The sequence below is a fragment of the Arctopsyche grandis genome, chromosome 1, assembly GCF_051622035.1.
Source record: "Arctopsyche grandis isolate Sample6627 chromosome 1, ASM5162203v2, whole genome shotgun sequence".
NCBI lineage: Eukaryota > Metazoa > Arthropoda > Insecta > Trichoptera > Hydropsychidae > Arctopsyche > Arctopsyche grandis.
The window spans coordinates 12,053,309-12,197,487 of record NC_135355.1 but is presented as its reverse complement, the minus strand read 5'-3'; the positions used below and the strand labels follow the sequence as shown (position 1 = coordinate 12,197,487).

General features: G+C 32.7%; 3 protein-coding genes across 3 annotated transcripts; 1 reads left to right on the top strand and 2 right to left on the bottom strand.

The window, feature by feature from the left end:
- Positions 1 to 27,039: 27,039 nt before the first annotated feature.
- LOC143916769 (RYamide receptor-like) lies at positions 27,040 to 49,900 on the bottom strand. The gene is made up of 9 exons (XM_077438019.1): positions 49,673 to 49,900; positions 48,802 to 48,950; positions 44,512 to 44,636; positions 40,099 to 40,193; positions 39,726 to 39,851; positions 39,551 to 39,651; positions 39,260 to 39,350; positions 38,975 to 39,052; positions 27,040 to 27,369 (listed from the first exon to the last, which is right to left on the bottom strand). The coding sequence occupies exons 1-9, from the start codon at positions 49,898 to 49,900 to the stop codon at positions 27,040 to 27,042; spliced, it is 1,323 nt and encodes a 440-aa protein (XP_077294145.1).
- Positions 49,901 to 54,147: 4,247 nt separating this feature from the next.
- On the top strand, positions 54,148 to 99,642 carry LOC143916761 (putative cytochrome P450 6a14). The gene is made up of 4 exons (XM_077438008.1): positions 54,148 to 54,340; positions 70,291 to 70,593; positions 97,142 to 98,317; positions 99,473 to 99,642. The coding sequence occupies exons 1-4, from the start codon at positions 54,148 to 54,150 to the stop codon at positions 99,640 to 99,642; spliced, it is 1,842 nt and encodes a 613-aa protein (XP_077294134.1).
- A 24,444-nt stretch (positions 99,643 to 124,086) lies between these two features.
- LOC143916752 (endocuticle structural glycoprotein SgAbd-2-like) lies at positions 124,087 to 124,503 on the bottom strand. Its single transcript, XM_077437994.1, has 2 exons — positions 124,495 to 124,503; positions 124,087 to 124,410 (listed from the first exon to the last, which is right to left on the bottom strand). Exons 1-2 carry the CDS (start codon positions 124,501 to 124,503, stop codon positions 124,087 to 124,089), a joined length of 333 nt encoding a protein of 110 aa, XP_077294120.1.
- Between the last annotated feature and the right edge of the window lie 19,676 nt (positions 124,504 to 144,179).

The following is a 144,179-nucleotide window of genomic DNA, read 5'->3' as shown; positions in this document are numbered from 1 at the left end:
ATCAAAGCATTCGAATTTGTGTGTTATACACAAAACTCACTAACCTCACGAAACCTAACCCAACCTTACCTTATCATCACGGAAAACAAAGAATCCGATAAGAAATCGCTTACCTCACCAAACCTAACCCAACCTATCCTTAACATCACCGAAATCAAAGAATTCGAGATTGTAAGTTAAACACAAAACTCGCTTACCTCACGTAAGTTATACACACTAACCTCATGAAACCTAACCCAACCTTACCTTATCATCACGGAAGACAAAGAATTCGAGTTTGTAAGTTATACACAAAACTCGCTAACCTCAGGAAACCTAACAATCACCGATATCAAAGAATTTGAGATTGTAAGATTTTCAAAAATTCGCTAATCTCACCATAATTAACCCAATCTAACCTAACCATCACCGATATCAAAGAATTCGAAATTGTAAGATTTACACAAAACTCGCTAACCTCTCCAAACCTAACCCATCCTAACCTAACCAACACCGGAATTATAGAATTCCAGATTGTAAGATATACAAAAAAATCGCTAACTTCACGAAACCAAACCCAACCTAATCTAACGATCACCAAACTCAAAGAATTCGAGATTTTAAGTTATACACAAAACTCGCCAACCTCACGAAAACTAACCCAACCTAACCTAACAATCACCGAAATCAAAGAATTCGAGATTGTAAGATTTACAAAAATTCGCTAAACTCACCAAACCTAACCCAACGTATCCTAAACATCACCGAATCAAAGAATTCGAGATTGTAAGTTTTACACAAAACTCGCTAACCTCACCAAACCTAACCCAACCTTACCTTGCCCACACAGAAATCAAATAATTCGAGATTGTAAGATTTACACAAAACTCGATTACCTCACGAAACCTAACCCAACCTAACCTAACCATCACCGACATCAAAGAATTCGAGATTGTAAGATTTAAACAAAACTCGAAAACCCCACGAATCCTAACCCAACCTAACCTAACCATTACCGAAATCAAAGAATTCGAGATTGTAAGATTTACAAAAATCGCTTACCTCACCAAACCTAACCCAACCTATCCTTAACATCACCGAAATCAAAGAATTCGAGATTGTAAGTTAAACACAAAACTCGCTTACCTCACGAAACCTAACCCAACCTTACCTAACCATTACCCAAATTAAAGAATTCGAGATTGTAAGATTTTCAAAAACTCGCTAACCTCACCAAACCAAACGCAAACTATCCTAAACATCACCGAAATCAAAGCATTCAAATTTGTAAGTTATACACAAAACTCGCTTACCTCACGAAACCTACCCCAACCTAACCTAACAATCACCGATATCAAAGAAATCGAGATTTTACGATTTACACAAAACTCGCAAGCCTCACCTAACCTAACCCAACCTAACCTTATCATCACGGAAAACAAAGAATTCGAGATTGTAAGTTATACACAAAACTCGCTAACCCCACGAAACCTAACAATCAGCGATATCAAAGAATTCAAGATTGTAAGATTTTCAAAAATTCGCTAATCTGACCAAAATTAACCCAACCTAACCTAACCATCACCGATATCAAATAATTCGAAATTGTAAGATTTACACAAAACTCGCTAACCTCACCAAACCTAACCCAACCAAACTTTACCATTACCGAAATTTAAGAATTCGAGATTGTTAGTTATACAAAAAACTCGCTTACCTCACCGAACCATACCCAACCTAACCTTGCCCACACAGAAATCAAATAATTCGAATTTGTAAGATTTTCACAAAACTCGCTTACCTCACCCAACCTTACCCAACCTAACCTAACCATCACTAAACTCAAATAATTTAAGATTGTAAGTTATTCACAAAACTCGACAACCTCATGAAACCTAACCCAACCTTACCTTACCATCACCGAAATCAAAGAATTCAAGATTGTAAGATTTACAAAAATTCGCTTATCTCACCAAACCTAACCCAACCTGTCCAAAACATCACCGAATCAAAGAATTCGAGATTGAAAGTTATACACAAAACTCGCTAACCTCACCAAACCTAACCCATCCTTACCTAACCAACACCGGAATCATAGAGTTCCACATTGTAAGATATACAAAAAACTCGCTAACTTCACGCAACCTAACCCAACCTAACCTAACGATCACCAAACTCAAAGAATTTGAGATTGTAAGTTATTCACAAAACTCGCTTACCTCACGAAACCTAACCCAACCTTACCTTATCATCACGGAAAACAAAGAATTCGAGATGTAAGTTATACACAAAACTCGCTTACCTCAAGAAACCTAACCCAACCTAACCTAACAATCACCGAAATCAAAGAATTCGAGATTGTAAGATTTTCAAAAATTCGCTAGCCTCACCAAACCTAGCCCAACCTATCTTAAACATCACCGAAATCAAAGAATTCGAGATTGTAAGATTTACACAAAACTCGCTTAAATCACCAAACCTAACCCAACCTAACCTTGCCCACACAAAAATCAAATAATTCGAGATTGTAAGATTTACACAAAACTCGCTAACCTCACCCACACAAACCCAACCTAACCTAACCATCACCAAACTCAAACAATTTGAGATTGTAAGTTATTCACAAAACTCGCTTTACTCACGAAACCTAACCCAACCTAACCTAACCATTACCGAAATCAAAGAATTCGATATTGTAAGATTTACAAAAATTCGCTTACCTCACCAAACCTAACCCAACCTATCCTAAACATCACCGAATCAAAGAAATTTTGAAAAATTATTTTGCCGAAAAGAAAATAATATGTGTATATGAGGGGGGGGCGCCGTAAAATATTTTGCGGGGGGGCGCCTGGAATTCACGTTACGCCACTGCCGAAATATTGAACACTCCATTTTTCTTTAAATGTTCTGCATTCACTGTCCAACCAAGAATCGCCGTTCCTATACCCCTCCAATGACGTTGGTTTTAAGACACAAACTAAGAATCAACTCTTAGCCCGCCAACTTTTAAAAAAATTTCAATGTGGCCCGGGGATCAAAAATTTTTGGGTAACCCTGGTATAGGAGGGTTACACGACAATTGGTGCAAGTCCATAAGGTTCAACGACAAAATGTACCCTTAATTTAGTGCACTGACAAAATGTACCCGCGACAAAATGTTCACGCGACAAAATGTACCCACAACAAAATGTACCCGCGACAAAATGTACCCGCGACAAAATGTAAACGGAAATAATGTTCAAGCGACAAAATGTTCAAAAATCCTAAATTATCCTATTTTAATTGCAAAAGTAACTTTTTATTGTATTATATTTATCGATGTATATGGTACTTTTTATCGTATAGATCGCGGATGTTATTAAATTATTATAAATTAAAGGTGTTCTCAACCGTTCCCACATATTCTTATTTAAATTGAACAATTACATTTTAAGCGAATGTCATTGTGACTCATTGAATATCATTTTAAGATGTCATTGATTTAGTATAAATGACAGGGATTCTCAACCGTATCCAATATTTACGTATTTAAATTGAAAAAAAAAACTTTCTGACCATATGAGCTGCAGATTACATTGCATTAGTTTTTATGGCAGGGCTTCTCAACCGTCTCCAAAATTTTCTTTATTTCAAATGAATAATCTACTTTTTATCGTACACATCGCGGGCGTTATTAAATTAGTATAAATGACAGGGGTTCTCAACCGTATCCAATATTTACGTATTTAAATTGAAAAAAAAAACTTTCTAAGCTTATGAACTGCAGATTACATTGAATTAGTTTATATGGCAGGGCTTCTCAACTGTCTCCAAAATTTACAAATTTCAAATGAATAATTTACTTTTTATAGTACACATCGCGGGCGTTATTAAATTAGTATAAATGACAGGGGTTCTCAACCGTATCCAATATTTACGTATTAAAATTGAAAAAAAGAACTTTCTGAGCGTATGAATTGCAGATTACATTGCATTAGTTTATATGGCATGGCTCTTCAACCGTCTCCAAAATTTTCTTTATTTCAAATGAATAATCTACTTTTTATCATACACATCGCGGGCGTTATTAAATTAGTATAAATGACAGAGGTTCTCAACCATATCCAATATTTACTTATTTAAATTTAAAAAAAAAAACTTTTTAATCGTATTGCAGATGTCATTGAATTATATGTATATATATATATATATATATATATATATATATATATATATATATATTTATATATATATATACACCAGCAGTCCCATAAAACGGAACGCTTGTGAATTTTGCGACATACGTGTTTGTTCTAATCATCACTTCGTTATTTGTAACTTTATCTTAGTTATTTCCTCCGTATATTGGTTAAAAAAACGTAATTCTTTGTAAAATACAGTTATCTTGTATATATGCAAATTAAAACAGACTTAGGTACAAAAAACCCGTAATATACCTGCTAAGGGTACGCCTTTGTTCATTGTGCGTCAAATGCTTTCAAACATTGAAAAGATCATGCTCAGCTGAGACCTTTTGCTGTATGATTGTTCTAAGGGTAATTATGGGTTTAATAATTTTTATTTTATAAAATTGATGGATTTTATATTTAATTTTGAATTTTTAAATTAACAATATCGATTCTTCAGAAATTGGTCGCTGCAGGGATATTTCCGCCGAAAAAAAACTCTGATTGCTGCGTATTTGAAAGCGAAGAAGGTGTCCATGCGAAAAATTGCCAGAAAAGAGTGTTTCGGTAAACACAGTTTCGAGAATTTCGATAAAAATAGAAAAGAATCTCCAAAAGAACTAACCGTTGGAAGAATTGTGGTAGAAGTAAGGAAACTACCCCAAGGATCGACCCCTAAATTATTTCTCAAGCAATGGAATACTGCATGAATCTGATCAAGCTTTAAAATTGTATTTTATATATATATATATATATATATATATATATATATATATATATATATATATATATATATATATTTATATAAATATATATATATATATATATATATATATATATATATATATATATATATATATATATATATATATATATATAAATATATATATATATATATATATATATATATATATATATATATATATACATATATCCTCATCATCATCATCATTTATAGCCATTCGCCATCCACTGCTGGATGAAGGCCTCTCCAACACGCTTCCACTCGTCTCTGTTTTGTCGCAACACTCATCCATCTCATTCCGCACATTTTCCTAATTTCGATCACCCATCTTCCTTGCGGTCTTTCTTTTACTCTTTTGCCTTCTCTCGGGTACCATTCAAGCACTTCTTTTGTCCACCTTTCGTCCATCCTCCTAGCTACGTGACCCGTCCATTGCCATTTCAATCTCTTCACTCTATCCACTATGTCCACTACCCTTGTCATATTTCTCACCCACGTGTTCCGCTTCCTGTCTTTCCTCGTTATGCCAAGCATACAGCGTTCCATACTTCTTTGAGTGCATTGGATTTTATTTTGCATCTTGGCGTTCAGTGTCCAAGTTTCACATCCATACGTCATCACTGGCAAAACGCATTGATCAAAGATCCTTTTCTTCAGGCAGAGTGGCATTTTTGATTTAAAAACAGCATTCATCCGTCCAAATGCACTCCATCCTAATTTCATACGTCTCTTTATCTCTTCATTTTTACTACCAGACATGTCAATTATTTGACCTAAATATAAATAATTATTTACTACTTCTACTGGTTTATCATCTAAGGGGATGCTATCAGGCATGCAATAACTATTGAACATCAGTTTAGTCTTATCAACGTTAATTTTTAATCCTACTTTTCTACTTTCCCTGTCCAGCTGTGATAGTCTGATAAGTAGGTCAGCTGAATCACGAGCTACTAAAACTATATCGTCTGCGAACCGAAGGTGACTCAAAAAGCGACCATTGATGCTTACTCCGGCTGTATCCCAATCCAATTTCCTGAAAACTCCCTCAAGCACCGCATTGAATAACTTGGGCGAGATTGTATCTCCTTGTCTTACTCCTTTTCCTATGCTAAATCTATCTGTACCTGAAAAAATTTTAACCGAAGCTGTGGCATTCTTATATATCGCAGCTAACAGTCCCACATAGGGTTCCGGCACTCCCTGTGTTTTTAGAGCGTTAAGTACTGCATTATGACTAACTGTATCGAAGGCTTTCTCATAATCGACGAAACCTAGGCACAATGGCCGTTGATATTCGTTGGCGCGCTCGATTAGTTCGCCAACTACTTGGAGGTGGTCCATTGTGCTGAAATTTGCCCTAAGCCCTGCCTGCTCAATAGGTTGGTTCTCGTCGAGGATATTCTTCAGCCTTCCTGTAATAACCTTCGTGAAGAGCTTGTGACCGCTGAAAGTAGACTAATGGGTCGGTAGTTCTTGATATCGCTTTTGTCGCCTTTTTTGTGTATTAAAATGATAGTTGCGTTATTCCATCCTTCTAGTATAGCTTGGTTCTGGATGCATTTGCTGAAAAGCCTAGCTAAGATATTAATTAGGGGGGGGCCGCCACATTTTAGTATCTTCCCCTGGGGTTTTACCGTTCTTTGCAGTTTTTAGCGCGGCCTCTACTTCGCTAGGCAATACTGCAGGAACCCTTTGGCCGTGTGTCGATTCCGGAACGGGAAAATGACCGTTGTTGTTCTCGTAAAGTTTTGCATAGAACGTATAAACTCTGTCTATGATCTCGTCTCTATTCCTAATTATTACTCCGCTCTCTGATCTGATTGCGATCATTTGGTTTTTGTCTAAGAAAAGATCTTGTTTGCACTTTTTCAGGCTACGGTTATTCTTAATGGTATTTTCTATTAGCTTGCTGTTAAAATCCCTGACATCCCTGACTATTCTCTTCTTAATTTCCTTATTTACTAGATTGTATTCTTGCTTATTATTATCCCTATCTAACTTCCTTTTATGCTTAATTAGATTTTTGGTTTCCTCTGAAATTTTGCTTAGATTAATCTGTTTCCTGAGTCCAACTTATTTCTTACCTGTTGAGGTTAGAACCGAACTAATTACAGTGTTCAATTCCTCGATGTCTGCTTCTGGGTTTAATTTCCCGTATCGATTTCCAAGTTCGAGTTCGAATTCCTTTTTCCTAGACCTTAATTGAGCGAAATCTGGAGAGTTACTGCATCCTTTTATTAATTTCCTACGTTCGCAATTTATATTAATGGCCATCTTGGCACGGACTAATCTGTGATCGCTACCTATATCTACTTTACTTAAAACACTAACGTCTTTAACGGAGTGCAGGGCATTTGTTAGGAATATATATATATATATATATATATATATATATATATATATATATATATATATATATATATATATATATATATATATATTTATATAAATATATATATATATATATATATATATATATATATATATATATATATATATAATATATATATATATATATATATATATATATATATATATATATATATATATATATATATTATATTAATTTTTTCTTCATATGAAATAAGTTGTATTCAGTTGAAAACAAAACAAAAATCATTTAAACATAATATGAGCATACAAAATAGATAAAGAAAAAAAGATCATCATTTGACATGTATTTTTAAAATCATTTTTAAATTTATTACTTAATTTTGTAATAATATGTATTTTAATTAATAAACAATATTCAATTAATATAATACATCATTACAGTCAAGTTTCGAATTACGACTATTCGGATTTATGATGGAGAGATTTTACTTAGTGTTTAGCAAAAAACAAATGAATGAATCGGACATTGTATTGGAGAAAAAAGGAGGTATGTAAAAAAGGCAGACATTAGAAATTTACAATAGTCAACCTTTTTGTTTTTTGGGCAAGTCCCCAGCTAAAATTATTTTTATATACCTCCTTTATGTTTCACATTAATATTGCATCATTTACAAATTTAGTTATAATATAATTGCTTATCAACAGCTACCGCTGCATAAAAAATATTGATGTCATTTAAAATATTGATGTCATTTAAGTATATTATGTCTTAATTTATACATTCTTAAATAATAAGAAATAAATAAGCAAAAAGTTGTGCATTTGATGGAATATCGATAATAAGAGGAAGCTTTAATAAAAAAAAGATACAAAAAATGTACTAAAAGGAAATAAAAATATTTTGTATAATATTAAAAAATCCATAATTAGTAATATTAAAAATAGTATGACAGTATTTAAATAATGTAGATACATACATATGAACATTAAAAGGAATTTAATATTTTTCATATTAAATAAGTTTAGTTTAGTTTTAAAATACAAGGATTTTAAATTAATAACTAAATATAATATACATAAGTATGTGACTAGTAGATATATAAACTAGAATCCTGTTCACCCTTGACTTGACTGCCGCGAGAAAAATATCCTGTGTACGCACCTGAAAATGAATGTTATATATAGAGGTAGGATAGTCACAGTGCTATCCATTGTTCAAACCTTAAACAATGCATTTACAACCTTTTAACAATACACGGCCCCCTCAGGCTCCGGTGACTAGTTATATATTATTTTATATAAAAAATTTTAACGAAATAATATTTTAGAATAAAAACTAACGTGTTTAAAAATTATACGGTATTCCTCTTAGGTATGTCTCTAAGCTTTGTCGATTAGCCCAATTGGCTGTGACGTTTTGTATCCTCTCTGCCAATCGTATGTATGTATTTCGGCCGCTGTTGTCTTCCCATAACTCCGGAGTTTAGTTCTTGTACTAACTTCTCGGTCTCGGCTTGGAGACCTTGAAGGGCTTTCAAGAACTTCCACAGGTTTGGAAATTGGGCTCCAATTGTATAGCCAACTTTCATATGGAAGCGTTCCACTTCGTTGTCCGTTTTTCCATAATTATGTAATATTCGGTCTCGAACATTCCATATGTCTATGGAAGCTACACGAGGTTCACGTCTGATATATGGCCAAATGCGCAAGTAACGGGTTGCTTTTTCCATCTGTCCCAAAGTACCTACAGAAAAATCCAGGAATTGGGATTATCTGAATTTTACGATAATCAGGAAAATGCAATTAAATTTAAAATGGTATTGGCATTAGCATTTGTTCCTTCAGAAAATGTAGTCGAAAGCTGGGAGGAACTCCTCCAAATTCTCAACCCATGGCTATTGGCACAAGAACGAGAAATCCAACAGAAGGTCGATGATTTCCTCATGTATTTTGAGGTTAATTACATTGGGAAAATCATTTAACCAACCCTAACTACATAAAAAATGTTCAGATTCCTAAAAAAAAGATTTGGTCGAAGCATATGCGCTTCAATACTTCGAAGACAATAGATTCTTTTGAACTGAAAAATAAAATTCGATTTACAATCATTTTATTTTAACCATGCATTTTTTTTCTCAACATGTGAATTTGATTAGCAAAAAGTTGAATTTGATTTACAAAGGAGTGAATACGTAATAAATAATAAATGTAATTATTTAAAAATTCATCATTATCAGTATATAATAAAAAGAAGACAGTAGACATTTCCATGTTTTAATATTCATATAAATTATTGATATATTAATTATCTATTAACATATGTACAGTCCATCCTAAAATGCCGATGTAACACAAAACCGGACTACGGAATGACTTTAAAAACAAAATTAATTATGGTTGAAAATTATAATACATTGCTTTAAAGATAGTCTTCTTGATAAATATTGTGGTTCTAGCTTATTTGCCATAATTTTAAAGCCTATAAAATAATTTTTCGTAAACTGGTCAAGTACGGTTTGCATATTGCAAGATAAGGTTTTTTCTATATTCATTGAAGCTCAGGGTGTTGTTAGTGCTAAATTAAAAAGAACCAGGTCGGTGTTTAATTTTCACGACCCCCCCCCTCGCTTTTTTCCTTACTAAAAATAAGTTGTATCCTAATATTGGTAGTTCAAATATTTATAAAAAAAAATCAAATAATAATAAATATTCTCACTTGAACTAATCTCTTCAACATCTTTGATTTTGCCTAATCCTCTTCAACATCTTTGATTTTGCAAAACCCGTGTTTGTGTGTCAACAGCGACATTTCCTTTTAGCAATTCTAAATCCATGTATGTCAAAAAACTATCAAATTTTAACATGTGAATTTAGAGATCACTATTCTTTTAAGCTGAGTTCCCTCATTTTATGTATCCTCAAGTGTGTATGGTCAATAGTTCAAAGAATGTTTTCTTTGGAAGTTTTGGGTGGTTTTAGATAAAAAAGCCAATAAATTTCACTAAACGTCTTTTAAGTTTTGAATGTGCTCAGATTACTATTCGAGTGTTAGAACGAGATTCTGCTCACAATATTTGGAATACAAAATTTTATGTGAAATTTTAATCAAAATATTTTTTAATTGTACTCGAAAAACAATGTTTATATCGATCAAAGTGCCAGGGTGGCGATTTGATTTAAAAGTTATATTATTAAACTTTCTAGCCATAACAATAAAACAATAACAACAAAATATTTCTTACCAATAACAATAAAACTTGACTCTTATATATAGTTCAATGCACGCAATTATAATACATACACTTTTTTATAACACGCTTTTCACTGTGTCAATAGAATGCGAATTGCGCTCATCTCTCCACTGAGCTTTATGTAATCAATGAGAACACACGTTCAACATAGGCATTTTGCGGTGGGATGGTGAACAAGTATTGTTAACTTGATAACCTTATTAGAACTTTATAATACCAGAGTAATTATAAATTTATTACATACATATATGTATATTTTTCTATATTAAATGTGATCGAGCTTATCAACTGTGAATAGCTAAAAATTATTATTCCATTGCTACAAACCGACGTTGAAGAGGACATTAAAGAGATTTCGAACCCACCATTTGCCTATTGTCCTAGGGTTTTACGCAAAGAAAAAAATGCATTCAATAGCCTCTAACATGAGGGTAGTATAATTTTATAACCCATTTGTCTTTTTACATATTTTCGTCCATTTGTGTAGACAATTCATCTGTCAATCATAGAACTAATTTCAAAATATATTATTGTTTTGCCATCTCTATTCAACGCGCGTGATGTTTTTTACATTTACATTTTAATTGCCTTTTACATCAATCGTATGTCTTTTACATGTCAAAATTAAATTTTGTATGCAACCCTTACGCATAATAGTTAGTTGTAAATGATGCAATATTAATGTGAAACATAAAGGAGGTATATAAAAATAATTTTAGCTGGGGACTTGCCCAAAAAACAAAAAGGTTGACTATTGTAAATTACTAATGTCTGCCTTTTTTACATACCTCCTTTTTTCTCCAATACAATGTCCGATTCATACATTTGTTTTTTGCTAAACACTAAGTAAAATCTCTCCATCATAAATCCGAATAGTCGTAATTCGAGACTTGACTGTAAAATAATACATTAAATTTATCTAAATTAATATTTGATATTCTTGCCTTATAATTGTATAATGAAATATTAAGTTTAAAAAAAACTTTCATTATACATATAGCTTGCGAATGTACACTAGAAGACTTATTTGCAGAAGAAATATATAAATAATTGCATTTTTAAACAAAATTTTGGAAAAAAATTATGTGAATTTGATTAAGAGACGCCGTAAAGGTCATATTCAATGTTAAAACTCGAAGTACACGAGACCGCTGGCTGGGAACTGTTTTATCAAAATAAAACGTGGAGATCAACGTTTATTTATTTATATATTATCTTAGCTATAAAGGCAATTTTAAAGATACATCTTAATTACTTACCTCTAAAATTTATAATTATCTTATATGTACTGTCCCTCACAGATGTCTTCGCACCTCTGTGAGGGTGTTCAACTAATTCAATGACATACGCTTAAAAAGTAATTTTTTCAATTTAAATAAGTAAACATTGGATACGGCTTAGAACCCCTGACATTTAAACTAATTCATTGACATCTGCAATAAGCATAAAAACTTTGTTTTTCAATTTAAATACGTAAATATTGGATACGGTTGAGAACCCCTGTCATTTATACTAATTTTATAACGCCCGTGATGTGTACGATAAAAAGTAGATTATTCATTTGAAATAAAGAAAATTTTGGAGACGGTTGAGAAGCCCTGCCATATAAACTAATGCAATGTAATCTGAAGTTCATACGCTCAGAAAGTTTTTTTTTTCAATTTAAATACGTAAATATTGGATACTTAATAACGTCCGCGATGTGTACGATAAAAAGTAAATTATTCATTTGAAATAAAGAAATTTTTGGAGACGGTTGAGAAGCCCTGCCATATAAACTAATTCAATGTAATCTGCAGTTCATACGCTTAGAAAGTTTTTTTTTTTCAATTTAAATACGTAAATATTGGATACGGTTGAGAACCCCTGTCATTTATACTAATTTAATAACATCCGCGATGTGTACGATACAAAGTAAATTATTCATTTGAAATAAAGTAAATTTTGGAGACGGTTGAGAAGCCCTGCCATATAAACTAATGCAATGTAATCTAAAGTTCATACACTCAGAAAGTTTTTTTTTTTCAATTTAAATACGTAAATATTGGATACGGTTGAGAACCCCTGACATTTATACTAATTCAATGACATTTATACTAATTCAATGAGTCACAATGACATTCGCTTAAAATGTAATTGTTCAATTTAAATAAGAATATGTGGGTACGGTTGAGAACACCTTTAATTTATAATAATTTAATAACATCCGCGATCTATACGATAAAAAGTACCATATACATCGATAAATATAATACAATAAATAGTTACTTTTGCCATTAAAATAGGATAATTTAGGATTTTTGAACATTTTGTCGCTTGAACATTATTTCCGTTTACATTTTGTCGCGGGTACATTTTGTCGCGTGAACATTTTGTCGCGGGTACATTTTGTCAGTGCACTAATTTTCGGGTACATTTTGTCGTTGAACCTTTTGGACTTGCACCAATTGTCGCGTCCCCGGTATAGGAGATCTTCCTCTTCCTGGTATAGGAGATCTTCCTCTTCCTATACCGGGAAGCTATTCCTTCTTGTGTGTGTGTGTGTGTGTGTGTGTGTGTGTGTGTGTGTGTGTGTGTGTGTGTGTGTGTGTGTGTGTGTGTGTGTGTGTGTGTGTGTGTGTGTGTGTGTGTGTGTGTGTGTGTGTGTGTGTGTGTGTGTGTGTGTGTGTGTGTGTGTGTGTGTGTGTGTGTGTGTGTGTGTGTGTGTGTGTGTGTGTGTGTGTGTGTGTGTGTGTGTGTGTGTGTGTGTGTGTGTGTGTGTGTGTGTGTGTGTGTGTGTGTGTGTGTGTGTGTGTGTGTGTGTGTGTGTGTGTGTGTGTGTGTGTGTGTGTGTGTGTGTGTGTGTGTGTGTGTGTGTGTGTGTGTGTGTGTGTGTGTGTGTGTGTGTGTGTGTGTGTGTGTGTGTGTGTGTGTGTGTGTGTGTGTGTGTGTGTGTGTGTGTGTGTGTGTGTGTGTGTGTGTGTGTGTGTGTGTGTGTGTGTGTGTGTGTGTGTGTGTGTGTGTGTGTGTGTGTGTGTGTGTGTGTGTGTGTGTGTGTGTGTGTGTGTGTGTGTGTGTGTGTGTGTGTGTGTGTGTGTGTGTGTGTGTGTGTGTGTGTGTGTGTGTGTGTGTGTGTGTGTGTGTGTGTGTGTGTGTGTGTGTGTGTGTGTGTGTGTGTGTGTGTGTGTGTGTGTGTGTGTGTGTGTGTGTGTGTGTGTGTGTGTGTGTGTGTGTGTGTGTGTGTGTGTGTGTGTGTGTGTGTGTGTGTGTGTGTGTGTGTGTGTGTGTGTGTGTGTGTGTGTGTGTGTGTGTGTGTGTGTGTGTGTGTGTGTGTGTGTGTGTGTGTGTGTGTGTGTGTGTGTGTGTGTGTGTGTGTGTGTGTGTGTGTGTGTGTGTGTGTGTGTGTGTGTGTGTGTGTGTGTGTGTGTGTGTGTGTGTGTGTGTGTGTGTGTGTGTGTGTGTGTGTGTGTGTGTGTGTGTGTGTGTGTGTGTGTGTGTGTGTGTGTGTGTGTGTGTGTGTGTGTGTGTGTGTGTGTGTGTGTGTGTGTGTGTGTGTGTGTGTGTGTGTGTGTGTGTGTGTGTGTGTGTGTGTGTGTGTGTGTGTGTGTGTGTGTGTGTGTGTGTGTGTGTGTGTGTGTGTGTGTGTGTGTGTGTGTGTGTGTGTGTGTGTGTGTGTGTGTGTGTGTGTGTGTGTGTGTGTGTGTGTGTGTGTGTGTGTGTGTGTGTGTGTGTGTGTGTGTGTGTGTGTGTGTGTGTGTGTGTGTGTGTGTGTGTGTGTGTGTGTGTGTGTGTGTGTGTGTGTGTGTGTGTGTGTGTGTGTGTGTGTGTGTGTGTGTGTGTGTGTGTGTGTGTGTGTGTGTGTGTGTGTGTGTGTGTGTGTGTGTGTGTGTGTGTGTGTGTGTGTGTGTGTGTGTGTGTGTGTGTGTGTGTGTGTGTGTGTGTGTGTGTGTGTGTGTGTGTGTGTGTGTGTGTGTGTGTGTGTGTGTGTGTGTGTGTGTGTGTGTGTGTGTGTGTGTGTGTGTGTGTGTGTGTGTGTGTGTGTGTGTGTGTGTGTGTGTGTGTGTGTGTGTGTGTGTGTGTGTGTGTGTGTGTGTGTGTGTGTGTGTGTGTGTGTGTGTGTGTGTGTGTGTGTGTGTGTGTGTGTGTGTGTGTGTGTGTGTGTGTGTGTGTGTGTGTCCTAACTCTCGCCGAACATAATGAACGAATCGATAAAAATCGATTAATTCATTTTTCGACGAGACGACTTTGTCGCGACTCGAACCGATCACCCCAAATAGCCTGAATATGGTACTAAATTGAGCCAATGGTCACGTGCATCACGCCAAATCCAATTCTTCATTTCGCCTTTTTTTTAAACATTATTTTTTTTTTCTTTTCATATTAAACAATTAAATATATATTTTTAATTGAAATTAATTTATATTTAAGCGATATTTGAAAAATAATATTAATTCCAAATCACGGAATCGAACTAAGGCCCCCTCGCCCAGAACAGGTCCCTAGCCATTAGACTACGGCCTCGACAGAAAAATCGCTCTAAAATTACTTAATATTCGATTATCCTTTAGAAGTATGGGGAACCAATCATTCGCGTATCTTCGGCTTTCGTCGACAATCGATTTCCGAAAATTTATTTTTCCTCATATTTTTCATTTTTTTTCATATTTTTCATAATTTTCAGTTTTTTCAGTTTTTTTCAGTTTTTTTAATTTTTTTTTTAATTTTTTTCAATTTTTTCATCTTTTTCATTATTTCCATTTTTTTCATTTTTTTTCATTTTTTTCATTTTTTTCATAATTTTCATTTTTTTGTGCCTTTGTCTTTCCGAAACCAGTCGATTCCATTTCTTTAACTTTATTTTTATTCGAGTTTCAATTTCTTTTCGAAACCACCCGTTGAAATCTACGGGCCCTACACTAGTATTTAAATATTTTCAAAAATATCTGGCGCGGTTTTGTCGGCACGCGGTTTTGTTGCCGCCCGGTTTTGTCTCTCGCGGTTTTGTCCTCCGCGGCTTTGTCCTCCGCGGTTTTGACACTTCGCGGTTATGTCGGGGCGGTCACGACTGGACACCTTCCCACTTGACATAATCGAAAACCTTAGTGTTATCAAGGAAACACAGTAATGTCGGTATTTGAAATTCTCGACTCTTTTCTTGTGGTATGTTAAGGATTTTTCCCTCGTTCTTTTACCTTTCATAAATATCGCCGCTAATTTGATATTTGCCAAATGATGTAATGATCAAGGCAAATATCAAATGCGATATTTATTTATTTATTTAATAGTTTTGGACCATTGTGGCATTACAGGAAGAACCTAATGCGCCACAATGGCCTACATTTGAAAAATATATAAAAACAAGTAAACTGTAAATAAAGGAAAAAAGCAAAAGCAGAAAACATGGTAAAATAAAATAATAAAAAAAAGTAACAAAAGGAAAATAATACATCATTCAGAGAGAAAAAAAAATAACAAAAGTGTAAAAATTAAAAATAAAATCCATAAATCCCATTCTTTGTTTACACTGAACAAAATTAAAATAGTATATAAAAATGTACAAAGGAGAAAGAAAAAGTAAAACAAAATAAAACAAAATATGAATAAAAAATAAAATCACAGCGAGGCCCAAATGGAAGAGACTGGATTAAGATTCCACTCATTCATCACATTCAAATTAAGAAAGTTATGATGAGCGCAGGTTACCAGATAAATATGTTAAGATAATATCCGATAATCTACGCTCCCCAAGGTGGAAAATATCACATTCAGGGACAGCAGCAACGATTTCATTGAGAAGTCGAATAGCTCTTGGAATAGGAGCCATTCGAAAAAGAACTGTGCGAGCAGCAGGTACAACCATCAAATGATGATGTCTACCACGCACATAATTATTAGGGACATAAAGTCCCAACTGTTCCAGCAACAACAGGCATGACGTATTACCACGCAATAGCTGGAGAACGAAACGAATTAACGAGAAGTTTCTCCGAAGTTCAAGGGAATTATACCCAAGCATGCCCAAAAGGAAAGGAGTAGGATAGAGATATGGGTAATACCCATACTCTTTCTTATAAAGAAAACGAAGAAATGCTTTTTGCACTTTTTCTATAATAAGAGAGTAGTTTGCTTCATGCGGATTCCACACAATTGCATTATACTCTAGCTTACTTCTAACAAGCGAGTTGAAAAGCAAGCGGGAAGACAAGGGGTTGGAGAATAATCTAGCATATCTCAAGACAAATCCAAGTCGACGAAAGGAAACGTCAGCGATTGTCTTGATGTGGTTGTGAAAGGTGAATTGAGGATCAAAAGTGATACCCAAGTCGACCATTGATTCCACGCGCTTCAACAATACGGATCCAATGGAATATCCGTGACAATAGAGCGAATTCGCACGTCCATAACTCATAATGGCATATTTACTAGTATTCAGTTCAAGCCCTAAACTGGAACTGAACTCTAAAACAGCGTTAATATCAGCTTGAAGGAGAGAGGCTTTCCTCTCATCCTTAACAGCAAAGAATAGTTTAACGTCGTCTGCAAACAAGAGACATGAAGCATTGCGTAGTACTTTTGGGAGGTTATTAATGCTTTAATTCTGTAATTTTCACATTTTTAGATGAAACTTTTTCACGTAGGGAGATAATACAGACACTATCCAATCTAGAGACAATTCAACACTTTTTCGATATTTTTTTGCATTTTTGTGTCAAAGCTATGACACCATTATCTCCAATTATCTTTCAGAAGTTCTGCATTTATATTATCATTTCCTGGAGATTTGTTATTTTCAACTTTTCAATGGCGTTTTTAACTTCAGTGCACAGAATTTCTGGTTTCACGTGTTAATTGCTAGGAATATAATGCCAACTAGTCATGACTTCTTTGTAAAGTTGAAAGCAATATTCTTTCCATTTTTCTAGAACTTGATTTATATCAATTACTATATTTCCTTGACTATCATCTATGATCTAATATTTGGAGTCAAAGTCTTGTGTCAGCATTTTAACTTTTTGAAAAATATGACTGGTTTCATTTATATGAGCGATGAGCCTCGATTTCGATACAAATTTTAGAAATAAAACTATTTTTAGCTAATCTGCAATACCTTTGCACTTATTTATATATATCAGCATAGTGCTCTCGTTCTAGTGGTATTTTAATGCCGTTTTGCTTTAGTTGAAATTTTTAGTTTTTACAAAAAAAATCAAATTCGGGGGGTGGATATTGTAATCAAAATTTCTACAAAAATAATTATAGTTTTGGTAAATACATTTGAGCAAAGATCCCTTATCTACGGCCTGCGGCTGTTTTGACCAACTCGTGAAATTTTATTCGGGAAAAAATATTTAATATTTTCAAAATATTCCCTTCATGATTTCGGCTAAATATGTACATATATTACATTCAGGGTTCCAGGTAAATTCTATAACTACATAATTTCTTTTGAGGGAGTCCCAAATGACGTTTGAGATTCCTTTAATTTATCAAAAACAAAAAAAAACCTTTTTGGAAAAACGGCATAGTTCATCTTTTACACGTGCCCACCCCAAACATTCAAGTTCTCGGACAAATTATCTTTTATCACTTTATCAGAATAAGTCGTCCGAGTGTTCGGACTTTTTTTCCCAAAATTCATTTGATATTGATATCAACGATGTTAATTGATCAATCTTCAAGCAAATATGGTTTCAAATCATTATTTACTAAATTTTATGCTAAATTGTAGTCATATTATCCATTTGCATTTGCTAGAATGATGATTCCATATTTAAGTATATTGCGTTATTTTTATATTATATGAAAAATATAATTTTTATTATTTGCGACCCCCATATGTGTATTCTAATACTTTTTATACAAACCTATTTTTTTTATTTTGACTGTCGCTAAATATATATATTTGTATATTTGTATATTTGTATGTGACGGACAACGGCAGCAGTATGGGAAAACAATTTTTTTTTCATTTTTTTCATATTTTTCATTTTTTTATTCATATTTTTCATTTTTTCAGTTTTTTCAGTTTTTTTCAGTTTTTTTCATATTTTTCACTGGGGGAAAAGGCGTCGGGGCATCGGCGATGCACAAAACGTAATTCGTAATCACTTCGTAATTTGTCATTCGTAATTTCTAATTCGTGCATCAATTTCTTTCCGAAACCAGTCGATTCAATATCTTTAACTTTATTTTTATTCGAGTTTCAATTCCTTTTCGAAACCACCCGTTGAAATCAACGGGCCCAACACTAGTATATTATATTATATAACCAATCCACTATCCACGGACATTATGAGCTGATTTGATTAATTCTAAGAATTAAGTTCCCTATTTCATGACGTATGAAACAAATTTAATTCAACTAATCTAAAACTGCAAGGCGATGAATTAAATTTAGTCGAAACAAAAACTGTCATTAAGAACGAGGAGAATTCAGCCAATTTCCTGTTTTATGTATCAATGGTAGAGAAACATAATAAACACTTACTTACCTATTGTCAGCACTTGGAGACTCATAATTCTGAGTTTAATAAAAGATTTGAAGATATATGTACATACTTAAAATGAACATGGGTGATTGGGTTCTAGACCCCTTTTCAATTACAACTACTGAAAAATCTCCAACTTTACAAGAAGAAATGATAGAATTAAACACAAATGAGGAATTGAAATTTAAATTCAAAATAAGGTAACAGCAGTTCTAGCTTCAAAAGCATGTATGTATCTACATTTTATCCAAGAGTCGAAATTTTTAAATTGCTTTCGTCGTATTTAGTGGAACATCAGTTCAGTACGGTCACAAATCTGCTAACCTTATATAAAAAGAAACCAAGCGAAAATAATTAATAGCGACAATTTAAGAGTGTTTCTGACCAAAGTATGTAAAGCTTAACATTAATACATTGCACTATGTATGTAGGTTTATCTCATCAGTTTCACTTTTAATGGTTTGTGTATTTTTTTATGTAATTTTAATAAACAATTTTATAATTTTTAACTTTTACTCAAAATTTTATAATTATATTATACTCACATGTATGGTCACATTGTATCGCACGCGTACAAGCAACTAGCAAATTCCAAAAACTGCATCGTCTTGCGAATCGACTTTACTCCATATGTTGTGGGATACAGGTACGAAATATGTACATAGTATATGTACAAAATATGTACTTATTATATTTATATATACTACATACATATGTATATTAAAAACAAAAAATATATATATCTATGTGAAGAAAAGTTCAATTAAAGAAGGTTGATTTCTAGTGGGAGTATTTTCTTATCTAAAATGCGAGCAATTTGGGATCTGCTCCAGAAGCTTCACCGTTTCTGATTCACAAATTCAAAACATTCATAATAATGTTTTGAGTGACATTTTTTTCATCACGACATTACTATATTCATATGTATTCATATACATACATATATGTACATATGTAGATTTATATTTCATATGTGTATGTGTATGTATGAATGTAAACTTTTTAATACGAAATTAATAAATATTTTTAATATTTAATTCTTAAATTGATCAGGTTAGTTAAAAATATGTAAAGAATGGACATATGTATGTATGTGTGATTTGGTATGAAATAAAATACAATTTTTATGTTTTACATTCATTTTATTAGACTTGTATACAAATAATATACACATACCCTACATTATCAATTTAATATTTTTCCAAAAATTAAAATTAATATGCAGTATTTAAAAATACGTACATAAATATACAAATAAAATATGCGTAGTTTTTTTTTCAACTTATTTCATATCACTCTAGTAAAGGTGCCGTATTTTCTCCATCGATGTGCCCAATTAATTAGTCAATAATTAATTCCATATATTTAACAAAATACGCTTTCATGCCACAAAAATACTATACATATGTATATACACATATGCCATGAGTTGTTGAGAGCCACTTTTATATTTGATTTTGAAATAAATACAATTATTTTAATACCTAAGTTTAATAAATAATCAAAAAATGATTGGTTATCGATGTCTTAATATAAATTGTAAAACAATATGGAATCTATGACAATGGTATTTATTTGTTTTAATTTATTTTTCATTAACTACATATGCAATTATGATTTATCTTGAAATGGAATATCATTCATCAGGAGTATAATTGGGAGAAAATCAGAATGTTTATCTAAATGTAAAGCTGAGTGCCAAATAATTTCGGAACTTTGTTGAGAAATAAAAAACATCGTAATAACTGATTAAATATTACACAATTAAATAACAATAAACTGTTTTTGTGTTGTGGTTTATGCAGGCTCTCAACCACTCTCACTAATTACACTGTTCGACAAATGACGACTTTTTTTTTGGTTCAGAGACGCGATATGACTTTTCTTATATATCTATGCCCAGTGAACACGAATCTGGAAATAAAAAATGTTAATTGGCTCAAGATTCGGAGATATGTGTTTTTTAAATCGCGCGATTTTTCTATATGTTGGTGTTGTTCGGTCGATTTCCTGTTCAAAATGAATATTGGAATCTATAGTCAAGTATTTTATTTTTCATTTGTAGTACTTTTTAGCTTTCAAATCGCTCTAAGTTGTCGTCCAGTTCAAATCAAAAGTCAAATGTACTTATTTTTACTTGGGATTTTTTCCCACTTTTAATACTATTTTATAGTATTAAAAGAATAGTCAAAATATGATTTTTCTAAGTTGAATTTTATTTAATTCTCATATAAAGACTGTTTAATATATCATCCCTATTAATTTTAACGAGTTTTTAGTTGCCAATTTTACCAATTTAAAATTCAGCACACTTCCAATTAACCCTTTAAACGAAAACAATAAATAGTGTGGCCAAAACACAATCCCAATAAAGATTTTTCAATAGAAAATACTCGATATAAAATAGTATTAACAGTGGGAAAAAATCCCATGTGAAAATATGTACTTTTCATTTGAACTGGACGACTACTTAGAGTGATTTGAAAGTTAAAAAGTATTATAAATGAAAGATAGAATACCCGACTATAGATTCCTATATTCATTTTGAACAGAAAATAGGCAGATTTTGAGACATCGACTGAACAAAACCAAGACAAAGAAAAATCGCGCGATTAAAAAAACACATATCTCCGAATCTCGAGCCAATCAACATTTTTTATTACCAGATTCATGTTTACTAGGCATAGATCTATAAGAAAGGTCATATCTCGTCCCTGAACCATTTTTCGTGTCGAACACTGTTATTTAACATATTTTAATCCCTGTATAATTTTTATTTTAAGTTTGTTTGACAAAATAACAAAATAAGTAATTTAAAAGGTCATATCACATTTCATATAATACTAATAATATAAATTGCCTGTCCTCGCCCAGACAAAAGTTTAAGAATTTCCAAAAAAAATTCCAAATCACATATGGTATATAAATTTATATTTATGTTAACGATTTTTATCCGAAAATTTGACTTGATCCCATATATGTATATAAATTTTAATCTAAATGTCGATTTTATTTCCTTGATAAATTCTATTTCATACTGTAAATTTGATTTTATCCTGAAGAAATTATTTGTTTCATAAAATATTTTGAAAGCCAGTAAAATCTAATTTTACTAGCCTCTTATCAAATCACTTTCGATTTTTTCGTCTGTAAATATTTGGGTTCTTATTTTTTATTACGTGATACAGTATGCATATACGAAATTATCACATTGTATAGAAGAGTGCATTCCCATTACAGAATGCACTCTTCATACCGCATAAACGGTGTTTAAGAAGAAGTAAATTGTATTTTCATATTGTAACTCGGTTCTGAGAAGTTAAGTTATTTTGAGTTGCTACATGGTAGACAATATCGATTTTTCAAAAGTGCATTTCTTCACAAGCCACCCTAGAATTTCTTATCGTATTCTAACAAACTATACGCGTTTTTTTTTAATATTTATATTATTGTCAATTTTTGATGGAAACTATTCTCTTTCCTGACTTATTTTTTCATGACTTAACAAAATGGACATTATTAAAATATTTAAATTGGCATGTATGTACGTATGTATGAATATACATACATATACTGATGTATATATGTACATACATATATACGATATTTTATGTAAAAATAATAAATTGTTTGATTATTTAATATGCAGTGTATTCCAATCATAATTGTAAATAACATATTGAAATTTTAATACACTGTAAATTTTATAATCCAAATATAATTACAAATAATGCATATTAAATATGTATTTTTTATTTAGTTTCGTAAACAGAGAACGTTGAACACTTAATAAATGCATATTATGATTTGCAAATGGAAATAAATACTATAATAATATAGAGATATGTGTTGCACCTAACATTGAACACCTATAATATATGAAGATTGAAATAATTTAATGACTTACAGATAATATAATACTAACATTTATATATAAATACTGAACGTGGGATGTATGTTTATTATATATTGGAGGGTTTACACATAAAAAAAGTTTTATTGTACCAACACACTGAACATTTAATACCTATGAAACATGCAGATTTAAATATTATAATAAAATAGACATCATACTGATATTTACGTATAAATACTGCAAGGGGGATGTATAGTTATTATAGATTGGAAGTATAACACATGTTAAAGCTATGATGTATTAGTACATATCGAACATTGAACACCTTTGTATAATATGCATATCAATATTGAATATTATAATGACTTACAAATAATACTGACATTTATGTATAAATTCTGAAGTGGGAAGAATGGTTCTTATATATATGTAGATTGGAAGGTTTACAGGTGGAAAAAGTTTAATTGTATTATTACAAACCCAACATTGAATACCTATGAAATACTGACATTTACATACGTAGAAATACTGAACGTGGGATGTATGGTTTTTATAGATTTGTAACTTTACAGATGAAAAAGCCGTGATGTATTAGTACCATAGCCGTAGGGGCGCCATAACCATGGGGCGCAACGAAGCGTCCTTATTTAGTAAAAAAATGAGGACGCTAGTAAACAAAAATTTATTCAACTTCATTTTTAATTTAACTTATACTAGAATAGAAATAGCAATACTGATATATAAAATATTATAATTAACGAAGAACGCAGGAAGTCAACTGTCAAATATCGACGACCCACGAATAAAACAAAAATAAATTGTCGTTACAAAGATAATCAGAAAAATATAACAATCTTTTAAAACCATGAAGAAGACATAAAACCCAAAATTACCATCATGGAAGTGAGACGAACAACTCAAGTATGCATTTGAAATCGGCATTTGAACATAAACAATAAATAATTTTATCAAAATTTTTGTTTTATATATATATATATATATATATATATATATATATATATATATATATATATATATATATATATATATATATATATATATATATATATATATATATATATATATATCATCATCATCATCATCATTTACAGCCATTCGCCATCCACTGCTGGATGAAGGCCTCTCCAACACGCTTCCACTCGTCTCTGTTTTGCGCAACACTGATCCATCTCATTCCGCACATTTTCCTAATTTCGTTCACCCATCTTCCTTGCGGTCTTCCTTTTATTTTTTTGCCTTCTCTCGGGTACCATTCAAGCACTTCTTTTGTCCACCTTTCGTCCATCCTCCTAGCTACGTGACCAGCCCATTGCCATTTCAATCTCTTCACTCTATCCACTATGTCCACTACCCTTGTCATACTTCTCACCCACGTGTTCCGCTTTCTGTCTTTCCTCGATATGCCAAGCATACAGCGTTCCATACTTCTTTGAGTGCATTGGATTTTATTTAGCATCTTGGCGTTCAGTGTCCAAGTTTCACATCCATACGTCATCACTGGCAAAACGCATTGATCAAAGATCCGTTTCTTCAGGCAGAGTGGCATTTTTTATTTAAAAACAGCATTCATCCGTCCAAATGCACTCCATCCTAATTTCATACGTCTCTTTATCTCTTCATCTTTACTACCAGACATGTCAATTATTTGACCTAAATATAAATAATTATTTACTACTTCTACTGGTTTATCATCTAAGGGGATGCTATCAGGCATGCAATAACTATTGAACATCAGTTTAGTCTTATCAACGTTAATTTTTAATCCTACTTTTCTACTTTCCCTGTCCAGCTGTGATAGTCTGATAAGTAGGTCAGCTGAATCACGAGCTACTAAAACTATATCGTCTGCGAACCGAAGGTGACTCAAGAAGCGACCATTGATGCTTACTCCGGCTGTATCCCAATCCAAGTTCCTGAAAACTCCCTCAAGCACCGCATTGAATAACTTGGGCGAGATTGTATCTCCTTGTCTTACTCCTTTTCCTATGCTAAATCTATCTGTACCTGAAAAAATTTTAACCGAAGCTGTGGCATTCTTATATATTGCAGCTAACAGCCCCACATAGGGTTCCGGCACTCCCTGTGTTTGTAGAGCGTTAAGTACTGCATTATGACTAACTGTATCGAAGGCTTTCTCATAATCGACGAAACCTAGGCACAATGGCCGTTGATATTCGTTGACGCGCTCGATTAGTTCGCCAACTATTCGCTGACTATTCTCTTCTTAATTTCCTTATTTACTAAATTGTATTCTTGCTTATTATTATCCCTATCTAACTTCCTTTTATGCTTAATTAGGTTTTTTGTTTCCTCTGAAATTTTGCTTAGCTTAATCTGTTTCCTGAATCCACCTAATTTCTTACCTGTTGAGGTTAGAACCGAACTAATTACAGTGTTCTATTCCTCGATATATATATATATATATATATATATATATATATATATATATATATATATATATATATATATATATATATATATATATATATATATATATATATATATATATATATATATATATATATATATATATATATATATATATATATATATAAATATATATGTTTTATATATATATATATATATATATATATATATATATATATATATATATATATATATATATATATATATATATATATCGAGGAATAGAACACTGTAATTAGTTCGGTTCTAACCTCAACAGGTAAGAAATTAGGTGGATTCAGGAAACAGATTAAGCTAAGCAAAATTTCAGAGGAAACAAAAGAAAAGTTCTTATACATATGTACATATATTGGTTTACAGATGGAAAAAGTTTTGTTGTAAATATTAGTACACACCAAACACTGAACACCTATGAAACATGCAGATTTAAATATTATAAAGAAGATACAATACTTTTTTTATTTATAAACATTGAACATGATATGTATGATTCTTGTATTTTCCCAAAAGTCATGTCTTGGGAAACTTTTAAATATAAGCAATCCAGTCAAAGCATTCGTCTTCATTCATTCGTCAAATTAGAAACCAACTTATAATAATGTCGTACTTAATGTATTGCAAAAGTTGTTGTTACCATATCTATTAGCTTAAATATGTTGTTGATATGTATTCAGATGTGTGTGTACATATGTATGTATGGATATGTACACGAAAATAAATTTAAATAACATTCAACCGGTGATTCACTTGTTCACGAACTTGCTCGCGAGCGTGACTTTGCTAGTTTTTTTTTTCACTTTACCGAGCCTCTTCATAATACAAATAACGGAAATAAAATCTGAGCGCGATTTAGGGGCAAAGCCGGGCATTTACCGATCTATTTGTGTTGAAAGCCCCGGAATTGCATAGCGAATAAGCACTATTGCTCCACCGTCTCCCAGGCATTTTTATATGAGAGCCCGGGCCTCTTAAGCTCCAAGCCCTTCCGAAACCAGTCGAGGATCTAAATTGAGGTATCTTAAGAAGGTAAAATAATGAAAATACATATTTTGCGATGTTAAGAAATTAAACATCGCAAAATGAAAAAAATCCTTATTTTCAACTTGCGTATGCCTTAACAGTTTATCGAAAGGAAAAACTACCCACTCGTGATGAATGAATTCGCGTCAACAAATATACTATAGATACACGTGTCGGTAATTAGCTGAAGAGTATGTATAAAAATGGAAGTTGTAGCCGAGGCTCGTCGAAATGCTGAGAGGCGTCCCACCACAGAGAAATGTTATAATAATAAAAGCGCCTTTACGAATAAATAAATTGTTTCAATATTACGCGGTACGTATCTATAACTACGCTAAAACGCACGGAATACAATCTGGGTCATCACATATTCACTACAGAAATTAAAGTTTTATTTTGATACCCCGTTGTTGTGACCGTTGAAATTTCGCGCTTGCCCATTGCCCTTGCCCATTGATGCGCTTGCCCATTGCCCTTGCCCAGAGAAGTTTTAATCGGACATACGTCGACCACTAAGCATCAAGTACGACTGATGCTAAAATCAATCGTCCTTTGACAACGCCTAACGCCACTTTTATTATTATAACATTTCTCTGTCCCACCACCGATGGTTCGATGTAACGTCATAAATATTGAAATGCTCGCGAGCATGTTGCAAATGAATCGCCAGCCTTAGAGACAATAACTTAGATTTAAGTAATGGTATACAAATTAATGTCAAGATTTCAAAATAAAATCTACATATACTACAAGAAATGAAACGTATCTAGTCATTCTTATATGAATCTTCGCTCGATGACGATGAAAGGTCATCGTTAGATAGTAAAGTAGTCTCCGTGATTGATAGTCTCATCATTGAGTCTATCAACTCTTCCATTACGGAATCATTGAAGCTATCAGCGCTCAGGTGAAATGTGTTTGAAATTTCACTTTTGGAGGGACCGTCGCTACTAAATTCAGTTTCTTTGTATGTTGATAGTCGATTTTTCTGATGGTCAAAAGTTGATTGGTATCTGTTTTTGTAATTTATTCCTACAAGTGGGAACATTTCTCTTGTTGATTGTCGACGCAAACGGGTTGATGGCTTATTTTTATTCTGAAAAAGTTATTTTTTTTTAATAAAGTCTATTTTTTATAATAACATTGGGGCTATAAATAAATTGGAATCTATCCAATAAACATAGAAATTTTCATTAATAATAGTTCGATATTTTTTTAGAAAAACGCGATTTAACCTAATATTGGGTTTCAAACATGTTGAAGCATCATAAATGGATGCAAATTTGACAACATCAAAGTACAGGCGGACCTCAACTTTCGCACATTCGACTTTCGCACAATTCGCTATTTCGCACATTTTTCAAAAATCGTTTTTTTTTTTTTTTTTGGTGATAATGCAAAAATGTTTGTTTGCGTGCAATTGTTTCCCTCTCCTCCATTCCCTGTCACACTATAAAATGCGTATGAACGAGCCCGTACTGTGAAAAGTGTTACATCCTGCACGGCATAATGATGGATGAAATGGAGAAATCTTTGTCTTATTGGATAAGTGACCAAAATCAAAAAACTTCAATAATTCAAGCTAGAGCTCTTAGTTTGCATAAAGATTGGAAGGATAGACTAAAAGAAGATTCTAACACGGTGTTTCATGCAAGTCACGGCCGGTTTTCAAATTTTAAAACAAGATATTCTTTACACAATATTAAATTCACTGGAGAATCAGCTGATGCGGATGAAGATGCTGCAAAAGACTTTTTTTGTTCATTGTCCAAAATTATTGAAGATGGTGAATATTCCTCTAGTCAAATATTTAATGTAGATGAGACTGGTTTATTTTGGAAGCAGATGCCTAATCGTACATTCTTATCAAAGGAAGAATCAGTTGCCCCTGGTCATAAACCTTCTAAAAACCGATTGCTTCTTGGTGGAAATTTAGCTGGTGATTTAAAATTGATGCCAATGTTAATTTATCAAGCAGAAAATCCTAGAGCATTGAAAGGGAAAGATAAAAAATTGTTTCCAGTCATTTGGAAATCAAATAAAAAAGCCTGGGTTACTGCTTTAATATTTAAAGATTGGTTCACTTAACATTTTGTACCAGCAGTAAAGCAATATTGTGAAGTTAATAATTTACCATTTCAAATATTATTAATCTTAGATAATGCTACAGGACACCCAAAATCTCTACAAAATTTATATCCAGAAATCAATGTTGTGTTTCTTCCCCCCAATACTACGTGTCTCATACAACCCATGGACCAAACAGTGATAGCTACGTTTAAACGATATTATATGAGGTCGATAATGAATCAGGCCATCAAGACAACTGACATGGAAGGTGGGCCCACATTAAAAGATTTCTGGAGGAATTATAACATATGGAACGCAATAAACAATATTGGAGACGCGTGGGCTGAAATAAAAGAGTCAACAATGAAAGGTTCATGGAGAAAACTATGCCCACAAATGATGGGTGATATAAATTTTGATGAAACTCCAGAAACTATCACACTTGAAATAGTCCTCTTAATGAACGAACTTAACCTAGATGTTAACATTGAAGATATTAATGAGATGATTGAATCTCATTCTGAACCCATGACCAATGAATTTCTAATGGACCGGCAAGAGAACGAGAATGATATACATATTGAAAGTGAGGAAGAAGAACCAGAAGAAATCATTAATACCTTAACTATAAAAAATATGAACGAAGCTTTTACGCGTCTCGAAAAGTTTTTGAACATTATGGAAGACTGTGATCCCAATGGAGAACGAATATCTCAAGTACGTAGGGCTATTCATAAGAGTACTGTCTGTTACAGAACTCTCTATGAAGAAAAAAAAAATGTCATATTCAACTAACTCTTGACAAGTTCATTACGAGATTATAATTTGCCGTGCCTGAATGCGATCTTTTCCACCTAAGTGAGTGTAGATTATCGGATGTTATTTTAACATATGTATCTGGCAGCCTGCGCTCATCATTATTCTCTTAATTTGAATGTGATGTATGTGTGGAATCTTAATCTACTCTCTTCCATTTGGGCGTCGCTGTGATATTTTTTTTACTATTTTTCTTTTGCAGAATGTAAAACTAAGAATAGGATTTGAGTATTTTATTTACGTATTATTTTTCTTTTGTTTTTATTTTTTATTTTATCGTGTTTTTCTGCTTTTGCTTTTTTGCTTTTTATTTTATGTATTTACTTTACTTTTTAATGTACATATATAAATAATTTTTATTTAATACATACATTTTTTGCTTTTTTTTTTACATCCCTCAACTTTCGAACATTTAACTTTCGCACACATTTTCAGGAACCAATTGTGTGCGAAAGTTGAGGTCCGCCTGTATATTAAAAATAAATACAATCATACATATACATAAATATGTATTTAACTTTTAAAGTATGTATGTACATATAATATCTATATGGGTAATTTTGGATATGATTTGTGGATTTAAATACAATCTGAGAAATCTATTACACGTTTATAGATTTGAGAAGATCGTAGAAGGATTGTAAATAGGTTTTTGAGCTCTTTTTCCTATTATGCTGTACATTAACATTAGAATAATATAATACTATGATTACTGACCAAATTAAATTAAATTGTAAAATAGAAAATGATCAGTTATTAAAATAGATATAAGGTGTATTGTGAACATAATTTCGTAATAATAAAAAGCATTTTAAAATCAAAAATCAAGAAGATCGTAGTCGACTAGAGTAGCCAAAATTTTATAAGGCAAGTACGAGTCATGTAAATACATGAGTCAAAACGACCCGAATGTATGTACATACATACCATACATATGTATGTATATGATGACTCATGTAATATGTACATAATAACTGTATTCAGTGGGGACACGGTCGATTGGGCGCCCAGGACGATTGGGCGATCAGTGTTACTCGCCACTGCGACAATTGGACGACGAGACTGGCGGACACTGCGTCAATTGGGCCCTGCGTCAATTGGGCGCCCATCGCACTGGGCGATCATCGACTGGCCGACGGCGACCGGGCGACCAGGGCGCGTGGGCGACCACCGACACGGCCCGCTGGTGAAGTGGTCGCCAAGCTTACGTAAACTCTGCGTTTTGCAAGGAACGACCGCGAACGGAGCGTTATAGGAATTTCCGATGCACTGACAAATATTCTACCTACATACATATGCTTTATACCGCTTTATTTTTCGTTTCAGTTTTACCAATTTTTCGTAACAACACGAATCATACTATTAATTTTTTTCGCTATATTATATTACATTTGCTGGAATTTTATATTAAACGTACTTTTATAAATACATGTGTAGCACCTTTTCACAAAAAATAATTGTAAGATGACAAATCATATGTACCTACATATTCTCCAAAATAATATAAAAGAAAAATGATCGATTGAATCTTTCGCGCAGTGCTTTTAGTTTTTTTTCAAATGGACACACTTTTTTTTCTTTTAAATGTTATATTTCAGTTTTATCAATTGGATAAATTCACACTCTATTCTCAATTTTCTCAACACTGTATTAGTTATACATAATAACAAAATATTTTCTAATAGCGATTCTCAAAGTTTTCAAGATTATATTTTTTTTCAATGATGAAATACGTTTACGAAAAAAAAGCGCATACTTAAATTCGTTCGCGGAGCTCGAATAATTTTTTTCGGCTTTTCCCATAATTAAATTATTACATCGTTTACGATTCGCAGAGGCAATTCTCGAAAAAAATAGCTTTTTAAAGTAATTTTAAACATCTCCCGTTCTATGGTTATTGTTGAAAATTACATTGAGCCACAAAAAATCACGTTTTTTAGTTACCAGAGCGGAGACTAACCAATCTTTACTAACTTTGACCCACTGAATTCGAATATGATATTGATTTTTGCTGGTTGGTGATTGTTTACGAGATATGAGCGTTTAAAAAAATGCGCGATTTTTACAGTTTTTTGGCTTTTGCGGTCTTTAACTCAAAACCTAGTATTGCTGTGCTCAAAGTGAGTATTGGAATCAATAGTCAGATGTTTTTCCTATTGATTGTGATATTGCATTGCTTTAAAATACTTATAATTAATTGTCTAGCGAATTTTAAAAGTCAAAAAAATATTTTTTTTACGGATTTTTTCTCCGTGCTATTTTGCATTTATTTGGCAATTTTTTTATTTCACCTCGTTTATAAGGATTGGTTTTCTATTTCAATATTTTTTATTTTTATCTAAACGTACTAACTCGAGCGGTAATTGCAATTTAAATGCTTTCGTTTTTGTTGCTCAGTGTTATTATAGTCACATTAAAATCTATATGATAGTTTATAGTAATTAAGGCTCATTTCGTTTATCAATAATTTAATAAGGTATATTTTTACTAATTAATATCTTTCGCTTTTGTAAATTCGAAACATACATACATATGTATAACGAATTATGTTTACATCTATAACTGTCATCCAGCGCTCATCTGTTCATCTAATGTATAATTTCTTTAATAATATTTTATGCGTATAAAATATTACAAAGACCTTACAAGAAATTATATATTTTCAAATATTTGGACCGAATGAACGAACTCATTCAAAACGTTTTTTTTTTACTATGAGTGGCAGTTTTATTGCCTAAAGATAAATAATACCGCGTCTCATAGGCTAGGCTAGAGATGCTCTGCAAGTCATTTTGATAAAAGAGTTCTCAAAACGACTTTTGACAACTGTTTCTCGAACTACTTTTTTTCTTGATTGTTTTACATGACATGTTATACATACATACATATGTAAGGTTTTTCAACGGGTTTTTGCGGTATCATAAATTCATGGCCCTCAAATTTGGTTTCAAATAATGCAATGACGTAAATGATTTTATACCCTTTATCCTTTTATTAAATTCAAATTATTCTGAAAATATTTTTCATCACAGAGTAAATTCCAATAACTATTTTGAGGGAAGGTCTTGATTTCAAAAATATTTCGCATTTTAATTTAAGTATTTCATCCTCAACTAGTATTTGGTCTACATCCAAAAATTATTTTAATTTGATTGATATTTCTTCTATTTGTATTTCATCATTGAATGGGAATGACATGAATAATATTATATCCTCTATTTTTGAAAAATCTTTAAATCTATCAAACACATTTCGTAACTTATTAGCATATTGATCATATTCATGTGAGCTTCTATCGTAGATATGGCAGCCATATTTTCGAATTTGCATATTTGAGCTGGGCTCGTAAAAACTGACTTTCGACATTGTATTTTTGGTGATCAATTTAATATTCTCTATTTCTTCACCTTAATTTTTTCATTATAATCATCTGCTTCCTTTTTTTACCATTCATTTGACTAAAAAAATAACTGAACTTAAATAAATTATACAGTTAACATTAAAAAAGGAAAATATATACAAAACGTGTTTAAAGTATTGTCTAACATTCGAGAGTTTTTTTTTATAACTTTCTATTGTAGGGAGATATTTTCGTATCACATTTGAGCATTGAAGTAGATACTTCAATGAATTTGAGTCTTAAATGGTCAGTTTATTGTTATCAAAAACATACCCAACTAACACCAAACATTCGAGCGAGAATTAACCTACGTAATTATTTTTTTTCCTGTATAACTGTAATCAATTCGGCTGCGATTTGTGTTATTTAATTATTATTTAGTCGATCAATAGAGCGACTATCATCGGTTTGTTTGTTAAAAAATGTGGATCAACCGTAATAAATGCTTATTCCTAATCTTACGAAATTCCAAAATATGTAAAATTTGTATTCAAAGACATTTATTTATTTACATTAAATTAATTTTAGAATTGCTGGTATGTAGTCAATTCTAGAAACTCATAAATCGACCCGTTTTATTCGACCTTTTTTAATTTATTCCAATATTATTTTTTCAATATCGTATTCAAATTATTATTAATATTATTAATATATCACTGATCAAGTGATTTACTTTTACAATTTCTTGCTGGAAATTTGAAATCTGAACCGCTGTATTAGATAAACAGATGAGTGCTGGATGACCGTTATACATATGTACATATGTAGATGTAAACATGATTCGTTATACACGTACATATGTACATATGTATGTATGTATGTTGCTACTTTACAAAAGCAATAGATATTAAAAACCATGTGAACTGTATAATAGGTAAGTAAATACGAAATGAGCCTTAAATAATTTTGCAATCAATCCGTCGATTTTCATTCAGTATTTTTTTTTCTTCTCGAAGCAGGTTTTACGATTACCTACCAAAACAATGAAATAAATGGTCGGTCCCAAAATTGCAAACATTTTTCAAATGGACACACTTTTTTCTCTTTTAAATGTTATATTTCAGTTTTATCAATTGGATAAATTCACACCCTATTCTCAATTTTGTACTACACTGTAATAGTTATACATAATTACAAAATATTTTCTAACAGTGATTCATTCAACATTAGATGATATTTTGGACCGATCCCTTCAGGTACCGATCCCTTCGACAAAAAAAAGGGGAAGAACATAATATTTGATATTTTTACGATACAATCGTCTTAATGCAATACAATGCCTCTTTGGCCCTTCTGCGAACAAATTCTCTCATTGCCCCGAAAATATAAAAATCGATATTCGTACAAATTTACGTAAAAAATATTCGTACAAATTAAATGTTCAAAAATAAAAATATAAATACTTATATAATAGCGCGAATTGCATCGGCTTTCGATGATCTTAAAAAATATGGGATCAACCGTGTGATTGGTGCTTATTTTTAATCTTACGAAAATCCAAAACGTGTAAAATTTGTAACTCTCAACATTAGATCAATTCTAGAATCGCCAGTATTTAGTATATTCATCAAATCATAGTATTAATAAAGTTTTTTGATTTACTTTTCATTGATGAATAATGAAAATAAATATTAAATTGAAAATTTTCAAAATAACATATGTACATATGTATGTACATTCATACAACACACACATACATACATTGAAAAAATTATTTCCATGCTAATTATAACATTTGAAAATTACAAGGTTTATCTTAGTTTTGGACAAACCTCCTAAAACTTTTCCGATCGCTTTGAAACTTTGCCATTTTTTTTGGAATAAAAAACGTTTATTTTATCGGAGAGGTTTTGAAAAAACGATGAAAACCATTTCAGAATAATTTGAATTTAATAAAAGGATAAAGGGTATAAAATCATTTACGTCATTGCATTATTTTAAACCAAATTTGAGGGCCATGAATTTATGATACCGCAAAAACCCGTTGAAAAACCTTACATATGTATGTATGTATAACATGTCATGTAAAACAATCAAGAAAAAAAGTAGTTCGAGAAACAGTTGTCAAAAGTCGTTTTGAGAACTCTTTTATCAAAATGACTTGCAGAGCATCTCTAGCCTAGCCTATGAGACGCGGTATTATTTATCTTTAGGCAATAAAACTGCCACTCATAGTAAAAAAAAAACGTTTTGAATGAGTTCGTTCATTCGGTCCAAATATTTGAAAATATATAATTTCTTGTAAGGTCTTTGTAATATTTTATACGCATAAAATATTATTAAAGAAATTATACATTAGATGAACAGATGAGCGCTGGATGACAGTTATAGATGTAAACATAATTCGTTATACATATGTATGTATGTTTCGAATTTACAAAAGCGAAAGATATTAATTAGTAAAAATATACCTTATTAAATTATTGATAAACGAAATGAGCCTTAATTACTATAAACTATCATATAGATTTTAATGTGACTATAATAACACTGAGCAACAAAAACGAAAGCATTTAAATTGCAATTACCGCTCGAGTTAGTACGTTTAGATAAAAATAAAAAATATTGAAATAGAAAACCAATCCTTATAAACGAGGTGAAATAAAAAAATTGCCAAATAAATGCAAAATAGCACGGAGAAAAAATCCGTAAAAAAAATATTTTTTTGACTTTTAAAATTCGCTAGACAATTAATTATAAGTATTTTAAAGCAATGCAATATCACAATCAATAGGAAAAACATCTGACTATTGATTCCAATACTCACTTTGAGCACAGCAATACTAGGTTTTGAGTTAAAGACCGCAAAAGCCAAAAAACTGTAAAAATCGCGCATTTTTTTAAACGCTCATATCTCGTAAACAATCACCAACCAGCAAAAATCAATATCATATTCGAATTCAGTGGGTCAAAGTTAGTAAAGATTGGTTAGTCTCCGCTCTGGTAACTAAAAAACGTGATTTTTTGTGGCTCAATGTAATTTTCAACAATAACCATAGAACGGGAGATGTTTAAAATTACTTTAAAAAGCTATTTTTTTCGAGAATTGCCTCTGCGAATCGTAAACGATGTAATAATTTAATTATGGGAAAAGCCGAAAAAAATTATTCGAGCTCCGCGAACGAATTTAAGTATGCGCTTTTTTTTCGTAAACGTATTTCATCATTGAAAAAAAATATAATCTTGAAAACTTTGAGAATCGCTATTAGAAAATATTTTGTTATTATGTATAACTAATACAGTGTTGAGAAAATTGAGAATAGAGTGTGAATTTATCCAATTGATAAAACTGAAATATAACATTTAAAAGAAAAAAAAGTGTGTCCATTTGAAAAAAAACTAAAAGCACTGCGCGAAAGATTCAATCGATCATTTTTCTTTTATATTATTTTGGAGAATATGTAGGTACATATGATTTGTCATCTTACAATTATTTTTTGTGAAAAGGTGCTACACATGTATTTATAAAAGTACGTTTAATATAAAATTCCAGCAAATGTAATATAATATAGCGAAAAAAATTAATAGTATGATTCGTGTTGTTACGAAAAATTGGTAAAACTGAAACGAAAAATAAAGCGGTATAAAGCATATGTATGTAGGTAGAATATTTGTCAGTGCATCGGAAATTCCTATAACGCTCCGTTCGCGGTCGTTCCTTGCAAAACGCAGAGTTTACGTAAGCTTGGCGACCACTTCACCAGCGGGCCGTGTCGGTGGTCGCCCAGGCGCCCTGGTCGCCCGGTCGCCGTCGGCCAGTCGATGATCGCCCAGTGCGATGGGCGCCCAATTGACGCAGGGCCCAATTGACGCAGTGTCCGCCAGTCTCGTCGTCCAATTGTCGCAGTGGCGAGTAACACTGATCGCCCAATCGTCCTGGGCGCCCAATCGTCACGTACCGATTCAGTAGTGTGCTGCCATAGGTTTGCACCGGCTCCAGAGCCGGTGCGAACGAAACGTTTGCCAGCTCTGCAAACAAAAATATTTTTTTCGTTTGCAGAGCCGGTTCTTAAAACATGGGAACAATTTTTGTTGTATCCTGAAAAATGTATAGATAATGTCAATATGTGTTGTGGCGACTTTCTGAATATTCATTAGCAAACATATGTATATGGTCATTAAATCAGAGCGAAAAACGCGAATTTTGAATTTTTATCGATGGACCTAGTGAAAATATATCGTCTTATCAAGAGAACAAACAACGTCCGTATCAAGTGAGTTTTATATCAAGTCCGTTTTATTTTGACGAAAATTTTCTTGATTATCTTTACTAAATAAATCTTCGCCTCTAATTGCATTGCTTTTGTTACATATAACTAATGGCGGCTGGTGAACGATTATGTACATTGAGAGTTCAATAGTTCCAAAAATTAAGACGAAAAAAAAGATTCTTTCAAACACAATGGCGATAACTAACTACCTGTTCTAAAGGTGCGTCTACGCTAGAGAGCCGAGAACGAGCGGAGCACGAGCCGAGCACAAATTCGTGTAGTGTGGACCGACTTACAAGCCTCGAACGAGCGCGCTTCGAGCGTTTGGCTCGTGCTCGAGTGCGCTCCGCCTGTTGTCGGTTTTTTGACGAACACAAAAGGATTTGCATCGCGCTCGCAGTGCGCTCGTGGACGTGTTGAGTGTAACAATGCGCGGCACCTTGGCTATCCTACCTCTAGTCATAACACTCATAACTAGAGGTAGGACCGGAAGCGCGCCGTCTATTGTTCCATTATTGTAAATGCTTTGTAAAAAAGGTTCGGCAAACCTTTAAAAATGCATTTACAACATGTGAACAATGGACAGCGCGCTCTGGGTCCGCTCTTTACTCATAACCAGAGATCGGCGGCAAATTTATTTTGTCCACAAAAAAATGTCAACCTTTTTTTTTACCCTTTGTAGGACAATAGTGAACCATTTTATGCGGGCAAAAGATACTTTTCCGCCGATCTCTGGTCACAACCATATTAACACACTTGTGAAGAGTCTCGGTTCTTACAACAAAATTACCAAAACACAGTCTGCCTTAGATGATTGACTTTAGAGTCTTTAGTTAAAATTATGTATAAAATATGTAATGAGCGTTTACAAGGATTGTAAATAGGTTTTTGGGCTCTTTATCCTATTATGCTTTATGTGTATATTATGTGTATATTAAAATTATATAATACTATAATTACTAACAAAAAAAATCTAAAATAGAAAATAGAACTATTAAAATAGATATAAGATATATTGTGAACATAATTTAGTAATAATAAAAAGCATTTAATAAAAATCATAGTCAAGCATGTCTCCGAAATGAACATTGTTGAGCTAATGCTAAACGAGTGAGAGTATTTAATGACTCAAAATCTATTAAGAATGAGTATGGAATATAAATAAATATATTTGACTGTAATTTTTTATTTTTTTGATTTTATTTTTTCCATAATAATTAAATGTCAATGATAAAATCCGGGGCAGAAGGGTGCGGGGTTCAATGAGATGCGAGGTGGTTAATCAAATTTTAGCAACACACACTGCTTTTATCCATGAAAACTTACACATGTACGCATATGTAATTTTATGTATGTACATATATGATGTCCAGTCGAAATCGCTCGCTACATAAGCGCCAGACATAACCGCACAAGAAAAAACGTCGAGAGACATAACCGCACGGCGACAAAACCGCGCTACAAAAATGAAAATACCAATTTGGACTTCGATTTGATTAATATAACTGAAACATAATCTATAAGTGAATTTCAGCTTTCAACGTTACCTTAAGCAACGCACGGGGGAGCGGGTGGTGACGTCATTACGCATGCTACGTAATGACTAGAGTACGGGCCCAAGGCGCGCCGCTCATTGTTCAATTGTTGTCAATGCTTTGTAAAAAAGGTTTGGCAAACCTTTAACAATGCATTTACAACATTTGAACAATGAACGGCACGCTGGTTATCCGGGATTTAGTAATGACGCTTGTATCCTACCAGTTGTGCGACAGAAAAATAAAAATTTCCGCCGCGTAATGACGTCACCCCATGCACCCCGGTACGTTGCATAAGTTGTCATTGACAATAATCTATATTTACTAATAGATTATTCTTCAGTTATATTAATCAAATGGAAGTCGAAATTGATATTTTAATTTTTTCATACCTTCTGGCGCGGTTTTGTCGCCGTCGGTTATGTCTCTAGTGGTTTTGTAGCCGCGCGGTAATGTCGGGGCGGTTATTTCGGAGCGCTTTTGACTGTCGAGCAAAATCTGGGTATGTATATTTTGTACATACATATGTATACTTTGAATTTGATGTTTACATTTTCATTATAACGTAAAAAATTGATTGTGTGAAAAACTGAAATCGACTGTCATCAATTTCAGAACATTGTTTAATTTCGTGTTATGTTTGATATAAATAAAAAAATATTTTCTTACCAGGTTATCTGCTATCGGAGCATTGTTTTTTCGACCGCAAATGCTGAATCTTTTTTTGAATTGACTTTTGAAATTTTCCTGTTAAAAACAGTTATCAACTGGTTAATATTATACAACACATAAATTCAATCGAAATATTACTAACATTAACATCTTTGACAACTCTATGAAAATTAAAACGATGGGCTTCCGCTGTTCAAGTTATTTGTTCAAGAATTAAGGCAATTTCAATCGAAACATATAACATATACTTATACATACATACATATACAAAATAACACTCACGTTATATAATCCGTATATGAACGGATTGTAGCAGGAGTTACTCATAGCCAACCAATCACAAGCAAAGAAAATAAGGTTTATGTACTTGAAACTGGAAAAATAAGAAATATTATTAAAATCAATTTAATTTCACTATTTTAAAAGTAAACAAATAAAAAAGATGTACGATTCAAAATAATAGATGTAATTTGAATATTCTACATATTATATAAATGATGATTTAAAAATTATTATAATTAGGTAAATTTCTAATAAGTTTTCAAAAAAAATTGTAATTCTACATTTTCTCACTTATTTATCTGCGGCAGAAACATCTGCAAAATGTTATAAAATTGAAGTGGTAACCAGCAGATAATAAATATTGCCACTACGATAACCAGCATTTTGATAACCTAAAAATATAAGTTTAATTTAATTTTGCATATTTAAAAAAATATACATATATTTAATCTATGTATATATGAACTTTTTTTTTATTTTGAATCACATTTGCATCCCTGGATTCTTGGGCATTTCCAGGAACTCTTGACCCCCACAATGTTGTTGCCAATGAGTAATATTTTTGTGATATTAAAAAAACAGGCACCGCGTACTAAATATTGTTTTAACAAAAGCAATGTAAATATAATTAAATTTAAAAAAAATCGTTTTTATTGATGAACGGCCATATTGGTATAAACTCAAAAGTAAAATTTCCATTTAAGAAATGTGATTAAAAAGTTGCTAAAAATTTTACAGCTTTTCTTTCATACCCTTATAGCTGCTCACCAAACACTAGAAGTATCCAAAATTTTAGATTTCATCTGATAACTATTTTATCGATGAAATATTATAATTACCTGTACCAAAAACAGCACGGTTCGATATACTGTCATTGATTTCGGCGTCAAGTTTACTAGGTCACAGAATGGTTTCAATTGAACTTGATTAGTTTCTGCTGAAACAAAAATTTGAACAAAAACTACCCTGAAGTGAATTATGAAAACCAATCCACATGACTCGAGCCCAACATATTAGATGGGCTGAAAAGTTCGTAGGCTGACACATAGATGGCGCTACTAGTATTAAATCCATATGAATTTTAGTTAGCCCTAACCATCAAAAGACACGTGTATAAATTTTGGTTCCACGACATAAGGTCCAAAGCTATAAGATCCAACGACAAGGGCACCACGAAAGAAGATCCACCCGTTAGAATGCCCACCTGCTAAGTGATCCAGACAGTAAAAAGCCCAGATAATAAAACGTCCGGTTTAAACGGTTTAGGACCCTGCTTAAAAATTAATGTTTGCGGTCTTAGTTGAGAGACCCTGCTTGCGTAATATTTCAAGGCACAAAGAGTATCAAATAAATTTATTCCCATTTATAAATTTATCATGTTTAAATGGCCGACAATTTCAATACAGTAATTATTTTCGAAAACGCATTTAAAATTTATTGAAAAAATTGATTTTGCGCTGAATTGTCGATGCGCTGAATAGATTGGCAGCACCTGACTTGATGTCAGGTGCTGCAATGATTTAATCCAACATTATTATTATGTATATTCGGAAAATAATTTTAAAAAATTAAACCCGGTTGACCACACCTGACTCCTAATTCGATTAATTCGCCGAGTATGCTATCGAATATTATTGTTTGTTGTATTGGGAAAATAATTTGAACCTTAATGTTTTATTATCAAATGCAAAGTTTCATAATGATGATTAGCGAACCTTAGTTCAGAAGCTCTGCATACGTAAAAGTTTGGATTGCTAAAAAAAACTATTTGAAAAAAAAATTGCTGCCCGGCTTAGAAACCCTGCTTAAAAATAAATGTTTGCGGTCTTGACTCGATGTCAGGTGCTGCAATGATTTAATCTAACATTATTATTATATTCGGAAATTAATTTTAAAAAATTTAAACCCGTCGAGTATTCAATCGAGTATCGAGTCAAATTGACTCGATATCCGATTTATGTAAATATGGAGCGTTTTATTAATCATTATTACTTTATCTATGTTTTATATTATATTTTCGGACTTTTTACGGCTGGACCTTTAAAAGGGTGGATGTTTTTCGGTTGGACGTTTTATTATCTGGGCTTTTTAATCTCTGGATCACTTAGCAGGTGGGCATTCTAACGGGTGGATATTCTTTCGTGGTGCCCTTGTCGTTGGATATTATAGCTTTGGACCTTATGTCGTGACACGATAAATTTTACAGCTGTCGTACTATTAGTTTGTGAGGTATAGCATTTTGAGTGAAGCAACTTTTATTAGTTTGAAAAAATGGATAAAAAGGAATTTCGTGTGTTAATAAAGCATTGCTTTATGGCGAAAAAAAAATACTATTGAAGCCAAGGCTTGGCTTGATAAACATTATTCCGACTTTGCACCAGGAAAATCAACTGTTGAGAAGTGGTTTACTAAGTTTAAACGATGCACGAAGTGAACTCCCCAAAGAGGATGTTACCGACGAAAACATCAAAAAAGTCCACAAAATAATTTTGGATAACCGTATAGTGAAGTTGATTGAGATAGCTGAGACGCTAAAGATATCAAAGGAACGTGTTGGACATATCGTGAATGAATATTTGGGTATGGGAAAGCTCTGTTCAAAGTGGGTGCCGCGCGAGCTCACAATCGACCAAAAACAACAACGAATTGATGATTCTAAGCAGTGTTTGGAGCTGTTCAAACGTAATAAACCCGAATTTTTGCGTCGATATGTGAAAATGGATGAAACATGGCTCCATCATTTCACACCGGAGTCCAATCGACAGTCAGCGGAGTGCACGTTATGAAGTGACTCCAAAGCGTGGAAAGACGCAAAAGTCGGCTGGCAAGTTATGGCAACAGCATTTTGGGATGCGCATGGTATAATATTCATCGACTATCTTAAAAAGGGAAAAACCATAAACAGCGACTATTACGTAGCGTTATTGGAGCGTTTGAAGGATGAAATCGCGGAAAAACGGCCCAATTTGAATAAGAAGAAAGTGCTGTTTCATCAAGACAATGCACCATGTCACAAATCAATGAAAATTATGGCAAAATTGCATGAATTGGGCTTCGAATTGCTTCTGCATCCACCGTATTCTCAAGATCTGGCCCCCAGCGACTTTTTCTTGTTCTCAGGACTCAAGAGGATGCTCTGAACAGAAATCTTGCGCCGATGAAGAGGTAATCGACGAAGCTAAAGCCTATTTTGAGGCTATAAAATCGTACTATAAAAATGGTATCGAAAAATTGTATGACCGCTATAATCGTTATATCGCCCTCGAAGGCAACTATATTGAATAATAAAATCAAATTCTAACAAAAAAAAGATTTTTTCTATGCTAGCCTACGAATTTTTCAGCCCATATATATATATTTATATGTACATATATATATATATATATATATATATATATATATATATATATATATATATATATATATATATATATATATATATATATATATATATATATATATATATATATATATATATATATATATATATATATATATATATATATATATATATATATATACATATATATATATATATATATATATATATATATATATATATATATATATATATATATATATATATATATATATATTATATATATATATATATATATATATATATATTTATATGTATATATACATATATATATATATATATATATATATATATATATATATATATATATATATATATATATATATATATATATATATATATGTATATATATATATATATATATATATATATATATATATATATATATATATATATATATATATATATATATATATATATATATATATATATATATATATATATATATATATATATATATATATATATATATATATATATATATATATATATATATATATATATATATATATATATATATATATACATGTATGTATGCATACTACATACCCATGGTAAATATAAAATTATAGAAAAATACATAAGCATAAAAAAATTTTTTTTTTCTTCATCATTCTGTCTTCATTTTCTCTTTGTTTTTACTATATTTTGAAACCTAATTTAAAAAAAAAAAACTTATTGAATTTGTATTCTAGTTAACATATATATATATATATATATATATATATATATATATATATATATATATATATATATATATATATATATATATATATATATATATATATTTATATATATATATATATATATATATATATATATATATATATATATATATATATATATATATATATATATATATTTATATGTATATATATATACATATATATATATATATATATATATATATATATATATATATATATATATATATATATGTATATATATATATATATATATATATATATATATATATATATATATATATATATACATATATATATATATATATATATATATATATATATATATATATATATATATATATATATATATATATATATATATATATATATATATATATATATACATGTATGTATGCATACTACATACCCATGGTAAATATAAAATTATAGAAAAATACATAAGCATAAAAAAATTTTTTTTTTTCTTCATCATTCTGTCTTCATTTTCTCTTTGTTTTTACTATATTTTGAAACCTAATTTAAAAAAAAAAAACTTATTGAATTTGTATTCTAGTTGACTTTATCGTCACAACAAAAATATCACAATCATTTCTTCTTATTATTTTTTTTTTATTGATCCACGCTTATTACAAAGAGTGGTCTAAAATTTAAATTCGATGATTTTAAATGATGCCATTATAATCAGTTGAACGATATTATATTCCACACCAAATCGTCACAAATTAACTTTATAGATTCTATTAAGATTTTCGACATTCACACATAAAATGTGAATTTTATTTAAAACTAGCTGAACCTTAGCATGCGTTGAAATGCCATAATAACGCATCCAATTCACGTTCCCGTTCCCGTTCTCGTTCCCATTCCCGTTCCCGTTCCCATTTGTCGGAAAAACACAGGGAGCGAACACATTTGAAATTATTGCGTTGCAATGACACTCATTCCCGTTTTTCCCGTTTCCATTCCCGTTTTTTCCCGTTTTTTTTTCATAGTAATCTTCCCGGACATGCACACAACAAATCCTCAAAGTTACATTGTAATCGGTTCAGTGGTTTAGCAGCCTATTCGAGACACACACACACATACATTCATTTTTATATATATATAGATGAACTTCCACACAAACCGTTACTAGTTATTATACTATTACTCGGTATTATACTAACCTTCATCAACATAATCGAAAACTTTTGTCACCCTTAAGGCGTAGAGCATGGGGATAGCCAAAAGTACTCCCAGAAACCATATTGCAGTGATTATTATTCTTACTACTCTTTTTGATGGTCGAACACTAAAATAAAAAATGTTTTGTAGCATTTGACAAAATCTTTTTAAATCAATTTCTTGTATTATTCACATGCTGTCGAAAAGATGTTTATGAGTAAAGTGAAAGTCAGCAAATAAATCTTAAATCGCAAATTTTACTAAAACCATAAACGATAAAAATAAACTCCTCGATTTTTTTAGATTTCGACCAAACGTAGTTCAAACTTAGTAGGTACATAAAATATTTCCATTTGAGCCTTGTCCTAAAAAGTTTGAAGACCCCCGATTTAGTAGGTACCCTTGATTTACATATAACAGTAAATTTTGATGTTCACAATCTTCATCTGAAGCCAATTTTCATACACATGTGTATATTATGTACATATATTCTCGTAAGCTATAGATATTACATATGTACATATGTACCTAGATGACCTAGCGCAGGGGTTCCCAACCTTTTTGGGAAATGGGCTGATTCGGAATTTAAAATGTAGGCCGGATGAAAAAATATCTTATTGGTATCGAGTCTGAACAAATTTGCACTGGTTTAATAATTTTTCATATGGAATTTATACCTAATTTATGTATTAAGGGTACATCGAAAACACCAAATTTTGGAATTTTATAACAGCTTAAGTTAGAAAAAACATTCTGTATCATGGGAAATCCGTAAAAAATAATATAAAAATTATTCGCGTTGCCGTCCGCCAGCCCAAAAAAATTTGTGAAAATCGTGATTTTTACCGATTGTTGAAAGTTTTTTTCTCATTTAAACACCACTTCATTGATTTATTTTTACTTGATCTATGTAAATAAAGTTTTGTGATCATGCAAAAATTCTAACTCTATATTTTAACCGATTTGAACTCAGAATCGATCACTGATCACGCTTTCATGTTTTAGAAAAAATGTGTGGGTATGTGATTTTTTTTACACCGTTTGTCCTATCGAACTGAAACTTGGTATCAGGTACCAAAATACTAATTGATACCAATTGATACGACGTAAATTCTCAAACTTCTAAGTCGACAGTGGTACTGCCCTTATAAAGTATCCTTTTTTTACATACCTCCTTTACGTTTCACATGGCTTTCGTGTTAGTGGTCATTTTTATCTCTTATCCGATCGTTTTTTAAGTTTATGGATTCAATTATCTCCCAAACCGCTCAACAGATTAGACCGAAATTTTTTATGTGCAATAAAAATTATAAATTTTATACACTAATATTCTTAGCACAACCGGAAGTAGTACTTTTACACTAGAGAATCGAGGTTTTTTATTTTTCTCAGAATCCTTTGAGTGCATTGAACTGTGTGTGAATGTGTACATATGTATGTGTACGTCATTATTGAATTTTTTTTTACATCTTATATTCCTCAAATATGTACATAGATAAAGTCATGAGTTGGTCACATCCAAATTTTTACTTGATCTACATATATAGATAAATGTAAAAATCTTACGTAGGATGATTTTTCGCATTGCTAAAGTATGGACGAAATCTGAAAATTTGTCGCGCATGACTTAAACGCCATTTTCGGTTCGACATGTAAAATAATTCTAGAAGCTGATCGGTTAAACGTGATCGATATATCGGTTTAATAAATTTCATTTTGAAAAAAGTCTGATACCGGTGGCCGTCACTGCATCTAAAGTCGAAAAATCGAAATCTTTATTCTTGTTCGTTTACCATGCATACATATTGAGAACAGGTAGTATGTATATATATTAGTGGCGTGCGGTAAAATTTTCTCTCTTTTTGTCGTACACCCTTACTTAATGTGCGTGAGCAGGGTACAAGAGAAACAGGCTGTTCCTCTTGTATTCTGCCCGTGCACATTATGTAAGGCTGTACGACAAAAAGAGAGAGAATTTCACCGTACGCCACTGATATATGTTATACATATATACATTCATAGTACCGTTTACCATGCATACATTCTTTTCGATCTTTCGACTTAAGATCTTTCGATTTTCGATCTTTGCTTTCCGATATTTTCTTTTCGATCTTTCGGCTTTCGATGCAGTGAACCAGACCCAATACATTTTTTTTTATTTATTCAAAGTTTAGACCATTGCAGCATTACAGGAATTCCTAATGCGCCACAATGGTCAAAAATATAGCAGAAAATAAACAAAATAATTACTAAAGAAATTAGACATGACAACAATAAAACATATATTTACACAAACGACACATTTAACACAATCATAAAAATAACAAGCAATATAATAGCGGATTATAATAATAATTACAAATTATAAAAAACAATAAGAAGAGAATGTCTTATAAAAGAAAAAAGAGAAAGAAAATAAATATAAACATATTTATGTACATACATATGTATATACATACATATACACAGATAAAAATACATTTATACATAATCATAAAAAACAATAGCAATTAATAATAGCAGATAACGTAAAAATAAAATATACATTTGTATGTACAGTCGCGGTTTCGGAAACCGGAACACCATAGAAAAATGTGATTTTGCGTGAAATTTCAGTGATATTATATCAAATAAACAACCAAAGTCATTAAAATGATATATTATATCATAGTGCTTTATTTTAACGACAATCGTTAAGAAAAGAAACAACAACAAAAAAGGTAGGGAGAATTTTAGTCCGATCCGGTTTTTATGGCCAAACGCAGTCTCCACAGTTGAATGAAATTTTGAATGAAAAAACACAGTTGAGCGTAAGCTTTTAATTTTATTAGTCACATGGTACTATTTACAAATTATAAAAACTTAATTAATATTTTGTTGCTGCTCCTTTTAATTTTATGACGGCTTTTATACGGTTAGGCATAGAATCTATTAAGTTTCTTAAAATGTCGATGGGGAAGTCTTCATACTATACTTTTTCTATGGTCTCTTTTAATGATTAATGGCTAGACACATTTGTTTTACTAATCCTATATTTAATAGCCATCCATAAATTTTCAATTTCAAATCGGGACTATTCCTGCAAATAAACCCGAACCTAAAAAAAAGTAACAAAAATATTTCAGTTTTTTGATCGAAATATTATAAATTACATATCATTAAATAAAATTAATACTCACTAATTTAGCTCGATGACAAAGGGCAGAGTCATCTTGGAATATGACATTATCAGAATTTGAAAGATAATTTTCCATTAATGGGATAAAACTTTCTTCTAGAATTTTTTTATATGCTATTCCGTTAATGGAACCTTGCAAAAACTGTATTCGACCAATTCCATAATAAGAAAAACATCCCCAAACCATGTGGCTTGGGGGATGCTTCACCCTCTTCAGGTTACATTTTTGGTCGAATCTTTCTCCAACTTTTCTTCGAACATACGGAAAACCATCGGAGCTGAGAGGTTAAATTTTGACTCATCAGAAAATATGACTTATCGCCAATCCGATGTCGTCCAATTTTTGTGATATTTCGACCACTCTAATTGGTTTTTCATCATTTTCTTCGTAAGTAATGATTTTTTCGCAGGTTTCTGAGCGTGCAGTCCAGCTTCTCTGAGTCGTTTTCTAAAGGTTACATCACTAATTTCAAATTAAAATTGATCCGAGATCTATTTTCTTATAACTACAGCAGTTTTGGACCGTTGCCGTAAAGATAATAGAGTTATCAGGCGATCTTGTCTCTCAGATGTGCATCTTTTCAGTCCTGTCCCCTTCTTACGAGCAAAAGTTCCAGAATCCTTTTTCTTTTTCATTATTCTTGACACAGTAGATACAGAACGTCCCATTTGTTGAGAAATAGATCGCAATGAATGTCCAGAGTCTGCCAAAGCCGCGATTTTTATATTCTCCTCCAATGATAGTTGAATGTATTGTTGTATGGTATTTTTATTTTCAACGATTTCGATCCGAACGCCTCGAAAACTTACACTAAACTGAACTGAAATCGTAGAAAATAATCATATTTAAAAGACCCGTTCGTTAAAAACCACACACCTAAAGGGACAATATTTTTACTGCCCAAAAATCGTAAAATCACAAGTGTTCCGGTTTCCGAAACCGCGACGGTATGTATGTATGTATGTATGTATGTATGTATGTATGTATGTATGTATGTATGTATGTATATATATATATATATATATATATATATATATATATATATATATATATATATAATGTAAACATATATATATATATATATATATATATATATAATTAATATATTTTTACCTCATAGGATACAAAATGGCCTTATGACGATCTATGGCGATTGCTGTCAACGTGAATATGCTTACATTGACGCTGACCGTTTGGAAAAACGGGCAGAGAGGACACATAATTTCAGGTAACTGCCATCTTTGGAGAAGGGCTGCCTGGAACTGTGAAAGTAAGTGTAAAGCAAACAAATTGTACTTGTACTGTTGTTAGTACAAAACAGGAGCCATGACATAAAAAAAGCGATCGGAAGTAGAAAGAGGGTCAAAATCAGGTCACAAATTTCTGACGGTTGAGAACTTCAGCTAACTCACCAAGTGAAACTAATACACCAATCTGGCATAAAATAAGTAATATACATATATAAATAAAAATAATCTTTCGAAAAATTTAATAGGAGATTTAAAATGAAAATTGTATTTTACTTAAACACATTTGATTTACTTTATAATATTTTAGTCATGGATTTGTGTGTATTTCGTGCACTTTTTCATATGTTTTTCATATGAAAAAGTACCTCAACATATATGAAGATTTGAATACATATATGAAGTTTAGTGACCATGTCAAAATTCGAACTTGAGATTTTGACTGATTCGAAATCAGAATTCATTACTGATCACATTTTCATTATCTAGAAAAAATGTGTGTCTGTGTATTTTGGGGATTTTTTCAATATTTTATTTTAATACCGGTAATACCAAAGTTTGGTTTTTGGTCCGATTCAGGTTCTACTGGTATCTGTATTATCGGTATTGTAAACCCTAGTATCTTATATACATATTTATGTTCAATTTAGATTCGAGTGTATGTATACAAAATTGCAAAACCGAATTATTACATATTATAACGCATATTATATTGAAAATTTTATAAAATAGCTTACCTGGAATGGAATGCTGAACAGGCCAATAATAATATCAGCTATTGCCAAATTGGCAATGTAATTGTTTGTTAGAGTTCTCATGTTTTTGGTTGAACAAATTATCCAAATAATCATTCCATTGCCAATAACAGCTAAGAGTGAAATCAACGCATATAATGAGGACAGGAAAATGATCAACCCTGTAGTTGGCTGGTACAAGTCGTCAACTGCTATATAAATTTTAAACATTTTTTAAGGTAAGATTTTAAGTTTTTAAAGCAAGCAACCAAAAAAAAAAAAAAAAATATATATATATATATACATATATATATATATATATATATATATATATATATATATATATATATATATATATATATATATATATATATATATATATATATATATATATATATATATATATATATATATATATATACAGTGGCGGACTGGGACTGAAATTAGTGCATGCCAGGAGTTAAAAGGGGGCCCCCAGGGTTAAAAAAATTTGTCCCCCCCCCCCCCATATAACAAAATTTTCTTCTTTCCATCACGCTAAAAATCAAGGGTAAAAAATAAATAAAATTTTCAAAAATGGGAATAAACAAATTTAGGTACAATAAAAACGGCAAAAGCAAAATAGATCCATAAATTACATTGTATATTTCGTTTTAATCCTTGTCCTAGGTAAATAGAATGCATCATAAAATAATGCGGCATAAAACCGGCTTTTACTTTCGGTAGAAAACAATCAGGGACGTCATTTCAGCTTTTTCTTGGGGAGGGCAGGCAAAGATTTGTCAAATTGAATTTTTTTTCAAAAAATATTTTTTATATCGGAATAAAAATGGAAAATATTCTTTGCATACACTTTATTGAGTTATAAATATGAAAAAAATAAGTTTATTTTTGAAAAAATATTATGTAAAGTGAAAAAAGCGCCGCAGGCGAAAATTTTTTTCCAAAAATCTTCACATAATCGATCACTGATCACGTTTACATAATATAAAAAAATGTGTGCGGCTCTGTGTGTCTGAGTGTGTTTCTGTGTGTCTTTTTATTATTTTTACTATTTTATATATGGATATGTATGTAAATAAAAAAATATTTTTATCTCAACCAGAAGTAGTACTTTTACCCTATAAGATCGAGGTATTTTTATTTTTTTCTCGGAAACTTTTGTTTCGACGTATTCAACTGACATTTCATATCTATAATTATAAACCTAATGCCAAGTTATATATAAAATTTCGTGAACACCCGTTAACCGAAAGTGACAGTTTACTCCTGTTGGCTGTTTACCGGATTTTTCTTCCACTATTTTAATCGACCCTTTAAATATGTCTGCTCTTCACGATTTTATGTATAATTCCTTGTATCAATGTGATGAAAATATAATTAAAAAAAATCGTCAAATTTAATTAACCAGAAGTGGAATTTTTTCCTCTTAAAAAAGTCAAAAAAATTTTTTACCACACCCCTAAACGTATCAAGCTGAAAATTTATATTTGTATTCTTTGTGTACTAAATTTGATAAGGTATTGGTCAGAAAGCAATTTTATTAAATAACTAAAACTTTTTTTGGACCGAATCTGTTACACATGAAGTTTAAATTCATCTCATTCGTTGTTTCGTGAGAGAATGGACGTCTGCAAATACATAAAATAAAAATACGACAAAAAATAAAATCAATTGTGATTGAACCGATTCAGTAAAATATTAATTTAAAATCTTTCTTGAAAACAAAAAATATACAAACTTTTGAAAAAATAAACGTTACACATCTGTTTTTGAGGCGAAATAAAGTAAAGGGGACCTTTCTATAGAATGAACAATTTCTAAGAATTTTACCCACGGCATACCACTTAAAAACCAAAATATACTTGCTTTGAAATAATTTTTTTTTTCAAAGCACATGGCAGCGATTATTTTATTAGTTACCCAAAAGTAACATACATAAGAAATAAACGTAGCATTCATAGATCCATAGAATCTCATTAATCATTAAATTCATAATATTTTCTAAATTCACACTATTCCTTAACTTAGGGGGTTGAGTGCCCTCCTATGCCCCCCACCAAATTACGTCCCTGAAAAAAATGCATAATATTTTCAATTAATGTTAATCGAAAATCGGGATTTTGGGGAGGGGTCCCCTATCCTATATTTCTATATACATGGATGTGTGGATGGAAACTGTTTAAAATTGTGTATTTAAATCTTACTATATCGTCGAAGTATAATCAAATGTTATTTTTAAAGTATGAACTTAATTTAAATCGCTGGTTGATGATGAGTTAATTTAATAAAAAGTTATTTAATTTTACTGAGGGCCCATATTTTCTAACAGATAGTGGGGCCCACATGCCATCGGGCATGTTCGCTTGTATGGCCAGTCCGCCACTGTATATATATATATATATATATATATATATATATATATATATATATATATATATATATATATATATATTGAAAAAAATACTATTGAAGCCAAGGCTTGGCTTGATAAACATTATTCCGACTTTGCACCTGGAAAATCAACCGTTGAGAAGTGGTTTGCTAAGTTTAAACGATGCACGAAGTGAACTCCCCAAAGAGGCTGTTACCGACGAAAACATCAAAAAAGTCCACAAAATAATGTTGGATAACCGTATAGTGAAGTTGATTGAGATAGCTGAGACCCTAAAGATATCAAAGGAACGTGTTGGACATATCGTGAATGAATATTTGGGTATGGGAAAGCTCTGTTCAAAGTGGGTGCCGCGCGAGCTCACAATCGACCAAAAACAACAACGAATTGATGATTCTGAGCAGTGCCGCGCGAGCTCACGATCGACCAAATACAACAACGAATTGATGATTCTGAGCAGTGTTTGGAGCTGTTCAATCGTAATAAACCCGAATTTTTGCGTCGATATGTGAAAATGAATGAAACATGGCTCCATAATTTCACACCGGAGTCCAGTCTACAGTCAGCCGAGTGTACGTGATGAAGTGACTCCAAAGCGTGGAAAGACGCAAAAGTCGGCTGGCAAGGTTATGGCATCAACATTTTGGGATGCGCATGGTATAATATTCATCGACTATCGTAAAAAGGAAAAAACCATAAACAGCGACTATTACGTAGCGTTATTGGAGCGTTTGAAGGATGAAATCGCGGAAAAACGGCCCAATTTGAATAAGAAGAAAGTGCTGTTTCATCAAGACAATGCAACATGTCACAAATCAATGAAAATGATGGCAAAATTGCATGAATTGGGCTTCGAATTGCTTCTGCATCCACCGTATTCTCCAGATCTGGCTCCCCAGCGACTTTTTCCTGTTCTCAGACCTCAAGAGAATGCTCTGGACAGAAATTTTGCGCCGATGAAGAGGTAATCGCCGAAACTAAAGCCTATTTGGGGCTAAAGACAAATCGTACTATAAAAATGATATCGAAAAATTGTATGACCGCTATAATCGTTGTATCGCCCTCGAAGGCAACTATATTGAATAATAAAATATATATATATATATATATATATATATATATATATATATATATATATATATATATTTTATTTTATTTTATTTTACATATATACCAGGAAGGCCTTACAGGAAAATCCCAATGCGCCTTCCTGGCCAATTACAAATACAAATGCAGCATTTTTTATTATAAGTCGTTGAATTGCGAGACACTGAAAAAACTCGCAAATTAACGAGACATCTACGAATTGTACATAAATTTTTACTGTACATCCATCAAATTTCAAATAGTGGTGACATAGTAGGTAGGAAGGATTTTTAGCCAATTTTTTTTTTCCGGGAACCGTTTCAACAATGAAATCAGAGAAAATTGGCAAACTCTGATAGGAAACGATCAACCTGGAGTCACAAATCCAGGTCTGACCAACAGCATACTCTGAAAAATTCATTTTCATTCAGGGATTGAACCCGGCACCTTCTTGACGGTAAGCAGAAGCTTAACGTCCGAGCTATGCTGCTGGCTTATATATATATATATATATATATATATATATATATATATATATATATATATATATATATATATATATATATATATATATATATATATATATATATATATATATATATATATATATATATATATATATATATATATATATATATATATATATATATATATATATATATATATATATATATATATATATATATATATATATATATATATATATATATATATATATATATATATATATATATATATATATATATATATATATATATATATATATATATATATATATATATATATATATATATATATATATTTAGGGATGATTTTTAAACGAGCCGAGATAGAGTGTGTGTGGTATGCATGGGAGAGACCGGATGCGTGTTGTTATGGTCACTAGTTGGAGAACGAGCCCGAAGACATGTGTTAATAAATATATAGTTCTGACTTAATCTGCGTTTCACTTGGAATCCTTCACATCCGGATCCTATATTTGGGGGCTTTGTCCGGGATGCCCCCAATGCGACGCGGAATTGTGACAGTTGAGGTTAGGACGCGCAATGACAGCGAGAACGCGTACGAGCATAAAGACGAAACCGATGACGTCACGCCACGCTACGATGATGATATCCACGACGAGAAATACGACGCCAGTGGCAACGACGACGAGGGAGATATCACAGTTCAATTTCCGAGATCTGGAGGTTGGTTTCGGTCTGCCGAAATATAACGGCAGAAATAGCCCTATTGCAGTGTGGATTGAGCGCCTCGAAGAAAACGCGCAAATCCTCGGCTGGACGGAGACACAACAGTTGGTGTATGGGCGGATGCTGTGTGAGGGGACTGCCAAAAATTTCTTAGACTCGGAAACGGGCATAATAACGGGATACTAAAAGAACGATTGACCAGAGAGTTTGGCCATCAGGTGAATAGTGCGGACGTGCACCGGGAGCTAAGATTGGAGAAAAGGGGAAGATCGGAAGACAGTTTAAGCTATATTTACAGGATGAAGGGGATTGCAGCCAAGTGTAGTTTTATTGAGGAAGAGGCGATTATCGCGTACATAATTGGTGGACTTGGGTTTGATAAGTACGAAAAATTGATTCTGAGCGGGGCTGGATCTATTAAGGAGCTGAAGACGCGAGTTACGCAGTGCGAGAAAATTAGAGAGGACGACGAACCCAGGGTGACGGGGCCCGTGAGAAACCGTGAAAACTGAGAAAGACTGAGTTCACGATGCTACAATTGTGGTGGACGGGGTCATTTAGCAGCCGACTGTAGGTTTAAGAAGAGAGGAACTCGTTGTTTCAATTGTAACGAGTTTGGGCACATATCAGCTCAATGTAACAGCACCAAAACAAAGACTGTCTTGACAATACAAGAAGAAATAAGAAAAGAAGTCAGTATCCCGGGTGCCGCCCTGTTGGGTAGCCCTATCACAGAATCCGTTCTTATGTGCATTGACGGCAACAAAGTGAAATGTGTTAATAAACCGTGTGTTTTGATGGAGGTTAACTTAGAACGGAGTCTGCCGAGGAGAAAAAAAGAGCAAGAGATAAGGGATCGTAAGGAAGTGTGACAGCAGGAATGTAAAAGACAATTTAAATGTCACAAAAAACCTTTGCAGCAACGGGCTTCACGAGAGATGTCTGCTCAAAGAGAACTCATTGTTTCCAATAATGAACAGGACGATGCGAACATGGCTGATGGAGGTGTGAACCTGGCTGATGGAAGTATGGACGGTGATGGATTGCAAAGAAGAAGACTTTGGGACTACGGAGACATACCGTCTTCAAATACAGATGAACCACCCGATGATCAATTTAAAAAAGGATCTAAGGATTATAGTCATTTGAAGAATTCTGAAGATGAGAATAAAGAAAAGGAGAAACATAAAGACAAAGAGAAAGATATGGCTAAATCACAAGAAGGATTAAGGGACCCAGTCAAAATTTCAACACCAAAAGACACTGTATTCACTTTCAAGCTCGGTCGTAGTCGGATTGATGTTAATTCAATGGAAAAGAAAATAGAACCATGGATTGAGAAAAGACTTACTGGATGTATCAGTGAGCCAGAACCAATATGTGTTGACTTCATTTATGGTAAATTACTAGCAGAAAATCTGTGGGGTGACGGCAGATTCATCGGATGGTCACGGAGAATCGCCGCTGGCATTGGATAGTATTTACGTTGTACCGATGGAAGTGAAGTGTGCGTTTGTGAATTAGAGAATAAGTGAAATATCTGGAGGGTTTTTAGTTAAGCCTTACTTGTAATTTGATGATTGAAAAGTTTAATGTTTTATTGCTAATTCTAGTAATGTTTTAAAATGTGATTGTTTCCGATGTAAAGATTTAACTTGTCATTGTAAAGGTATTGATTTTAATGTTTTATTGCTAATTCTAGTAATGTTTTAAAATGTGATTGTTTCCGATGTAAAGATTTAACCTGTCATTGTAAAGGTATTGATTTTAATGTTTTATTGCTAATTCTAGTAATGTTTTAAAATGTGATTGTTTCCGATGTAAAGATTTAACTTGTCATTGTAAAGGTATTGATTCTAATGTTTTGTATTGCTTGTAATAATTTTAAATTGTAATTGTGATACCTTTCTGTTTTGTATTGCTTGAAATAATTTTAAATTGTAATTGTGATGATTTATGTGTAACTTTAATTGTGATGATTTATGTGTAACTTTATTGAAGATTGAATTGTGTTGAAATGTAAAAATTGATTTGTAGTGAAATGTGTAACGATTAATTTGTTATAATTGTAATTGTTATGTAAATTGTAAAATGATTGATGTATAAGTGTATTGAAATGTAGTGGTGATGATGATTGATGTATAAGTGTATCGAAATGTAGTGGTGATGATGATTTTAATTTTGATGTAAATTGTAATTGTGACAATTGAAAGCATGTTTAGAAGAATATAAAATGATTTTATGGAATAGAAGATGAAACATTGTTGAGGATGATAGAGGCAATGTTTTAAAAGAATGTAAGATGATACATTGTATAGAGTAGAAGATGAAATGTAAAAGAATGTGAGATGAAATGCTGTAAAAATATAAAAGACGAAGAATGTCATCCGAGGGCGAATGACAGTCAGGAATGACCGAATGTAGGGATGATTTTTAAACGAGCCGAGATAGAGTGTGTGTGGTATGCATGGGAGAGACCGGATGCGTGTTGTTATGGTCACTAGTTGGAGAACGAGCCCGAAGACATGTGTTAATAAATACATAGTTCTGACTTAATCTATATATATATATATATATATATATATATATATATATATATATATATATATATATATATATATATATATATATATATATATATATATATATATATATATATATTTATATATATATATATATATATATATATATATATATATATATATATATATATATATATATATATATATATATATATATATATATATATATATATATATATATATATATATATATATATATATATATATATATATATATATCATCATCATCATCATTTACAGCCATTCGCCATCCACTGCTGGATGAAGGCCTCTCCAACACGCTTCCACTCGTCTCTGTTTTGCGCAACACTCATCCATCTCATTCCGCACATTTTCCTAATTTCGTTCACCCATCTTCCTTGCGGTCTTCCTTTTACTCTTTTGCCTTCTCTCGGGTACCATTCAAGCACTTCTTTTGTCCACCTTTCGTCCATCCTCCTAGCTACGTGACCCGCCCATTGCCATTTCAATCTCTTCACTCTATCCACTATGTCCACTACCCTTGTCATATTTCTCACCCACGTGTTCCGCTTCCTGTCTTTCCTCGTTATGCCAAGCATACAGCGTTCCATACTTCTTTGAGTGCATTGGATTTTATTTTGCATCTTGGCGTTCAGTGTCCAAGTTTCACATCCATACGTCATCACTGGCAAAACGCATTGATCAAAGATCCTTTTCTTCAGGCAGAGTGGCATTTTTGATTTAAAAACAGCATTCATCCGTCCAAATGCACTCCACCCCAATTTCATACGTCTCTTTATCTCTTCATTTTTACTACCAGACATGTCAATTATTTGACCTAAATATAAATAATTATTTACTACTTCTACTGGTTTATCATCTAAGGGGATGCTATCAGGCATGCAATAACTATTGAACATTAGTTTAGTCTTATCTACGTTAATTTTTAATCCTACTTTTCTACTTTCCCTGTCCAGCTGTGTTAGTCTGATAAGTAGGTCAGCTGAATCACGAGCTACTAAAACTATATCGTCTGCGAACCGAAGGTGACTCAAAAAGCGACCATTGATGCTTACTCCGGCTGTATCCCAATCCAATTTCCTGAAAACTCCCTCAAGCACCGCATTGAATAACTTGGGCGAGATTGTATCTCCTTGTCTTACTCCTTTTCCTATGCTAAATCTATCTGTACCTGAAAAAATTTTAACTGAAGCTGTGGCATTCTTATATATTGTAGCTAACAGTCCCACATAGGGTTCCGGCACTCCCTGTGTTTTTAGAGCGTTAAGTACTGCATTATGACTAACTGTATCGAAGGCTTTCTCATAATCGACGAAACCTAGGCACAGTGGCCGTTGATATTCGTTGGCGCGCTCGATTAGTTCGCCAACTACTTGGAGGTGGTCCATTGTGCTGAAATTTGCCCTAAACCCTGCCTGCTCTATAGGTTGGTTCTCGTCGAGGATATTCTTCAGCCTTTCTGTAATAACCTTCGTGAAGAGCTTGTAGACCGCTGAAAGTAGACTAATGGGTCGGTAGTTCTTGATATCGCTTTTGTCGCCTTTTTTGTGTATTAAAATGATAGTTGCGTTATTCCATCCTTCTGGTATAGCTTGGTTCTGGATGCATTTGCTGAAAAGCCTAGCTAAGATATTAATTAGGGGGGGGCCGCCACATTTTAGTAAGTCGATGGGAATATTATCTTCCCCTGGGGTTTTACCATTCTTTGCAGTTTTTAGCGCGGCCTCTACTTCGCTAGGCAATACTGCAGGAACCCTTTGGCCGTGTGTCGATTCCAGAGTGGGGAATTGGCCGTTGTCGTTCTCGTATAGTTTTGCATAGAACGTGTAAACTCTGTCTATGATTTCTTCTCTATTCCTAATTATTACTCCGCTCTCTGATCTGATTGCGATCATTTGGTTTTTGCCTAAGAAAAGATCCTGTTTGCACTTTTTCAGGCTACGGTTATTCTTAATGGTATTTTCTATTAGCTTGCTGTTAAAATCCCTGACATCCCTGACTATTCTCTTCTTAATTTCCTTATTTACTAGATTGTATTCTTGCTTATTATTATCCCTATCTAAATTCCTTTTATGCTTAATTAGGTTTTTTGTTTCCGCTGAAATTTTGCTTAATTTAATCTGTTTCCTGAAACCACCTAATTTCTTACCTGTTGAGGTTAGAACCGAACTAATTACAGTGTTCAATTCCTCGATGTCTGCTTCTGGGTTTAATTTCCCGTATCGATTTCCAAGTTCGAGTTCGAATTCCTTTTTCCTAGACCTTAGTTGAGCGAAATCTGGAGAGTTACTGCATCCTTTTATTAATTTCCTACGTTCGCAATTTATATTAATGGCCATCTTGGCACGGACTAATCTGTGATCGCTGCCTATATCTACTTTACTTAAAACACTAACGTCTTTAACGGAGTGCAGGGCATTTGTTAGGATGAAATCGATCTCGTTTCTGTCTCCTTTAGGACTCTCCCAAGTCCACTTATTGTTGGTGTTTTTCCTGAAAAATGAATTAGTGATGAAGAGCCTGTTGTGTTCTGCGAATTCTATGAGGCGATCGCCTCTGTCGTTTCTTTGGCCGGTACCAAAATTGCCTACTGCTCTTTCTGTGTTTGCCTTTTGTCCTATTTTTGCGTTAAAGTCGCCCATGATTATTTTAAAGTGGTGGCGGCTATTATCGTATGCGCCCTGTAGTTTTTCGTAGAAGTCTTCTATTTCCTCGTCTGGGTGGCTAGATGTGGGGGCGTACACTTGGAAGATTTGACAAGTGTACCTGCTCGAGATTCTTAATACTACATAGCATATACGTTCCGATATGTCGTTTATTTCTATAATATTTCTTTCTATTCTCTTATTGATAAGAAACCCTACTCCTCCTATTCTACCATTTGGTAGCCCTCTCCAGTAGAGACAGTTACCACTTTTTAGGATTATTTGGTTTTCCTGTTTTCGTCTTACTTCGCTAAGTCCTACTAAATCCCATTTGATACTTTCTAGTTCATTCTCTAATGCAAGCACACTTCCTTCACTCGATAACGTTCTTACATTGTACGTGGCTAAATACAGGTTTCTATTAGCTAAGCTATCATCCATCGTCACTCTTACCTTGTTGGAGGTTTGGATATTATTTTTCTCGCATTTATCCAAGATGTGTTGAGAAAAAGGCGGTACTTGAGAGAGATTTCCATTCAAGGAGTGAGTTCTTACCGCCATAAACTCTTCTCTGTGGTCAGCTTTGACATATAGTCATCCTAGGTATCACTTGGATCACTTATGAGTTATTACATGCCATTTAACAGGGTTACTTTGTAAGTGAAAGTAGTTAGTTATGATAATAATAGATTAGCAATTGTTATACTACTTTTTTACAGATCTTTATCGTGAGACGCCTCTTTGGAGACAACGGATTTATATATGTGAGTGCGGTTTGCAATTTAATATTTTAATAATAACTTTAGTAAAGTATATAAAATTACACGAATTACTTTAATATAATTTAAATATGAAAAAGAACTGATAGACAGTTGGGAAACACCGTTTCTGTTTGCTATTATTCTATTAAGTAAAGTTCGTTAAAGATTTTTGGCTGGAAGCAATTATGTGGAAGATTTATTGCTTCTGTGGGACCGACTTGGCTGGCGAAGGACCCTTTTTTTGTATTCAGGTAGGGAGATGTATCTCGTTTGACACCGATTTGACACAAAAATTAGCACAAAATTTTTCGAAATAACTGATATAAAACCGCTTTTTACGACCGATTTGCTGTTTATTTTTACACTTAAATTATACTAGGATGCAATTAGTAAAATAAGTGATTAGATGGTTAAGTTAAATTTCGTGCAATAGCCGGGTTTAAGCGAGTAATAGCGGGAGGAACGCAGAAGCACGTCCTCCTCACATGACACGAAAGACCGAACTCATATATATATATATACATATATATATATATATATATATATATATATATATATATATATATATATATATATATATATATATATATATATATATATATATATATATATATATATATATATATATATATATATATATATATATATTTATATATATATATATATATATATATATATATATATATATATATATATATATATATATATTATATATATATATATATATATATATATATATATATATATATATATATATATATATATATATATATATATATATATATACATATATGTATATATATATATATATATATACACATATTTACATACATATAAATATGTATATATATACACACACCGGTGCGTAGCTAGAAATTTATTTATTTCATCCATATTTCTAAAAATCTGAGGGGTGAGGGGGCTTTGTATAAATTTTGCACGAGGGGCCAACATTTCTAGCTACGCCACTGAACACATTCATACATGAAATATGAAAAAGCAACTATTAACATATAATAAAGCATTAAATTTATATTAACTATGTACATATAATATAGAAACATATTGACTTACAATCATCTTCCATGTTGTTTTGTCCTGAATAGCTCGAATTAATAGATTTCATGCTGATAGAATGCTGTCACTTGCGATTTTCTTTTGTGAAATTCTACAATGTGAAAAAAGTAACAATGATTATTATTCAACATCGTTAGATTTAAAAAAAAATATCATGCTATTACATATGCTATCACGATTATTCATACACGTCATAACCTAATTTCAATAAAATATCTTATGTTTTAAATTATTTTTAATACCTAAATGTATACCTACATATATGTATACATATGTATATGCATAGATCTTTAGTCACGGTAATCTAATACATAATTTCGAAAGAGGCTTTTTATATTAGTTTGTAAGGTTTGGGTGGTAGAATTCGTGACAAATGAATTGAAATTAAATTAAATTATTCAAATAAATTAATAAAATGTTTACTATTAGATTAGCAATGTTTAAGCGGTTTATAATACAAATACAAGGGAAGCCGGCTAAAACCATCGACTATACTATATATAAAAACAATGTGTCGGTAAATATATATATATATATATATATATATATATATATATATATATATATATATATATATATATATATATATATATATATATATATATATATATATATATATATATTTATATATTTATATATATATATATATATATATATATATATATATATATATATATATATATATATATATATATATATATATATATATATATTTATATATATATATATATATATATATATATATATATATATATATATGTAAATATATATATATATATATATATATATATATATATATATATATATATATATATATATATATATATATATATATATATATATATTTATATATATATATATATATATATATATATATATATATATATAGGATCCGGATGTGAAGGATTCCAAGTGAAACGCAGATTAAGTCAGAACTATGTATTTATTAACACATCTTCGGGCTTGCTCTCCAACAAGTGACCATAACAACACGCATCCGGTCTTTCCCATGCATACCACACTCATACTTTATCCCTTGCAGTTTGACCAACCACAATTACGGCTCGTTTAAAAATCATTCCTACATTTCGGTCATTCCTGACTGTCATTCGCCCTCGGATGACATTCTGTCTTTTATATTTTTACAGCATTTCATCCTTTTATATTTTTACAGCATTTCATCTCACATTCTTTTACATTTCATCTTCTACTCTATACAATGTATCATCTTACATTCTTTTAAAACATTTCCTCTATCATCCTCAACAAAGTTTCATCTCACATTCTTTTACATTTCATTTTCCACTCTATACAATGTATCATCTTACATTCTTTTAAAACATTTCCTCTATCATCCTCAACAATGTTTAATCTTCCATTCCATAAAATCATCTTATATTCTTCTAAACATGCTTTCAATTGTCACAATTACAATTTAAATCACAATTACAATCATCATCACAACTACATTTCAATACACTTATACATCAATCATTTTACAATTTACATAACAATTACAATTATAACAAATTAATCGTTACACATTTCACTACAAATCAATTTTTACATTTCAACACAATTCAATCTTCAATAAAGTTACACATCACAATCATCACAATTACAATTTAAAATTATGTCAAGCAATACAAAACAGAAAGGTATCACAATTACAATTTAAAGTTATTACAAGCAATACAAAACATTAAAATCAATACCTTTACAATGACAAAAGTTAAATCTTTACATCGGAAACAATCACATTTCAAAACATTACTAGAATTAGCAATAAACATTAAAATCAATACCTTTACTATGACAGGTTAAATCTTTACATCGGAAACAATCACATTTCAAAACATTACTAGAATTAGCAATAAAACATTAAAATCAATACCTTTACAATGACAGGTTAAATCTTTACATCGGAAACAATCACATTTTAAAACATTACTAGAATTAGCAATAAAACATTAAAATCAATACCTTTACAATGACAGGTTAAATCTTTACATCGGAAACAATCACATTTTAAAACATGATTCAATGTACCAAGCACTTCCCAAAAAATACTAGAATAAGCAATAAAACATTACACTTTTCAATCATCAAATTACAAGTAAGGCTTAACTAAAAACCCTCCAGGCATTTCACTTATTCTCTAATTCACAAACGCACACTTCACTTCCATCGGTGCAACTTAAATTCTATCCAATGCCCTCGGCGATTCTCTGTGACTGTCCGAGGAATCTGCCGTCACCCCACAGATATTCTGCTAGTAATTTACCATAAATGAAGTCAACACATATTGGTTCTAGCTCACTGATACATCCAGTAAGTCTTTTCTCAATCCATGGTTCTATTTTCTTTTCCATTGAATTAACATCAATCCGACTACGACCGAGCTTGAAAGTGAATACAGTGTCCTTCGGTGTTGAAATTTTGACTGGGTCCCTTAATCCTTCTTGTGATTTAGCCATATCTTTCTCTTTGTCTTTATGTTTTTCCTTTTCTTTATTCTCATCTTCAGAATTCTTCAAATGACTATAATCCTTAGATCCTTTTCCAAATTGATCATCGGGTGGTTCATCTGTATTTGAAAACGGTATGTCTCCGTAGTCCCAAAGTCTTCTTCTTTGCAATCCATCACCGTCCATACTTCCATCAGCCAGGTTCACACCTCCATCAGCCATGTTCGCATCGTCCTCTTCATCATTGGAAACAATGAGTTCTCTTTGAGCAGACATCTCTCGTGAAGCCCGTTGCTGCAAAGGTCTTTTTCTGTGCAAACCATCACTGTTCACACTTACATCAGCCATGTTTACATCTCCATCAGCCATGTTCGCATCGTCCTCTTCATTATTGGAAACAATGAGTTCTCTTTGAGCAGACATCTCTCGTGAAGCCCGTTGCTGCAAAGGTCTTTTTCTGTGCAAACCATCACTGTTCACACTTACATCGGCCATGTTTACATCTCCATCAGCCATGTTCGCATCGTCCTCTTCATTATTGGAAACAATGAGTTCTCTTTGAGCAGACATCTCTCGTGAAGCCCGTTGCTGCAAAGGTCTTTTTCTGTGCAAACCATCACTGTTCACACTTACATCGGCCATGTTTACATCTCCATCAGCCATGTTCGCCTCGTCCTCTTGTGTTAGAATACTGACTGGTTCTCTTATTTCTTCTTGTATTGGAATACTGACTGGTTCTCTTATTTCTTCTTGTATTGTCAAGACAGTCTTTGTTTTGGTGCTGTTACATTGAGCTGATATGTGCCCAAACTCGTTACAATTGAAACAACGAGTTCCTCTCGTCTTAAACCTACAGTCGGCTGCTAAATGACCACGTCCACCACATTTGTAGCATCGTGAACTCAGTCTTTCTCGGTTTTCACGGTTTCTCACGGGCCCCGTCACCCTGGGTTCGTCGTCCCACTGGAACTCTTCTATCAGTTTCTGCTTAAGGATAGTCCATGATGTAATTATCCCTTCTGAATCCAGGAACATTCTCGCTGTTCCTACGCAATATATTCTCCCGTAGACCAGTTGCTCCAGGGGCGTCCAGTGGAAGAACTTCGCAAATTCTTCCATGCGCACAATCCACTGGCTGATTGGCACACCGCCGATCCCCTTAAACCGTGGCGCGTAAGTCTCGAATTTGTCTCTGTCAAAATATGGCACTTCGTCTTCTTCTTCCTCTTCATCGTCGTCGTCATCATCTTCGTCTAAGTCCGCGAACCTCTGCATCTCCACGACAGTTAGCCGACGTAAAACTGACGCTGATAATGGCGCTATCGTTCTGGATATCATCATCGTCGTGTGGCGTGTTCGCTGACGTGACGCCACCGGCGTCGTCTGTATGTTCGTACGCGTCATGGCGCGCGCGTCCTTAACCTCAACTGTCAAAACTCCGCGTCGTCGTCTGACCGCTCCCGGCTGTCACTCGAAATGTCTTCAGGCATCCCGGACAAAGCCCCCAAATATAGGATCCGGATGTGAAGGATTCCAAGTGAAACGCAGATTAAGTCAGAACTATGTATTTATTAACACATCTTCGGGCTTGCTCTCCAACAAGTGACCATAACAACACGCATCCGGTCTTTCCCATGCATACCACACTCATACTTTATCCCTTGCAGTTTGACCAACCACAATTACGGCTCGTTTAAAAATCATTCCTACATATATATATATATATATATATATATATATATATATATATATATATATATATATATATATATATATATATATATGCTTTTTCACCAATCGCTCGAGTCTTACGCTGCTTGAATTTGGTCAGCAATCACATTGATATTTTCAATATTTCACCGGATAATCTATCCGTATTTTTACTGTTTTTTACTTTTAATTCAATTTAAACTATTTATATATGTGTTTTTTTTTTTTGTGTATTATTTTCATTTTTGATTTTTCAATTTATTAATTCTCAATTTTTCAATTTTTAATTTTTATGTACAATTTTTTAAATGTTTTATTTTATTTGTTTTTCTATTATTGTTGTTTTATTTTTTCTTATGTATTTGATCTTTTATGTATTGTCTGGCCACAGTGTCATATTGGGGTGACCTGTAAAGACTCTGTGGTATACTTGTATATTAAAATAAATAAATAAATATATATATATATATATATAAATATATATATATATATATATATATATATATATATATATATATATATATATATATATATATATATATATATATATATAAATATGTATATAAATATATGACGGACAACGGGCGCAGTATGGGGAACCAAATATTTTTTTGATGTACCGACAACGCACCGGATTGCGACGATCGCTCGGTCACCCATACTAATACATGATATATTCTCAGTAACTGTGCATTACAGGGAAGTAAAAATAATAATTCTTTGATTTTTTTTCGATCTTAGTGCGTATCTTCGTAAGTCAAAACATCTTCGACAAAAAAAAAGTCGAGGATTACCTGTATGTGATTGTTGATGATCTAATTTTAGGTAAATCTCGAAAATTAATTTAAATTGGGCATGTTCTGTTTTAACTTTCAATATTTTATTTTAATTTTAATATATTGATTATAATTTTATTTTGATATTTGAATTTAATTTTAATATATTAATAATAGTTTTAATTTTGATATTTAATTTCAATTTTTAAATTTAATTTTTATTTCGATATTTTGTACGCTACTGGTTTTATCCTGCTGGTTAAAACGTTGGCCCAAAATCGTCGTTGGTTTGGTCCGTAAGCAGCATTAGGTATGTGAAGGTGTTTGGATTGAGTTATTGATTCCGTCAGGTGTATTATGGAGCTGTCGATTTCTGTTTTGTTTGTGAGTGTGGTAGATGTTAGAATAGTTTGGTCATTTATGAACGACTTGAACTCTCGCCAGTTTGCTCTCCCGTAATCCCAACTATGCTTGATGATTACCTCGGGTTTCCCGTCGATTGAGAATATTATCGGGAGATGATCAGACGACAGGGCTTGAAGGGCATTTGGTGTCGATATTTTTGGGCAGTTCTTGCGAGGACAAGATCTAGTGTGGATGGTTGTGAGTTGTGTGGGATAGTGTGTGTATGTATCCGGATGAAGTAAGATTGTATCTGTTAGTTGAATGTATTTAAAAAGAGTTGTGCCTTGTTGGTCAGTGTTTACGCAACTCCATAACGGATGTTTGGCATTAAAGTGTACAGCTACCACTAAAGTAAGAAAACATCTAAAAATACTCCCGTCATCTCTATGCTATAAATTATTGGAAATTTAAAATATTTACTACAATTTTTGACTAGGGTAACCCGCCTTTTTATACAACAATTTTTAATTTGAAAAAAAATCTAAAAATATTCACATCGTCCCTATGCTATAAATTATTGCAAAATGTAATTAAAATAGATTTTTTGACTAGGGTAACCAACCTTATTTTACAACAAAATTTTTTTAGTATGATATATATCAATTTTAACAAATTATTTAGATTAACAAAATTTAAAATATGTACTATAAATTTTGATTAGGGTAACCAACCTTTTCTAGTTATTCAAAAACTTTGTTATATAAAAAGGTTGGTTACCCTAGTCTAAAAAATTATTTATAACATAAAAATGAGAGAATATTATATATATATATATATATATATATATATATATATATATATATATATATATATATATATATATATATATATATATATATATATATATATATATATATATATATATATATATATATATATATATATATATATATATATATATATATATATATATATATATATATATATATATATATATATATATATATATATATATATATATATATATATATATATATATATATATATATATATATATATATATATATATATATATATATATATATATATATATATATATATATATTTATATAAAAAAAAAAATTAAAAAAAAATTAAAAAAAAAATCAAAAAAAAAAAATCGAATTTTTTTTTTTGCCTTCTAGGGCTTCGCCCTCGGCGCCCCCCTGAGCCTTTGCCTTCTAGGGCTTCGCCCCTCCACGCCCCCATGAGCAATTGCCGTTTAGGGCTTCGCCCCCCTTAGCTGATGCATTTTAGGGCTTCGCCCCTCCGCGCCCCCATGATTAAATGCCGTCTAGGGCTTCGCCCCCATGATCAGTTGCCTTTTAGGGCTTCGCCCCACCGCGCCCCCAAAATTAATTGCCGTTTAGGGCTTCGCCCCCCTTAGCTGATGCCTTTTAGGGCTTCGCCCCTCCGCGCCCCCATGATTAAATGCCGTCTAGGGCATCGCCCCCATGATCAGTTGCCTTTTAGGGCTTTGCCCCTCCGCGCCCCCATGATTAAAAGCCGTCTAGGGCTTCGCCCCCCTTAGTTAATGCCTTTTAGGGCTTCGCCCCCCGCGCCCCTAAGATTTATTGCCGTTTAGGGCTTCGCCCCCCTTAGTTAATGCCTTTTAGGGCTTCGCCCCTCCGCACCCCCATAATTAAATGCCGTCTAGGGCTTCGCCCCCTAAGTTAATGCCTTTTAGGGCTTCGCCCCCCGCGCCCCCAAGATTAATTGCCGTTTAGGGCTTCGCCCCCCTTAGCTAATGCATTTTAGGGCTTCGCCCCTCCGCGCCCCCATGATTAAATGCCGTCTAGGGCTTCGCCCCCATGATCAGTTGCCTTTTAGGGCTTCGCCCCACCGCGCCCCCAAAATTAATTGCCTTTTAGGGCTTCGCCCCTCCACGCCCCCATGGTTAATTGCCGTCTAGGGCTTCGCCCCCCTTAGTTAATGCCTATTAGGGCTTCGCCCCTCCGCGCCCCCATGATTAAATGCCGTCAAGGGCTTCGCCCCCATGATCAGTTGCCGTTCGCTGGGGGCGAAGCCCTAGACGGCATTTAATCATGGGGGCGCGGAGGGGCGAAGCCCTAAAATGCATTAGCTAAGGGGGGCGAAGCCCTAAACGGCAATTAATCTTGGGGGCGCGGGGGGCGAAGCCCTAAAAGGCATTAACTTAGGGGGCGAAGCCCTAGACGGCATTTAATTATGGGGGTGCGGAGGGGCGAAGCCCTAAAAGGCATTAACTAAGGGGGGCGAAGCCCTAAACGGCAATAAATCTTAGGGGCGCGGGGGGCGAAGCCCTAAAAGGCATTAACTAAGGGGGGCGAAGCCCTAGACGGCTTTTAATCATGGGGGCGCGGAGGGGCAAAGCCCTAAAAGGCAACTGATCATGGGGGCGATGCCCTAGACGGCATTTAATCATGGGGGCGCGGAGGGGCGAAGCCCTAAAAGGCATCAGCTAAGGGGGGCGAAGCCCTAAACGGCAATTAATTTTGGGGGCGCGGTGGGGCGAAGCCCTAAAAGGCAACTGATCATGGGGGCGAAGCCCTAGACGGCATTTAATCATGGGGGCGCGGAGGGGCGAAGCCCTAAAATGCATCAGCTAAGGGGGGCGAAGCCCTAAACGGCAATTGCTCATGGGGGCGTGGAGGGGCGAAGCCCTAGAAGGCAAAGGCTCAGGGGGGCGCCGAGGGCGAAGCCCTAGAAGGCAAAAAAAAAATTCGATTTTTTTTTTTTTTTTTTGATTTTTTTTTTTAATTTTTTTTTAATTTTTTTTGATTTTTTTTTTTTGTTTTTTTTTTTTATCAAATTTTAAAATTTTTTTTTTAATTTTTTTTTTTTTTTATTAAATGTTTACTATTAGCTTAGTCATGTTTAAGCGGTTTATATTATAAATACTGAGCGAAGCCGGGTAATACAGCTAGTATATATATATATATTTACAACAATTGAACAATGAGCTGCACCTTGGCTCTCCGTACTCTGATCATAATTTTTGAACAGGGATAACCTTTTTTTATTCAAAGAAATTTTTAATGAGCGGAAAATATCTAAAAATATTACCATCGTCTTTATGTTATAAATGATTACAAAATTTACAAAATAATAATTTTTGGACAGGGGTAGACAGAATTTTCATACACTTAATTTCCAAAATGAGAATAAAATCTCAAAATTTTAAAAACTCACTCGTTGAGAAAAAAAATGCATGGTTAAAATAAAATGATTGTAAATCGAATTTTATTTTTCAGCTCAAAAGAACCTATTGTCTTCGAAGTATTGAAGCGCATATGCTAAATCTTTTTCTAGGAATCTTAACATTTTTTATGTAGTTAGGGTTGGTTAAATGATTTTCACAATGTAATTAACCTCAAAATACATGAGGAAATCATCGACCTTCTGTTGGATTTCCCGTTCTTGTGCCAATAGCCATGGGTTGAGAATTTGGAGGAGTTCCTCCCAGCTTTCGACTACATTTTCTGGAGGAACAAATGCTAATGCCAATACCATTTTTAATTTAATTGCATTTTCCTGATTATCGTAAAATTCAGATAATCCCAATTCCTGGATTTTTCTGTAGGTACTTTGGGACAGATGGAAAAAGAAACCCGTTACTTGCGCATTTGGCCATATGTCAGACGTGAACCTCGTGTAGCTTCCATAGACATATGGAATGTTCGAGACCGAATATTACATAATTATGGAAAAACGGACAACGAAGTGGAAGGCTTCCATATGAAAGTTGGCTATACAATTGGAGCCCAATTTCCAAACCTGTGGAAGTTCTTGAAAGCCCTTCAAGGTCTCCAAGCCGAGACCGAGAAGTTAGAACAAGAACTAAACTCCGGAGTTATGGGAAGAGAACAGCGGCCGAAATACATACGTACGTATATATATATATATATACAGTGGCGGACTGGCCATACAAGCGAACATGCCCGATGGCATGTGGGCCCCACTATCTGTTAGAAAATATGGGCCCTCAGTAAAATTAAATAACTTTTTATTAAATTAACTCATCAACCAGCGATTTAAATTAAGTTCATACTTTAAAAATAACATTTGATTATACTTCGACGATATAGTAAGATTTAAATACACAATTTTAAACAGTTTCCATCCACACATCCATGTATATAGAAATATAGGATAGGGGACCCCTCCCCAAAATCCCGATTTTCGATTAACATTAATTGAAAATATTATGCATTTTTTTCAGGGACGTAATTTGGTGGGGGGCATAGGAGGGCACTCAACCCCCTAAGTTAAGGAATAGTGTGAATTTAGAAAATATTATGAATTTAATGATTAATGAGATTCTATGGATCTATGAATGCTACGTTTATTTCTTATGTATGTTACTTTTGGGTAACTAATAAAATAATCGCTGCCATGTGCTTTGAAAAAAAAAATTATTTTGGTTTTTAAGTGGTATGCCGTGGGTAAAATTCTTAGAAATTGTTCATTCTATAGAAAGGTCCCCTTTACTTTATTTCGCCTCAAAAACAGATGTGTAACGTTTATTTTTTCAAAAGTTTGTATATTTTTTGTTTTCAAGAAAGATTTTAAATTAATATTTTACTGAATCGGTTCAATCACAATTGATTTTATTTTTTGTCGTATTTTTATTTTATGTATTTGCAGACGTCCATTCTCTCACGAAACAACGAATGAGATGAATTTAAACTTCATGTGTAACAGATTCGGTCCAAAAAAAGTTTTAGTTATTTAATAAAATTGCTTTCTGACCAATACCTTATCAAATTTAGTACACAAAGAATACAAATATAAATTTTCAGCTTGATACGTTTAGGGGTGTGGTAAAAAATTTTTTTGACTTTTTTAAGAGGAAAAAATTCCACTTCTGGTTAATTAATTTTGACGATTTTTTTTAATTATATTTTCATCACATTGATACAAGGAATTATACATAAAATCGTGAAGAGCAGACATATTTAAAGGGTCGATTAAAATAGTGGAAGAAAAATCCGGTAAACAGCCAACAGGAGTAAACTGTCACTTTCGGTTAACGGGTGTTCACGAAATTTTATATATAACTTGGCATTAGGTTTATAATTATAGATATGAAATGTCAGTTGAATACGTCGAAACAAAAGTTTCCGAGAAAAAAATAAAAATACCTCGATCTTATAGGGTAAAAGTACTACTTCTGTTTGAGATAAAAATATTTTTTTATTTACATACATATCCATATATAAAATAGTAAAAATAATAAAAAGACACACAGAAACACACTCAGACACACAGAGCCGCACACATTTTTTTATATTATGTAAACGTGATCAGTGATCGATTATGTGAAGATTTTTGGAAAAAAATTTTCGCCTGCGGCGCTTTTTTCACTTTACATAATATTTTTTCAAAAATAAACTTATTTTTTTCATATTTATAACTCAATAAAGTGTATGCAAAGAATATTTTCCATTTTTATTCCGATATAAAAAATATTTTTTGAAAAAAAATTCAATTTGACAAATCTTTGCCTGCCCTCCCCAAGAAAAAGCTGAAATGACGTCCCTGATTGTTTTCTACCGAAAGTAAAAGCCGGTTTTATGCCGCATTATTTTATGATGCATTCTATTTACCTAGGACAAGGGTTAAAACGAAATATACAATGTAATTTATGGATCTATTTTGCTTTTGCCGTTTTTATTGTACCTAAATTTGTTTATTCCCATTTTTGAAAATTTTATTTATTTTTTACCCTTGATTTTTAGCGTGATGGAAAGAAGAAAATTTTGTTATATGGGGGGGGGGGGGGGACAAATTTTTTTAACCCTGGGGGCCCCCTTTTAACTCCTGGCATGCACTAATTTCAGTCCCAGTCCGCCACTGTATATATATATATATATATATATATATATATATATATATATATATATATATATATATATATATATATATATATATATATATATATATATATATATATATATATATATATATATATATATATATATATATATATATATATATATATATATATATATATATGTATATATATATATATATATATATGTTTATATATATATATATATATATATATATATATATATATATATATATATATATATATATATATATATATATATATATATACGGAACGGGAACGGGAACGAGAACGGGAACGGGAACGTGAATTGGATGCGTTATTATGGCATTGCAACGCATGCTAAGGTTCAGCTAGTTTTAAATAAAATTCACATTTTATGTGTGAATGTCGAAAATCTTAATAGAATCTATAAAGTTAATTTGTGACGATTTGGTGTGGAATATAATATCGTTCAACTGATTATAATGGCATCATTTAAAATCATCGAATTTAAATTTTAGACCACTCTTTGTAATAAGTGTGGATCAATAAAAAAAATAATAATATGAAGAAATGATTGTGATATTTTTGTTGTGACGATAATGTCAAATAGAATACAAATTCAATAACAATGACAGAATGATGAAGAAAAAAAAATTTTTTTTATGCTTATGTATTTTTCTATAATTTTATATTTACCATGGGTATGTAGTATGCATACATACATGTATATATATATATATATATATATATATATATATATATATATATATATATATATGTATATATATATATATATATATACATATATGTATATATAAACGAGATTTATATATATATATATATATATATATATATATATATATATATATATATATATATATATATATATACATATATGTATATCGCTTACATTGCTGTACCCAAATGGGTTTCCTCAAAACGCAGTGTCAATAGGCCTTATTGCATCATGCACTCCTCTGTCAATTCGTTGGAGATGGTCGCGTTCATTTATAAGTAGAGGTAGGACCGGAAGCGCGCCGTCTTTTGTTCCATTATTGTAAATGATTTGTAAAAAAGGTTCGGCAAACCCTTAACAATGGATTTACAACATGTGAACAATGAACAGCGCGCTCTGGGTCCGCTCTTTATTTATAAGCGTTAGTGTGTGTAGTGTAGTCTGAATAATTATGCATTAAAATTTTTTCTTCGCAAATTGGCCTTTATTTCAAGATGACAACCAATCAGAAAAAAAAAATGTCGACAATATTCTATTGACTATTTAAAATTCGGTTTTGTTCCATCTCCTACAAATCAAAAATTGCCAATGTGTTTAATCTGTCAACACGTATTTTCTAATGAGGCAATGAAGCCATCGCGGTTAAATGAACATTTTTTAAAGAAACATCCCGACAAGAATAATAAAGACATATTGTACTTTCAAGAACTTAAGAAAACATTTGAAAGCCGTAATACTCTCAGTAATGTTTTTAAGAAGATTTCAAGTCGGAACGAAAAAGGACTTATGGTATTGTTGCGTAACGGGTGGGTGGAGGATCCAAGTAAAAGGCCAACAGTCGTCTCACAGCATTTATTGATGATTAAGGAGATATACGCAGTGTCACTGCTCCGTCCAGAATGAATTATATCGCCTACGTGCCGCCTTATAAAGGGTAGATCTCTCAGGACGCCTAATCTGTTTACCTGTTGTATAGTCACGTATTCGGATATGTATTTCCAAGACATTGGGTCTTCCCGTACCGATTCTGAGAAATAACTAATAACGGTCATTGTTTAGCCTAAATGCACTTAGAGTCCAGATATAATCTTTGGAAGTAAGTGCATGCATTTAGTTAATCCGATAACAGATATCCGTTGGTCTAAGTGCAATTCGCTCAATCCGCGGCGTACGTACGGAATGATGCATTATCTGCAATAAAACCCACATCTACTGAAAACGAACGCAATTTTTCGGTTTCAAATGATTTTATAACTGAAAAACGTACGTTAAATACGTTGCACTATTTTAAAATTAATCAATGGATTTTAAAAAGATGTGTGTATTTTTAAATCAATGTTTAATTTCCATTTTTTTAATTTATCAAAGTATTTGAGTATCGAGAATTTTTTATTGAGAAATGAAATAAGTCGAAAAATAAAAAAACACCAAATTAAAATTTGACGTCGTATCGACAAGCATTTTGGTAGCCGATACCACTTTTAAGATCGGTGCTAGTACTTTCGAACTGAAAATCCCCAAAATACACAAACACACATATATACATACGTACTAACCCACACACACATTTTTTCTAGATCATGAAAACATGATTAGTTATCGAATCAGTCAAAATCTCGAGTTCGAATTTTCGCATGATTTCAAAACTTTATACTACAAAAGAAAAAATAAAGCATGAATAATATTTGAAACGATTAAATATTTTTAATGGATAATTCAATGTGATTGAATTGTTAATAAATAAAATTGAACGCTCAATTAACCTATTCCATCAAATATAATTTTAATAACCGGAAGCTCCATGAAAGGTAATTTTTTTCGTTGAATGCGAAATGTATTTGTATATATTTCGCGTTCGCCACATTAAAATTTATCTTTGTTTACGAAATCTATTACAAAATCGTTTCGGCATGTGAAAACGTTTTTAATTTTTATCGTGTATACTCAAACATTTCCCTTCAGCTTATCTCTTTTAATTAAGCTAGTTTATAAATAACAAATAAAAAATGTTAGCCAACAAGCCAGTACACTGTTTACACTTTTAATGATATCGTTTTATGTTACACGACTTTAGATTTTACCATAACGTAAATTATGAATTCTAATTTTCTACTGTGAAAAAGCAAAAGTTAAGTTTGAAACATACATACATACATACATACATATATACATATTTATGTATGTATGTAAATGTAGGGTCATCATTTTTACATGCGAATTTATTAATATCGACCTGCATGTTTAGGTACCATTATATATCGTGTATAAAATTATCAATTAACCATTTAGCCACAAGATCCACATATGTTTTCAAGATCGAAAAACATTAAAGGAAGTAAAATTTTCTTAGTTTAATTTAAACTTCTTTGTATTTCCTGGAAAAATTTTCTAAATTTTTTTAATATTTCTACATTTTATTACATGAATCTCATTTTAAATTACGATACAAATGAAAAATTTTAAATTAAACAAATTTAAATATGAATTTTAAATACAAACATTTTCAACGGGGAAATTTTGCTTTTAATGTGCGTGACTTACACACTGTGTATTATGAACGTAGTATCAATAGATAAAGTTTTGTGATCATGCGAAAATTCGAACCCAGAATCGATCATTTATCATGTTTTCATTATCTATCAGTTTCTATTTTCATGATCTATCATTTCCTATCGAACTGAAACTTAGTGTCGGTTTTTATTGACCAGAAAAGGTAAATAACTCCCCTTCTAGTTTAGTTATGTATTTTACCGTTTACCAAATCAGACTGAAATATTTTTATAAAATATAAATTATAAATTTTATATTCCCATTTTTTAAATATTTATATTTCAGCCGGAAGTACTACTGTTATTCTAGAGAATCGAGGTTTTTCATGATTTTCTCAGGAACTTTAAGATTTAATGAACTGAAATTTCGCATCCAGAAGTTTAAGCTTCATACCAAATTATATATAACATTAATACACATAAAATATCAAGAAAATGGATTTACTTTAAAAGGTCAAAATAAAATAATGAAATATTGTTATAAAAAAATTACTATTTCCGATTTACAAATTCTGACCAAAACCTTATCAACTCTAAGTTAGTACGTAAAGAATACAAATATAAATTTTCAGCTTACGTTAGTTCAAGGCTGTGGATAAAATCGTGTGGTCCCTACATTTTTGACTTTTCTAAGAGGAAAAATTCCCACTTCTGGTTTATTAAAGTGATTTTTTTTATTTTTATCTCATTAATACAAGAATAATACTTGAATTTTCTCGTGAGGAGCATACATGTTTATGGGGTCGAAAATAACAGTAAAAGGAAAAATTAAACAAGACTATACTGCCATTTCCGGTTGACGGTGATCTCCAAATTTACATATATGTATGTAACTTGGTATAAATCTTAAGCTTGTAGATATGAAATTTCAGTTTAATAAACTAAATTTTTTCTAATTAATAATAATCTATTTTTTTATAATCAATATTTGTTTTGATTATTAAAAAATTAATAATAATCAATTCGTTTTGTTTTTAACGTTAAAATGAACGCACTGCTTCGGTGTATTTTTTCTTTTAAAACTATGGAATTTTCATCTATGAGTATGTACTGCATAATTTTAAATAATTTTAGTTTAGTTTTTGCATAATTTTAATTTAGTATTTATAAATATTTAGTAGTAGTATTTTTAATATAAATTTAGACAGTCATTTTTATCAATAATTTTAAATATTTTATTGGGTCAATCCATACCCACATTTATCTGAGCTGGCATATTTTTTACAAACCTCCTTTACGTTTCACATTAAGACGACATTTTTATATCTCTTATCTCTTTTTTATATATTAATTATACATAAAAGTATACAACCCATATAGAATTATTTAAAAAAAAATTGCAGTGGAGTAAAATATTTAATTATTTCAGGTATTGTGTCTTTATCTCGGAAAGAGCTGTTTAATGTTTGTCGTGAAGAAAAGACAACAAGTGCAAAAAAATCAGCTGTATTTTCGTATATTTGTGATAGATTGGGGCTTGATAGGAAAATTGAGGCTAAGGACATTAATATTAAGTGGAAAATTAATAATGTCCATAGAAAAGTAGCCCAAAAATGGACAGTATCATCGTCCATCCTGAGGGTGTCATTCAAAAATGTACAACTTCAAGTACATGCTAGCGCGTGAATCGAAATTATCCGTTTTTTTTCAATTATCTGGTCCCATATTCCTCCGTTTAGTATTAGGAGCTAAGCTATACTTTTCCCATTTTAAATGGTAATTTGTACGGTATCCGTACTGCTGTGCGTGAAATACCTGCTATTTTCGAGGTGCAACTTATTTAATTCGATTGCAAACGTGTTGCCCACTTTTAATTATGAGAAATATTATCCGTTTTTATTATGATTTTTTTTTAATTTATTGGAAATTTCTAATAAATTATACTATAGATATAAAAATTTTCATGTACATATAATATCATATATACATACATACGTTTGTATAGGTTTTTTTTTTATTTCACAATAATTGGTTTTTCATATCGAGATATGTCTCATGCCATTTAAATACAATCGCTTGATGTATACATAGTAGATATTATGTGAAATATGTTGTTTGTCGACTGTAAGGAAATATTTGCACCATTTTGGATGTCTTTAATTGAAGCCTTAGCAAATTGTTCAAACAAATCCGAATTAACAAAACATTTGAACTTCTTGATCGATTAAAAAGAAATTCTATTAAAAAGACTTATTAAAAACTAACTGTATTTTTTTTTCATGCATTAGGAAATAACTAACACATAGTTAATAATTATACAAAGGATGTGCATCGGGGCAATTGCAAATAGCAAAACAAAATTACAATAATGCTAAAAGCTGACAGCAAAACAGCTTATAAAAATAGTTTTTCTACGAAATTAGCAATAGCAAAACCCTCTGCCATAATCCGTAGCCTAAATCTATTAATAACTAATAAAAATAATTACACTAAATAACCTACTTTCAAAACATAAAGAGGAATATTACAAAAAAATTATAAAACTAATTAATGTAAAATATCAATCTCTACAGCACCCCTTAAATTGAATAGAAATTCCATTATCAGGAACTGTACATGATTTATTGATTATTTGGCAAAAATGAACTTTTAACTTTGTGAACTATTGACACAGTGCAACTTTATTGAAATCTCAAATTTCAATAGTTTTTTGGACATTGATTGATGTCACATCTATTATATCGACCATTTTTAATTTTTTCTTTTTCAATAGAAACACTCGAATCATTTTCAGCAGTCTTTATATATAATGTTAAATGCGTTGAATTTTCACGTCACGCATACCCACCACCTTATGGCGATAAAAATGGCAAAGAAAAAAAGCATTTCAAGGAATTTCAAGCTCACTTGAAATAAAGTAATAATGAGTAAGTAAGTAAGACCTTTAGATTGTTCATATCTAATGTGACGAGTCCGTATTTTGGAATAAAATTAAAAAGGCTATTGATGAACCTAGCAAGGAAATATTAGTCAAGGATACCAATTTAACAAAAAAACATGAATGGATGACGAAAGAAATTCTAGACTAATGGACCGCCGTGGAACAATTAAAAATACAGACAACGCTCGATATAAAGATATCCACCGCTTGATTCACAAAAAAATAAAAGAAGCGAAAGAAAAGTACTTGAAAGAAAAATGCAATGAAATAGAGACATTGGAAAAAATACATGATCATTTCAACATGCACAAACAAATAAAGATGGTTAGTGGTGTCATTAATAAAAATAGCAACAACAATTTATTTGAAAAACAAAGATGGAAAATTTGGAAGTAATGCGGCTAAAAAATGTAACATTTGGAAGGAATATGTAGAAGAAAATTTTCAAACACAACGTTCGAAATAAGGGAACGAATTCAAATATACGGTCTGAGTATATTACAATCTGAGGTTGAAAATGCAATCAAAAAGGCCAAAAATAAAAAAAAGCTCAAGGAAAGGACTCTGTTCCTGTAGAATTATTAAAATTATGTATATATTGGATGAAGAAGGTATTCGAATTCTGGCGAAACTTTTCAATCAAATATATGAGACTGGTATAATCGTTATTGAACGGAATCGACCAAGCATGTCAAAAATGGGGTCTGTCCGTTAATATCAAAAATGACAAATATGCAAGGCCGCCGAGAGAGGGTGGGAACTGGAGTAAAGTTCCCGGGCTACTCTAGGGACCCCGTGTCGGAAATCGTACCTGTTAATCATTACCTTTCTTATTCAATTATTTTAAAAAATAACATCCAACATATGGGTATTTCTCTAATAGTTCTGATAGACTTTTCGCATATTAAAAATATGTGTATCTATAAGATATTTTTTGAAATTTGTTATAGGCCCCGGAATTATTTTTCCCAGGGCTCGGGATTCCTCTTGGCGGCCCTAGTCATATGCAAAGAAAAGACAGATCCATTAAACCTGAATGTGCGTGGACAAATTATTGAACAGGTCAAACATTACAAATACCTAGAGCAATGATCAATACGGACGTCAGTTCCGAAATGGAGATAAGTAGAAGGATCGAAATAGCAAGAAATGCCTTCGGCAGCATGAAAAATATTTTGTGTTGTCGAAGGTTGTCTATGAAATTGCGCTTAAGAATACTGTGCTCCTATGTCTGGTCGGTGTTGCCGTACGGATGCGAAACGTGGACGCTGTTAGTGGCATGCCTGAACAGGACTCTATTCCTTTGAAATGTGGTGTTACTGGAGGATGTTAAATATCTCATGGAAAGAGCATGTGAGGAACGAAACGGTCATCCATCTTCTTAAATAAAAACAGAGAGTTTCTTGACACGGTGAAGCACCGTAAGATGGAATAGTTTGGCCACATTATTCGCGGCCCCAAATATCGCCTTCTACAAACAATCATAGAAGGGAAAATAGAAGGTAAACGGTGGCTTGGGAGAAAGAAGCTCTCTTGGTTCCGGAACATCAGGTCATGAAAACTCGGACTGGAAAAATTATTTCGGCTGCCAATGATAGGGAAGAATTCACACGGGCCATAAACGATGTCTGCCCATGGTAGTCGTCTACGTCCGAATACACATTTGGCATTAGAAGAAGATATACAAGTCGTCTTCCTTTAGGTATGATTTATTGTTTCGATTTAGCTCAATTGGTAAAAATTTTCGATAAAATTCTAAATTAAGATTTCTCTCTAACATTTTCTCTAAAATGTTTCCACTTCCATATAAAATCGTAAATATTTTTAATTTTTACATTTCAATACATGCAAAATACATATGTTTATATATATTTACATTATATGTACGTTTATATGTACTCGTACATTTCATGTGTATATATGTACATATTTGCGTTAAGCACAATAGTGTTTGATTTTAATAATTTAATTTACGACTTAAACTATGTATTTGAAAAATAAAAGAAGTATAAAAAATAAAATTCTCGACAATGAAATATACGTACATACACGTTCAAATGTACCGGTTATGAGAGCATTTTCGATACCAATTAAACGCAAATGTAGGGAAACCTACACAAGACTACTTCCGGCTGTCGGATTTTATTTAAGTTTTTTGATACTTAAGATCAATAATAAATTATTTAAAACGTCTAAATATAATAATGAAATATTGTTTAAAAAACAACTACTACTTTTGGCTTACGAATTACAACCCAAACGTTATCAACTCTAAGCTAGTACATAAAGAATTGTGATCAGTGGTGTAAAAAAAATCGTGTCGACACAATATTTTTGACTTTCCTAAAAAATCCCAGTCTCGGTTAATTATTTTTTTATTTTTCATTATATTGATACAAAAATTATACTTGAATTTTCTCGCGAAGAGCACACATTGTATTTAAAGGCAAATAGTGGAAGAAAAATCGAACAAGAATAAACTGCCACTTTCGGCTGACGGAACTTTACTAAATTTGATATCTAAATACATATATTACTTGTTCAATACAATGAAAGGTTTCGGAGAAAAACTTAAGAAAATAAGTACTACTTCCGGTTGTAAATATAAGTACTACTTCCGGTTGTAATTATAAGTAAAATATTTAAAAAATATAAGTGTATGAAATATATTTTTATATATTTCATACACTTATATGTATAATCCATATAAAATAGATCCAGCCTGATCCGTTGAGCAGTCTAGGAAATAATTTAATTCAAAAACTAAAAAAAAGTGGATGTAAGGGGAGGTACCACTTCCGGTCAAATTAAGTAACGTAATTAATTAAATTAAAATTCTTATCGATAATAAGAATTTTGCAAGTTTCAGTTCATCGGACAAACGGTGTTCAAGAAATCCCCAAAATACACAAACACACATATACACATGTTTATATATTATATCTGTATATAATCGATACCAATTAAATACAAAGGTTTTGCGCTGAAACATTATCAGTACAAATAACGAACTAAAAAGAAAAATTGTAAATAAAGAATAAGCAGAAGCTTTTCACTCACTTTTCATCAATCTACAATTTAAAAAATAATAAAGCGATTAATGTTTCAAATGCTATCGTCCAATTTTTTCTAAATATTGTCACAGCTTAAATATTCCAGGCAGTAAAAGACGCACTAAAATTATCTTTACACGTTTTTTTATTCCTGTAATGCATACAAATGCTATGCTTTTCCCTTGCAAATGAAAATTGCGATTCATTCCCTTGTATAGATAGACAGTGTGAAACAAATATTAGCATTTCAATTGCTGCATCAAATTTGATTTATTTTTATGGATATACGTGCAATGATTTAAATTTTTTTTCATATAATGTTTAACTAAGAGTGACTCTGTACATTTTTTTTTATATTTACATTTGAGATACTTTTTATCATATTTCAAAAATATAAATTTGTATAATGTAAAGTGATTCGATTAATTTAGAAAATGGAAAACTTTCACGTTTGTTGAAGTTGTATACCTCGATGAGAATACATTTCAATCATTTCCCATCCTCATATTGAAAGTATATACATATGTAGTAACATAAAATGCAAATGTGTTTCTTATTAAATCATATATTTTATAAATTATGTAGATACAAATGTGCCCATAATCATGAAAGTCGTCAAGAAAAAAATTTTTTTTTTATCAATTACATATTAGAAGGTAACCGACATTAAACGATAAAATCGACGTTTTTTTGAAAAAACTTCTTGACTTAAACCACTTTCATAATTATTGGCCTAAATGTATAAAACATTTGTGGTAAAAAAATCGCTTTCTGGTGTACTATGTAGGTTATTAAATTTTAATTTAGAACAATATATTTAATGTATTAAGATACCAACTATGTCTTAGTTCCAATTAAAACATTATGTATTACACAATATCATATGTACTTCAGCTATTAATCATTTTAAGGATACAGAGATTCTTCCTTGGCGACTTAGTAAAGTAAAAATCTTTTAAAACCTTGATGAAGAGATAAAACCCAAAACTACCAAAACGGAAGTGAGTGGAAGGATTCAGTATGCAATAGAAATTGGCATTTGAACATAAACAACAAATAATTTTACCAAAATTTTTGTTTTATTTAACATTAGACGATAACATAAAAGTTGCTTGTGAATGACGACCTTTGTTCGGCGCGATCCCTCCATTAGGTTTTACACCTTAATTCTGATAATTGACAAGACATCCGCATGAGTGATATCTTAAAAGAAAGAGCAATAAACAGTCATGTTTTTAAAAAGGTTTGATTTTTTGATCAGATTTTTCCTACTTGACAAATTTTTGAAAACTTATGGTGCCTCTATTATTTTTTTCTGCTGATAAAGATGGTTGAATTTGTTTTTATTTGATTGAATAAATATTAGACAAACAAAAAAATAATAACTGATTAACATACTTCTTTTAACTTGGGCAGTATCAGCAATTAACTATGAGATTTTGGTGTTTTTGCTAAAAATCTTTAAAAATGAAATTAAAAAAAACCGTAATACTTGACTGAGGTATGTGTCGCTCAAAATGTTCTAAATTATATGAGCTATCAACCCTTTAAGGTTTTGCACTTAGCTACCAAACACCCTGTTACAACAAAAAAGTGATTTTTTTCGTTCTTGTAATTCGCTGAAAATTAAGAATAGTGTATATTTCATTTATTAATTTAATTTTATGTTTTTGCTCTAAATATGTAATATTATTTTAATATTACATATTTAGAGCAATATTTACGGCCGTAGTAGTAACTGATGGGGCATCTGCAGTGTTAGTTAAAAATTTAGGTTCCATTGGCTTCCTGAAAAGTGGTGCTAGATTTCCGCAGTTTATACCTCTTCATTGCATAATTCACCGTGTACATCTGGTAACTAAATATTTCAAATATGATGATGTTTTTAACACGGTTATACAGATTGCAAATTTCATTTGAACAAATGCGAAGAAACATCGCCAGTTCAAGAATTTCCTAGAATAGTTCGTTAAACAAAAGGTCTACTTCCGGTAGCTATACATTCACCGATTCTGTCATAACGAATACCTATGTACATTAATTCATATATACATATATACCAATGGCTTGCGCTGAAATTCTCTCTCTTTTTGTCGTACAGCCTTACTTAATGTGCCCGAGCAGGATACAAGAGGAACTGGCTGTTCCTCTTGTATCCTGTTCGTGCACATTAAGTAAGGCTGTACGACAAAAAGAGACGAACAGGATACAAGAGGAACAGCCAGTTCCTCTTGTATCCTGCTCGGGCACATTAAGTAAGGCTGTACGATAAAAAGAGAGAGAATTTCAGAGCACGCCACTGATATATACGTATATACATACATACATATATGTATACGTATGTCATCCATATAATTAAAAATATTTTTTAATTATTTCGGCAAATTTTACTAAAAGTCATACTTCTGTATTAAAATGGAGATGATAATATATACAGATAACTTCACATGATGTATCTGCATATGTATGTACACATGTACTAGGTAAGTACATATGTACATTCGTAATAGTGAGTACGCAATGTTTTGATAACGTTTTAACACGCGGATTTAGTGCCTGTTGATGTTCATAATAAATTATATAATACGCGTAACAGGGACGAATCACGTCAGTCATCTACTTATTTTTCATTCTCATTAACCAGACTAACCGGCGAACTCATTGAAATTTCAGCTTTAATTGAGACCTTCATATGTATATACATACATACATATGTACATACATATGTATATACACATATTTCATAACATAAACTTAACCCCATTTATCTGATCTGATTTATATTTTGTAATTTGAATTATAAAGAAGATTCAATAGCGTTAAAAAGTCTTCATTTTTACGTTAAACATTGACAAAATAAAGATACAAATCTTTATTTTGCAATTGCTGCACCGATAAACAAATTTTTACATTGAATAAATCAGTGAAACCTAACTTTTCTAAATATATTATTTTTCCTTTATTACGAATATAATAATTAAACATTTGAGCCGTTATAATTGAAAATGGCATAAGTCTACTTTTCTTCATTTCGAAAAATATCTCGCAAAACATTAAATATATTATTTGCGTTTAACAATATTTAAAAATACTGGTGGCCTGTAATACGTTTATTCTGCTTTCCCAAGATTCTGGACATTTAGACAATGATGGCTCAAGAAACGACCGTTGATGCTTACTCCTGCTGTGCCCCATTCTAATTTCCTGTAATCTCTCTCAAGTACCGCATTAAATAACTGGCTAGATGGTGTCCCTTTGCCTTACTCCTTTTCCTATGCTAAATTTATCTGTATCTGAAAAATTTTTTCCGAAGCTGTGGCTTCCTTATATTGCAGCTAACAGCCCCTCATGGGGTTTCGGCACTCCCTGTGTATGTAGAGCGTTAAATACTGCATTATGACTAACTGTGTCAAAAGCTTTCCCATATAATCGACGAAACCTAGACACAACGGCCGTTGGTTAGTTTGCTGACTAATTGAACTTATGTATGTATGTAGATGCAGTGGTGTCACCCCAATTTTCGAACAACGGGTTTCCAAATTTTTTTTCAATAAAAATATTTTGAAAATATATACATACATATGTATATATATATATATATATATATTTTTTTTTTTCCAAGGCACTATTACATGAAAGTTCAATTCAATTTTGAAGATTTGTATAATTTTTGAAAAAAAATATATGAATTTTTAGATTAAATAACGGGATTCCGGAAACTTTTGATTTTTAACAACGGGTTTCCGGAAACCACTAGGGTGACACCACTGAGTAGATGGACTATTCTGTAGGTTGTATTTCATTGAGGATAGTTTTCAACCATTCTGTTATTATATTTGTAAAGAGTTGGTAAACCGCTGAAAGTAGAGTAATGGGTCGGTAGTTTTTGATGTTACTTTTATCTCCTTTTTTGTAAATTAAGATTATCGTCGCTTTGGTCAATCGCTTCTGGAATGGTTTGGTGATGGATGCACTGGAAAATATATATGTATATATATATATATATATATATATATATATATATATATATACATATATGTTTGTGTACATATGTATGTGTATTTATTAACAGAACATACATATAGAATAGTTACGTGTTAAATTATACATTTATATTATTTATACGTGTACTCATATTTAAGACTTAATGAGGTGAACTTGATTCACACGGCAGCTGGGTGTGCGTTCAGATTAAGATCCATGGAAAAATAAACATCGGCTTCTTCTAAAAACTCGCGTTATCGACACATCATATTTGAAAATGTGTTTTTTCACGATGCAATCTGGCTTTTCGAGTGCAAGAATTTTTTTAGTCATGTGCGAATATTACACAAACGGAATTTGGAAAATTCGATTCTATTACACGGTAACGTTTCACGCTCTGAGAGAAATTTAATTTCATATCTTAAATGCTGCTAATAAACGTACAATTTTTTTATACATAATATGTACATATATATGTATTGTATTGCCCCCTCCCCCCCCCCCCGGAAGGAGAAAGGCCTTTAACAAAAATAAATAAGTGAAAAGAAATTCTATAGCTGAATAATTCTCAAAAGATGTTTAATATAAGCATAATATTAACCAGAGTTACATACATATATACATGTACATATATGGTTAATGTAGATAAAATCATAAAGAAATTTTTATAAAGGTACATATACTCATTCCACTATTTTCAGTAAAAATTGAAATACTCTCAAACTAATAAACTAAAAATATGCAATACTTCATATAATGCAAAACAATATGTATACGTATAATGTATGAAAAAAATATATGAGTACTTTTCTGTTATCCGGTGTCATTTTGCACTGCACTTCGCCTTCTACTGAAAAATAAGCTGTGAAATTTTTGCAATAGAAAGGAATACTACCAGACAGCATGTCCTGTAAAGAAATCACGAAGTGTAGATATACTTTGATTTTGAGTATTTACTGGTGGCCACGTGTCGAAAGATGATAAGCGTGCGAACTAGAAATTCGTATATCGGCAGTCATCTACCGTTTATTATTGGTTTATCGGCAGTCATCTGCCGCTCGCTTCTTTTACATATTGCTGGGCGAAAGAATTGACATCGATAAAGTTTTTCAAAGAGGAATTGTCCATGAATAAAAATACAACCGTCGATTGGAACAACTATGTACATGAGCGAAATCTGAGCGGAGCATCTCATTGACGTTGAATCATTGACGAAAACTTATTCACCAAGCAGAAGAAGAATGCTAGACGAGTGTTTCCTCAACAGTGGATTTTTGGAGGACTCGGAAGTGTTGTTTAGTTAAGTGGATAATCACGATTCGGAAACTTAATGGCAGAAATTTTAAACAATATCGAAGAAGACTGTACTTTATTCGGATAGTTAGCGGAGATACAATACAGTAGACTGGAAATGGCTGGATATGATTATTTTAAAGTTAATCATAGCTATAATTTCATATATCCTATCACATCATTTTACACCCAAACAGTCTATCGGATGTGGGGGGGGTCTGCCAAATAGCATAATAAATGACACCGATGATTTAAATTCGAATTCGACCGATTTTATTTGGACACCGTCTCCAAACGTCAATGTGATGAAGACGTATTCGAGTAACTTTTGGTCTCAATAAAAAGTTGCTGGCCGCCGAAATCTATGTAAATTATAATTGTGTATATTAATGTGTGTTTAAATTAATGAAATTTTTTTTTATTATTATTAAGAAAAATGACACCTGATAACGGGAAAGTACCCAAATATGTTTTAAGAATATTCACGTGAACTAAGTCAAAATTTATATTCGAGTTATATGTATGTATGTATGTAAATATGTCCAGGAAAATTAAAATTATAAACAAAAAATTTGTTGGCAATGAAAACTTACCTATTAAACTTCTCAGCAGTTCTCAGCAGTCTCAGAAAAGTGTAACTTCTTCAGCACAATATTAACACTGCTTTGATTGTATTTTTGTGTTCATTCAATGTACATATGTATTTAATATCACGTTAGTTATTATTACGCACAATGGAAACTTGTTTACAATCGTGAATAAGCACTGATTAATATTGAAAATGTTAGTAATATTTATATCAGTTAAGTAAACACACGCTTTTCAATTAAATTTGAATTAAAAAGCCTTCTGCATTTGTTCTACGGTGGCGAGATTTTCCGAGTTTTCCAAGTTTCCGTGAGAGGAAAATGTTAGCAGAAAGCGAGCTCTTCGTAAGCTAGATGGAGCACTACTGATGCTCAACTCTCTTTTGGTCCTAGTCAACTAAATTTTCCCGGCAGAAAATTTTGCGCGCGCAATTGCGCGCGCAAAATCCAGGAATAGGTGTATGCAGAAAAGCGGTACAACATAGTACAACATAATAATATTATGGGTCTACGTGACGAGACAGAATGTTAAATGACAGAAAACGCAAATATCGGAAGGCAAAGATCGAAAATCGAAAGATCTTAAGTCGAAAGATCAAAAAAAAATGGTGCATGGTAAACGGTACATACTCACTTAATTTGCGCGAGCAGGATACAACAGGAACAAGAGGAACATGCTTTTCCTCCCGTATTCTGCGCGCGCACATTAATATATATTTTTTTTGATCTTTCGACTTAAGATCTTTCGATTTTCGATCTTTGTCTTACGATATTTGCGTTTTCTGTCATTTAACATTCTGTCTCGTCACGGAGACCGTAATATTATAAACAGGCCTGAAATTTATTTTCATAATAGAGAGTGCAACCATTATTCCCATTTATCGGCAAATTATCACTGGATTAGTAGCTATAAGACTTGGTTGTGAACTTTAAAAAGTTTTCAAAATAAAAATCAAGTGGATAATATGTTATATACAAATTAGTCATAACCCCAAGTTCAAATTATCTCGTGATACCACAAAACTTTATTTTTTGATACTTTGTATTTTATTTGTACATATATACATATGTCTATATGTGTGCAAGTATGTAGATAAAGAAAAAATAGAAGTCCATTGATTTGTATACGTCACAAAATAAGAACAAATGTTAAATAGAAAACAAAAAAATAAATTCAAAGACATATTTTCTCATATTTTCTCATATATTGTCTCATATTTTTTGGGTACTAGATGTACGAGTCAATATTTTTTTCCCCTTCCCAAAAATATACAAAATAAGAAATTTGGTTTTCTTTTTCACACTCACAATCACACATTCACACTCATCAACACTATTAGCAAAAAAGTATCCGAAACTCATAAAAATAAAGATAAAAATAGTCGCACAATCACGACGAACAAGAGCAACATAAAACAATAAGTCTCGTCACAGTAAATTCGGCATCTTGTTGGACATTTTTTTCTACTCTAACTTTACTCCATTGCGTAATTTTTATTTATATTAGTGATTCATAAATGTCACGATGAAAGCTCTTCATATTTTTTTTGTGATATTTTACATCGTCTAAATCAAAGAACAACTTTCTAGCATTTTCTAGTTTCTGAAAAAACATTTCTAGCGACATCTACATATGTATATACATATGTACGTAGTTCGTTTCCTAAAGCACACATGCTATATGCAATTGATTTCCTTTTATGATGATTTTTAAAATCATTTTAGTGTAAATAACTATATATTTATTTATTTGGAAAATTTACAGTTTATTAAGTTACATAGATTGATAGTAAAAAATTCGGGTGTGACCAACCCATGACTTTATCTATGTATTTGAGGAATATAAGAAGGTTACAAAACAAAATTCGATATTGAACTGATGACTATGATAGCGATACAAATTGAGCGCAAATGTATGGAAACTTGCACAAAACAAAAGTTCTACTTCCGGTTGTCTGATTGTGTTCAAGTTTTTTTTATTACTAAAAATCACTATCAGTAATATACTCATTAAATATCAAGAAAATTTAAATAATTTTAAAGGTCAAAATAAAATAATGAAATATTGTTTTAAAACAAAATACTACTTCCGGTTTACAAATTCTGACCAAAACCCTACCAGCTCTAAGTTAGTACATAAAGGATAGAAATATAAATTTTCAGCTTAATACGTTCAGGGATGTGGACAGAGTGGTGGGCACATTTTAAACCTTTCTAAGTGAAAAAAATCCCACTTCCGGTTTATAAAATTTAATAATTTTTTTTATTTTCATCAAATGGCTACAAGAATTATACTTGAATTTTTTTGTGACGAACACACATGTTTAAGGGGTCGAAAAAAATAGTGGAAGAAAAATCGAACAAGAGTAAACTGCCAGACAGGTTGACAGATACTTACTAAATTTTATATATAAGTTGGTATTAAGCTTAAACTTTTAGATATGAAATTTCAGTTCAATAAATTAAAATGTTTCTGAGAAAAACATAAAAAACCTCGATTCTCTAGAGTAAAAGTACTACTTCCAGTTCAGATAGAAATATTTAAAAAATATAATCTTATAAAAATTATTATTTCTATTATATTCAAAAAAAATTCAGTCTGATTCAGTTAGTGCTTTGGGAGATAATTGAATTCAAAAACTTAAAAAAAAGAGGAAACCTATAAGGGGAGGTACCATTTCCGGTCAACTTAAAAATTTGAAAAAAAATTAGGACGTGTCGATAAGAATTTCATTAACCGATACTAAGTTTCAGTTCGATAGGACTAACGGTGTTAAAAATATCCCCAAAATACACACACACACATTTTTTCTAGATCATGAAAACGTGATCAGTGATCGATTCTGAGTTCGAATCAGTCAAAATCTCGAGTTCGAATTTTCGCATGATCACAAAACTTCATCTATTGTTACTACGTACATAGATAAAGTAAAAAACATAATTATGTTAAGTAAACCATTAATAATTTTCACATTATATATATATATATATATATATATCATCATCATCATCATCATCATTTACAGCCATTCGCCATCCACTGCTGGATGAAGGCCTCTCCAACACGCTTCCACTCGTCTCTGTTTTGCGCAACACTCATCCATCTCATTCCGCACATTTTCCTAATTTCGTTCACCCATCTTCCTTGCGGTCTTCCTTTTACTCTTTTGCCTTCTCTCGGGTACCATTCAAGCACTTCTTTTGTCCACCTTTCGTCCATCCTCCTAGCTACGTGACCCGCCCATTGCCATTTCAATCTCTTCACTCTATCCACTATGTCCACTACCCTTGTCATATTTCTCACCCACGTGTTCCGCTTCCTGTCTTTCCTCGTTATGCCAAGCATACAGCGTTCCATACTTCTTTGAGTGCATTGGATTTTATTTTGCATCTTGGCGTTCAGTGTCCAAGTTTCACATCCATACGTCATCACTGGCAAAACGCATTGATCAAAGATCCTTTTCTTCAGGCAGAGTGGCATTTTTGATTTAAAAACAGCATTCATCCGTCCAAATGCACTCCACCCTAATTTCATACGTCTCTTTATCTCTTCATTTTTACTACCAGACATGTCAATTATTTGACCTAAATATAAATAATTATTTACTACTTCTACTGGTTTATCATCTAAGGGGATGCTATCAGGCATGCAATAACTATTGAACATTAGTTTAGTCTTATCTACGTTAATTTTTAATCCTACTTTTCTACTTTCCCTGTCCAGCTGTGTTAGTCTGATAAGTAGGTCAGCTGAATCACGAGCTACTAAAACTATATCGTCTGCGAACCGAAGGTGACTCAAAAAGCGACCATTGATGTTTACTCCGGCTGTATCCCAATCCAATTTCCTGAAAACTCCCTCAAGCACCGCATTGAATAACTTGGGCGAGATTGTATCTCCTTGTCTTACTCCTTTTCCTATGCTAAATCTATCTGTACCTGAAAAAATTTTAACCGAAGCTGTGGCATTCTTATATATTGCAGCTAACAGTCCCACATAGGGTTCCGGCACTCCCTGTGTTTTTAGAGCGTTAAGTACTGCATTATGACTAACTGTATCGAAGGCTTTCTCATAATCGACGAAACCTAGGCACAATGGCCGTTGATATTCGTTGGCGCGCTCGATTAGTTCGCCAACTACTTGGAGGTGGTCCATTGTGCTGAAATTTGCCCTAAACCCTGCCTGCTCTATAGGTTGGTTCTCGTCGAGGATATTTTTCAGCCTTTCTGTAATAACCTTCGTGAAGAGCTTGTAGACCGCTGAAAGTAGACTAATGGGTCGGTAGTTCTTGATATCGCTTTTGTCGCCTTTTTTGTGTATTAAAATAAAAAGTTGCGTTATTCCATCCTTCTGGTATAGCTTGGTTCTGAATGCATTTGCAGAAAAGCCTAGCTAAGATATTAATTAGGGGGGGGCCGCCACATTTTGGTAAGTCAATGGGAATATTATCTTCCCCTGGGGTTTTACCGTTCTTTGCAGTTTTTAGCGCGGCCTCTACTTCGCTAGGCAATACTGCAGGAACCCTTTGGCCGTGTGTCGATTCCAGAGCGGGGAATTGGCCGTTGTCGTTCTCGTATAGTTTTGCATATAACGTGTAAACTCTGTCTATGATTTCTTCTCTATTCCTAATTATTACTCCGCTCTCTGATCTGATTGCGATCATTTGGTTTTTGCCTAAGAAAAGATCCTGTTTGCACTTTTTCAGGCTACGGTTATTCTTAATGGTATTTTCTATTAGCTTGCTGTTAAAATCCCTGACATCCCTGACTATTCTCTTTTTAATTTCCTTATTTACTAGATTGTATTCTTGCTTATTATTATCCCTATCTAAATTCCTTTTATGCTTAATTAGGTTTTTTGTTTCCGCTGAAATTTTGCTTAATTTAATCTGTTTCCTGAATCCACCTAATTTCTTACCTGTTGAGGTTAGAACCGAACTAATTACAGTGTTCAATTCCTCGATGTCTGCTTCTGGGTTTAATTTCCCGTATCTATTTCCAAGTTCGAGTTCGAATTCCTTTTTCCTAGACCTTAGTTGAGCGAAATCTGGAGAGTTACTGCATCCTTTTATTAATTTCCTTCGTTCGCAATTTATATTAATGGCCATCTTGGCACGGACTAATCTGTGATCGCTACCTATATCTACTTTACTTAAAACACTAACGTGTTTAACGGAGTGCAGGGCATTTGTTAGGATGAAATCGATCTCGTTTCTGTCTCCTTTAGGACTCTCCCAAGTCCACTTATTGTTGGTGTTTTTCCTGAAAAATGAATTAGTGATAAAGAGCCTGTTGTGTTCTGCGAATTCTATGAGGCGATCGCCTCTGTCGTTTCTTTGGCCGGTACCAAAATTGCCTACTGCTCTTTCTGTATTTGCCTTTTGTCCTATTTTTGCGTTAAAGTCGCCCATGATTATTTTAAAGTGGTGACGGCTATTATCGTATGCGTCCTGTATTTTTTCGTAGAAGTCTTCTATTTCCTCGTCTGGGTGGCTAGATGTGGGGGCGTACACTTGGAAGATTTGACAAGTGTACCTGCTCGAGATTCTTAATACTATATAGCATATACGTTCCGATATGTCGCTTATTTCTATAATATTTCTTTCTATTCTCTTATTGATAAGAAACCCTACTCCTCCTATTCTACCATTTGGTAGCCCTCTCCAGTAGAGACAGTTACCACTTTTTAGGATTATTTGGTTTTGCTGTTTTCGTCTTACTTCACTAAGTCCTACTATATCCCATTTGATATTTTCTAATTCATTCTCTAATGCAAGCACACTTCCTTCACTCGATAACGTTCTTACATTGTACGTGGCTAAATACAAGTTTCTATTAGCTAAGCTATCATCCATCGTCACTCTTACCTTGTTGGAGGTTTGGATATTATTTTTCTCGCATTTATCCAAGATGTGTTGAGAAAAAGGCGGTACCTGAGAGAGATTTCCATTCAAGGAGTGAGTTCTTACCGCCATAGACTCTTCTCTGTGGTCAGCTTTGACAGATAGTCATCCTAGGTATCAATTGGATCACTTATGAATTATTACATGCCATTTAACAGGGTTACTTTGTAAGTGAAAGTAGTTAGTTATGATAATAATAGATTAGCAATTGTTATACTACTTTTTTATAGATCTTTATCGTGAGACGCCTCTTTGGAGACAACGGATTTATATATGTGAGTGCGGTTTGCAATTTAATATTTTAATAATAACTTTAGTAAAGAATATAAAATTACACGAATTACTTTAATATAATTTAAATATAAAAAAGAACTGATAGACAGTTGGGAAACACCGTTTCTGTTTGCTATTATTCTATTAAGTAAAGTTCGTTAAAGATTTTTGGCTGGAAGCAATTATGTGGAAGATTTATTGCTTCTGTGGGACCGACTGAAGGACCCTTTTTTTGTATTCAGGTAAGGAGATGTATCTCGTTCGTATATTTTTTTTGCTCAGATTTGACACAAAAATTAGCACAAAATTTTTCGAAATAACTGATATAAAACCGCTTTTTACGACCGATTTGCTGTTTATTTTTACACTTAAATTATACTAGGATGCAATTAGTAGAATAAGTGATTAGATGGTTAAGTTTTTAGATTAAATTTCGTGCAATAGCCGGGTTTAAGCGAGTAATAGCGGGAAGAACGCAGAAGCACGTCTTCCCCGCATGACACGAAAGACCGAACTCCATATATATATATATATATATATATATATATATATATATATATATATATATATATATATATATATATATATATATATATATATATATATATATATATATATATATATATATATATATATATATATATATATATATATATATATATATATATATATATATATATATATATATATATATATATATATATATATATATATATATATATATATATATATATATATATATATATATATATATATATATATATATATATATATATATATATATATATATATATATATATATATATATATATATATATATATATATATATATATATATATATATATATATATATATATATATATATATATATATATATATATATATATATATATATATATATATATATATATATATATATATATATATATATATATATATATATATATATATATATATATATATATATATATATATATATATATATATATATATATATATATATATATATATATATATATATATATATATATATATATATATATATATATATATATATATATATATATATATATATATATATATATATATATATATATATATATATATATATATATATATATATATATATATATATATATATATATATATATATATATATATATATATATATATATATATATATATATATATATATATATATATATATATATATATATATATATATATATATATATATATATATATATATATATATATATATATATATATATATATATATATATACATTCATACAAATATAAATGTGCGCGTTATATTAAACTTGATAAATATAGTACATATACATATACATATGTACATTTGTATATTTAGAAAATAAAAATAGGGAGATTGTGAGATGACGTACATATAATCAAGTCCAACCCTCTACTTGCCTACCCAATCACCCCTCATAATTTTGTCACAATTGAAACAGTTTCTAAACAGGTAATACAGAAAAAATGATAGTGAAAGGTTACGATGAACTGCAATAATAAAACTTACGAAATCACACAATCACCTTGAAACTATGATGAAAGCCGTGTAAGTAGAAAACTAGGTTTTAATGATAATGAACCTAATGTTTTGTAACAAAATAATATGATGTAAATTAAATTTGAAATATGTACGTAAAATAACATTGCTTATTATATATGTGTGTTTATGTACATACATACATACAGGGCCACCGAGAAGAATCCCAGGTTCTGGGAAAAGTAATTCCGGGCCCTATGACAAGGTAAAACAAAAAGATATTTTAGATATATTTTTAATATGAGAATAATCTAGTATTATATAACCTCAAATAGTAACCTCCGTTCCCTGGAACCTTACCTGCATATATACATATATAGATACATACATATATACAATACATACATATGTACATTATTATACATTATGATTACATATATCGACATTGTACATGAGTGTATGTATTCTCAACGTCGAAAAATAATCTACACATGTGCATATGTACATGTGTACATATTATACCAACATAAGTACAAAGGTACATTTACATATATAGCGTACAAAACTTTTTTATTAATCGAATAAATTTCATATATACAATTTTGTACATTTTTTACTTTATCTATATTTGTGTGTACATATATACGTATATCGTCGGATTATACATATGTACATATAGCTATCTGTAAATCGCCATTTTTAATTTTAAATATACGGTGTCTATCAAAAGTGTGTTCCCTTAAATAAAATACTGCTAAAAATGCGTTTCAATGGTGACAATCCAAATTTAATTTTGTTATTTGGGAATATAAGTATGAAGATACGGAATATTTCATATGTATTTATATAAATCCATTCACTCAATTTCATTCGGTTGTCAGTATAATAGTAAAATTATATTACGCGGATCAATTAAAACACTATATAATTTCGGCTTATTGTTAAGAAAAATGATAAAGATGTTTATTTAAAAAAAATGCAATGGAAATGAAGCTTCAATAACCGAATTGAAGAAAAATGTAATAATACATCATTTATGTATGTATGTGTGCATTTAATATACAGGTCGTCCTCGACTAGCGACGGTTCAAATTATGACGATTCGCGCTTACGACCGAAAAAAATCAACGATTTTCAGAAAATTATTTTTTAAACATTACTATTAAATTTTTTAAACATTAAATCATTGGCTGCTGTTACTCCCCTGTCCTTTAGAAGAAGTTAAATGGCGCATATTTTCGATAAATTAGTAAATATGCACATTTTGAAGCCGATAAAATTGGTAATTTTTCTTATTATTTTGACGTTTTGTATGAAATTAAACTTACAACCGATTTGACTTACGACCGAGGTGCAAGAACGTATCTACGTCGTGAGTCGATGAATACCTGTATGTACATGTACATATGTACATACGTATGTATGTATGTTGTAGACAGACTCTACCCCGCTTACTCGTAATACTTTGAAATCAACTATTAAGCATTTACCGATACAGCTATTTTTTTATCTTTGAAGATATTGGACACAATGAATAACTTTTAAGACCAATACTGTAGTTATTATCTACCGTGATCAAAGACTGTTATAATAATATTTAGAGCGCTTCTAATTCAGTCTCAGTTCTTCGGTTGAGAGCAACACAATGCTCGACACGGTTACCGTTTACTTAGCGATATTAAGTGTCTGTGTCTTTATATTCTTCAAATATTTGTCAACTTTTAAATACTGGAAGACAAGAAATGTCCCTCATCCTCCAATTACTCCGATATTTGGAAATTATAAAAAATACCTGATAGATCGTATTGGTATACATTTATTAGTAGAACATTATCAAATGTTTCCAAATGAAAAATATTTCGGACAGTACGGCGGAATAAAACCGGAATTAGTTGTTTGTGATCCTGATTTGATAAGACAGATATTGATCAAAGATTTTAATAATTTCACTGATCGATTTCATGGACGCGATTTTGAAGCAGATGTCTTAATGCAAAATATTCTAATTTTAGAGGGAGAAAAGTGGAGAGAAGTGAGACACAAATTGTCTCCGACTTTCACTTCCAGTAAATTGAAAAATATGTTCTATTTGATCGTAGAACGAGGAGAAGAGTTTAGGAAGTATATAAATTCTATAGAAACAAATGATAAAGCCATTGACTGCAATGAACTCGCAGCGAAATTTACTACCGAAGTTATAGGTTCCGTGGGTTTTGGCGTTTCTATGAATTGTATGTCGGACGATAACGCTCCTTTCAGGAAACAAGGACGAACTATTTTTGAAATGAACTTCCAGAAAGCTTTTACATATATCCTTTCTGCAGTGAGCCCTAACGCGGCTAAATTTTTAAAAATATCGTTTTTCAGTAGACAACTCAATACATTTTTCTTGAACTCCATCAAAGATATTGTAAAACAACGCGAAAACACAAATGTGAAAAGACAAGACTTTGTTGATTTATTATTGGAGTTGAGAAAAAATAGCAGCTTTGAATCAAAGTCGTCAAAGTCCTCTGGAAACATTTTAATAGATGATAAATTTATGACAGCACAAGCTTTTGTATTCTTTGCTGCGGGATTTGAAACGACGGCAAACGTCATTGGATTTACGCTACACGAGCTAGCATACAATCTAGATGTTCAAGAAAAAGTTATTGACGAGATTACGGACGTTTTGAACACTTTCAATGGTAAACTGTCGTATGATGCAATTTCAAAAATGACTTATTTAGAGATGGTCATAATGGAAACTATGAGAAAGTATCCAGCGGTTCCAGCGCTTCCTAGAATTTGTACCAAGCAGTACACACTACCCGGTACTGATTTAGTAATCGAAAAAGGAATGGTGATTATAATTCCAGTATTTCCCATGCATTATGATCCCAAGTATTTTCCTGAACCTGAAAAATTTATACCGGAACGATTCACACCTGAAGAACAACGCAAAAGACACCCCATGGTATATTTACCATTCGGCGATGGACCACGAAATTGTATCGGTGAGCCATATAAATATATTAATGTAGTCAAACAAATATTAATATTTTATTATTTTTCATAGCTTTTCTCTACATAGTGTATAGCGCCACTTCGGTCTTCATTGAAAATAAAAAAAATGCTCGGGAGTACGTTAATAAATGAATTTGTATCATTACCATATGACCTCTCAGTTATTCATTCGAATTGTGTGTAATATATGTGTATAATACATACATGTATATGTTAAACCTAATTTGTGCAATTGTTCCTTTTAAAAAATATATCTGCGAATCTTAGTTCATGAACAGCGCATATGTACATATACATATGAGTACGTTATATTTGAAAGTGGCTAAAGTCCCCTTTTTCTTCATTTCGTAAAACATTTAATATAATGTTAAACATTTTATGAAAATATTGATGGCCTGTAATACGTTTATTCTGCTTTTCCGAAATTTTGAACATATCGAATTAAAATAATTGATAACAATTTGTGAACTAAGCCAAACAGAAATAGTGTTTTGGAACTGAAAATTTGCCACTTTCAAATATCATATAACGGCTCATATAATGTATTCTCGAATCAATAGTCACCTTATGTAAAATAAAAGAAAGTATCGTGAATAGTTTTCACCACTTATTGATACACAATATTTGTATGTAGTATGTATGTAACATATTTTTTATTTTATTTTTATTTTACATATATACCAGGAAGGCCTTACAGGTAAATCCCAATGCGCCTTCCCGGCCAATTACAAATACAAATGCAGCATTTTTTTATTATAAGTCGTTGAATTGCGAGACACTGAAAAAACTCGCAAATTAACGAGACATCTATGAATTGTACATAAATTTTTATTGTACATCCATCAAATTTCAAATAGTGGTGACATAGTAGGTAGGAAGGATTTTTAGCCAATTTTTATTTCCGGGAACCGTTTCAACAATGAAATCAGAGAAAATTGGCAAACTCTGATAGGAAACGATCAACCTGGAGTCACAAAAAAACTCTGAAAAATTTATTTTCATTCAGGGATAGAACCCGGCACCTGCTTGACGGTAAGCAGAAGCTTAACGTCCGAGCTATGCTGCTGGCTATATATGTGTATGTGTACATGTGCGTGAATCGTCCACTTCTGTAAATTGACATTCAATATTTTAAATAATTTCAGGTAAAAAACTTGGGATCATGCAATCTATGGTGGCGTTAGTATCGATACTGAGAGACTACTCTGTGATACCCAGTGGCTGCTCAAAAAAGAACATAGATTTTAAGCCATTTTATATTGTTTTGTGTAGCAATGATGGTGTTTGGTTAAACCTGGTTAAAAGAAACCTATGACTATTTTATTGATGACGTTTGTACAAACATGTGTATCTACATATGTACATATCTCTTCATGTATTTAAGACATAGTTTAATAACTAACGATATCCAGAATATGTATATTGTATGTATGTATACATGTATATCATTACACTCACGTGTATGCAAACTCATAATAACATTCTGTTCAGAGAAGAAAGCAAATTATAATATTGACCTTAATATTACGTAATGCACTTTTATTTTTACTCATAGTTTTAAAATTTAGCACGGTGGATTTGGAATAATTCTAGAAGATAATTTAAAATTATTATATAATATTATTTTCGAACAAAAGTAATATTTTGAACTTACAAGCTTTACTAGTATAACGCGGCTTATTAGGGTAACGATTTCGTGTGTCAAATTTTTCAAAAATAAATTTTGGCTTTTGAAAGTTTCACAATGTTATTATATGTTTAATTTATGTATGTACGATATATTATATTCCTACCAATTTATTGGTAAATGTATAAAATTAAACTGAATAAATACTTAAAAAAATAATATGGAAATCTCATTCATATTAATTCTTAACCTTGAAAATCATCAATCGCTCGAAGCATCATTACGTAGTTTCTAAAATCTATTTCTATATTGCAAATTATTCTTAATGAACTAAAATCGATTAATGCTGAACACCACTTACATTACGAAAACTTAACGTAGCTAATGATCACTTACATACATATACTCGTATACATATGTACCTACATACATACATATATAAAATGAAACCAAGACATTCCTTTGAACTCACAAAAATTAACGTGTAAATAAAAGAAAGCTGTTTTATTTTCACAATTTATTTTTGGAATGAGTTGCGAGTTATATATGTACACATATATAATCCTTTCATGCATCATTTTTAATCTACAATTGCATATTATTCAATATCCACTAAATTGCAACAATTTAATATTATTATTTTAATTTAATATTGAATCGCTTGATTTCTTCAATTGAATTTCAAAGTTCATATTACAATTTCATGTTTTCGAATTAATTTTTTTGCATGTAATCCGTGAGTTTTTTCAATTCAAGTACAAAATACTTTTGTACATATGTAAATACATAATTATGTACATACATATAAACGTCATAAAATATTTATTATTTAATGTTATAAACACTCGCACGCTCACTTTTTTACTTTATCTACATATGTATGTAGAAACAATAGATGAAGTTTTGTAATCATGCGAAAATTCAGTTTACTCTTGTTCAATTTTTCTTCCACTATTTTTTCCAAACCCTTAAAGTGCGTGCTCTTCACGAAAATAATTAAGTATTATTTTTGTATCAATTTAATGAAAATAAAAAAAAATCACTAAATTGTATAAACCCGAAGTGGGGTTTTTTCTTCTTAGAAAGGTCAAAAATATAGTAACCACTATTCTGTCCACAGCCCTAAGCGTATCAAGCTGAAAATTTATATATATATATTCCTTGTGTACTAACTTAGAGCTGATAAGATTTTGGTCAGAATTCAAAAACCGGAAGTAGTATTTTTTTTTAAACAATATTTCATTATTTTATTTGGACCTTTTGAGTTATTTATATTTTTTTGATATTTGTTTTGTATAATACTGATAGTGATTTTAAGTAATGAAAAAAATTTGAACAAAATCCGATAATCGGAAGTAGAACTTTTGTCTTATGCAAATTTCCATACAATTGCGCCCAATTTGTATCGAAAATGTTGTCATAGCTATTAGTATTTCATAATGCTGCCGATATGTGTGAATGTGTCTGTACGGTTCAATATCGAATTTTGTTTTGTGATCTTCTTTTATTCCTCAAATACATACATGAAGTCATGGGTTGGTCACATCCGAATTATTTTATTTTGGCCTTTTAAATTATTTTAATCTTCTTGGTATGTATTGTGTATAATACTGATAGTGATTTTATGTAGTAATAAAAAAAAATCTTGATTTTGCTTTTATTTTAATTTTCTTTATATTAAAAGTAATTTAGATACTAACGGACCTTCCCCAAACTAATATTCCTGCCCAAATCATTCTCCTGTTGAGGGGATAAGCTTGAACCTTCTCGCGGTCCTCACTAAACAGTACTGTTAAAAATCAAGTACATATGTACATACATTATTTTCTCATTGAAAATTTGATTTCTTAACGTTACTGACAAAGAGAAACTTGATAAAAAATAGATGTAGATTTAAACCAAATAGTAACCAATATAATTCATAATTTATATATTATCTAAATATTTTAAATTTATCAATTCATTAATTAATTTAAAATATTAATATTTTCGAGTATTTTATATAAGTAAATGTGCATGTTATATGCTTCTAAAGGTTCTTTTATATATGTATGTATGTATGTATGGTATGATTTTATGTTTTTAAAATTCATTTACTTTAATTTTGAGATTTTAAAATTTCAAGCTATTTGGTAGATTGCGAACACTTACATACATACATATGTATCAGTGGCGGGCGGTGACTTTTCAAACAAGGGATGCTGTCCCTTGTTTGAAAAAAAAAACCGACCAATTTATTTTTTAAAATTTAATTTTATTCTTCGTTCCTTTTTACAAAATTCATCGATAACCGCATCATAGAATTTTTTATTGTTTTTTAAATTTGACATTATTTTCTTTTCGATTGCAATTAAAGCAAGACCAGAGAGTCTTTCTTCACTTTGACTACTTCTGGTGAACGTTTTAATTCTTTTCATAGTCGAAAATGATCGTTCAGCCGATGCGCTCGTGGAAGGTATCGTACAAATTAATTGTATTAAACTAAATACTTGTTCCAAAACGTCTATTAGATCATCTTTCACAATTAATTCAATGAAAATCTTGCGTTGAGTACATGTAAATTAATTCGCTTTTTAATTTCATAAAATCAAAGTATTTTCCATAAGTTAGGTGGAGTGATTTAAATAGGAAATCTGGAAAATTATTTTCATATTCTTTAAATTTTTTGACGTTAAAAAATTCGAGAAATTTTAAATTTTCGATATCTCGAAATCGATTGGTTGTATTTACTGAAAGAGTTTCTAAAATTTCAGAATAGTGAAGTTTATACGTTGTTTTCACATCTTCTTCACATTCAGCATATTTTCTTTTTCTATTAAAATTTTTAGTTATTACTTTGTTCCACAATGAATCAAAATCGTCTTTTTTGTTATCTAAATATTTTACAAATTTTTTAATTTCACTTACGCAATACGATATGTCAAAGGTTTTTTTTTGTAAAATTTCAAATAAAAAATCTGCCGAATTAAATATTGCAGAAAATAAATGCAAATTGAAATTGAATTCAAACTCTTTTAAATAACGATGAAGGACTTCAGCATTTATGACAGCATCAGTATCCCATTCGTCTTCGTCATTAATTATTTGATTAAATATTTCCATTAATTCTGTTTGATATTCTAATATCATATTTAAAATTTTGCTATTGTAGTTCCATCGTGTAGGGGCAGCAGTGGGAAATCGTTTTTTTATTTGACAATCGAGAAGGGAAATTCTTCTTGAAGACTTACAAAAAAAAGTTGAAAATGACAACATACGGCTGAAAAAACGTTTGCATCCGGATATATGTTTAACAGATTGCGACAAAACTAAATTCAATCTGTGAGCGTAACAATGGACAAATAAAGAATTAGGACAAATATCTCGAATTTTTCGTTGCACTCCATTATGCTCCCCGGACATTACAGCCGCTCCATCGTACGTTTGTGCAATTAATTTGTCCAAACAACCAAATTCTTCCAAGGTCTCACGTATGTGCTGAAAAAGAGCATTAGCTGTTCTATTGGGACTAACATCGACAAATCCAACAAATCTCTCCTGAATTTCATTATTTTCATCTACATATCTAAAAATAGTAGATAGCTGAGCTTTGCGACTGATATCTGTAGATTCGTCCACAATTATGGAAACAAATTTTGATGCACGTATTTCAGTTTTAATCTCATCTAGCAAGACTTTTGATATTGCGGATACCAAGTCATTTTCTATATGGTTCGATAGTCCAGTAAACACCGTAGAGTTATCTAAATGAGTTTTCAATTTTATGTCTGATTCACTCAACAGATACAGCAATTCAATATAATTCCCTCTATTTTCCGATTCCTGGTGCTCAAAATGTCCTCGTAAAGGTTGTTCTTGTTTTGCTAAAAAACAGATCGCGCTTATTAATTTCGACAAAATGTATCTATTTGCAGTAACTTCTTTGTTGTGCATTTCAATATTTGCTTTAAATTGAGCACTTAAAAAATTTTCTATACGAGGTCCCTTTCCAAATTTTTTAAATTGAGCAGCAGAACATATGTGAGCTTGAGAACATTCATGTCTCTTGCGCGATTTACTTAAATTGTTTAGGTCAGAAAATCCAAATTTACTCCAGACATTCACTTCTTGAGAAAATAAAATACATGGCCAACAGAATAATTTCGTTAAGTGAGCACATCCACAAATCCATGAAATTTTTTCGTATGTTTCTGTGTTAAAATACCTTTTAAATGTTTTTGTTTTAGACTGAATATTTAATATTGGTGTGGGTTTGGGGCTCTTAACAATAATCTCCTTTTCATTAAATGGGAGAGAAGCAAATCTTCTTTTCAGCACATTTTCAATTAAACAATTGCAATTATTATTGATCTCGACGACAAGTCCACTCTCATTGTTATTTTCGATATCCATATTAAAGGCAATAATGAAAACTCGTAAGTAGTGGAACAGTAAACTAAAAATAAAGTTAGACGAAACTAATTTAAATGAAAACTTAATTCAAAAGTAAAAAATAACCAAATTACAGTATAAATGATTAACTTCGTCTAAAGAAATGAATCGGCTAGCTTTTTGATAAATAGCTTGGGGCGTAGCGTGCGGAAATATCGATCAACAGCGGCTTCCAAGTGAAACTCAATAGATAAGCAAACAGAGAAACCGAATCCACCGTAGAGGTTAAACAAGTGTCAACGCGTCCGCGCGAATATGACAGCCTCATAGTGCGCATGCGCAAATGGGATCGGTCGCGACTCCGAATCCATGACGCGCGCGCACTTCACTCAGCGTCTACTCGCCAGCGTCACTCGCCTGTGGCCGGCCTATGCGAATGCGGCCTATGCGAATCCTTAATAAAAATTATCAAAAGATCCTATATAATGCATCATGTAACAAAAAACACGTGATATGTGAAATATATATCATATACTACATCATAATCACGTACATCACTAAGAATACATCGAAGCGAAATTCAAATATTTATTAAAAATACTCTTGGCTTTTTAAAGTTATAGGGGATGCGCCGCATCCACCGCATCCATGGACCGCACGCCACTGATATGTATGTTACTTGAAGAGTATCAAAAATTAAAATTAGGATCGTAAAAAATCAAATTACATTATTGAATAAAAATTTAACAGCTAATGGATTTATACAAACAATCATTTGAAATATTATAACATTCAAGTAATATATGAGAAAAAATTTCATCCAAGTCACTATTACGTAAAAATTTAAATTTATATTTATTTTCATTTAAATTAAAATTTTCACGTTATAGTTAGTACTAATTTTTTTAATCAAAGACTAATCATTTCACTGCATGATTTCGTGGATATCATCTTGAAGCAGATGTTTTAACACATAATTTTTTGACTACCGAAGGAGATAAGTGAAGCGAAGTGAGACACAAATTGACTCTTACCTACATACATTGACTTCCAGTAAATTGCAAAATATGTTCAATTTGATCATAAAACGAAGTGAAAAGTATATAAATTCTATAGAAACAGATGATATAGCCATTGTCTACAATGAACTCGTAGTGAATTTTACTACCGAAGATATATGTATGTACACACATACATACATATGTAGGTTCCGTAGATTTTGGCGTTTGTATGAATTGTATGTCGGACGATAGAGTTGCCTTCAGGAAACAAGGACGAATTATTTTTGAAATGAACTACTATAAAGCTTTTAAATATATCCTTTCTGCAGTGAGCCCTAACGCAGTTAAATTTTTAAAACTGTCGTTTTTCAATATACAACTCAATACATTTTTTCAATACATTTTTCTTGAACTCCATCAAAGATATTGTAAAGCAACGCGAAAACACAAATGTGAAAGACAAGACGTTGATTTATTACTGGAATTGAGGAAAATAGCAGCTTCGAATCAAAGTCGTCAAAGTTCTCTGGCAACATTGTAATAGACGATAAATTCTTCGCAGCAGGATTTGAAACGACGGCAAACGTCATTAGATTTACGCTACACAAGCTAGCGTACAATATATATATACATATATGTATGTATGTACATATATATAAATGTTCAAGATAAAGTTATTGACAAGAGTACGGAAGTTTTGAACACACTCAATGGAAATTTGTCATGCGATTTGATTTCAAAAATGACTTATTTATAACTGGTCATAATGGAAACCATGAGGAAGTATCCAGCGGCGGTGGCGCTTTCTATGATTTGTACCAAGCAATATACATACATATGTACATACATTGATATAATTATTGAAAAAGGAATGATGAATATAATTCCAGTATTTCCCATGCATTATGATCCCAAATATTTTCCTGAACCTGAAAAATTTATACCGGAACGATTCACACCTGAAGAACAACGCAAAAGACACCCCATGGTATATTTACCATTCGGCGATGGACCACAAAATTGTATCGGTGACCCATATAAATATATCAATTTAGTCAAACAAATATTAATATTTTATTATTTTTCATAGCTTTTCTTTAGATATGGTGTAGAGACACTTTCATCTTAAAAATTTCCTCGCGAGAACGTTAATAAATGAATTCTCTCAGCCAATCATAGAAAATGGGTGTAATATAAACATGCATATATGTATGTTATGTGTATTTTACACCTTATTTGTGGAATTGTTCATTTAAAAAAAATTGTCAGCATATTTTAGTTCATTTTTTTTTGTGGTGCCATCTTATCGATTCCCGATAAATCATCACCAGTGATGTCGCTGCTCTTCAGGTCATGTACGGGCACTACGGAATCATCACTCCGTCCCCCAAAATTGTGAATGGGCTTCTGAATCTCTCACATTCAGAACACCAATTCGCTTTTTCGCTCGTCTCAACTCGTGCCTCCCGGCACATTCTCGGGTGAGAATTTGCCGGGAGTGCGTGTTCTTTTACTTTTTGAATTTTAAGGTCCTTGTGGATCTCTTCATTTGTGACGAAGCGATATGCATCGGTGATAATCCGCAGAAACTGATTTTGACATCTTTGGATTTTTTCGATGTTGGATGGCTTACTGCATCCCCACAGTTGTATGCCATATGTCCGTATTGGCTTCACGATTGACTGGTAAATCAGTTTTTTGGAGTGTAGGTCTAATTTGGAGTGTCTTCCTATGAGCCAGTGCATTTCTCTTTGTTTCATTCGAATCTGTTCTATTTTTTTACTTTATCTATGTTTTTAATATGATGACTCCACGTAAGCCCGAGATGCAGTCTTAAATATTTGGCTGACAAAGCTTGTGGAACTTGGATTCCGTTTATGAAAGTCTGAATGCTGATGTTATTTCGTCGCGGTGCAAATGTGACCTGAATTGATTTTAGCTCGTTGAGTTTCATCTTCCAATCCTTGGTCCATTTGCTGATCTCATCCAGTGCACGCTGTAGGCGTTCAAATGCTTCCGCTTGCGACTCGCTCGATGACATAATGACTGTCATCTGCAAATGTTCCAATGAATGTCTCTTCGCTTGTCGGGATGTCAGCAGTGTATATCAGGTACAATATAGGCACTATCACGCTTCCCTGTGGTACTCCTGCAGAGGCTGTGAAAAAGTTAGAGAAGTCCTTCGTGCCATACCCTGTCGAAGGCCTGTGAGACATCAAGAAATACAGCCGGACAATACTTTTTTTCTTCTAACGATTGCTCTATTTTTGAAATAACACGGTGCACTTGATCGATGGTAGAATGTTTTGACCTAAATCCAAATTGGAATTCGGGAACATCGATTAAGGGCTTGAGTTTTTTTAATAATAGTTTTTCAAATAGCTTATATGTAGATCGCAGGCAACAAGAATATTGGTCTGTATGATGTTACTTGTTCGGGTGACTTTTCCGGTTTCGTCAACATTATGATTTGAGCATTTTTGAAGCACTCTGGCACATGCTTGAGCCGGAAACATGCATTGTATAAGTATGTTAGCATGATAATAGCTTTTTTCGAAAGTTCCTTAAATAGTCCTGGTGAGATGTCGTCAATTCCAGGTGCCTTTTTAGGATTTATATTGTCATCTATTTCTTTAGCTACTTCCATAGGGGTGACAGTTTTGATTAGTTGCTGTGGTTGATACATTGGTGTATAATCAGCATCAGATTAAATATTGTGTGGTTGGAATAAGTGTTGTGCAAACAGCTCAGCCTTTTCTTTGTTGCTTCTTATCCACTCTCCTTGGGCATTTTTCAGAGGTGGTATTTGTAGAATTGGTCGTTTGAATTTCCTAGTTGCTTTCCATAGTGAGTGATTTTTATCAGCTGCAGGGCCCAAACCTTCCAAATATTTTTCAAAACAATTTTGTTTGTGCTCTTTAATAAGTCGGTTAACTTTTTTACTTATGTGATTAAATTCTCTTTTATCTGCAATTTTTCTGGTTCTATGCCATATTCGTCTTGTTTTACGTCTTTCTTTAATCAATTATCTAATTTCCATGGGGTAATTAATGATTTGCTCTGGTTTTTCTTTTGGTACAGGTGTAGCTAGGTATTGGTCACTTCATATCCTTTATCTTTGAGAGAATCTTTTATCTCATTAACGTCTGTTGATGGTGGTAAACCTCTAACAACCACTCTATAGCACCTTTTATTCTTGAGTTGATAGGTGTAGTACTCTAGATTGTGAAGGGGGTCTTCGATGTCTTTACATTCTTGTTGTTTTTAATCATTTAGTGATTTTTTGATTTTGCGATAATCTTCGCATCGCTGCAGTTCAATTACGGATTACCTAACATTGCCGCACAGTGTCGCCTAATGTGGTTAGACCTTCAGCGACGAGGATCTTGTCTCCCAACAAATAAAGCATTATTTAGATTTGAAATACAACGCAGGTGATTCTATTCGTAATGGTATATCGAGGACACAGAATATAATATAATTAAATAATGGACCGGATGTTAAAAGCACAAAACATTTTCACAATGAGCTTTGGGTTTTTTTATTTAGAGTCTAGGCCATCGTCGCGCTACAGAAAATAGTATTATACCACTATAATAGCATTTAATGACGCATAGGTATAATACGATTTTATACCTATGCGTCATTAAATATTTACGTCATTAAAGACTTTCATGAAAAAATGGTCTCCGTGGGCCGTAGGGTGTAGAGCAGAGCATCGCAACCTTTAGGGCGCGATCACACAGCGAGGGAGTGGTATGCTGTACGCGGGATATTTTTTTTAGATAGTTTTAAACATACAAAAAAAACACGCTTATACCGCGTATGATACGCTGTATCTTGCGGGATCGTGCGGGATTGTGCGGGATTAGAGCGGTCTCGTTGAAATTCTATAGAATTGTTTATACTAACTTGACGGTGATATATACCAATTCGTCGACCCTCGGACGACGCTTGACAGTGATCGATAACGGTGTATCCCATATTTGAAAAAAATATAGCAGAACTTGTCGGAATAATAAGATTATAGAAAATAAAAATTACATTAAGGATTTCAAGCTTGTATTGTTTAATAATTCAGTTTTAAACTTAATTAGTAAACAATTAACAAAAATAGACAAACAAGTGTCCTAAACCTTATTTTTAATTTTTTGTTGATACTAAGGATAAGGCCGATGAATTATCATCGCATGGGGTTATGGAATATTAATTTATTCAATAAAAGAACAATTGCAAATTATAAATTAATAGTCAAAATTATTTATTAAATGAATTTAATTTTCAAATCTGTTGTAGTAAACATCATAGATATAAAGACGGTAATCTGTGTGTGTGTGTGTGTGTGTGTGTGTGGGTGTGTGTGTGGGTGGGTGTGTGTGGGTGTGTGTGTGTGTGTGTGTGTGTCCTAACTCTTGCCGAACATAATGAAGGAATCGATAAAAATCGATAAATTCATTTTTTGACGAGACGACTTTTTCGCGACTCGAACCAATCACCCCAAATAGCCTGAATATACATAGGTCTAAATTGAGCTAATGGTCACGAACATCATGCCAAATCCAATTCTTCATTTCGCCTTCTTTTTTTAAACATTAATTGAAATATTCCTTCTCGCCATATAAAAATACGTAATTTTAATAATTTCATTTAGCGAGGTTTTGAACCATTTTTATATATTTATTTTTAATTAAATTTAAATTTACATTTAAATTATTTATATTTTGACGATATTCGAGAAAAAAAATTGATTTCATTCACCACGGGCGCCGGGAATCGAACCTCGGACCCTCCGATCCAAACCCAATGTTCTCACGAGCCCGCGCCGCACGCCATAATATGCACGTAATTTGTTATGTGTAATAATAATATTCAACGTTACGAGGCCAATGACCGTTTGTGTATAATCGGAAAATATTACATTTTGTTAACTTTAATTAACATTTTGTTGACGTTAACTTTAAGAATTGAAAATTATTATAAATAAAGAATTGAAAACTATCTATGAGAGTCTACGAAAATAGCGGTTCCGGTTCCGGAATTTTTTTTTAGTTTTATACGAGTATATAATAATTTTATACCCATGCGATGATATTTCATCGGGCTATTCACTAGTAATATTATAAAGGGCTCGGTCCGCGGGCAACTCTGTGAACGCATGCTTCCAAACGAAGTCCCCCTAGTGGTGGAGTTTTTATAGGACGTTGGATTTATGATGTCTTCGAAGAAACCCGAGTGGCTGGAGTTGCTCACAAACGAAGCCCTCGGAAGAGCGGAGGGATTGAATGAAGGGTGGGTCTGTTTAACAGTAAGCGATACAGAAGACAAAGTTTTACTATTTTCTATTAATATTGAACCGTCATCAAAGATATACATCGGAAAACATTCTAAGCCTGTGATATTCAAATGTAATAAATCATAATTTTAGTATGTACATATGTAGGTATTTTGGAGTACGCAAATTGGCAAAATCAGTATTTTCATATAAAATTGAAAAATCTTAAATGGATTAATATCTGGATGATAAAAAATTATCGACGCTGGTCCATAATGTACATATGTATGTACGTACAGCCCAAATTAACAAATTATCGAACGAAATTGCAGGTCGGTGCAATGTTTGCGTAAACATACGTACGTTTGAAGTCGCCCATTAGTGTTGTACGCATGCTGAAGGAGACGTGAGGGTTTGATATAAAGTGATTATTGGTGACAAATAGGCCAGAGCAGGCCTTTTGCAAACTGCGGCTCGCCGCGCAATTTCATGCGGCCCGCGTGCTTATTTCCAAATTACTTAATTTTCCATAATTTTTTTTAAATAGTGTTTATTTTTTTTTTTAATATATCCGTGATGTGATTATAATACAATCCCATGTATTATAATGTATCCGTGAGTATAATTTATTATAATGCAATTACACTTATCGACTTGTGACTTGTCACGGGGTTGTGTGCGGCTAGTCTTATCTGCAATTCGTGCGATTCGAATTAGCGCGGTAAGTCCTATGAAGTGGGCGCCAGTGGGCAAAATTTGTACCAGTGGGCAAGATTTTTTTTGCCTAAATTCATGGTAATTCCATTGTGAACCATCCATTCGCCAGATGTTAAATCATAAAAATAATCCCTAAGCCTTTTTTGCCCATTTTGTGACTATCTTTCGACTGGCCAACATGGGTAGTGACTTCGTGCTACTTTGCAAAGAAATAACTTATTTTACGTCCTCATGGTATTTCCAATGTTTTTTAATTATATTGTATATATCCTAGACTCTAGGTATAATTATATATAATAGATATAATTCTCTAGGACCTAGAGAATTATATCTTGATGTTAGATTTTGAGTTGATTTGTATTTATTTCTCTTATACCTCAAATACTGGACGATTCATTTATGAATCAGCTTGAAAGAATAGGTTTGGAAAAATTAGATAATGATGCCTTATTCTACTTAATCGACCTACCTGCCTTCAGTGATGACTAATTAGATGACTCGAGCGATGAAGATAATCTTATTGTTTCCGGAGAAATTGTTAGATAATTATTTAGAAAACAATAATATTTCTGACAGTTATTGTTATAGTTAAAGAATCTTCAATATCAAATAATCGTTCTAATGATCAATTAGAATCAACTTAACACAACATCACAAAATACTGCTATACATAAATACTAAACAGTCATTTTTACTCTGTAATAATTTTAGTACTATCTACTAACTTTTAGAATGAATAAAAAACGAAGAGTTGAAGAAGAACGTCGCATGTTTAATAAAAAATGGAATACAAAATATTTTTTCGTTCAAGCGAAAAATAAGGCTATTTGTCTTATTTTCCAGAAAGGCGTTTCTGTTTTAAAAGAATGCAACATAAAAAGACATTTTACTAAATTGTGAATTTGGTGCAAATCTAGCCGATGATTCAGAAAAAAAACAGCAGAAGAGTTGATTAAAAAATTATCTTCTCAACAAAATGTGTTCACACAACAGAGCAGGGAACAAGAAGCATATGTAGAAGCAAGCTTTGTTTTGTCTAATATAATCGCGAATAGTAGCAAACCATTCTCAGATGGAGAATACATTAAAAACTGTATGACTGAAGTAAGTGCAATTATATGCCCGGAAATTAAACACAAATTTGAGAACTTGAGTTTATCTCGACGAACTGTAGTTAGAAGGATTGAATGTATCGCTACCAATTTAAAAGAGCAATTATTATCAGTATCAAAATCATTCAACTGGTACTCGATAGCAATCGACGAAAGCAACGATCAAAAGGATACAGCACAGTTATTAATTTTTATACGTGGATGTACTTCTGAATTTGAAATTATTGAAGAGCTTCTTTCAATGGAATCGTTAAAAGATCAAACAACGGGAAATGACATATTAAAAAAATTGAAGACTGCATAGCTGCATATAATTTGCAATGGAACAAATTGGTCAGCATTACGACTGGTGGTGCACGACATTTGACCGGAAAAAATGTTGGTGCAGTAAAGAAAATCCAGGATAGAATTCGTTAAATCGATCCTGATTATAATTTAATTGCACTTCATTGTATTATAAATCAGCAAGTCTTGTGCAAAAACGTATTTAAAGAGACGATAAAAGAAAAGAGATATAGGATCAATATACTCGTATATAGTGCATATGTATGTTCAATATATTTTTTTACTTTATCTGTGTACGTAGTAACAATAGATGAAGTTTTGTGATCATGCGAAAATTCAAACTCGAGATTTTGACTGAATCAAACTCAGAATCGATCACTGTGTGTGGGTCAGTATGTGTGTCTGTGTATTTTAGATCAAGCCTTGAAGATTCATCACAAGTAGTGATTCTTCTAGAGAGAAATCCGAAATCTGGATTTCACATTTCTCGAGAAATTTGCGTAAGTAAAATATAAAATTGTCTCGCCGTATAGTCGACATCGCACTGCAGACTCGAACAGCGCTCGAGCAGCGGCGAGCAGTGTCGAGCAGCGCAGCGTTGCACTCTCGAGAACGGCAATGTTTTTACTTTCTGCTAACACCTCTTTGTGAGCGTTTTATACTCTTAATTTTCTTACCAAGCTTCCTATTTATTGAATGCAACATTTACCCCATTACAGGATTAAAGTCATGACTCTGAGTGTAACGGAAATAAATGTTATAAAGTATTTAATATTGTCCCTAAAAGAAAAGGTGAAGTTTAAACAACGAGGTCGTCCAACCCCGGATATTTTAATAGCCCAATCACGAACTAGCCACAATAACAAAATATATTCAGACTTTTAATTCAGATTGGTACGAAAAGAAGAAATGTGGGCGTGACATACAAAATACACTATTTTGCTTTCCTTGTTTATTAATGGGCAGAGATTCAGTCTGGACTGAAAATTGCTTCAATAATATAAGTAGTTCAATATAAAATGGCTTCAATATTATAAAAATGGCGATGTTCTTAGAGAATTAACGAAGCTCTCAAAAATTTTGATTACCACTCCGGTGACAGCTGCTTTTGATGTTCCTGAGCGATGCTTTTCTACATTAAATATAATCAAAACTTACCTAAACACAATGAGTCAAGAGAGATTGACAGCTTTATCTATGCTTTCAATAGAGAAAGATATGATGAGAAAAATAACAAATTTTTAAGAAAAAGTTATAGACAAATTTGCCAATAGCAAAAATAGACGGATGGATTTTGTTTTGAAATAGCTTTATCTCATTGTTGTTATTATTTTTAATAAAATATAAGTGATATGCACATTTACTGATTTTTAATCTACCACAGCACCCCCGATTATCATATCCACGAGCCACCACTGCATACATATATGTACATATTATAGAAGAAGTACATATGATCTAGCCGTACATAAAGATGTACAAACATATACATTCATATTATATAATATGTAGGTTATGGGCCAAAAAACATCAACGTTGGACATTGGACACAATTTAGATATTTTTTCTTCGACTTAAAAAAAGTTATTTTCCTTTCTTAGATCACTCTCACAATCATGGGCACATATATGGTATTATAATCGTGCACACATAATATATATTAATATACATATTATCGAAGTGTAATATAACAATAAAAATCGTAATATTATCGATGTGTAATATAATATAAGTATATTATAGAAGTGCATACTTTAAATGTCTACAACTAAAATTCCCTACTGCCAAATTAACTGAAATAAGATATGTATGCTAATTTTTAAATTATTTATTTATTGAATATACTTGAGTCGGCATTAAATGTGGAGATTTATTTTATATTTAAAATACATGTATTTAATAAACAATTGACACCAATGACAACTGAAGTAAAAAATACTTTCATTCTGTACAAATTCTTCAGCTGCGATTCACGTTACCTGTAAATAAAATTAGATTGAGTTTAAAAGGAAATTAAAGTGTGAGTGGAACATTAAATATTAAGCTCATAATATTACCCCAGAATCGCCCCAATCAGTAGTCTTATTAGATGTAAAATAAAAATTATCGCCACACAACTGTTTAGGAATTAATGTTAAAAATAAATAAATACATATGTATAGTATAAATTATAAATTTTATATGTTTTAAGTATTATTATTACCTTGACAGCCATTTAAAATAAGCGTGTAAGTCAAATCCATCATCATCCAAAATCTCACTGAAAACAAATAGGATCATACACTGAAAAATAGATTTCTAAGACACGAAAACAATTAATAACATCATAAATTAATTACAAATAAAATTAAAAATTAAACAATTAAAATGGATTACCGTTGGTCATTTCTTGGTTCCGGGTCCACTGTTTCTTCACGTTCACATTCTTTTACAATGTAAATAAAGTAAAACATACACGTAAGTATAAAAAGAAATTATTAGCATTGTGCATGTAAATATATAAAAACGTATGTTATATTATTCTAGATGTTATTTATGTAAGATACTTACCTATACAAATTTGTTTATTTGATTCAAGCGACGTGTCGCCACAGCTGAATGATACTGTTTTTTGCGTTTTGTTACATACCTCCTTTTTCTCCTCTAAGTTGCACATTACTTCAACTTCACCTGTTGATATATTGGTAGAAAAAATTATATTGTTATTATTATAACTCGATGGTTGGATCGGTATGCAACGGTTGATGCCGATCCTGTAAATTTCGTCTTTTTTCACGAGGTTTTATTAGCTTTATTTAAATTTTTTATTTGACTCCTATTGTTATTATATATGAGACAAAATAATTTAATACAAATACTTAAAACAAAAAGAAATGCAATCTGTTAACTATAACAAAATCAAGAATAATTCTTTGTTTGCTACAAAGTTGTGCTTTAAACTTGTACTTCAAAGCTTTTAAATTCATCTTGATTTTGAAAATTATTTATAAATAAATAAATGGATGTTGAAGCTGAATATTTTAATTGCCACAAATGTGAAAATCTTCAATAAATAATTCAAAAAGCATGGTTTATGCCAAATGTAATTGAAACAATGAGAAGGGTTGTTATTATAATATTGTCTACTTACTCTTATCATTTGTGATCTGATCCATCTTTATATTGAATAGTGAACTTAGTGTTAGTAACACGTAAAATAGTGAACAAATATTTTGAAATACGTCCGACCACGTTGAAATTGTTACACTGAATGTCATCGGCCCATTCCAGGTCCGTCCGAGAGGGCTTGGAACGTAAACGGGATAAAAATAACTGTGATTTAAATGTGACGAAACGTAAAAAATATATTAGCTTAATGTGGTTAAAACTCGATTTTTGCGCACATTTTCATCCGACAGTGATAAAATTTTTGTCATTTAAAAAAAAATGACAGTGGTTTCAATTATTCTATATATTTTTTCACACATATTAGCTATGAGAACGTTCTAGTTTGAGCGCAAATATCCCTAATCACATATTTTGGATTTTCAGTTAGACAAAAAATTTCACACACTTTTTTTCTAGACTATGAGTCCAGAAACCCAGAGACCCAGCCAAAATCTCAAATTCGAATTGTCGTATGAAAATAAAACTTCTCTATTGATACATATATAGATAAAGTAAATATAACAATACATGGGCTTCTCCAATGTCGGAATCTCTTTAATTTTACTTTTTGAGATTACTTGCTGAAAACATATCTTGCCAGTCAAACAGAAAAAAACATTTCGGGTTTTAAAAACATTTTTAATCGTCACCGTGACGGCCCCCGCCTGAGTTCGGCCGCGTGCGTACACTGTACTTGTGTGCATATGGAGGATCCGGCCATATACATATGTATGTACGCGACACTAGTAACAAATGTATGTATACGAACATATCTATACTTGCATGCATACCTAGAATATATATGCCTATACATAATACTTTATACAATACATGTACATATATACATATATATGTACATATGTACAATTTTATGAATCTCTTACTTTTATTGCATGTTGAAGTGCGTAAATATTGAATAATATTAATATTGAAGTGCGTAAAACCCCCGCCGGTAGCTAAACAGATACCGATAGGTAAAAACAACAACGACGAAGACAAAAAATTGTCGACTAGACTCTAGAGCAGCGTTTCCCAAACTAATTTTTCCGCGACCCGGTTATTTTAATAGTTCTCCTTCGTGACCCACTAAATTATCATCTATAATTATCATTATCTATCAATATAAATTATCGCCTATTGTACAACCGGCCTATAGGAAAATTTTTTTTTTTATTTTAGGAAATTGGAGACCCGGCATTTTTATTTTTGCGACCCGGTACTGGGTCACGACACATCATTTGTGAAACGCTGCTTTATATCATTCATTATCGATTAATAAATATTTTTTTTTACTTAAAACATATAATGACATTTTTTAAAGTAATTATTTATCGAGTTATGAGTCCTTAAATAATATATATATATATATATATATATATATATAACTTTGGAAATCACTATAAACTACTATTTAAATATGTACATACATATGTATAATACATATTTATTTTATTGTCACAAATCAATACACACTCGCCATTACAGATTTGCTCCAATGCGACGGGTATACGTTAATGAAATACATAAACAATCAGAAATACAGTAATACATATATATATACAATCAGAATATATAGAATATAACAATAAATCAGAAATAATAATCATAGTGACATCTATGGATTTCAGATTACTGTGTATAATTAATACAAATTATACACAGGCAGATTTTTGTGACAACAGGATTAGATTTTTTAATACCAATTTTCAGGAACCGTTTCAGCAATGATCAGATAAAATTGGCAAACTCTGATAGAGAAACGATCGATTTGGAGTCACAAAACCCCCAAATCTAACCAGCAGTGGCGAGGACACGAACCTATGACCTCAGTGATGCTAAACATATACGCTATCACTAAGCCAAACTGCTGGATATATTAAAACATATTTATAAACCCAACCACCGGTGGCGAACAAAAGTGGCCATGTGTGAGACAGGCCTAAAGGGTCGAAAAAACAGTACATAAAGTAAAGTAAAAATATGTGATCAATATTGTATAATTAATATGACATTCGTGGCATAGGAAAAGCCGGTTTTAATGATACTTGAATCTAATTTTCATTAGAAAAAAGCTTGATAAGAAACGTTTTTTTTAATAAATCCCTACATATACATATTTATGTATATGAATGTATAAACAAAGATTTGTCTATATCAGTGATTTCCAAACTAGGAGTAAACTAGGAACAAATAAATAGAAATATCAAGACAAAAAAAATACAATTTATCCTATTTATCAATGAAAATCACTTGTGCTGCAGATAGTATGACACCAAGTAAATTAAAACCTTAAAACGGCTATCCCTCTATCCTCATATTCATTGCAATAATAATTAAATATATAATATAAATAAATAATCGGTTATGTGTGTATGTAAAATCGAATTACTATAATCGAGCAATCAAACTGCAAGAATAAGTGAATTGAGCCATTAATTTTTTTGAATACTAAAAAAATCGAAAGTCTATGATATATGATAAACACCCACTTTTTCGAAAATTTTGGTTGATTGGTTGAAGGCATTGTTCAGATATTGTTTAAAATCAACGAAATTTTCCTTGATATGGTGTGTGCATTCCATTTTTCGTTTCGACTTAGTGTGTGTATTCCATACTGGCACAACTTTTGCACTTATCATCCTAAAAATGATCGCAAAAATATGACATTACTAATGGTTTGATTTCATTCCATGTCTCAGTTTGTCGTTTGACTTCCGATAAATAAAGTGCTCGTTTTAGAAGGGGAGGGTTGGACGCCACCCGTCGCCAGGTCTTGATTGAGTTAGCGTGCCGCTGAATGCAACCGAAGGCGCCTACTCTTCCTATGCTGAAAAATATGTGCTTTGCCATTTTTTTTTAATATATTATTTTTTTTCGATCTAGAAACCGTTTTCTTTTTTTTTTTAAGTTTTCTGTCCTTATATTAATACACTGCTGCGACGTATTGGAGTACCTGTCAGGTCACAGAGTCACTAATTGCTATTGCTATTATTTTTACAGTGGATGTCCAAGAAATTAATAGGGAAAATATTGAGGATATCACACAAAGTGCCAGAAAATATTGAAATATATACAAAATATTGGGGGGCGGGGGACACCGGGGGGTGGGGGGCACCGGGGGGGTGGGGGGCACCGGGGGGGTAGGGGGCACCGGGGGGGTGGGGGGCACCGGGGGTGAAGACGGGGGGGCCGGCGGCGGTGGCCTCCGGGTCCCAAAGGCGGGGGCCGCCGGATTCTGGATTCCTTTTTCTTTCGGATACAGATTCCATTTTCAATTCCAGATACCGATCCCTGTTTCATTTCCAATTCCCGATTTCTGTTTTAGTTCCGATTCCGATTAATTATTACAATACGTATTGTAACTTTATTTTTAATCATGTATCAATTATTTTCCGAAACCACCCGTTGAAATCAACGGGCACAACACTAGTTATCTATATATTATCTATATGGGCGTTGGGAATTGCACTATTCTCCCTATCCCCTGGAATAAAATGTTATTATTATTGTAGCATATGCTAAAAGGAACCGCAGTTATAATTGGTTTTTGAGGATTATCTCCAGGTTCAAGTGCAATCGGCATTATCAGGCGGCTTAAGTGGTTTTGAGGGCAACAATGGAAACCCTCGGATTAGGCCGAGTGGCATCCCCGCTAGAGTTCTCAGAACCGACAGTGCGAGACCGTGGGACTGCATATCTGGTACGTGATTATAACAATAAGTAAACAAACGTGTCTAGGAAGATGCACTGAGTGACCTGCCCTTTATAAGCAGGTACTTATAGTCCATACCAAGATATAAACTATCGTTAAAACGCAGCCACAAAGAAGACATACCAAGGCATTCTCGCTCACGCACTTGCAGCAAACGGTTGTGCTCCGCAACCACCAGCCGTGTCGCCGCAACCGCTAACTGCGCCAGTCATACTGTCGCAACCAACCAGAAACATTAGCCGAGTCGTCACAATCAACACATTCTAGCAGACGTCACCACTCGCTACTCGTATCAATTATGTCGGCGGCGACGTCGACGGACAGCGAAGGTATCTCCCGGAGGAGCTCCGAAAGCGAAAGCGAAAGCAACAGCGACGCCAGCAATGACAGCACCGTCAGAAGAAAGGCTGTCATCATAAAAAAGCCCAGAACAAGGAGCTGAAGGAGCAACTCTCATCTCCCGCCCCGCCCCATAAATTTCGAACGCAGCCCCCAGAGCAGCTCCAGATGCCGCAAACGCCGAACCCAAAGTAGCCCCGCTTTTCCTCAGAAAGCCCTGTGACTACCCAACTGTCTGCCGCAAACTTAAGCTAAGATCCAAGATCTAAAATTCGAATCCGTATATAATAGTAGCACCGCCAAAATCACCCCCCACACTATTGTCGACTACCGCGCCATCAGCCAACTCCTCCAAGACCAGAAGTTTGAGTTCTACGCTCATCCCCTAACGGAAGATAAAGCGTTAAAAATTTTTATTCGAGGCATTACTCCTAGCCTCACAGAAAAATAAGTTCTCGAAAAACTAACCAGTCTTGGCTACAAAGCCAAGCTCAATTCAACTTCCCACCTCTAACTTCCACCACCCCAGACACACTACCTAAAATATTCACCCTTCCCCCCCCCCCCAAACAAATCAAAACAATCCAGAACCAAAACACAACCCCCTGGACGACTGAAAGCTTCATCAAAATGCAGTCGATGATGTCGTCCATCCTAGCCCTACTTGCACAAAAACAACAAAAATGACTCGTTACCTCAAGATCGTTCACTAGAACGCTTGCAGCATACTCAGCAAGCGTGTCAAATTCGAGCAATTCTTGCTCCAACACTCCATTGATATCGCACTAGTAAACGAAACTTAGCTCAGACTTGGTAATCGATTACACTTCCCAAACTACACTACATACAGAAACGATAGAAAAGGCAAAGCCGTCGGCGGTACTGCCATATTCATCAAACACACGATTCAACACAACTTGGCCTCGCGGCTGATCACCACAGGAAAAGAACTGACGTCAGTAGAAGTTTGGACTAACACTGGCACCCCATTCATCCTCACGCAGTTTACAACCCACCAAAACAGCACTTACTCACCAGACTTGGACAACATATTCAACATTAACAAAGCCACCATTGCCGCAGGTGACCTTAACGCCAAACACTCCAGATGGAACAGCCGAACCACTAACAAAAATTGGAAAACTCTCCCAAGTTATTCCCAACTTTCAAACCCAAAACTCTCACTCACGGCCCCAGACGAACCCACAAGAATCCCAATTAACTTCAAAGGCAGACCCGATATCTTAGACATCGTTCTAACTCAAAATTTTCCCGGCGGGCAGTCCTTAACTGTAGTAAATGATATCTCTTCCAACCATCACCCAGTCATACTAAAACTTACCAGCACCCCCGTAACTATAAACCCCATCATCTGTAGTACCATATATTGAGAGAAATTCTCATCTCTTCTTCATCATACCGTCACTTACCCCCACTCGATCCACACCACCCAAGATATAGACTGCTATTAATATACTCACTGACGAAATACAGTCAGCCTTAGATGGCAGCACCACCACAACACCCCACTCTCCCCTGAACCCGCAAGCTTTACTCCCCGACATTCCCGATCTTATTCGCATTAAGAATAGAGCAAGGAAGGCATTCCAAAAGAATAAGAATCCAATCCTCAAACAGCGAATGAATAGACTTCAACAAGACGTTAAAAACGCCTTGTGGCAACTACGAAATGACAACTGGGATACCAAACTCAAAGCGCTAGAAGACGGACATAACGGTTTCTGGAAACTGTCAAAAATCTTCAGAAGCAACGGCAATAGAATCGGTAGGATCAAAGTTGGAGATAATTTTGTCAACTCCACCTCCGATAAAGCGGAAGCCCTAGCCGACAGTCTTCAGGACCAGTTTTCTCTTTCAAACTCCAACCTACAAAGCGACTTTTACCAAATTGTTCCGCTCTCTCTCGTTGAAGTCGCGAAATGGCGTTTCTTCGGTTTCAAATGCCCTCACGTGGTTGATCCAAGTCGCTCGTTTCCCCAACGTCCAAGTTTGTTGCAGTGGTCCCGTCTTCCTATGTTATGTGGCCCAGCATCCTGCTGCAGACCAACGTTCCACCCAGAACGTGCTTCCGTTGCCATGCCCTCTGAGCGTTGCCTCTATCCTCCCAAAAGTGACTTGATTGACTCCACCGACTGACCAACCAACATTTATCCAATCTAATAAATGTGCCTCTCTGCCGTTGCATGGTTCCGATTAAATTCCATTTCAATCCGTTTACTTTCCGACTCCTGCGACATAGCAGGTGGTTAACTAGTTTCCAATTAGATTTTTTTTTCCAGTTTGTTGACATCTCCCATCAACAAACAGTTGAAGGGAATAGTGGCTGGTAATCGACATCTCTCAGTTAGTTGTAGTCGATCTCCGCTCCTTTTCTGACGACGATGCTTTCCCGTGAATTATCGTCACCTACAGCCGCTAATTCTTGCTACTTGCGGCGTAAGTAGACTGGCGAACTGCACTCGTTCCGGTCGCCCTTTGGATGACTCTGCATTTGCCGGATTCTGCCCTTCGTTGTTGCCATTGACAGCGCCTCAAGTTGTCCTCTCCCGGCAGCACTTGTACGAATACTCCCGTTTCGTAACCTCCTTCCGTCATCCCGATGAATTCTTGGCAGCCAACGCCGATAATGTCAAAGTCGAGTTACGGTGATAACTGCAATTCGACAACCGAATATGTGATTTCCGATTCTGTGTGTTGCAGTGAAAACTGCATTTTTTTTGTTTCGTGTCTCCATGGCTCGAACTCTCTCCTACAGCTCCCAAAGATGGCTTCGTTGTAGCTTCTCTTCCTTCGCTGGTGACTTTGTTTCATGGCCCATCTTGGATCCCACTTCTTACGACCAGTGTTGCGTAGGGGTGGGTGGAGGATCCAAGTCAAGCCAAAGTCGTTTCACAGCATTTATTGATGATTAAGGAGATACACACTGGCAGTGCTCAGTCCAGAATGACTTGATATCGCCTAAGTATCGCCTTATAAGGGATAGATCTCTCATGACGTCTAATCTGTTTACTTATTGTATAGTCACGTATTCGGATATGTATTCCCACGACATTCGGTCTCACGGTACCGGTTCTGAGAACTCTGCTGGAATGAGACGGCTACCCCCGCTAAGTGCATTCGGGGGGAGATAATCCTCGAAACCAAAGATAACGGTCACAGTCTCTGAGATGCTACTCGGCCTAATCCGACGGCTCTTTTTATTATACGTAACAATACTAATAAATATGATACAAATTAAGCGCAAATGTATGGAAACTTGCACAAGACAAAAGTTCTACTTCCAGTTTACGAATTCTGACCAAAACGTTAGCAGCTCTGAGTTAATACATAAAGAATACAAATATAAATTTTCAGCTTAATACGTTGAGGGGTGTGGACTGGATCCAGGCGACAACATTTTTGACCTTTCTAAGAGGAAAAAATCCCACTTCCGGTTCATTAAATTTAGTGATTATTTTATTTTCATCACATTTATACAAGTATTATACTATTATGCTTAAACTTCTAGATATGAAATTTCAGTTCAATGAACCAAAAGGTTTCTGAGAAAAACATAAAAAACCTCGATTCTCTAGAGTAAAAGTACTACTTCCGGTTCAATTAAAAATATTTAAAAAATTTAAAGTTGCAAATATTATTATTTCTAGTACATGTAAAAAAATTTCAGTCCGATTCAGTTAGCGGTTTGGGAGATAATTAAATTCAAAAACTTAAAAACAAGAGGACACCTATAAGGGAAGGTAGCATTTCCAGTCAACTTAAAAATTTGAAAAAAAATTACGTCATGTCGATAAGAATTTCAGTAACTGATTCAGTTCGATAGGACTAACGGTGTTCAAAAAATCTCCAAAATACACAGAGACACAGACACAGACACACACACACATTTTTTCTAGATCATGGAAACGTGATCAGTAATCGATTCAGTCAAAATCTCGAGTTCGAATTTTCGCATGATCACAAAACTTCATATATTGTTACTACGTACACAGATAAAGTAAAAAAATTCCATCACCGAAATCACGGTTCTGAAAAACAATTGGAAACGTTAAATAGATCAAAACAAACAATATATAAGATTTGAAAATTATTTATTGTTTTTATTATTCCATTTATTTATATATACATGTAGTTTTGCCATTGTGAGGGATAATTTTAGGCGACGACGGATTTGGGCAGATGGTCGCCTTCGGCTCTGAATCCGAGATTGTCGGCTACGTATTTGGTACGGAAGATCTGACCGTCGGGAGCTGTGAAGGTGTATTCCCCAATTTTGTGGAGCACGTGTCCTTTCCCGCTGGATGCTGGCTTCAAGATACCCTGTTCGGAGACTGACGTTCCATCAGCACTCAAGTATCTCAGAGCAAATTGACCTACTTCGTCGTGCTTTTCAGTGCGTTCCAAGACTGGAATGTACTTAATGGGGGCTTCCGGAGCGGCCATGGCGCCTACAACGACGAGGAGTGCACAAACGATGACCTAAGAATATAAATGACGTAATAAGTAATTACATTTTTAAACATTCAAAATTTTCATTACAAACTATCACATTAAATTACTTACGACTTGCATTTTCCCTAGATCTGCTGTATGCTGCTGTATATCCCCTTGCTCCCTGATACTCTAAGCTCCAAAATGCAACTAATGAACACTGGCCGATGCGCCGGCTTATTTATATTAAAATGGTCACACCGAGGAGTATTCATAAGCCTCGTTAGTATACATTAACATGCACCCAAATGGATGCGCCAAAATTAATTACGATTAAATGTATAATCATATTAGCACAGTAAGACCGGCAACATTGCTTTCAAACGGAATCTAATTAGTTTTTGGACCAGTCGATTTTTGATTGCTTACCTCTATGATTGCTTGACTCCATTTGTCCTTGTTCTTCTCCGGAGCAGGACGCAAACCATATTTAATGGGTCAGTCCTACGCGTGAGGACGTACTATATACATACATACATACGTATGTATGTGTGTGTGTATATATATGTATGTCTACTTTATTTCGTTCAAGGCACTATTACATGAAAGTTCATTAAATTTTCAAGATTTGTATAATTTTTGACAAAAATTATATGAATTTTTAGATTAAATAACGGTTTCCGGAAACTATTAATTTTTAACAACGGGTTTCCGGAAACCCATGGAAACTATTAGGGTGACACCACTGCTTATAATATGTGATATTCTGATGATTTGCTGATAAGCTATTTTAAAACTTTGAATCGTTCGTCATAAATCTCAGGCCAATTTTATTCAATCGGTGCATACTTGTGCATATAATATATAATATATAGGGAATGAAATACATATGAAGGGTGCCACTACAATTTTTCTTCTATTACAAGATTTGGAGGGAGCATTGAAATGACATTACAATGCCAAACTGGGAGGGCGCGGACTACATATTAGGAGGGGGAGGCGCTAAAAGTCGAAAATTTTAAACCATCAAATACGAACTTGCTCTTTCCCTTGGAGCGGTATAATAAACATTCACGGATGGAAATGTTCAAGTTCAAGAAATGAAAGAAGCGGACAGAAAAAAGTACATAATCACAGCAGGTTCGTTTACAGCACAGATCGAAATTGTCGATATTTTTTTGTAAAAATATGTATGTGTATATGAATGTATGTAGGTGAATTATTGAAACTATGGCAACTCGAATGTAATCTATCAGATACTGAAGTATTTGTGGATTTTTGGTACGGATTTCAAAAAGTACCAAAGAAGTTAATTGCTTCGAATGATTAGCCTGACAGTCAATTATTTTAACACTTATTCTTTAATCATGCAGAGAATTGTCAAAAGAAAGTCTCGCACTTTCAAAAACGTGGATGTAAGTGTATTGATGTGAGTTCGATTTAAAGTACATAAATATATTCCATAATAACTAGAGCTTGGAATTTACCGTCAAATTGCCATGACCGGTAATCGGTAAATAATTTTTCCCATTACCGGTTAACCGGTTATCTACCGGTAAATGAAAAACAAATTAATAATAAAATAATATAGCAATTTATTGTTTTTGTTGTTTATTAAAAAAATTTCATTTTATTTGGTACAATGAATTTTCAGAATTAAAATATGCTTTCAGGAAACAAATCATATCAATACTTTCGTCTTTTAGACTTGACCTGAATTTTGTGCATATTTGTCCCGCAGATGAAAATGCGCGTTCTGATTCAACACTAGTTGGTCGGCAAGTCATAAGATGTTGAAATGCAGTGTTTAAATATTGGCCACAAATTTTTTCGAGTTCCAAATATGACAGCTCTTATGTTCCAAATATGACAGCAAATATGGCGTTTAGGGCTTCGCCCCTCTACGCCCCCATGAGCTATTGCCGTTTAGGGCTTCGCCCCTCTACGCCCCCATGAGCAATTTCCGTTAAGGGCTTCGCCCCTCTGCGCCCCATGAGGCTGCGCCCCTCTACGCCCCCGCGGAGACTTTGAATCCATTGAATCGAAAAAAATCAAATCGGCGCCTATGAATCGAAAAAAAAAAATCAAATAATTTGTTCGATGACGGCTTCGCCCCTTTCGGGGCCCCATGCGGCTGAGCCCCATAAGGCTGCGCCCCTTTCGGGGCCCCTTGCGGCTGCACCCCCTTCGGGGCCCCATGGGGCTGCGCCCTCTGTGGCGCCCCTGTCGGGGCCCCATGAGACTGCACCCCTTGCGCCCCCGTGGGGACTTTGAATTCATTGAATCGAAAAAAATCGAATCGGCGCCTATGAATCGAAAAAAAAAATCGAATCATGTGTTCGATGACGTCACCAATCTACGGATGACGAACGAACCAAGGATACATACATACATACATATGTATATACAAAGTCTCTTTCCAAATTATATATTAGATTTAAGCTTTTCTTCCAGTGTTAATATTTCGGCTATTTCTATTTCATTCCTTTCTCCGTCTTTTTATTCAGAAATTTTATAGTTCTCATCCCTCAAAAATTCATACTTAGTTATATCTATGATTTTTTCCATTATTGTAGTTTTATTCGTTATATTAAATATTCCATATTCATCAAAATCATTTATTGTATCAGGAATATGTCGTTCTTCTTTCCTTTATTCGAATTATAAGCTCTTCTTTAAGTTCCATGGCTAAAAAAGAACTGTATTTATACAGTTCATCAAGCATAAATTTCAATGTTATTTCGACTGTACATACATATATAGATTTATGTCTTCACGACATAGAGTTTCTACAGCTATTTTTACCGGTTGTAATGCCAAGATTATGCCAGAGATTTTATCAAATTCAATATTATAGATTTTCATCTCCGATTTTATATCAATCAAACTTTTTAAGATCGCATTTTTAATTTCATAAAATCGTTCCAGCATTTTCAGTAAGGAATTCCATCGAGTTTTGCAATCTTGATACAAAGTAAGCTCTTTTTCTAATTCGTCTTTTATACATATGTTTTTGAAGATTATCATTTTTTTTTTTTTTGAAGATTATCATCTTACTTTACATATTAATAAATTTAATTCGTTATTTAATTCATTCTGTGTTGCCAGAGTCGAAAAACAAAACTCCCCATTCCACATGCATATCTACATTAAACTTTAGTTATAATATGCCTGTAGCTGTCCTTAATTCGCCAAAAAATCATTTCCGGTAATTACCGGTAATTTTCCAATTTAAAGGTAATTACCAAAGGTGCTTTTTTGGCGATTTACCGGTTTACCGGTAAACCGGTAATGCAACCTCTAAATAACATATATTATTGTACATACATACATTTAAATATGTTGTTTTAAACATATTTAGAAAGGGCTTTTTTCCCACATGATGTTGCCTAAATGAATCAATATGTCTTCGGCATTACTTTTTGATGAAGATGCTTGACATATATGTACATATACATATGTATATGTAGGATGTAATATTAGCCAGCAGCGTGGCTCGGTCGTTAAGCTTCTGCTTAACACTGAGAGGCGCCGAGTTCGATCCCTTGAGCTGACCTCGATTGAAAAGAATTTTTCTGAGTATATCTGTAATGCTGCTGGTCAGACCAGGATTTGTGACTCCTGGTTGATCGTTTCCTATCAGAGTTTGCCAATTTTCTCTGATTTCATTGTTGAAACGATTCCCGATTAAAAATTGGCTAAAAATCCTTCCTACCCACTATGTCACCACTATTTGAGTATGATTAATGTAAATATTACAATAAAAATGTATGTACAATTCATAGATGTCTCGTTAATTGTCGAGTTTAAGTCAGTGTCTCGTAATTTAGCGACTTATAATAAAAAAATGCTGTATTGTTTGTAATTTGGCCAGGAAGGCGCATTGGGGTTTACCTGTAATGCCTTCCTGGTGTGAAATTTAAAAAAAAAAAAATAATAATAATATCTTCGATACAAATTCACACATGTTGAACATAAAAAATCATTGATTTTTTTATTGTTTTATATAACCATGAATATATTTTTACTATTTATTTTGTACTTAATTGTAACAGGTAATTCACCACTGAATCCGAAGTCTATAATTTTACTTGTGGAAACCTGTTGCGTTTCAATAGTCAAGACTTATTGAAACAACATTCAACTTCCATATCCAAATTAGTTATTAATTATGTATTTCATTCACTAATGATATTTTGATACTAAAAATTTTAGCGCAAAACTTGTTTTACGACATGGGAAGTTCACAACCATACATATAAATAGTTTTACACTTTGATGAATATTCATCAGTCAGCTTTGATCTGCTTAACAAAACCGACGAAATGAATACCGTAAGGAATTGCTTATACCAAATATGTATTTAATTTATGCCTTTTAGATTTGGCTCTGTATTATTTGTTGAAATCTTTTTGAAATAAAATTGTTTTTCTCTTTTGTGTAAGGTCATCGTTTTTGCTCTGCTCGCCGTGGCAGCCGCCATGGCCGCTCCAGAAGCCCCCATCAAGTACATTCCAGTCTTAGAACGTACTGAAAAACACGACGAAGTTGGCCAATTCGCTCTGAGATACTTGAGTGCTGATGGAACATCAGTCTCCGAACAGGGTATCCTTAAGCCGACCCTCGATGGAAAAGACCACGTCCTCCACAAAATCGGAGAGTTCACCTTCACCGCTCCAGACGGCCAGGTCTTCCGTACCAAATACGTAGCTGATCATCTCGGATTTAGAGCCGAAGGAGAGCATTTGCCCAAATCCGTAGTCGCCTAAGTAGATCAAACAACCAAAGCCCCAATAATGTATAATGTAATTCAATAAAATAAATGCATATATAAATATTTAGTCTCCTGATTTTTTATATACAACGTATGTGTAACATATATGTATATGTACGTACAAACATATATATATATATATATATATATATATATATATATATATATATATATATATATATATATATATATATATATATATATATATATATATATATATATATATATATATATATATATATATATATATATATATATATATATATATATATATATATATATATATATATATATATATATATATATATATATATATATATATAATCGGATCGGAAATTCCCAGCACCGCAATCCCGGTGCTGAAGTAACCTTCCGGGATTGGAAGCACTAATATATATATTGATGCGTGAATTTGCAATTAAAACAATGACTGACCACTTCACAAAGTGGAAAATTCAAATTAATCAAACCAAAACAGACGCCATATTCTTTAGTGTTAGAAAGCATAAGCCAAGTTCAGATCTGAAAATCCCCTCTGGAGAAAGTCTGAAATGGCAGTCAGTAATAAAATATTTAGGAGCAACGTTCGATAAAAGAATGAGATGGGCACCTCACATTGAGGCAGCGAAATGCAAGGCGATGCGGGGTATATCCTCAATATATCCAATATTTAATCGCCATAGTTCTTTATCAACTCAAAATAAAATAAAATTATATCGCGCGCTCATATTACCATAATAACGTCTCGAATACTAACCTTTCCAAACTCCAAATAATACAAAATAATTTATAATACACCCATATATGTATACTAACTTGAAAAAACTGCATGCCAAAAATAATATTCCGTTTGTTACTCACAAACTAACCAATAGATTCTATGACAGAATCACTAATAGCACTGAGCAACAAAAAATCACGTTTTTGAGTTACCAGAGCGGAGACTAACCAAACTTTGACCCACTGAATTCGAATATGATAATGATTTTTGTTGATTGGTGATCGTTTACGACATATGAGCGTTTAAAAAAATGTGCGATTTTTACAGTTTTTTGGCTTTTGCGGTCTTTAACTCAAAATCTAATACACAACGAAAGCATTTAAATTACAATTACCGCTCGAGTTATTAAGTTTTGATAAAAACATTGAGATAGAAAAACAAATCCTTATAAACATGGTGAAATAAAAAATTTGCCAAATAAATGCAAAATAGCATGGAGAAAAAATCAGTAAAAAAAATATATTTTTGACTTTTAAAATTAGCTAGAAAATTAATTATAAGTATAATCTGACTATTGATTCCAGTACTCACTTTGAGCACAACAATACTAAATTTTGAGTTAAAGACCGCAAAAGCCAAAAAACTGTAAAAATCGCACATTTTTTTAAACGCTCATATCTCGTAAACGACCACCAACCAACAAAAATCATTATCATATTCGAATTCAGTGGGTCAAAGTTAGTAAAGATTGGTTGGTCTCCACTCTGGTAATTTTTTTTGTCGCTCAGTGTAACCATACTTGTGAAGAGTCTCGGTAATTGCAACAAAATGTCTATACCCTTCAGGTATAAACACAGATTACCTAAACACAATATGCTTTATGTCATCGACTTTAGAAAGTCTTTAATTAATATTATGAATTAGATGTAAATTGTAAATAGGTTTTGAGTTCTTTTTCCTATTACACTGTGCATATTAATATTATAATAATATAATACTATGATCAGTGGCGGACTATCGAACAGCAAAATTGGCGCATATCTATGGCCTCTAAATTTAAGGGGCCTCCAAACCGTTCTGAGAAAAATTATAATTTGGAAATTCCTATGCATTTTTCCATAAAATATTGGAATTTACAACTACTTTTTTATGTAAAGTAAAAAGCTTTGCGATAATTGCTCTCACCGTCGTCGATTGTTTGGCCTTTCTAGATAAATTTCACTGCTACAAAAGAATTCGCTAACTAATTACATAAAAATGCCAGAATACCGGAACAACTTGAAGAACAGTCAGCAAGAACTGAAGAGCAGCTCCCTGAAAGGAACGAAGACCAACCTCTTGAAAAGGCCGATAAACAGCCCTGTAGAAGAACTGATGAGCAGCTCTCTGAAAGGAACGAAGACCAACCACTGGAAAGGATCGAAAAGCAGCCCTGTAGAAGAACTGATAAGAACCCCTTTGGAAAAAATAATGAGCAGCATCCTAAAACGTCTGAAGAACAGACTCCTGAAAGGACTGAAGAACAGTTTTCTGAAAAAGAAAATGAGGAAGAAAGCAAAGGTGAAAATGATACTGTAATGGCTCCTAATGATTATCCTATGGATTTAGCATTGTGGTCAGAGCATAAATATATCTGAAAAAATGATTCATTTTTTTTAATTAATAAACCGTGCCATACTGGAGACGTAAAAAAAATTCGAGTGTGACCAACCCATGACTTTATCTATGTATTTGAGGAATATAAGAAGGTTACAAAACAAAATTCGATATTGAACCGTATAGATAGATTATGAAATACTTATAACTATGAATGACGGCATTTTCGATACAAATTGAGCGCAAATGTATGGAAACTTGCACAAGACAAAAGTTCTACTTCCGGTTGTCAGATTTTGTTCAAATTTTTTTAATTACTTATAATCACTATCAGTATACTCATGGAATATCAAGAAAATTATCGCAAGCAATGAACAGAGATTAAGGCTCAACAATGTGGAAATAAAAGGAATCCCTTGTAAAAATAATGAAAACGTCTTTAATATTTTTGACTCGATCTCCAAAACTGTAAATTGTAATATTCCAAAATCAGAAATTAATTATATCACAAGAGTTCCCACCCACACTTCGGATAAACTACTTGTAGTGAGCTTCATCAATAGATATATTAAAGAAAACTTTGTTGCGACTACCCGTAAATACAAGAATCTCACGGTTAACGATATAGGTGTTGGTGTTGATAATACCAAAATCTACATAAATGATCAATTAACCATTGCCAATAAACAACTTTTGACCAAAACAAAATCCTATGCTAAAGATAAGGGGTTTCAATACGTCTGGGTAAGAAATTCAAACATACTTTTAAGAAAAAACTCCACTTCAAAGATTCTGCACATAAAGACTTTGGACGATTTAAAAAAGATTCTATAAATATTTTTTCAATGAATAAGCAATCAATTCTAATTTTTTCTTTATATTTTTCTTACCTTCTCTTTTATGTGATAATTATATTAACCGATCCTGTTATTCTCCTCTCTATATTTTATATCTACATTTCTTACTTTATTTTTTACTGTATTTTCCACCATATATTTTCACTTTTATTAATAATAATTATTTTAATATAAATATTATTATAAAAGAATATACACTAACTAATTCCATATTTTATTTTACTAATACTTATTTCAATTCAATTACTATCATCAATAATTATTATTTGATAATTAATTCTATATCTTCATTTATAATTACATATACTAGTGCATGCAATTAAATTTTTTACTGTAATTTCTCCCATACTTTTTGCTCTATTTATAACTATAATTTCACTTCTATTATTAATTATTATCTTAATATTAATATTATTATTAAAGAATATAAACTAATTAATTCCATATTTTACTTTATTAATATATATTCATATTCATTTACTACCATCAATGATTATTATTTGAACAATAATTCTATATCTATATTTATAATTACTAATGCATGTTCATTTATATACGTATGTCTATGTTTACCTACGCATGTAAGCTTATACATCTATCTTTATGCACTCTATCAATTCTACCTATATATTATGGTTTTTATTTTCATTGTTAATTATTGGTTATTTCTTATGTTTCTAAACGCACTTTATTTTCAATTCTATCGTCAATTGTCATCTAAATCATTGTTTATTATTATATTATGAACAAATACTTGCCAAACAACTATATAATTCGCTTTATTTATTTTATTATAATTCAATTGGTATCACAGGTGATGGTTTGCTCGGTAATTCCGTATGACTTCTATGAATGCAAGTTTATGTATATTTATATACATATACACATAACTACTGATATTTATGCTTATGGATATCTACACGTCTATCACTACGTACTCATTAATTGCCAATTCTATTTACGTTTTACAATTTATCCGATTTTTATTACATTGCTATATTTTATCCTGTGTAATTTCAATGTTCCTTATTTCCATATGCTTTATCTTCCTACTCTATTGATCCGTTTCATATTTTTGTATGTATGCATATGGACATGTGTATTTTCGTGTATAATGTGTATATGTGTTTATATGCATTTGTATACACATATATATATATATATATATATATATATATATATATATATATATATATATATATATATATATATATATATATATATATATATATATATATATATATATATATATATATATATATATATATATATATGTGTACCTTTTTTTTATTATTATTATTCTGAGACTACTTAATGGATTCTATTAATTTATATTATCAAAATGTACGTGGTCTCCGTACAAAAACTGATATTTTTTTACGAAATATAAACATGTCCAATTATGATATTTTCCACCTTGGGGAGCGTAGATTATCGGATATTATCTTAACATATTTATCTGGTAACCTGCGCTCATCATTACTTTCTTAATTTGAATATGATGAATGAGTGGAATCTTAATCTACTCTCTTCCATTTGGGCCTCGCTGTGATTTTATTTTTTATTCATATTTTGTTTTATTTTATTTCACTTTTTCTTTCTCCTTTGTACATTTTTATATACTATTTTAATTTTGTTCAGTGTAAACAAAGAATGGGATTTATGGATTTTATTTTTAATTTTTACACTTTTGTTATTTTTTTTTCTCTCTGAATGATTTTTTTCTCTCTTTTTTTTATTATTTTATTTTACCATGTTTTCTGCTTTTGCTTTTTTCCTTTATTTACAGTTTACTTGTTTTTATATATTTTTCAAATGTAGGCCATTGTGGCGCATTAGGTTCTTCCTGTAATGCCACAATGGTCCAAAACTATTAAATAAATAAATAAATGATATTATTTTGCTTACTGAAACTTGGTTGATGGACACTATAAGTGATGAGGAACTCTTTGATGAAAGATATATAGTATGGCGAAGAGATCGTAATTATGTTAGATTAAACCAAAAACGTGGTGGTGGTTGCCTTGTAGCTACTAAGCGTGAACTTGGAGTTGTTTCACGTCCAGAATGGCACTCTTCTGTGGAGGATATGAGGATATCTCTCACTTTACACAACATCACTAATCATCGCAACCTTCTCAAATTTCATGTATGTGTATTGTATTTATGTTCTGAGAACATAGGTAATTCTTTTAATACTCAACTTACTAATTTTCTTGAAAACATGTCTACTATTTCAACAAACTACCCGGATGATAGATTTTTAATCGTGGGAGATTTCAATCTAAGTAATATCCAATGGTCCCAGGATATCTCCCGACGAGGACTTATGCCTATCAATTCATTAGCCAGCAGCATAGCTCGGACGTTAAGCTTCTGCTTACCGTCAAGAAGGTGCCGGGTTCTATCCCTGAATGAAAATTAATTTTTCAGAGTATGCTGTTGGTCAGACCTGGATTTGTGACTCCAGGTTGATCGTTTCCTATCAGAGTTTGCCAATTTTCTCTGATTTCATTGTTGAAACGGTTCCCGGAAAAAAAAATTGGCTAAAAATCCTTCCTACCTACTATGTCACCACTATTTGAAAAATTTGATTGATGTACAATAAAAATTTATGTACAATTCATAGATGTCTCGTTAATTTGCGAGTTTTTTCAGTGTCTCGCAATTCAACGACTTATAATAAAAATGCTGTATTTGTATTTGTAATTGGCCAGGAAGGCGCATTGGGATTTACCTGTAAGGCCTTCCTGGTATATATGTAAAATAAAAAATAATAAAAAATAAAATAAATAAAATTAAGAAGCACCGAAATGACTCTTATTGATGCATTACATTTTTGTAACTTTAAACAATATAATGGAGTACTTAACTTATTCGGCCGTATTCTTGATCTAGTTTTATCAAATGAACATTTGGTAGTAGATGCCTGTTTAGATCCTTTCGTTCCTGAGGATCCTTATCATAAATCTCTTTTAATTACTGCTGATCGATTTATCGATCACTTAGATCTAAACCTTATACTAGATTCCTTTTTGATCTTGGTAACTATAACGAGATTCAAAATGAATTAATCTCTGTTTCTTGGTCTTATTTACATACTGTTTCTCTTGATGATGCTGTAAATTCATTTTATAATCTTATATATAATTTAAGGGATAAATATATCCCACAGAAACATGTTCAAAGTAGAAAATTTCCCGCTTGGTATACTGCACCCCTAAAAAAAATCCTGAAGGAAAAGTACAATTTTTTTAAGAAATTCAAAAATTATAACAACTTGGCTGACCATCATACCTTTGTACTATTACGCAATCGGGCAAAAACTTTAGAGAAAGAATGTTTCAAAAATTATATGACTAAAGTAAAAAACGACATTTCCTTGAATCCCAAAGCATTCTGGTCCTACATTAAATCAAGGAGCAAAAACAACGTCTTACCTCATATTCTGTATCATGGTGACATTACTGCTGGTACGGGGGTGGACATTTGTAATTTGTTTTCTTCCTTCTTTTACTCGACGTTCCTTAAACCTGTCTCTAATCAATCGACTTCCTCTTATCCCTTACCAACCAACGTCTGTTCTATCACAACTTCCTCTGAAATTGGATCAATTGATATTCGAAGTGAAAAAGTATTAAATATTTTGAAATCAACTGATATTCATAAATCAGCAGGCCCAGATTTAATTTCTCCAATTTTTATCTCAAAATGTGCTGAAAGCCTAACTTTGCCACTAACCATTATCTATAAAAGATCAATTAGTGAGGGCCTTGTACCTTGTATCTGGAAATCAGCATTCATATCTCCTGTACATAAGAAAGGAAAAAAAAAGGAAATTTCCAATTACAGGCCTATATCAAAGCTATGTACATTTGCTAAGATACTAGAAAAATTAGTGTACGACCAACTTTTTCCAGCTATCTCGCAATCTCTTAGTATGCAAAAACATGGTTTTCGGAAAGGACGCTCAGTTACAACAAATTTACTACTATTTAATGATTTCGTTACTAATACCATGAACGATCGGTCTCAGGTTGATACTATATATACAGATTATAGTAAGGCATTTGACAGGATTGATCACGATATTTTCCTTGAAAAAATTTTACAGATCGGTATTCATGGTGATCTCTATAGATGGTTCACCTCATACATTACACGTCGATCACAGGCTTTCTTATTAAATGGATTTATATCGAGATGGTTGAATATTCCTTCTGGTGTTCCGCAAGGCTCCCTCTTGGGACCTCTATTATTCAATATCTTCATCTTCGATATTGAAAAATGTTTTCAGAATTCAAGTGTACTATTATTTGCTGATAATATGAATATTTTCAAGAGAATAGACAACCGAAATGATGCTTTGGCCCTACAAGATGATTTTTTCAGGCTAGAGGCTTATTGCAGCATAAATAAGTTGGAAATTAATGTAGCAAAATGCTCCTGCATAACCTTCACCAGAAAACTATGTCCAGTCGACTTTTCTCATTTAATCAACGGACATAGACTCACAAGGGTATCGGAAATTAGGGATTTGGGAGTCTTTTTAAACTCTGATCTATCCTTTAGTAAACATGTTCGTCATCCGGTCCTCCAAATGCTTTACTTCTATTAAATCATACAAAATACTATATTGTGCATACGTAAGAAGTATTGTTGAGTTTGCATCCCAAGTTTGGAACCCAGAGTACTCTGGTGCAAGAGACAGATTGGAGCGCATTCAGAAGAGATTCTTGAGGTACATCAGTAGCCATTTTGGATTATCCTATACTTCCTATGAAGATGCTTGTAGGTGTCAGCATCTACTTCCACTTGTCAAAAGAAGGGAGATAGCTGACATCTCAACAATTTTGAACATCCTTAACGGCTCGATCGACTGTCCTCAATTATTGAGCAGACTATCAATGCGTGTGCCAAATAGAATGACTAGATGTAATGAGCTCCTTTACATACCTAATACTTTTTCTAATTATTTTATTTTATTTTATTTTATTTTATTAATTGAAAAATCAACAGACAGGATGTACAGAGATAGGTATAAAAAAAACAAAAAGTAAATAAATAATATATGTAACATCCGAGTCCAATAATAGATTTTTACAAAAATGAAAAAGATAAATATAAGGAAAACAAATTAAAAAGTAAAGAATAAAGGCATGACAAAATATGTAGTACATTGCATAATTAAACTATAGTATTAAAATATTTGGAAAAGGTTATAAGATAGAATATAAGAAGAAATTGAAATTTACAAATATAAAAAACAAATGAAAAAGGTAAATACAAAATAAACAAATGAAAAGGAAAAGAATGAAAGCTATAATATGATTAAATAGCATATTACATAACTAAACTAAAGTATAAAAATAATGGAAATATTGGAAAAATAGAATAGGAGAAAAAATTAATCAATCGGTCAAGATTCTCTTGATGTTAGACCTGAATTGATGTAGGGAAATACCAAACAGATCAACCTCATTCAGCTCTCCGTTAAACATACGATAAACGCGCTGCAGATAAAAATATTTTTGGGAATTAGTATTGAAAGGATCAAGTGAAAAGAGTGCAACGCGTCTAGAGTATCGAACTGGGATTCTGAAATTAACCTTATTCAGTAAATCAGAACAATCAAGGAAACCATTTATGAGCTTAAAGAAGAATATAGCATCAGAATGTCGTCGCCTCACAGAAAGATTGTTAAAAGAAAGGATTTTTAAAATGTCGGAAACAGTAGAATGGGTATAGGTAGGAAAAAGGTAGCGTAAGGATTTAATAAATTTAAGTTGAACTTTCTCAATACAATTAATATGGGATAAATAAAAAGGTGACCAAATAATTGAGGCAAATTCAAGGTGAGACCTTACAAAGGAAAAATAAAGTAATTTTAGTACATAAGGATCATTAAAGGGTTTTGTTGAGCGGAGTAGGAATCCAAGAGATTTAAATGCTTTGTTGGTAATAAAAGAAATATGTTCAGAGAAATCTAGTTTATTATTGAGTATTACACCAAGATCCTTAATAGAAGATGACGTGTTAAGGATTGAATGATTTAATTGATATTGATTAGTAATAATTGACTTATTTCTAGTGAAATTTAAAATAGAGCATTTTTCTAGATTAATAAAAAGATCATTATTTAAAAAATATATAGAGAATCTATCTAGATCTTCTTGTATCTTATGACAATCGTCTATGGTGTATATAGGTTTGTAAATTTTTAAATCATCAGCGTAAAGAAGTATAAAGGAATGTTTGAAGATGTATGAGATATCATTAATATAGAGTAAAAAGAATAAGGGACCTAAATGCGACCCTTGTGGGACACCGGAAGGAATATGTCTAAGTGATGATCTAAAACCATTGAGAATTATGATTTGGTGACGATTTAGTATATACGAAGAGATCCAACGAAATAAATTTCCTCGGATTCCGAGGGACCAAAGTTTATTGAGTAAAAGGTTGTGATTGATTTTATCAAAAGCTTTAGAGAAATCCGTATAAACGACGTCTATTTGGATTCGTTTGTCCATATAAGATGTGAGAGTACTAGTGAAATTAAGCAGGTTAGTCTCTACCGATCTCCCCTTAAAAAAACCATGTTGTTCAGGTATAATGTAGTTTTTGAAATTGGAGAAAAGGAAATTATAGATAATTTTTTCAAAGATTTTACTAATGACAGATAGTTTAGATATAGGACGGTAATTCTCAATAAGATTCTTATCACCTTTTTTAAAAATAGGGGTGATGTAAGATAATTTCCAATAGTCAGGAAATTTACCGTTAGACATAGAAAGATTGAAAAGGATTGTTATGGGAAGAGATAATGGGACAGCACATTTAACAAGGAAAAAAGAAGGCAAACCATCACAACCCGCACCAAGATTAACATTGAGAGAGTTGATGTGACTGAGTACAGTAGATAAGTCAAAATGAAAAGTAGATAAGTTACAAGAAGAAGTATCTGTGTTAGAGATAGAAAGGTTAATGGTAGAATCACTATTGAAAGTGGAGTCAAAATAGTCAGCAAAAATGGTACAGATTTCAGAACCATGTGAAGCCGACTTATTTCCATAATACATTACGGAAGGATATGAAGAGGAGGTATTTTTTTTTTAATTTATATATGACCAAAATGATTTGGGATTAGTTTTAATATTATTTTGAATAAGAGAAATATAATTTCTAAAGCAGATTAAAGAATATTTTTTAATTCGAGCTCTTAATAGTGAAAAACGCTGATAATCTAAGGGATTTGAATAAATTTTAAATTTTTTATGGAATTTGTTTTTTTCTTTTATTATTTTAATAAGAGACGATGTAAACCAAGGGGGATATTTGGTACGTTTAGATTTAAGAGTAAAAGGGACGTGGCATTCAATAATATTTTGTAAGGTATCGTAAAATTTTTTACAAGCTAAATCAATATATAAATTGGACAAAAGTGAATTCCAATTGATATCGCTTAAAATTGGAATAATTGTAGCATAGTCAGCTTTTCTAAAGAGGAAAGTTTTATTCTAATTATAATTCAAGGGTGAAGATTTGTTGTAAATTATTGAGATGCAAAAGGATAAATGATGAGAATCTTCATGGATTAGCGTAGAGTCAGCACGAGAAATATATATTACTAGCTGTATTACCCGGCTTCGCTCAGTGTTTATAATATAAACCGCTTAAACATGACTAAGCTAATTTAATTAAAAAAAAAAAAAAATTTAAAATAAATTTAAAAATTTAAAAAAAAAATAAAAAAAAAATAAAAAAAAAATCAAAAAAAAAATAAAAAAAAATCAAAAAAAAAATAAAAAAAAAATCAAAAATTTTTTTTAAAAAAATCAAAAAAAAAAATCAAAATTTTTTTTGCCTTCTAGGGCTTCGCCCTCGGCGCCCCCCTGAGCCTTTGCCTTCTAGGGCTTCGCCCCTCCACGCCCCATGAGCAATTGCCGTTTAGGGCTTCGCCCCCATGATCAGTTGCCTTTTAGGGCTTCGCCCCTCCGCGCCCCCATGATTAAAAGCCGTCTAGGGCTTCGCCCCCTAAGTTAATGCCTTTTAGGGCTTCGCCCCCCGCGCCCCAAAGGTTAATTGCCGTTTAGGGCTTCGCCCCCCTTAGTTAATGCCTTTTAGGGCTTCGCCCCTCCGCACCCCCATGATTAAATGCCGTCTAGGGCTTCGCCCCCCTTAGTTAATGCCTTTTAGGGCTTCGCCCCCCGCGCCCCCAAGATTAATTGCCGTTTAGGGCTTCGCCCCCCTTAGTTAATGCCTTTTAGGGCTTCGCCCCTCCGCGCCCCCATGGTTAAATGCCGTCTAGGGCTTCGCCCCCATGATCAGTTGCCTTTTAGGGCTTCGCCCCCCGCGCCCCCAAGATTAATTGCCGTTTAGGGCTTCGCCCCCCTTAGTTAATGCCTTTTAGGGCTTCGCCCCTCCGCGCCCCCATGATTAAATGCCGTCTAGGGCTTCGCCCCCATGATCAGTTGCCGATAAGGGCTTCGCCCCTCCACTTCCCCATGGTTAATTGCCGTCTAGGGCTTCGCCCCCCTTAACTAATGCCTTTTGGGGCTTCGCCCCTCCACGTCCCCATGATTAAATGCCGTCCAAGGCTTCGCCCCCATGATCAGTTGCCTTTTAGGGCTTCGCCCCCCACGCCCCCAAGATTAATTGCCGTTTAGGGCTTCGCCCCCCTTAGTTAATGCCTTTTAGGGCTTCGCCCCTCCGCACCCCCATGATTAAATGCCGTCTAGGGCTTCGCCCCCCTTAGTTAATGCCTTTTAGGGCTTCGCCCCCCGCGACCCCAAGATTAATTGCCGTTTAGGGCTTCGCCCCCCTTAGTTAATGCCTTTTAGGGCTTCGCCCCTCCGCGCCCCCATGGTTAAATGCCGTCTAGGGCTTCGCCCCCATGATCAGTTGCCTTTTAGGGCTTCGCCCCCCGCGCCCCCAAGATTAATTGCCGTTTAGGGCTTCGCCCCCCTTAGTTAATGCCTTTTAGGGCTTCGCCCCTCCGCGCCCCCATGATTAATTGCCGTCTAAGGCTTCGCCCCCATGATCAGTTGCCTTTTAGGGCTTCGCCCCTCCGCGCCCCCATGATTAATTGCCGTCTAGGGCTTCGCCCCCCTTAGTTAATGCCTATTAGGGCTTGCGCCCCATGAGGCTGGGCCCCCCGGGCCCCCTTCGGGGCCCCACGGGGCTGCGCCCCTTGTGGCGCCCCCTTTTGAGCCCCATGGGGCTGCGCCCCATGAGGCTGGGCCCCCCGGGCCCCCTTCGGGGCCCCACGGGGCTGCGCCCCTTGTGGCGCCCCCTTTTGAGCCCCATGGGGCTGCGCCCCATGAGGCTGGGCCCCCCGGGCCCCCTTCGGGGCCCCACGGGGCTGCGCCCCTTGTGGCGCCCCCTTTTGAGCCTCATGGGGCTGCGCCCCATGAGGCTGGGCCCCCCGGGCCCCCTTCGGGGCCCCACGGGGCTGCGCCCCTTGTGGCGCCCCCTTTTGAGCCCCATGGGGCTGCGCCCCATGAGGCTCGGCCCCCCGGGCCCCCTTCGGGGCCCCACGGGGCTGTGCCCCTGTTGGCGCCCCCTTTTGAGCCCCATGAGGCTGGGGCCCCACGGGGCTGTGCCCCTTGTGGCGCCCCCTTTTGAGCCCCATGGGGCTGCGCCCCATGAGGCTGGGGCCCCACGGGGCTGCGCCCCCCGGGCCCCCTTCGGGGCTGCGCCCCTTGTGGCGCCCCTGGCGGGGCCCCATGAAGCTACTCGCCTTGCGCCCCCGCGGGGGTGAATCCATTGAAACGAAAAAAAAAATCGGCGCCCATGGATCGAAAAAAAAAAAAAATCGAATCACGTGTTCGATGACGTCACCGATCTACGGACGACGAAGACGACGACGACGACCAAGGATACATACATACATACAAAGTCTCTTTCCAAATTATAGATTAGATTATGGAAGAAGCTCATTCATCTGGCGTGCAAGCTCCACCGTCAACACACTAATTTTAACAATTTCTATGTTTGACTTATTTAATCTTAATGCTATACAAGCTAGAGTGATTATTGCAAATTTGTTTTTCGATGATTAATTTTATTGAAAATTTACGATTGTGATTATGAATTTTTATTTTGATGTATTTATTTTGTCTTTTTGTTTTTTGTTATATATTATATTATTTTTATTATTTCATAATTTTTATCATATTATTATTCTTATTATTTTGATATTTTTATTATACTGTTATTTCTATTTTTTTCTTTTTGTTTTCTCTAACTATCCTACTCTATTATCATTTTTGTTTCTTATTTTAAATGTTTGAGCTTTTCTTTTTTTTACCTATATGTGAAAATTATTAATGGTTTACTTAACATAATTATATTTTTTTTCTATCAATCTATGTAACTTAATAAACTGTAAATTTTCCAAATAAATAAATAAAATAAAAATAACTTGTTTATATATTTTTTAGTTATTTTTATAAAATAAAAATAACTAAAAAAAAAGAAATATTGTTTTAAAAAAAATAGTACTTCCGGTTAACGAATTCTGACCAAAACCTGATCAGCTCGAAGTTAGTACATAAAAAATAGAACCATAAATTTTCAGCTTGATACTGTTGCGTAGGGGTGGGTGGAGGATCCAAGTAAAAAGGCCAACAGTCGTTTCACAGCATTTATTGATGATTCAGGAGATACACGCAGTGTCACTGCTAAGTCCAGAATGACATGATATCGCCTACGTACCGCCTTATAAAGGGTAGATCTCTCAGGGCGCCTAATCTGTTTACCTGTTGTATAGTCACGTATTCGGATATGTATTTCCACGTCATTGGGTCTTCCCGTACCGATTCTGAGAAATAACTAATAACGGTCATTGTTTAGCCTAAATGCACTTAGAGTCCAGATATAATCTTTGGAAGTAAGTGCATGCATTTAGTTAATCCGATAACAGATAATCCTTGAACGGTCACCCAGTCTCTGGGATTCTATTCTCTTAATCCGCGGCGTACGTAACAATACGTTAAGGGGTATGGACAGTGTAATGGGCACAACATTTTTGACCTTTCAAAGAGGAAAAAATCCCACTTTTTTATTGTCACCACATTGATACAAGAATTATACTTGAATTTTTTCGTGAAGTTCATACATGTTTAAGGGGTCGAAAAAAATAGTGGAAGAAAAATTGAACAAGAGTAAACTGCAACTTATGGTTGACGGATACTTACCAAATTTTAGAAATCACTTCTGAGTTTCTGAGAAAAACAGTTTCTGAGAAAAACATAAAAAACCTCGATTCTCTAGAGTAAAAGTACTTCTTCCGGTTTAGATAAAAATATTTAAAATATATAATATTATAAGTATTATTATTTCTATTGCATGTAAAACTTCAGTCCAATTAAGTTAGCGATTTCGGAGATAATTGAATTCAAAAACTTAAAAAAAGAGGACACGTATAAGGGGAGGTACCATTTCCGGTCAACCTAAAAATTGGAAAAAAATTTAAGTCGTGTCGATTAAAAATTTCAGTAGCAGATACTAAGTTTCAGTTTGATATGACAAACGGTGTTCAAAAAATTTCCAAAATACACAGACACACAAACACACACACACACACACACACAGACACACACACATTTTTTCTAGATCATGAAAACGTGATCAGTAATCACGTGAATCAGTCAAAATCTCAAGTTCGAATTTTCGCATGATCACAAAACTTCATCTATTGTTACTACGTATTATACATACATAGATAAAGTAATAAAAGTAGAGAATACAGAGAGAAACCGAACATATTATAGAAATATCTCTGAATCAAATTTTAATTGTGTAAAAGCAAATAATTCTATTCAGGTGCGTTATATTAGTTTGATTTTCTTCCAAATTTGTATGT

What these genes read in the sequence shown, in the direction of transcription:
- LOC143916769 (XM_077438019.1), bottom strand. Translation starts at nt 49,900, where the DNA reads ATGTTTAAAATTTATATAGCAGTTGACGACTTGTACCAGCCAACTACA. An exon ending in TTTCGATTATGTTGATGAAG is followed by an intron (nt 40,194 to 44,511) that starts GTTAGTATAATA and finishes TTGTTTCAGCAG; the next exon opens with AAACTAATCAAGTTCAATTG. An exon ending in CCGTGCTGTTTTTGGTACAG is followed by an intron (nt 39,852 to 40,098) that starts GTAATTATAATA and finishes AACAATATTTAG; the next exon opens with TACGCGGTGCCTGTTTTTTT.
- LOC143916761 (XM_077438008.1), top strand. Translation starts at nt 54,148, where the DNA reads ATGCCCCCAATGCGACGCGGAATTGTGACAGTTGAGGTTAGGACGCGC. An exon ending in ACAGCGGCCGAAATACATAC is followed by an intron (nt 70,594 to 97,141) that starts GTACGTATATAT and finishes TACATTTATTAG; the next exon opens with TAGAACATTATCAAATGTTT. An exon ending in TGGACCACGAAATTGTATCG is followed by an intron (nt 98,318 to 99,472) that starts GTGAGCCATATA and finishes AAATAATTTCAG; the next exon opens with GTAAAAAACTTGGGATCATG.